Source organism: Microtus oregoni, unplaced genomic scaffold (genome assembly GCF_018167655.1).
Source record: "Microtus oregoni isolate MIOR12 unplaced genomic scaffold, Mior012 000072F_ref0000427, whole genome shotgun sequence".
NCBI classification, from domain to species: domain Eukaryota; kingdom Metazoa; phylum Chordata; class Mammalia; order Rodentia; family Cricetidae; genus Microtus; species Microtus oregoni.
Window position 1 is genome coordinate 1,523,086 of NW_024543979.1, and position 106,597 is coordinate 1,629,682.

At 43.7% G+C, this 106,597-nt stretch overlaps 3 protein-coding genes and 1 non-coding gene across 9 annotated transcripts; 1 reads left to right on the top strand and 3 right to left on the bottom strand.

Moving 5' to 3' along the window:
- Window positions 1–22,136: 22,136 nt before the first annotated feature.
- Helq (helicase, POLQ like) lies at window positions 22,137–65,470 on the bottom strand. Of its 5 annotated transcripts, none has more exons than XM_041642126.1 (18): window positions 65,141–65,470; window positions 62,861–63,569; window positions 61,032–61,210; window positions 60,121–60,321; window positions 59,714–59,786; window positions 56,005–56,102; window positions 53,154–53,252; window positions 51,807–51,952; window positions 48,480–48,719; window positions 45,003–45,144; window positions 44,763–44,867; window positions 42,407–42,626; window positions 37,139–37,296; window positions 34,639–34,737; window positions 30,614–30,784; window positions 28,623–28,736; window positions 27,892–28,026; window positions 22,137–22,901 (listed from the first exon to the last, which is right to left on the bottom strand). In XM_041642126.1, exons 1-18 carry the CDS (start codon window positions 65,318–65,320, stop codon window positions 22,794–22,796), a joined length of 3,177 nt encoding a protein of 1,058 aa, XP_041498060.1. In that variant the 5' UTR covers window positions 65,321–65,470; the 3' UTR covers window positions 22,137–22,793. The 5 variants fall into 5 exon arrangements, 4 of the variants coding, with proteins under 4 accessions (XP_041498060.1, XP_041498059.1, XP_041498061.1 ...); XM_041642125.1 differs by having other exon boundaries at window positions 30,614–30,787; XM_041642127.1 differs by lacking the exons at window positions 56,005–56,102; window positions 60,121–60,321; window positions 61,032–61,210; window positions 62,861–63,569; window positions 65,141–65,470 and having other exon boundaries at window positions 30,614–30,787; window positions 59,714–59,748.
- On the bottom strand, window positions 55,381–55,485 carry LOC121441017. Its single transcript, XR_005973411.1, has one exon. It is a non-coding gene; the product is annotated as a U6 spliceosomal RNA (small nuclear RNA).
- Window positions 65,471–65,534: 64 nt separating the features above from the next.
- Window positions 65,535–71,347, top strand: Mrps18c (mitochondrial ribosomal protein S18C). Its single transcript, XM_041642129.1, has 6 exons — window positions 65,535–65,687; window positions 66,399–66,454; window positions 68,796–68,879; window positions 69,746–69,803; window positions 70,903–70,962; window positions 71,236–71,347. Exons 1-6 carry the CDS (start codon window positions 65,597–65,599, stop codon window positions 71,310–71,312), a joined length of 426 nt encoding a protein of 141 aa, XP_041498063.1. The 5' UTR covers window positions 65,535–65,596; the 3' UTR covers window positions 71,313–71,347.
- Window positions 71,348–73,197: 1,850 nt separating this feature from the next.
- Window positions 73,198–87,804, bottom strand: Abraxas1 (abraxas 1, BRCA1 A complex subunit). Of its 2 annotated transcripts, XM_041641942.1 has the most exons (9): window positions 87,694–87,804; window positions 86,431–86,521; window positions 85,638–85,674; window positions 82,179–82,245; window positions 79,088–79,281; window positions 77,253–77,372; window positions 77,056–77,140; window positions 74,916–75,027; window positions 73,198–74,592 (listed from the first exon to the last, which is right to left on the bottom strand). In XM_041641942.1, exons 1-9 carry the CDS (start codon window positions 87,778–87,780, stop codon window positions 74,168–74,170), a joined length of 1,218 nt encoding a protein of 405 aa, XP_041497876.1. In that variant the 5' UTR covers window positions 87,781–87,804; the 3' UTR covers window positions 73,198–74,167. The 2 variants fall into 2 exon arrangements, with proteins under 2 accessions (XP_041497876.1, XP_041497877.1); XM_041641943.1 differs by lacking the exon at window positions 82,179–82,245 and having other exon boundaries at window positions 79,240–79,281.
- Between the last annotated feature and the right edge of the window lie 18,793 nt (window positions 87,805–106,597).

The following is a 106,597-nucleotide window of genomic DNA, read 5'->3' on the forward strand; positions in this document are numbered from 1 at the left end:
GAGAAATACATTTCCGTTCATTAGAGATGACCCGTCACGGGTGTTCTGTTAGAGCAGCACCCAGAAGACTCAGGTTGTCACAAATGTGCAGTCACTTGAATACTGTATTAGAACTTGTCATTATTTCATGCAGCGACTATAGTGATATCTTATTTGTGTTTTAATAAATAAAGCTTGCCTGAAGATCAGAGTTCAGAGCTAAGCCACTAGAGGCCAGAGAGTGGTGGCACACACCTTTAATCCCAGGACTCAAGGCCACCCTGAGCTACACAAGATTGAATCTGTCTGAAAGAGAAACAGCTCACACAAAGGTGATCCCGGTACTTGGGATACCACACCTTTAGTCCCAGTACTAGGGAGATGGAGACAGGAGTGATATGATTGGGCAGAGAGAAATATAAGGCGGAAAGAGACAGCTGTGGACTGAGGGCTGGTGGAGAGCATTGCAGTCTGCAGTCAGGCTGAGGACAGGATCGCCCCTTTGTCTGTGCCTTGGTAGAGGTAAGATCTCTCTAATAGTTGACTGCTTTGCTTTTCTGATCTTCGGCTCGAAGGCCAATATCTGTCTCTGGGTTTTTATCGTTTGTGCTGCAGGCAACTAGAAACGGAAACCATTAGCGTTTGGAAACCCGAGTTGTTAGCGTCCCTCTTCTGCATCCCAGTGGAAGCCATCAGTGACGCCGATGGAGAGGGCTTTTCTTACACTGGCATATGCGTTAGCTTTCTGTATCTTTAACAAAGATGAGGTAAGTCAACTTAAGGGATGGCATGACTGCTGAGTGAGCAGGGACTCGCACCATCCAAGCCTGGAGATCTGAGTTCAGTCTCTGGGTCCACGTAAGGATAGGAGTAGGGAACCAGCTCCACAGCGTTGACCTCTAACCTCTCCATGTACTCTCTGGAGCATGTATACACATTAATAACAACAAAAACATTTTAAAATCAACAAAAAGGGAAGCATTTCCTTTGGCTCACATTCTTGGAGGTCCCAGGCCTCTTTGCTTTGGGCCAGGGGTGGCAGGCTATATGAAGGTGGCAGAGGGGGCATGGTATATCAAGGTGGCAGTGTGCTGCAGAGAGGCCCATTCAGCTTCCAGCTCATGCGGAAGAGAGGTGAAAATGAGAGAGTAGGTGCCCACACACCTTAGAGGGCATGCTTCCTGGCCTCAAGTCTCTCTCTCGGCCATGCTACCTAGAGTTTTCACCGCTTGCCACTGAAGCTGCAGGCCAGTGATCAGCTTATACACATGGACCCTTGGAGGACATTCCCCTCCTACGCCAGAAATGGGCAGAGCATGAGGTATTAGAATCCCAGCACTTGAGACAGGAGGATCAGGAGTTCGAGACTCAGCTACCTAGAGTTTGAGCCGCCTAGATATGAATACTTAGCTCAAAAGACAAAAGAGGAACTGGAGATATGGCTCAGTGTTTAAGAGAACCAGATGCTCTTCCAGAGGACCCAGGTTCAATTCCCCAAACCCACATGGCAGCTCATAACTGGCTGTAACTCCAGTCTCAGGGGAACTGACACCCTCACACAGATATGAGTGCAGGCAAAAATACCAACGCACATAAAAATTTAATTATTTAAGAAAAAATACGATGCAACCAGGATCAGGTAGACATAATTATGAATAACATTAATGTTTTAAAGGAGGTCGTTGGTATTGTAGCTGTTTTTCAAGGACCCTTGATTTCCAGAGCTGTCTGCTGAAGTGTTTGCAGGTAAACTATGAGATGTTTAGATAATCTTAGAGGGATGGGGCTCATTTGTTAAGTGTCTAGGTGGAAGCTCTGCCTCAGCCCCTTTCAAACCCTGCCCCTCAGAAAGCCCACCAAAGGTCAGCTCCTCTCCCAGAGATGCTCAAGGCCACACCTGATGGGGGAGAGTCTTCTGTTTTGTGTTAATTTTATTGGTTAAATAAAGAGACTGCCTTGGCCCTTTAATAGGACATAAAATTAGGTAGGCGGAGTAAACAAAACAGAATGCTGGGAGAAAGAAGCTGAGTCAAGGAGTCGCCATGATTCTCCCACTCCAGACAGATGCAGGTTAAGATCTTTCCTGGTAAGCCAGCTTGTGGAGCTACACAGATTATCAGAAATGGGTTAGATCGATATGTAAGAGCTAGCCAATAAGAAACTGAAACTAATGGGCCAGGCAGTGTTTAAAAGAATACAGTTTCCATGTAATTATTTCGGGTATAAAGCTATCCGTGCGGGCGGCTGGGTGGCGGGACACAGCCCCGCTGCTCCTAATTCAACACACACCTACAGGGTATTTAAGACCTGGCCCATAGACCTGCCACGTGCTCTCTCTCCTGCTTATCTGACTTCCCGAGAGTCACCTGGGAGTTGCTTCACTCTGCCCTGTAGGTGGAGACTTCTTGTTAATTTCCCAGTTGCCCAGACCCGAATAATCACACAGAAACTATATTAATTGCAACACTGTTTGGCCCATTTGCTCAGGCTTCTTATTAGCTAACTCATATATCTTAAATTAACTCATTTCTATTAATTTGTGTATTGCCACGAGGCTGTGGCCTACTGGTAAGTTTCCGGGGGCAGTGTCTTTCTCCTTCGGCAGATACATGGCATTTCTCTGCCTACTCTCTCTATATACCTCTGTCCTGATTTCCTGCCTGGCTTTACTCTGCTAAGCCATTGGCCAAAACAGCTTTATTTATTAACCAATAAAAGCAACACATATACAGAAGAACATCCCACATCACTGCTTTGCTTTGTCTATTAAATCTGGATTTATCAATTCAGTCTGATTTGGCTTATCGCATCAACAGAGGAACCCGCAAACAGGGCATCCAAAACTTATCTTTAAGAAGTCCTGCGTTTGGTCCCCAGCCCTGCATGAATCCGGATGTCACAGTGTGCACCTAACACCAGCATTTAGGAGATGGAAGCAAGAGGACCAGAAATTCAAAGTCACCCTAGTGACACAGTGAGTCTGAGGAAGTTAGTGACCCCAACTTTAAAAAAAAGATCATCAAGTTGTGCCATTGTGTGTCTGGATTCCTTCACTTTTTTTCATAGTGCTTTTAAGTTTTGCTTGTATGGTAGCATACAACTGGACTCCTGCTTCTTCTTATGGCTGAACAACACCCCTTCCATGACTATGCCACACTGGACCAGGAATAGAACCTGCCCTAGGTTCAATCCCAGCTTCTCAAACCAAAACTCAAAAAAACAAAAGCCCACCTTGGATTCCCTGCCTGCATGTGTTTGTCCATTCATCCACCGAGAGACAACTGTGTTTCCCTTTCTGGCGCTTACAAAGAATGTTCTTACAAAGATCTGCGCACAAACTTTGTATAGCAATATATTTTCCTTTGTTGGGGTTTATACTAAGGTGAGAAAATGGTGAGTCCTGTGATAATTCCACACTTAACTTGTGGAGGGACTTTGACCAAGCTGTCTTCTGTACTGGCTTTGTTTCCACCGGCAGGGTGAGAAGGATCCGTTTCACCACATTTTCTCCAGCCTTGTTATTGCAGCCACTGTGACCACTTTCTGCCTTCTTAGGTTCCCTGTGGTACTGAACACGAGCGTTTCCCATGGAAACAAGCTAAGGCGACTGAAGGCACCGGCAGAGCTTCATCGAAGTCCTTTCCTGAAGAATCGGAGACCAGTGCCCAACAAGTGAAGGAATTAGTGCCCCTTTGTGGGGTTGCTGGTGGGTGTCCAGGGCTGGTCATGAGTCTGGCACTCAGAATTTTCTTGTCTGTCTGTTTCCGAGACAGGGTCTTACTATACAGCCCTGGCTTTCCTGAAACTCACTATGTAGACCAGGCTGGCCTTGAGCTCACAGAGATCCACCTGCCTCTGCTTCTCCAGTGCTGGATGAAGGCCTGTGCCATCACATCCTGTTAGGTACTGGTTCTTAGATTGAAGGTTGGCGCATTGATGGTGCTACCCTGCTACCCTGAGACGAGAAAGGAGTGCTCTCTAGGAGGGGGGCATTATATAGCTAGTTCCAAGGAAAGGCAGGACTGGGAAAAGACACACTGTTGCTTCTAGTGGGTAACACATTAGGATTAAAGACAAGGAATGTATCAGCCTCTTAGCCTACCGTGGCCCCCAGTATCTCTTCTGGATCCAAGATTTAAACCGCTATGATGCACAGGAGCAGGAGAGAAGCATCCAAGCCCAGTCAGCATCATACTCGTTTATCGGCTGCTGTGATAAACACCATGACCAAAAGCAATTTCTAAGAGTGCATTTTAGTTTGCAGTTCTAGAGGCTAGAGGGCCTTTGCGGTGGGGAAGACGCTGCTGCGGGAGGCCTGCGAACAGGAAGCTGAGGGAGCACAATTCAGCTGTACACAGGAAACAGAGAGAGCGGGCGGGGAAAGGGTCGAAGCTGTGGCCCTTCCAAGTCCACCCCCAGAGACCACTTGCTCCAGCAAGGCTGAGCCACCCTCACGTTTTCTCTGTGGTAAAAAGGAGTTATTGCTGGGCGAGAAATTGCTAAGAAACTGTCAAAAATTTTGTTGTTGTTGGCTTGAGACAGGTTCTCCCTGCCTAGCCCTGCCTGTCCTGGAACTTACTCTGTAGACCAGGCTGAAATCACAGAGATCCACCAGTCTCTGCCCCTTAATGCTGGGAGTAAAGGCGTGCGCCACCACACCCAGCCCCAAAACAGCTCTTAAAGCATTACCGTTTTGTGTTTTGTTAGTTGGAAATATTTCAGCTATTCTGAGGGGTGCACGATCCTGCCTCACTGTGGTTTTAGCTTCCATGTCTCTGGTGACTAATGATGGCTCTATGTGCTTATTTACCATTTGAATGGGTGCCTTCAGAGCGTCTTTGACTATTCAATTTTTTTTTCTCATTGGACAGCATTTTAATGTGTGAAAGAATTATACATCCTTCAAGACTGGGAAAAAATACTAAATTCTATGAATCCAGATGAGAAAAAAAAGAGACAAAGAAATGCAAAATATATTGGCTTGGTGACTCATTCTAGGTGGGTGTCAGAGCACTGTGAGCCGACTTAAGAATGAGGTCCCAGCGAGGGGTCGCCATACATGCTAATAATCCTAACACTCCAGAGGCTAAAGTTCAAGGATCATGGGTTTGTCTTAGCTACAGAACGAGTTCAGGTCACAATGAACTGGACTGGGGTAGTAGCTCAGTGAGAGAGGGCTACCTAGTCTTAAGCCCCATGTTCCACCCCCAACACTATAGAAGAAAAAAGTGAGGAAGAGGACGAAGAGGAGGAGGGGAAATAAAAGAAAGACCAAATTAGGCTCGGAATGTGGACTAGGGTGACCGGTGATACAGTTGACTTTCCAGTCCCTAGGCGGCCCCTCCCACGGGAGAAGCACTGAGGTCATAGTTTACCATGGCATCGCAATACGAATGATGCAACACCAGCTGAGGGCTGGGGACGGAGCTCAGCCCGTGGAATATTTGTCTTTCATGCATGAATTTCTAGATTCCGTCTCAGACCCTGTCATGCTCAGGTTTTTCCCCTTTTGGCTTTTTGAGACAGTTTCTCTGTGCAGCCCTGACTGTTTTGGAACTCACCATGTAGACCAGGTTGGCCTAGAACTCACAGAGATCGACCTACCTCTGCCTCCCGAGTGCTGGGATTGAAGGTATGCGCCACCATCACCTGGCAACAGCTCATATTTTTTATTTTTTTGGTTTCTCGAGACAAGGTTTCTCCGTAGCTTTTGAAGCCTGTCCTGGAACTAGCTCTTGTAGACCAGGCTGGCCTCGAACTCACAGAGAGATCTGCCTGCCTCTGCCTCCCGAGTTCTGGGATTAAAGGTGTGCACCACCACCTGGCAACAGCTCATATTTTATGTTGAAGCATTACCAGTGAAGGTTTTGTTTGTTTATATAATAATGATGAAGAAAATCAAATATAATGAATGAATTAGTCTACCTGGAAATAGCCAAGAGGAGATACGTAGTTAATTAAAATTTTTAAAAATGTTGACATCGTCTGGACTTCCAATGTACTTAACATTGGCTTTTTAAGAGCATAAGAAATAATTAGGGTTTGAATAGTTTGAACGCTATTTTATTTACTATGGTAGTGTATATGGTCTGTGTCTCGAACTCACAGAGAGATCTGCCTGCCTCTGCCTCCCGAGTTCTGGGATTAAAGGTGTGCACCACCACCTGGCAACAGCTCATATTTTATGTTGAAGCATTACCAGTGAAGGTTTTGTGGCCATGTCATGTGAGTGGAGGGCAGAGGACAACTGGGGGACTGTGTTTCCTCCAACTGAGGTCGTCAGGCCGTGTGACAAGGGCTTTACCCACTGCGGCATCTCCTTGTCCCCAACACTAACTTCTAAAGAGAAAATAACATTCCCTCTGCGAACACAGACTACCCACGAAGACACAGAAAAACACTTCTCTGTTGGGTCAGCTGTGAGGGGAGCAGGCATGTAAGGTAGGGCGCCAGGAGGGGCGTGCTTTCCAGACCTTCACACACTTCCTTCTGAGGGTCAGGTTTCTCATGGTTGGGGTCTCTGTCCTCAGCTCAGCCCTGACCTGAGCTAGGGATATATACATGAATTCATTTGCACACTTGCCCTTGCTGACCCTGGTGTCAGAGCTGATCAATGTGCCGTGGTCACCTTCCTGTGACATACGTTTGAAATGCCCATCAGTGCCTGCTCTCTCAACTCCGGCTTCAGTCTTGGCCCAGGCGCTGCTTTTGCATTATTTATCTGGCTATTTATTCCATCCAGATTCCTCCCCATAATCCCCGGGTGCAAATTAGAACTTTTGAAAACAGCCTCAAGTTTTCCAGTCACTGGGGTCCTATTTAGCCTCATTTACTGGAGTAAGACTCCCTTCAATGGTGCCCTGGTGGCTCCAGAAAATGGATGCCCCCTCTCAAACTGCCTATTTGCATCTTGAGCACAACTTGGCCATTGGACAACTTCCAGAGTTCTATTTTTATTTATCTCATATTATCTTGGTAGTTACTTCGATAACTTCTCAGAGTAACCAGATGGTATATTTGGATAAGCCACCCAGCCTCGGCTGTGAGCTATTCCAGGTGCCTATATGGGGATACACATCATATGCGGAGAGTACCGGCTTTAAATGGGAAGGTCATGATGTTCTGTGCAGACATAGCCATCACAATGTCTTTCTATTAAAGCCACAAAGTCTTGTGAGAAAAGGGAAGGTAGGGATAGGAGAATGTGCTCAATGTACAATGTATCCTTGCATGAAAAGGAGGTTTTTACACTTACAGTCTTTGTTCCCTGCGGCATTGTTTCCTCCTCCACACAGTGTCTACCTTCTCTCACGCCTCACTTCCTTTTGCCTTGCTAAACCATTAGATTACATCCCTAAAGCTGGCCGCCAAGGTCCATTCCCTTATTTGAGCACTTCTTCTTCCTGAGACGACTACCAAGGTCCAGCAATGGAAGTATTGGAATCTAGCAATCCAAAGCCTCCTTTTGGCTACCCTAATTTAGCTGTCCAATCAAATTTAACCAACTCACTGTAACACGGTTTTCCCCTTTATCTTTATAAACTGCCGTTTGCCTCTGGGTATTGTAACATGAAATGGATACAGAAGACATTCCATACAACATAAAAGTGAATAAAATAAAATAAAGCAAATAATGGAAATGCTAGACAAAACACGCATAGAGATGAGTGCATTGTAATTTCTCCTTGATTATCTCAGGAACTTTTATTTTTCAGTGGAGATTTATAAATCCCATCATCCATTGAGCTTTAGAGCCTAGGCATTTGATAAGTCTATGGCAGACTGTGCTACCTGGAGGCACAGATCAGTCTCTGGCATCTAAGGAGCGTGCCAACAAATAGATAACACCACTGCCATCTACTAAATACTTGTGTCCAAAATTCACACAATGAACCCAAGTGCTCAAAGTCATCTGGAGGCCAGGGCTTCAGAAGGTGGGTAGGCCATGGAGGCAGAGTCCTCAGAAATGAGATTAGTGTTCTTACAAAATGTCCCCTAGGAGGGCTCTCCTCTTGTGAAATGTAGGGTTTTGTTGTTATTGTTCTTCTCAGACACAGTGATTTTTTTTTGGGGGGGGGTGTTCAAGACACGGTTTCTCTGTAGCTTTGGAGCCTGTCCTGGAACTAGCGCTTGTAGACCAGGCTGGCCTCGAACTCACAGAGGAGGAAGGAGGAGGAGGAATAAGAGGAGGAGGAGGAAGAAGGAGGAGGAGGAAGAGAAAAGAGAGGAATAAGAGGAGGAGGAGGAGGAGGAGGAGGAGGAGGAGGAGGAGGAGGAAGGAAAAGGAAGAGGAGGCTGAAACTGGCTTGTTGCCTGCTTTTATTTTGTGGCAGAAATTAAAAATTTAACATTAATTTTGATGTTTAAGTGTCATTGACTTTTGGCACAATAAGAAACAGTTTCTTTAAAAAACAAGCCAACAGTCCTAAATATGAGCTCGGTGGACTTCTGTAGGTCTCCTTCATGTTTGAGAACAAGCTCACTGTCACCGCTTCGTAAAGGCTGTCCCAGCTCTCACAGAAAAGGGGTTAGAAATAACTTTGGGGCTGCAAAAGAGAGATCACCGCTCAATGGAGGTGTCTCAGCACCGCCAAACTTCGGAAGGGGGAACAGGAAGTCACTGGTTTGTACTCTAACACAGGTGGTGAGTGGGTTTTTTCCCCATTGGCCGGGACCGAGTGCAAAGGAAATGAAACAGGGAGGGGGAACCACTTTAATAGAGAATGTAGCAGAACCTTTGTGTAAACAAAGGTTTTATTGGGGGGGGGACCATGGGTAAGGAAGATAAAAATACTTAAATTGCTTGTTGTAAACACAGGTTTTATAATATTTGATAGAAAAGACTCATTGATAGTTAATGTTTCTTACAAAGAGATAGTTTACTCTGGAGCCTAATTTAAGTGACCAGGAAACAGGGAGCTAGGTTACCCCATGTTCCACGTTCTACCATGGAAGCAGCTTCATGAAGTTTTTCAGTAACTGGACAAAGCCATAAATCAAGGCAGTGTAGAAATCCATCAGTGGGTACGTCTGTTGCGGAACATTCCTTTATATTGTGTGAAGATGTTTCACTGTGATCGGCTTAATAAAGAACTGAATGGCCATTGGCTAGGCCACACCTCCTAATCTTTTCAATAGTGCCACTCCCTGGTGACCAAATATTCAAATCTATGAGTCTATGGAGGGGAGGCCATGCTCACTCAAGCCGCCACCCTGGGACAGGTCTCTTTCCCCTCGAAGGGGGAGCTGAGAGGCCTGTCTAGAACATATCTGACCAGCCTGGTCCATCCAACACGCCTCCCTGTGTTGCACGTGTATGTGTGCGTGCGTGTGTGCCTGCCTGCCTGTAAGCTCACACTGCCTGTGAAGGTCAGAGACCAACCTCGGGTGTCCGGGTGTCTGTCCTCAGGATCCGCCCACCTTTGGTTTCTCACCAAGGCAGCCGCTCCCTCTTTTCAGCTCTCATCAAGCCGACAGTGAAAACATGAAAGCGTGGCCGCTCTGCCACACACAGAAAGGTGTGAAGCTGCTGTTCTCATGAGCGACTTGCGACTGCGGCACTCTAAACCACAGATGCCACACTGGCCTTGCTCCCTCATGCAGGACCAATGATAGGAGCACAGTCGAGTGCATTGTAAAAATGCATGTGTGTGAAGCAAACACAGGAAGAGCGCACGCTGGCGTCAGCATGAATTACTTCTGGATGGGGAAATTTTTAATCTTCTCTGTGTTCTGAATTTTTAGTGGGTGATTTTTTTCTCATCATAGTCATGCTTTTCTTCCATAATATTATTAAGTAAATGACAGAAGTCATTAAAGGAATAAGATGGGCAACATCTAACACCTTCTGGGTCACCCCCATTCTCTGTGTCCATTGTCTCCTCTGATACCTTTGTGTTTGCTACCCCTCTGCAAGCGCTGCTGGGCACTCAGCGTTTCTGTTCTCTGGCTGAGTGTAAGCAAAAAGAAAGGTAGTCTTCCCTTGGGGATTCTGGGTCTCTGCAAGGGGTCAACGCTTGCCTCCTCACCTGGAACTCATTTTTCTTGACTTGTTTGGCAGATGAACAGTTAATCACCACTTCATATAGCTAAGGGAATTATTTTATTAAGCAAAGCTGCTGCTAACGAAAGATAAAGGACTATATTTTTTTTCTTTTTTAGGAAAATCGATTGTGTTGGTTAGCTTTCCATTCCTGTAGCAAATACTTGGAACAATGAACTTACAAAAGTAATGGGACATGCGGGCATCAGTGCTAGCTACCAAGCCTCGTGTCTCCCACACGCTGGGAACATACTGTTTCGCTGATGTCATCAATTTGAGAGCTCATCCCTTCCTTTACTATTCATTGAGATAGGAGGTCTTGCGTTGTAGTCTAGGCTGACTTCTCTTGAGGAGCTGGTGCGTCTGGCCAGAGTTTGTTTTGAGTCATGGTTTTGGAGAGTTTGGCCCTTGAATGACTGATTGCTCCATTCCTTTGGGTCCTGTACCACACTATCCGGTCATAGCAGGAACACGTGCTACAGAAAAATCTCTCATCTCAAGGCTACAAAGTCAAAGAGAGTGAGGAAAGGACCAGAGTTCTATGACTTCCTTTAAGGACAGACCTCCAGTGGCCCAGACACCCATAACTAGGTACCACTTCCCGATGGCTCCATTACCATCTCCATGCTGGAAATTAAGACTTTAACACGTGGGCCTTTGGGGAAACATTTAAGATCCTAACTATGCAGTTAGTAGAAAAATGTAAGGGAGAAGCAGAAGTATCTTTCAACTGTCACCTTAAGGAAATGTTCAACATCCTTAGTCGTCAGAGAAATGCAAACAAAAACAACTCTGAGATTCCATCTTACACCTGTAAGAATGGCCAAGATCAAAAACACTGATGACAACTTATGCTGGAGAGGTTGTGGTGAAAAGGGAACACTTCTGCATTGGTGGTGGGAATGCAAGCTGGTACAACCCCTTTGGATGTCAGTGTGACAATTTCTCAGAAAATTAGGAAACAACCTTCCTCAAGTAATACCACTTTGGGGTATATATCCAAAGGATGCTCAATCGTGTCACAAGGACATGTGCTCAACTATGTTCATAGCAGCTTTGTTTGTCATAGCAGAACCTGGAAAAAACCTAAATGCCCCTCGACCAAAGAATGGATAAAGAAAATGTGGTACATTTACACAATGGAGTACTACACAGCAGAAAAAAATAACAACAGCTTGAATTTTGCAGGATAAATGGATGAAACTAGAAAACATTATTTTGAGTGAGTTAATCCAGACAAAGAAAGACAATTATCACATGTACTTACACATAGGTGGTTTTTAAACATAAAGCAAAGAAAGTCAGCCTACAAACCACAATCCCAGAGAATTTAAACAGCAAGGAGGACACTAAGAGAGACTTACATAGATCTAATCTACATGGGAAGTAGAATAAGACAAGATCTCCTGAGTAAATTGAGAGCACGGGGACCTTGTGGGGGGTTTCAGTGGGGAGAGGAGAGGCAGGGAGGGGAGCAGAGAAAAATGTAGAGCTCAATAAATATCATGGAAAAAAACTGTCACAATGTTTACGGCTGGCACTCCGATGACAAAAAAAAAAATAAAAAGAGAAAAGCATGACAGATATTTTGAACACAGTTACTCTCACAGACAAAAGGGGGACTCCTCTCGTACAGTTTTATTTCTGAGGAGATATGTAAGTTTTTATGATGCCACTTCACCATCATAAAAACAATCCCAAAGAAAGCAGAATTGAGGTCAAAGAGCTCCAATTCCATGGGCGTGGTACTTGCACCTGTATGCACACGCCCCGCCCCCACATACAACATATAACTAAAACTAAAAATAAGTCTTAAAAAATAAAAAGGAGTTCGGCTAGGGTTGTATCTTAATCGATGGAATGCTTGCCGAGCAGACATGAGGCCCTGGGTTTGAAACGAGGCATAGTGCAAAAAACATAACCAGCCGGGTGGTAGTGACACGGGCCTTTAGTTCCAGCACTCGGGAAGCAAAAACAGGCAGATCTCTGTTCTGAACTCAAGACCAGCCTGGTCTACGGAGTGAGTGCCAGGACAACCAGGGCTACACAGAGAAACCCTGTCCTGGAAAACAAATAAAGAAAAACAAACACACCCCAAACAAACAAACAAAAAAATTTGTTTAAATCAAAACAATAAAACCTTAAAAAAAAAAAAAAGTGTCATCACCGGGCAGTGGTGGCGTGTGCCTTCAGTCCTAGCTCTTGGGAGGCAGACGCAGGTGGATCTCTGTGAGTTCAAGACCAGCCTGGTCTACCAAGCAAATTCCAGGGCAACCAGAACTGTTGAACAGATTAACCCTGTGACACTTACCCTTAATCCCTGCACTCAGGAGGCAGAGGCAGGTGAACCTGGGCTACAGCGTGAGTTGTAGGTCAGCCAGGACTATTTACAAGATCCTGTCTCAAAAAAAAAAAAAAAAACAAAAAAAACAAAAAACCAAAAACAAAAAAACAAAACCAAAGACGAGAAAACAAAGAAAAGTTAGGTCTCCTGGTAACAAAATTTGAGTCCTCAACTGCTTACTGAAGCAGGAATTTTCCTTAAGCCCCCAGGGATGGAGGCCCTCATCCAGATGCCTGACCTTGGGAAAGGCCTCTGGGGAGCAGACACTACGCTACAGTTTTGTTTCCCCATCACACTGCACATTCTGATTTCTCTGTATTTAATAACTGACCTCTTGCCTTTCACGGCCTCCGGCTCTGGATCTGGATTGTAGGTTTTTTTCATCCTTGGAGTCAGGGGTGTCTGGAAAATCTCTAACTTTCCTGTTCTTGGTGCAATTAGGAGGGCACAATGGAATTCCTGGTTCCACGGGGGTGGGAATGTTTTTTTCTAAAGAATTATGTTGTTTAGAGAGGACACCATTGTACGCATTTTCATCCTTTACAAAGATATAAACAATCCCACAGAAAATTTCCCGAACGGAAAGGTATTAATAATGAGAATCGTTAAAAATGAAAGCAAAAGGGGGCTGGAGAAGTGTGGGCTGCAATGCTGAAATGCTGGACCGTTGTCAAACAGCCATGGTCGCCGTGAGGTCCTCACAAATGCTCCCTATGCAATCATCATAAGAGGGTGCTGGATCCCCTGGACCTAGAGTCACTGGTTGTGAGCTGCTATGCGGGTGCTGGGAATTGAACCTGGGTCCTCCAAAAGAGCCATCTCTGCAGCCCCGGGTCAGGGTTTCTGAGAGTCCTTCACAGCTCAGTCATGCATGACCCAGGGACCTAAGGTGCTAGACACCCGTGGTCATCACAGATTGGTCCGGGATGGTGGTTCCGAGTTTATTATCTCAGGACAACGAAATGACATAGACTCACAGGAGTCTGCAAAGCAGAAACAGGCGATATTAAGAATTGTTACAGGTCAGTGAGAGATTGCGGAAAAAGTGAGGGAAACGCCCAAGAGAGGAGGGATTTCAAGAGAGAAAAAAAGCCATCAGATTTCCTATGTCTAGGGGTTTTAAAAGTCATTTAAATTACATTCTCTCTATTTGTGTGTGTGTGTGTGTGTGTGTGTGTGTGTATACTTTGTATGTGCAGGTACACAAAGGCCAAGATATTTGTGAGGAAGTGTTAATCCCATAGGGTAAGAATAAGGGGAAACAGGAGAGTCTGGGACACAGTGTGTGGTGTGTGTCATCTGTCTTCTGCCTGCCCGTGTTGTCCCTAGAAAGGGAATCTACAGAGATTTCTCCTGGCTCAAGGAGATCTGAAGTGGCTTCATTTCTTAAGTCTCTCCTTTTGGCTAGATAAGAGAAACTCCTAGAAGACTTCTTCCAGCTTCTGCTGGATTTCATGTGTCTTCCAATTAAAATATCTTTTTATCAACTCTGGGATTCAAGGGGGGGTCCCCATCGGCTAAACCTGAATACCATTTGGAGAAGAAAGCCTGGAGACTGCAAATGTTCAGACACCAGACCATGCGCTTCAGAGAAGCTGGAATGGGTATGAGAACTAATAGCCTATTTAGTTCTCTTATAAATATGTATTTATGGTGTGTGTGTCTGTGTGTGGGTATGTACAGGAGTGAGGGTACCTTTAGAGGCAGAGGACATTGGAGCTGAAATTATGTGTTATAGGCAGTTGTAAGATGGGAGTGGGCAGGAACTGAGCCTGGGTCCTCAGGGACTGAGCCTGGGTCCTCCACAGGAGCATCAAGTCCTCTTAGCGACTGAATCATCTTCCCAGTCAGTAAAGAGTTAAGTTTTCGTAGCTTTAGACAGGGTCTCATGACATAGCCCTGGCTGACCTGGAACTTGCTATGTAGACAGGCTAGCCTCAAACTCAAAGGCCACCATGCCCAGTCCATCTCTTTTTCACGAGTCCTGTGTGACAGTTTTTCCACATGCCTCTTGTAAGAACCTCACGCAGAAGGACTCAGTGCCTACCACAAACAGCCACTCCTGACTAGACTCAACTCGAGTGGTAGGCATTGCCTGAGAAGCAAGAACAGCTGCTGCTACTTCCTCTTCTCTCCTCCTCTTCCCTTTCCTCTTTTTTCTTTTTAAATATGTGAGATCTCCACTGCCCCCAGTAACCACACATGTGAAATTCTCATGATGATTTAAGAGTTCTGGGTTAGGACTCATTCCTTCGAGGCCACTTGACTCACCAGGGAAACAACCACACAGAGGATCCAGGGTTTGTTCCAAGGCTGGGGGACCAACGCTCCTCACACAACAGACCCCGTTCTGGAGGAGTAGAAACCTGGAATGGTGTCGGAGGCCTCAGCTTTCTCTGTGGCCTGTATCAAACACGGGAAATCCAGACGGCCATTATTTGTGAATGAAACCATGGGTCCTGAAGGATCCATAGCCTGCAGTGATGCATTCGGAATAAATGTTGGGCAAGAGTGTCTCGGTGCTCAACGGGCAGGAAAGTCGCAGAGTGCTGGGATATCTCATTCTATAGGAAAGGGCAACAAACGTGTCCATGATAGGCCTGTGGGGAAGCCGACCATCCCTGAATCATGGGCTGATCACAGCAGCTGCAGGGCAGCCTCAGCAGCTGCCTGGGAATGACATTATTTTGGGGGACATAGGACCATTCTGCTTTTTTATATCTGTTTTCCGTGTATCAATGCCCTCCCTGTGTTTCTCTCAAGGACCTTCAGCCTCTGCAGGAACACACTCCTCCAGTCTGACCTCTCGACGAGGGGAGCATTTCACACGACATGACCATTATTAGGTGTTGATGTAAATCCTGAGAGCCCAGGCTCGGGAGGAGGCAGTGGCCCGGTTACTGGCAGCTGTTAGAGCCTCGTTTCTCTGCATTTTAGTTTCCCCAGCAGAGGGGCACAGACATTGCCAGCATTAACATTTAATTTTGATTTAGTAAGGCTGCACAGGCTGGGCCAGCTCAACACAGCCTGTTGCCTATCAAAGCTCAACCCCTCTTGAGGTTATTCTAAACTGCACCTGCTCTGGCCCAAGCGATGGGCAGAGGAAGGTTTTCAAGGTCACTTCAGTTTCTGAACGGTTCTGCGGAATTCTTGAAAGTGGAACCAAAGAGCTATGCCTGCCCCTAGAATAATTTCCAAATACAACTTCCCTGAGGTTGTATATACAGAGAAGAGCAAACCCTCAGTTAGCTATCCAGGCTGTGACGGAGAGAAAGCGATAAAACATCTGTCTTAGGATGTCATTTTAAACAGTGGTCTAGGCAAAACATCTGGCGCTCTATTGGAAGATGGCAAAGACTCTCTTGACAAACTTTGGACAGACCCTTTCCCAGTCTGTCTCAACTTGTGTCTAAAAGTGACACATGATTTTACACACCCCCATCCCCACTCACAAAAAAGCTTAACACAGTTTCTAAGCTCAAGGCTACACATTTAGGATGAACCCAGATCCTCTTTTTTTTTTTTTTTTTAAAGAAATCTTATTTCCTTCTTTGGTTAAGTTTGCTTTATTTATTTATGGTTTATATAGGAGTGCTCTGCATATATGCCTACACGCCAGAAGAGGGCACCAGATCTCATAACAGATGGTTGTGAGCCACCACGTGGTTGTTGGGAATTGAACTTAGGCCCTCTGGAAGAGCAGCCAGTGCTCTTAACTGCGGAGCCACCTCTCCAGCTCCCAGCTCCTCTTAAAATGTCTGCATGACAAAGACTTCTGCAATTCTATTCCAGTTAAACCCGGTAGGAGATGAGCCTTAGAATGGCTTCTTTAGAAAAGCTTGCAGTTGTACATCCCTTTCTTCCACTCTGAGAGGCTGATCTTCACACACACACACACACACACACACACACACACACACATACAGACACACACACATACAGACACACACACATACAGACACACACACACACACACACACTCGTGTATGCACTCTCTCACACATGCACATGCAAACACACAGGCTCACGTTGTTGTTTTTAGGACCTCGGAGACTTTAGAAATGCCAGCATGCAGGGAACCAGCTCCTGCTCTCATCTCCTGTCCACAGGGCCTGATGGGGATGCTTCTCCCCCAGGGAAGTATCAGTTAACACACTGTTAACTGTGCCCAAGCCTCTACTTGTGCCTTACTCCCATAGGACGCCCCCCACACACACAGAAGCTGCCACACGGAAGCTGAGTTGAGACCCCTGCTTTTTTTAAATCCCTTGCAATGGGGTTAGCACAGAACCCACTATTTGGTTCACATACAGTGTTTTCGCTAGTGCCCAGCTTTCCTCAACAGAGGGGTTCATCTAGAGAGACCACACTAAGAAGGCCGAGGTTGTGAACTTAATCTCCATATGGTCCTGCCTGTATTGTGCTCATACGTGCAGGCTCTCAGCTGTTTTGCAAATGGCTTTCATCGATCACAGGGGACACCAGATGAAAGGACAGAGATGGCTCAGCACAAACCATGCACCTTTTGGGTTTCTCGTGACTGTTTAAGAATCCGGTGTACAGATGGTGCGGCTCATTGCCCCTTTTGTGTACCTCAGCTGGGAGAGCACGTAGGCTCTCTCCCCTGCAGACACCTTTCTCGTGATTCGTCACAAATGCTCGACGTTCTCCTGCTTTTTCAGCATCTCTTTCATGGTCCAGCTCTTCCACAGATCCTTTCCGGACACTCTGCCTATCGCTGCACCCAGTCTGGCTCACAAAGAACTTATCTCCCATGCTCTGACGTACTCTGTTCACACCACAGCTTGCGGTTCATGGACTTGTGCTTTACTACATTTCAAGGAAATGAGGACAAGATAGCCCCCCTCTTTATTTGATGTTGTGGCCAGTATCAGGCTAACTGTACTGTGACTATCGTATTCAGTAAGATGCACTTAAATGTTTTCATTGAGTTCCAAGTGACCTTGACAAATTTCAACAACATTATGTTGAATCCCTTCATCAATTCAAGGGCAGACTCTAGACCTTTATTCTAATTTTCAAAATTCTTACCAGTTTAAACACTCAAATTAGTATGTGATTGTACTTTTTATAGGGATGTCCATTGCCTTTGAATTTTCCCCAGTTTATGTAATCATAAGAGTAATACATCTAACTACAAAACCTCCAGTTAATAAGGTTATAGTAGCTCCTGTGACTGCTGCCTCTCCTTCCTTCCTTTCTTCCTTTTTTCCTTCTTCTTTCCTCCTCCTCCTCCTCCTCCTCCTCCTCCTCCTCCTCCTCCTCCTCTTCCTCCTTCTTTTTCTTTTGTGACAGGGTTTCTCTGTAGCTTTGGAGACCATCCTGGAACTCACTCTGTAGACAAGACTGGCCTCAAACTCACAGGTATTCACCTGTCTCTGTCTCCCAAGTACTGGAATTAAAGGCAAGCACCACTACCATCTGGCTCTTTCCTTTTCTCAAGGGTCTCACAATGTCGCCTTAGCTGATTTGGAACTTGCTAATGTAGACCAAGCTGGCCTCAAACCACAGAAATTCTCCTGTCACCTGAGTTATGGTATTAATAGCACCACACCTGGCATTATTTTTATTTTTAAATTTTATGTGTGTGAGTGTTTTGCCTGCATGTATGTCTGTGTAGCCTATATATGCCTGGAGCCCATGTAGGACATAAGAGGGCATTGGATCCACTGAAACTGAAGTTACTAATGGTTGTGAGCTGCCATGTAGGTGCCGAGATTTGAACCCAGTTCTCGGGAATAGTAGCCAGTGCTCTTAACCACTGAGTCATCTCTCAGTTCAACAGTGGTTTCGTTACACATAAGTTTCTGTTGGCTTACTTTTCATAGCTTTATGAATATCTTTTTATAATAACGTACTTTCTGCCCATTTTAAAGAAGGGGGAATATCTTTGAGGAGATGGCCTGTACCAGATGGAAACCAGTCACTCAGAGGCCTGAAGAGTCCCTGCTTCAGGAGAGCAGCACCATAACAAAAGCTGTTGAGAATATGGTGGGGGTGAGGCGTACCCACTCCAAGCTGGTAGTCAAATTGGCAGTGCCATCCATGGGCATCGGCTTTGGAGGTGAGGTGTGTCCATTCCAAGCTGGTAGTCAAATTGGCAGTGCCAGCCACAGCCATGGGCATCAGCTTTGGAGGTGAGGTGTGTCCATTCCAAGCTGGTAGTCAAATTGGCAGTGCCATCCATGGGGTATCAGCTTTGGGTGTGAGAAATGCCCACTCCAAACTGGTAGTCAAATTGGCAGTGCCATCCATGGGGTATTGGCTTTGGAGGCATGAAAGATTCAAGGGTGAAGAGGTTGTAGATCTGTCTTCATGGTTTCAGAAGAAAGCTTCTGAGGCCAGGCAACATGTAACAGGGATGAAACCCCTGCAAGGCTGTGAGAGGCCATTGTGTGAAGCTGGGTTGGGGTGAGGATCCCAAGACACTAGGGATATCAGAGCTGAGAGAGCTGCATATAGCCAAGGAGAGCTGCATATAGCCAAGGAGAGCTGCATATAGCCAAGGAGAGCTGCATATAGCCAAGGAGAGCTGCATATAGCCAAGGAGAGCTGCATATAGCCAAGGAGAGCTGCATATAGCCAAGGAGAGCTGCATATAGCCAAGGAGAGCTAGATATAGCCAAGGAGAGCTGCATATAGCCAAGGAGAGCTGCATATAGGGAGTGGAACCAGCTCAGGAGAGGAGCTGTGTATATAGCAAGCAATATTTAAATAACTAAAAAGACTGAACATCAAGAAAACAACCCAATTAAAAGTGGGGACTAAGCGTGAACTTCTCCAACGATGAAACACAATGGCCGAGAAACACTTAAAGAAACACTCCTCCATTGTCCGTGGGACTGTAACTATATAGTCACCATGGAAATCAGTGTAACAATTCCTTAGGGATCTATTGTAAAAGGAGACTGTGCTTTCATTTCCTGGCTGCCCAGACTCGAATAATCACACAGAAACTCTATTAATTACAACACTGTTTGGCCAAAGGCTCAGGCATATTTCTTGCTAGTTCTTACATCTTAAATTAACCCATTTCTATTATTTTATATTTTACCATGAGGCTTGTGGTTTGTTACCTCACATCTTGCTTCTTGGGTGGCTACACGGCATCTGTCGAACTCTGCCTTCTTTCTCCCTGCATTCAGTCTAGCTATATTCTGCCCCACCATAGGTCAAAACAGCTTCTTCTTTAACCAATGGTAATAAAACATATTCACAGTATACAAAGGGGAATCCCATATCAACCTAGGGACAGATCTACCTCAAGCTCCCTCTGTGCCACTCTTGGACACACACCCAAAGGCCCCTGAACCTTACCACAGAGGTGCTTACTCAGCAGCTCATTGCTGCCCTATTCATAATTGCCAGGGATTGGAAACTAGATTCCCATTAACTGGTGAATTGATGATGAACTGTGATACATTTCATTGTGACAAGGTGACAATTCATACAACAGCATATTATTCAGCTATAGAAAAATGAAATTATGGGGAGTGGAGATAGTCTCCCATAGGAAACTGAGTTCATTCCCAGCATCCACACTAGGCAGCTCACAACTGCCTGTAACTCTAATTGTAGGGACATCCAACGCACTGGCGTCCGTGAGCACCTGCATGCACATGCAAGTACACGCAAGCATATAAGTAATGACAAAAATATATCTTCAAAAATGAAATTATAAATTCATAGGTAAATGGATGGTATGAATGGGAAGGATATTCCTTGATGCTTTGGAACAGGGGGTGACACCACAAAACTCTCCATATCTAAATTGCTATCTGAAAACTTGGCTTAAGTGGGTTAGCTTACTTTTCTGAACACTGAGGCAGTCTTTGTTCTAACATGATGGACTGACTTATGCATTTTCCCCCACCATGAAGCGTCACCTGTTTAAGAAGCTACAAATGGTGTCAGTCTAAGAGTAGCCTGAGACAGGAGAGGCGGCCAGCACTGATGGAGAAGCGTCTCTGCTTCCAGCTGCCCTTAGGCACGTCTGTGGCTGCCAAGAGTCTCAGGATCTGGTCAGTGAAGGGACTCTGGCCAGCTTGAGCAGGGCGAGCATGGCTTGACAGGCTTTCCTTGCCTTTCTCCCCCACCCCCCCCACCTTGCTACAGCTGTTAGATTACATTTTTAAAGCTATCCACTAAGACCTCTTCCCTTCTTTAGCCGCTTTTCTCCTCCTGAGGCTGACTACCACAATCAAAAACCCACTTTCAGCTCACTTAATTAACCTGTCCAATCGAAATTAAACACTTCATCCTAACACGGGGTTTTCCTTTGCACTTTATAAACTGCCCTTTGCCTATGGGCCATGTTGGTCTCCTCTCTATCCAGAGGTAGTCCTTTGTCCCTCTGGGACAAATATCCCTTCCCCTTCTCCCTCCTCTATCTCCTGTCTTTGTCTCTGATTCCTTGCCCTCTGTCCTTTTGGGGTAAATAAATCTCCTCTGTGCTGAGAACTCGGTCCTTTGAACAGTATTCTATAACAAGCGTGTGGGCACCGTTGTACTACACGGATCTGGATTTCTGTTTAGCAATTAGCGGTCAATGGCCTTGGAGGGGGCTTTAACCCTTGCTCACCCTTGCCATGGGGACAACAGCAGTACTTGCGTTACCGTTCTGGGATGTTGTTGGTTACTCTGCATGAGCAGCAGTTACTGTCACACAGTAAGTACTCTGTCAGTAAGTACAGTGCTGCCCTCTACCATGTTAGGACACAGAACATGGCTGTGAACCCCTCTGAAAACATTCCAATGCAAGTCGCTTAGGTAACCAGAACTGACCCTAACCATCCAGTGTTTGCAATGCTGGCTGCATTTTCCTTACCCTGAGCTTAGCTGCTAAAACCATTTCTAACCTTTATTTTTATTTATGTGTGGGGGTGTTTTGCCTGCAGATATGCCACGAATATTCAGTGTCCATGGAGACCAGACGGGGGCATCAGATCCCCTGGGGTCAGAGTTATGGGTGGTTGTGAGCTGCCATGTGGGTGCTGGGAACCGAAGCCCAGTCCTCTGCAGGGACAGCCAGTGCTCTTAGGCTGGAGCTCCCTCTGCAGCTCCAGGTTAGCTATTTTTCACTACAATTCTGATAAAGGAAAGTTGTATTTAAAGTCATTCTTGGAAAGAAATCATTTCTGTTAATCTTGGTGTGTGGCTTTTTAAAAAGTTATTTGCAAGGTTTTTTTTAAATAATAAAGTTTATAAAATTAGAAAATAGGCCCTTCAAATTGTTAATCCGGTTCTTTTCCACAGACATTCTTCTGTAAGCTGTGGTGGATGCTGTGTGGTGCACACACATGATCAGTAAGAGGGTCATATGCTCTTAAAGCAGTAGCAAAAAAGAAAAAAAACAAAAGCCTGTAATACTTAGAGCAGAGGGCATCCTGTGGATGGGTATGGAGTACTTTCCTAGAGATCCCACGGGGGGGGGGGGGGGCAAGCTCTGCTGACTGTGGTCCAATGTGACGAGAGAGATGAGAGAGACGGCTGGGCACACAACTCACCATCAGAGAAATCACACAGAAGTCTACATTAACTATAAACTGATTGGCCCATTAGCTCAGGCTTCTTATTAACTCTTATAGTTTATATTAGCCCATTATTCTTGTCTATGTTAGCCACGTGGCTCAGTACCTTATTTAGTTAGGCAGTCACATCTTCTTCTGTGGCTGGATCACAACTTCAGACTAGGATTCTTCCCAGAATTCTCCTGTTCCCAGAATTGATCTGCCTCTACTTCCTGTCTGGTTGTCCCACCTATACTTCCTGCCTGGCTACTGGCCAATCAGCGTTTATTTAAAATATAACTGACAGAATACAGACCATTGTCCCACACCAAGAGCATGTGGTTAGCCGGCACAAAACACTGGGGAAATGGTAGAAAAACAGTGAAAGATATTACCAGAAAGCTAGGCTGGGGTATGTAGAGGAAGACACAGTGCACAGAAGTGGAAGAAAATGGGTTATTAGTGGGCTGTTCCAGCAGTTACTGGTGATGGTAGAATCAGTCATCCAGAGGCCGCTCTTAGAGTTCATCCAGTCTTTAATGTATATATTTATATATTTCATTTATAGAGAATCTTCAATAATAAGACATATATATAATAAATAACTCAAATTTGAATACATACATCAGACAGCTTCATGGTTTTTTTGTTTTGTTTTTTTGAGACAGGGACTCCTGCAGCTCAGGCTGGCCTCCAGCTCTACATGCAGTTGAAGGTGACTTTTAATGTCCAGTCTCCTGCCTCTGTCTCCCAAGAGCTGGAATTACAGGTGTTCACCACCGTGCTAAATTATAATCCCTTTGGCCTTTTCTTCTTTCTTGATGGTACGGAGGGTTTAGCCCAGGGCCTTGGGCATGTGAGGCAAACGCCCTACCACAGAGAGGTATCCCCAGCACGGTCACGCCTTCTCGGTGTTGGAAGCCCCCAGCCCAGGGAGGTCGGCAGGCAATCTCAGCAGTTCTTCAGCTTCTTCCTGCAAAGTCTGTGCCTTCTCGTGCAGCAGCATCTGCAGTAAACACCCAGTCGTGAGGCCAAATGTACTTGGCTAGAGAGTTGCCAACATTGTATGTCTGCTAAAAACCCGAGCTTGACACATCAATATCCAACGTTAGAGCTAAAATAGTGGGACTGAAAAACAGCCACTTAAGAACAAGCGATTTCAGTAAATGAAGCTGAGGAATTCTGTTAAAAACCATTTTAGCTGACCAGTGTTCAGTGTACCAAAAAGAATGGCGCTTTCCTACACTAAGAGACTTGCTTCACAGAAGACCTGGGCACTTAAAACTTAATTTATAATCTATAAAATTTCAGAGAATTTTGCAAAAATTTAATTACCTCTTGAAACTGCTATCCTTTCATATATGTTCAATTAGATCTGGAAACTGTTATTTTACAGATATATTTTATTCTCACAATTTAGTGTGCTTTTAGAAGCCCATCAGTATTACAAAACAGATTTTTTTCCCTAAAGCTTCTAAAGTAAACAAAGTCTGATCTTTCTTCCCTTCATCTCCCCCCTGTCATTTTTCCCTCATGTATTTTTTGATTAATTACTTAGTTATTTAATGTGTATGGGTATTTTTGTTAGCATGCATTGCATGTGCATACACCATGTGTCCCTGGAGGTCAGAAGAGTTGGGTGGATCCCCTCGAACTGCTATTATAGAGGGTTGTGGTGGCCATGTGGGTGCAAGAAATATGAACCCAAGTCCTCTGGAAGAGCAGTCAGTGCTCTTAACCACTGAGCTACCTCTATACCCCCCCTCCCCCACCTTATACTTTGTGAGCTAGGACTTCACTATGTAGTCTAGGTTGGCCTCATATTTGTGATCTTCCTGCTTCAGGGCTCAGAACGTGCATGCTGCCATGTCTAGAAATAGGATAATTTAAAGACAGCGTGCAGGGAAGAGAGTATCCCAAGCACAGTGTGGAGGACATGTGCTGGTTTGCCTTAGTTCCCACACACAGGAGGCAGAGGCAGGGGAATCACTCCTTTAGTTCCCACACACAGGAGGCAGAGGCAGGGGAATCGCTCCTTTAGTTCCCACACACAAGAGGCAGAGGCAGGGGAATCACTCCTTTAGTTCCCACACACAAGAGGCAGAGGCAGGGGAATCACTCCTTTAGTTCCCACACACAGGAGGCAGAGGCAGGGGGATCACTCAGTTTCAAATCCAGCCAAAGTCACTGAGTCAAACAGCAAAACAAAATGGCATTTTAGAATATTTCAAGAAAAAATTTGATGAACAGTGACTTTTTTCTATTTTCTAAACATGAGAAATAAAATGTTGGGATTAGTTGCAGGTGGATTTTGTCTAGAGAGCAGAGAAATTTATTTGTAATGCTGCTTATAATAAAAAGCTTAGCAAAAACTTCATAAAGGGAAAAACCCTAAGAAACCAAGTGGAAATGAAAAAGAACACAGTGCTCTCTAATGAGATAAGGCAGAGCATTGCACAGGGAAATCAAAATATAAGCCAGGCTTTCCAGTATCTGAGGTAATGGTAACCATATAAATGTCCTATCGTATCTTCCAAAAACTACACAGATCGCCGGGTGGGGGTGGCACACACCTTTAATCCCAGCACTCTGGAGACAGGCAGGCAGGTCTCTGTGAATTCAAGGCCAACCTGGTTCACAAAGTGAGTTCCAGGACAGCTAGGACTACACAGAGACCCCATCTCAGAAAACAAAACACAACAAAAATAATACAACAACAAAAGAGAGAGAGAGAGAGAGAGAGAGAGAAGAAAAAAGAAAAGAACAGAAAAGAAAAGAAAAGAGGAAACTACACAGACCATAAACTGGGAGCAGTGGCGGTGGCGCAAGCCTTTAATCCTGGCACTCAGAGGATCTCCATCAGTTTGAGGCCAGCCTGGTCAATATAGAGAGTTCCTGGCCAGCCAGGGCTACACAGTGAGACCCTGTCTTTTTTTTTTTTTTTTTTTTTGGTTTTTCGAGACAGGGTTTCTCTGTGGTTTTGGAGCCTGTCCTGGAACTAACTCTGTAGACCAGGCTGGTCTCGAACTCACAGAGATCCGCCTGCCTCTGCCTCCCGAGTGCTGGGATTAAAGGCGTGCGCCACCACCGCCCGGGGAGACCCTGTCTTAAAAACAACAAAGAACAAAACAAAACCATACATAGATCAGCAACAATGATACAAAATCCACAGTATCACTGGATACAGAATGTTGCCATCCTCACACCCTGTGTCAGGAAGTAGAATGAGCTGGCTGGAAGGTGGGAGAGCTGGACTGAGTACTGGGGTAAGATGGAGCTGTGTCCGGAGAACTCAGGGTGCTGAAGGCAAGAGTACAGCCCCTGCAGACACCACTGGCTTCCTGGGATATGGTCAGCGCCACAGTCCTGGCTCAGTAAACCGCTGTATTTCTTTGGGTCGTGTTTATTTCTTCCTGCAAACACTTGGTGCACAGGTACTATCAACTGATTGTGTGCTAGGCAATATAAAGGAGATGACTGCAGGCTGTCCCTACCCGCCCAGGGACACCAGTCTACTGGACAGTCTGTCCCGCAGGCTGCCCCTACCTGCCCAGGGACACCAGTCTACTGGACAGTCTGTCCCGCAGGCTGCCCCTACCTGCCCAGGGACACCAGTCTACTGGACAGTCTGTCCCGCAGGCTGCCCCTACCTGCCCAGGGACACCAGTCTACTGGACAGTCTGTCCCGCAGGCTGCCCCTACCCGCCCAGGGACACCAGTCTACTGGACAGTCTGTCCCGCAGGCTGTCCCTACCCGCCCAGGGACACCAGTCTACTGGACAGTCTGTCCCGCAGGCTGCCCCTACCCGCCCAGGGACACCAGTCTACTGGACAGTCTGTCCCGCAGGCTGCCCCTACCTGCCCAGGGACACCAGTCTACTGGACAGTCTGTCCCGCAGGCTGCGTCTGTGAACCCCGAAACTGTCTCTCTCACACCACTGCAAATATCACTCGAGGCACTGAGCATCATTCAAAAGCTTGAGAAAGAGATATATTTTAAAAACAGTTCTCTTTCATATAATGACAATACTGTCTTAGTTAGGGCTTCTTGGGGAGGAAAGGGCTTGTGGTAGTTTGAAAGAAAATGTCCCCTAAAGGGAGTGGCACCATAGAAGGTGTGACCTTGTTGGAGGAAGTGCGTCACTGTGCGGGTGGGCTTTGAGGTCTCCTTGGCCCAAGCTATGCTCAGTGCAACACACAGCGGCTTCTGCTGGCTTCAGATCAAGATGTAGAACTCTCAGTTCCTTTTCCAGAACCACGCCTGCCTGCATGCTGGCACGCCAATAACAGACTAAACCTCTCAACTGTGAGCTAGCCCCAGCTAAATGTTTTCCTTCTGAGAGTTGCTGCGGTCATGGTGTCTCGGCAGCAGAACACTAAATAAGGCAAAGCTTATTCAGCTTACACTTCACATCACTGTTCATCATTGAAGGAAGTCAGGACAGGAACTCCAACAGGGCAGGAATTTGGAAGCAGGAGCCAGGGTGCTGATTACTGGCTTGCTTTCCCTGGCCTGCTCAGCCTGCTTTTCTTTTCTTTTCTATTTATTTATTTATTTATTTATCTATTTATTTATTTATTTTGGTTTTTCGAGACAGGGTTACTCTGTGGAAGCAGGAGCCAGGGTGCTGATTACTGGCTTGCTTTCCCTGGCCTGCTCAGCCTGCTTTTCTTTTCTATTTATTTATTTATTTATTTTGGTTTTTCGAGACAGGGTTACTCTGTGGTTTTGGAGACTGTCCTGGAACTAGCTCTTGTAGACCAGGCTGGTCTCGAACTCGCAGAGATCCGCCTGCCTCTGCCTCCCGAGTGCTGGTATTAAAGGCGTGCGCCACCACCGCCCGGCTATTTTTTTTTTAATTTATTTATTTATTAAAGATTTCTGTCTCTTCCCCACCACCGCCTCCCATTTCCCTCCTAGGCAGTTTGGATGCTCACTTTACTCAGCCTGCTTTTCTATAGAATCCAGGACCACCAGCCCAGGGATAAGACCATCCACAATAGACTGGGCTCTCCCTCCAATCACTAATTAAGAAAATGTGTTACAGCTGGATCTTATGGAGGCATTTCCTCAATTGAGGTTCCCTCCTTTCAGATAACTCTAGTTTGTGTGTCAAGCTGACAGAAGACCAATCAGCACAATTATGCAATAATGAGGTTGTAAAAGGCCAAGCAATTTATATAATTGTGACCAAGAAGGACATAACCCCAAATTGCTGTGTATGGCTTCACCCACACAAACAGAAGCACAATGGCAGTCTTGAAAAGAAAACTGAAGCCCGTGAACGGCTTAAAGAACTTAATATGGGAAAGAGAAAGTCTTGCCCAAAGGAAGGGCTGGCCTGCCTCTGAGGGGCAGACCGCCAGACGCAACGGGAGAAATGAGAAGAGGCAAATTAACCCCAACATATCGTGGTGACTTCAGTAATGCTAAAAGCACCAAAACCAACGAGAACCGATTCTTGCCAGTGAAGGAGTCTGCAAGCGGAGAGGCTGGATGCTGGGCACCTGAGGAGGACACTTCTGTGAGGAGGCTGTGTGGGGAAGCTGCATGGCTGCCCGGTCCCCCAGTGTGAATTTTTAGGTTGTCTCTCGCCTCTTCTCAGCACTCCTGTGTCAGCAACAGGTACAGTATCTGTACCTACAAATTCTGAGTATGTGGGGTTTTTTTAAAATTTACATTTGATGTGTCTGGATGTTTGCTGCATTTATTTATGTATGTCTGTGCACCGTGTGTGCGCAGTGCTCTTAGAGATCAGAAGGCATCAGATCCCATAGAACTAGAGCTACCAAGTGTAAGTTACCCTGCGGGTACTGGGAATCGAGCCTGCAGTCCTCTGGAAGAGCAGCAAGTGCTCTTAACCACTGAGCAATCTCTCCAGCCCCGAGCACGTTTTTGTAACTATGAACTATTCTATGACATGCAATGCTTTGCTCTGATATCAGAAGCGTAAGGACAGTATGCTGTGGCATATTCTCACAGCTTGCTTGCTCACCTTTGCTGAGGAAACAATCTGCTTGGCCTGGCGTCTGGACAGATGCTCAATTGTCCTCACTAGCACGTCTGGATTGGCATTGGCTAAGTGCATTATACTCTTGTAACCTGCACCGTATAACTGTTTTGCTCGACCCTAAAGACATTAAAAAAAATTAATACTATGAGTATTTGTGACTATAAAAAAACTACATTCAACAGACAACAGATGAAGATACTAATGTAAATATGAAGAGACAACATGGCAGAGTACTGCAGAATATTAAGGATGTGTCTGGGAGTCTGATTTGACTCGGGAGTTTTCCACACAGTGGAAGTCATCAGGTGTGCTAAAAGTCTGCTCTCCGCGGCTGAGTGCATCTAAGCTGCCACCGCCACTGCCACCATTCCTCACTGATAAGAAACCCAGCTTCTTCAACCTTCCCCATGAAGACCAGCAGCGCTCCAGGAATCCCCGGGCTTTCCACACCGGACTGGGACCTCTGCACATGCAGTCTCAGGGACTGAGCGGCCTGTGGAGACCCCTGCTGTGGGACTACCCAGAGATGTCAGCCGATGTAACAAGTACCCTTTGTTGATATATATTGAGTCTATCAGTTCTGTTCCTCTAGAGATCCCAGAGCGACAAAGCTCTTTCTATTCCCCATTCTGAAGCAGCCTTCACAAAATGGTAAAACCTAATCTTCCCATCAGTAAAAACAACCTGAGCTGGGGAACCAGAGCAAGGCTGACCTCTAAGACCCCGGTCACTTCCATGAGCGGGATTAGCTCTGCCTTCACACAGTAGGTCAGTTTCTTGGTAAGTTCTACCAACAGGGCTCTGTAAACCCAAAACTCCTCCAGCTCCTGAGAAAAGAAAGATACATCAAATGTTAAGCTGAGCAAGTTACCTCTAAGTTTTTTCTGAAGTTTGGGTGCAGCGAGGGAGAGGACCATCCCAAGCACAATGTCAAGGAGGGATGGTGGGCACCCTGGCAGCTCGATGAACTAGCTTTTGGGGGAGGAGGCATGGTGGGCACCCTGGCAGCTCGATGAACTAGCTTTTGGGGGAGGAAAAAGATTGAAAATAAAAAACCAAGTTATTTCTAATCAAAATCACAGGAAATGTACGGCTTTGTTTGTCAAGTGACTACAGTTTTTACCTCTGGGAATTATCCCAGAGACAGAGTTTTAATAAGGAAAAATTTAAATGCAGAATAATATTCAAGGAAACATTGTCTAAGCTAATAAAAACAAGAAATACGAATTGTGAGCATTAAACCTGGCTTGGAGGCATTAGTATCAATTGATCTTCTCCAGATGTACACTCAAGGTGGGGGAGTCGGCTCTGAGGGAGGTGCCTGCTGCACAAGCGTGAGGGCCCTCAGCACCCACGTGAAAGTCAAGTGCAGTGGGAGAGGTCTGTGACCCCAGCACCAAATGTCTGTGTGGATGTGTGGCCAAAATGGGGAGCTCCAGGTTCAGTGAAAGATCCATTTTTTGTGTTTTTCTATTACCCATTCTGTGTAATTTTTCTGCTAGAAGAAGTAACCTGAGCTGGGGAACCAGGACAAGAAGGAAGAAGGAGCAATTGAGAAAGACACCTCTGATGTTGACCTTTGACCTCCACATGCAATTGTGGCAAGTGCATACACATGCACCCAAACAGGCATGCATGCACATGCACACACATAGTGTGCACCCCAACACACGTTTAGTTTAGTGTACTACAAACTCATACACTAAATATGTTTGAAATGTTAATTTTAAAAGGCCCCTTTCTAGGCTGTGGGTATCACCATAAGAACATGTAATGTCACCCTGACATCACCGAGCAAGCAGCTGCTGCACTAACAGCAGAGCTAAAGGATGTTGGTGGAACCGCCAGACAACCAGTGCCGAGCTGCCTGGGGTGGGCCTTCCCGCTACACCGCTACACTGGAGGGCCTTCCCGCTACACCGGAGAGCCTTCACTAAGTTTCCACGATTATCTGTGGTTAAAAGCTGCCTTCACAGGTGGACACTGATATTTTTTTGTATCTGTGGAGGTTTCCTTTGTTTCCGAGTATGTGGTCAATTTTTGAGAAGGTTCCATGAGCTGCAGAGAAGAAGGTATATTCTTTCCTATTTGGGTGGAATGTTCTATAGATGTCTGTTAAGTCCATTTGCTTCATTACCTCCAATAATTCTCCTTAAGGAAATGCTACAGTTTTCTAGTTTCAAACTCATCTACTTCAAATGCATATATGAGTTTATTTATATACAAATATTAAGTATATGTATATGCAAAGCCCTATACTTGATGTGGATTCCTAGCCTGCCTGCCAGGCACTAGGACTGGCATATCACCGTGGCTGTTCAGAAAACACGGCACCGAATAATCCCACGGCAGCTAATGGTCACGGCTCACTTAACCCGCTCATCACTCATAGGTCACCATGTGGAAGCCGTGGGTTGTGATGGACAGCTTGAAACTATTAGCAGTGGCCCTGGGAACAGGCCAGCTCTGCACCTTCTACTGACTTAAGTGTTGTAGTAGACTCGGTAATTTCTGCACTAGCCCATAAGCTCACATGTAGTAATCTTGTAAACAGGCAGAAACAGAGAAATGCTTTCAATAATCCGCATGCTTTGAAATAACACAGTAACTCAGCAGAGAGGAAAGACTGACACCTGCTTTGCAAGCTTAATAACAGCGAAAATGAAAAGACCAGAAGTACATGTCACACACGTAAGTGAATTACCTCACAGAAGTGTAACACGCTGGATGAGAATGAGGCGGCTCCCGTGAGCAGGCTTTGTACGTGTCCTCGGGGCATATTAAATTTCTCAGACACACTCCAAACGTTGGTCTCTTTCAGCAAGGAATAAAGGACAAAAGACAGATAGAGCCTGTTGACGATGTTCTTGTCCACCTTCTAGAAAGACACAAGCGCATAAACTCAGTTGGTAGCTGGGCAAAAGGTCAGCAGGGACAGAATGAGCGCACAAAAGCATTGTGCCCTCTACCTCAGCTCCCCGATTTTTCTGTCCTAAGGAGATAAGGTAGAGGTTTCCAGTGAAACGCGCATGCTCTAACACCTAGACCCGTGACTGTGGCAGTCGGGAAGGGGACCTTTGCAGATGTTGTTAGCTCAGGACGTGTAAAGGACGCCATCCAGGATTCACCTTGGGGCCTGAACTGACTGGAATCCTTATAAAATGAGGAAAGGACAGAGACACAGAAGTCAATGAAGAGCGAGGCTCGGGTCAGAGATGTGCCGGTGAGCCTCGCGGCTGGGAGAGAGCAGGTGAGGATTCTTGCGGTCTACCCAGAAGTCAGCATTGCCCGTACCTTGATTTCAGATCTGGGGTCCTGAACTGCGAGGAACCGAGCCGCGGGCCTCACATACGCAAAGGCAGGGCTCTATGCTGAAGCCGGCTGCTTTCTGTTGTTTAACTCGCCCCGTGGTGTTAGAAAATGAACACGAAGGGGGAAGCAGGAGTGTGGGAGGCACGGGGGTCCCTGTGCTCACGGAAAAGCACTAGGGGAGCCAGGAATGTTCCAGACAACCCGCTGTTTAACCCGTGTGACACACAGAAGGCTGGGAGCAAATGTGCCTAACAGCCTGGTGACCTTAGTCATGCTTACTAATCGGGGGAACCCATCTTCCTGGGAGATGTCACACGTACTTTACAAGGGGCTTGATGTTATGTTGTGCATGCAGGATTGAGTTATGTATCACGAGGAACATTTTCACCAAATTGAGCAGTACTTAATTAAATATGACCACTCGGGGTCAGACTCTCAAAGCTTGAGCCAGTACTGCCTGCATGTGGAGCTGAACTCCCTTCCTGCCTCCCAGGGAATAGTACTCTGCTGGAAAGGGGGGCGACCTCCACACTGACCGCACTGTTTGCGTGTGGATGGAAGTAGACAAACACGCTGGCTAAACGGCGAGCTTGTCTATACTATCCACTGCAAGGAGATAGGCTATGGCTCACATGGTCGTGCCAGTCAGTGTCCCAAAGCGGAAACAGACACAGAAAACGACTTCTGTCTGATATTCTACTTTTGCCAGTGATGTTAGAGATCTGATTTTTTTGTGCAAACAATTTCATCACTAGTATCAAGTTAACTTGGCAGGTGGTGTTGTACTCCTTGAATCGCAGCACTTGGGAGGCAGAGACAGGCAGATCTCTGTTAGTTTGAGGTCAGCTTGGTCTACAGAGTGAGTTCCAGGACAAGCTCCAAAGCTACAGAGAAACCCTGTCTTGAAAACTTAAACAATTTTACAGATGGACTTGGAAGATAAAAAAATAGTTGTAAAATATGTTATTTGAGCATGATGGTGTGCCTATAATCCTAGCACTTGGAGCCCAAGTTAGGAGGGTCATGACCTGAGTTACATAGCAAGTCCCTGTCCAAAAAGAAAAACATAAATAAGATACAGAAACGAACTTTGAGATAAACGCTACTGATCCATGGATTTTGAGTTACAGATCCAGCATGTATATAATGGGCCATCCTTTTAAAAGCATTAAGCTGAAGAAGTATATTCAATACTGGGCAGGCAAGATAGCTTTTTAATTTGTCATTTTTAATGTGCTTTTACCAGTAACTATAAATTGAGTAAATGGAGGCTTTGCTTAGAATGTAATTCCAAAGCCAGGAAAAACGAGAATTATTAAATGGTTGGATGGATGCTCTAATGACAATTTCAAGCGTTTGCAAGAAATGTCAATGATAAGGGGTGGGGCCACTGAGATGGCTTGGTGAACAAAGCTCTTGTACAAGCCTGACAGCATGAGCCCGAGCGCTGGGGCCACAGAAAGGGGAAAGGAACCAAGTCCACACTCCTGGACCTCCACATGAGTGCTGCGGGATGAATGTGCGCACACACACGCACAGTTTTAAAGGAGTAGGTGTGGGATGGAGCTTTGGCTTTTTCTTTTTCAGATTGTATTTATTTGTGTGTGTGACTGTGCATGACTGGGTGCAAGTGTGCCTTGGTGCACACGAGGAAGCCAGAGGACAGTTCTCTAAGGCTCTTGTTGTTTCTGGCACACTGTGTAGTCTAGGCTAAGGCTTTTCAGGGGACCCTGAGGACAGAACTCAGGCCGTGAGGCCAGTGTAGCAAGAATATTTTCCATTTTCCATGGAGCTGTTTTGCCTGCCCAACTTTCTTCTTCAATATGGAGAAATAAATTATGGTTTTTTTTTAAAAGATTTATTTATTAGGCATACAATGTACTGCTGACAAGGAAGGTACCAGGTCTCATTACATTACAGATGGTTGCTGGGAATTGAACTCGGGACCTCTGGAAGAGCAGCCAGTGCTCCTACCCTCTGAGTCGTCTCTCCAGCCCCAATATAAATTATGTTTTAAGTAAATACCTTTTTCTTGGTTTTTGAGACCAGGTTTCTCTGTAGCCTTTGGCTATCCTGGAACTTGCTCTGTAGATAAGGTTGGCTTCGAACTTACTCACAGAGATCCACCTGCCTCAGTTCCCTACTGCTGATATTAAAGGCATGCGCCACCCCTCACCCATAAATACCATTTTCTTTAGAATTTGAAATAGTGATATGTCTAAACTATAAGTAAGTAAATAGATTATTAAATATTTAATTATCACACAACAAACATTGACTATATATGAAAATGTAACAAAATTAAATTCTAGATTCAAATTTTCAAAGATATCTTATTCTAAGGAGATTTTGTATGTGGTATTATTTAGTAGTCTCCAATTAGTATGATTTTGATTTTCCTTTACATTTTTGAAGTTAATATAAAAGGTCTTTTTTTAAATGTAAAATTTTAAAAATTTTATTTAACTTTATTTTATGTGTATTGGTGTGAAGGTACCAAATCCCTTAGAACTGGAGTTAGAGACAGTTATGAGCTGCCATGTGGGTGCTGTGAATTGAACCCAGGTCCTCGGAAGAGCAGCCAGTGCTCTTTAGGACTCTCCAGCCCCAATATAAAAGTTTTTAAAGGAATATTTGTATTCGTCATTTCAAAAATCTAGCCATAGACAATTCCAAAGTAAAAGATCAAATCTGAACATTGTAAAGTCTGTCTGTCTGTCTTTTTCTCGTTTTTGTTTTGTTTTGTTTGTTTTTTTAGAACAGGGTTTCTCTGTGTAGTCCTGGCTGCCTTGCAACTCATTCTGTAGACCAGGCTGGCCTTGAACGCACAGAAATCTGCCTGCCTATCTCCAGGGAGCATTGGGAGCTTTTTGAGACCAATAAAATAACAACAACAACAACAACAAAATTCAGATTCCTCCTGTGCAGAATTTGTAACATCAGGTAGGACAGCTCATATAAAGTTTCTGGAAAATAACTTTATATTGGTGTGTTTAGGAGCTGGAAGCTAAGTGGCAGAATACTCACCTAGTCTGTGCAAGTATCTAGGTTTCAACAGCACCACACACACACACACACACACACATACACACAAACTACATATATAAATCTGTGTGCATAATATATATTACAAAACATTCATTTCAAATTGAACTTATATACAGTTATATGATATTGTGAAAATATTTTATAATAAGCCAAACAGATTAATAATTTTTGTTTTTATTTAAAGGCGGGGTCTCACTGTGTAGCTCTAGCTTGCCTGGAATGCACTGTGTAGACCAGGCTGACCTCGAATTCACAGAGATCTACCTACCTCTATCTCCCGCGTGCTAGGAAACAAAAGGATCAGGTCAGTAAAGGGGGTGATGCACTAATTTTGTTGAGCCCATTGTTAGGAGACAAGAGACGCCGCACCTTTCTGATGGCTTGTCCTGATGCCTTCTTCCCGATGAAGCTTTCTGAGACTCCAAGGAGAGCAGCTACATTCTGCTCTGCTGGACTGAGCTGACTAAACTACACAGAAAAGGAATAAAACACACACAAAAAATTGTAGCTTTACAAGCCTGTCATCTGAGCCAAATCCAGTATTAATTTTGAAGTCACATTTTCATAATTGTAATGGATAAGAAAAAAAATGACACTTATTTACAAATATTACAAACTTTAAAAATATAAGATCAGAAGACAACATACTTTATAGAATTATCATCATAAGCAGAACAATATTTCATCAACACCAGACTATACATGATGGTGTATATGGTGGTTCCATAGAACTGCGCAGCCTAGAGATGTCACAGCTGTCTTGGTGTGTGAGCATGCTCTAATGACCGTCTTACTGCATTCCTCAGATCGCATCTTCATCCTTGGTGCTGGAGATGGCAAAGCACAGCCCCCTCCACATGTGGTTCCTGAGATGCAGGAAGCAATTCCCTCTATACAACCCAGTGGCAGCTAAATGAGCTTGTTACTTGAGGGCCAAGGAGAACACACCTACGGTCCCAAGGACTGCTTCTATGGTGTCTGCATACGCATTTGTCAGTGTTACAGATGATTCTGGTTATAGCAGTTCTACTAGTGCACTTGTTCTCCATGTTCTCTTTCTCTTTCCACACTAGTGGCGTCTGAAAATATGGATGTGCTGTACAATATGAGTCTTCTTGATCTGATAGAGCAGGCAGGCATTAAAGCTGTAAAGAAGGTCATGGGGGGGGGGGGCTGGAGAGATGGCTCAGTGGTTAAGAGCACTGCCTGCTCTTCCAAAGGTCCTGAGTTCAATTCCCGGCAACCACATGGTGGCTCACAACCATCTGTAATGAGGTCTGGTGCCCTCTTCTGGCCTGCAGACATACACACAGACAGAATATTGTATACATAATAAATAAATAAATATTTTTTTAAAAAAAGAAGGTCATGGGAGAAAACCTGATTGATGAAAGAATTAGGGAAATTTGGGAAAAATGCAGAAATTGTTTTTTGCCTGACTATAAAACTTGGCAAAAGAATTATACTGAAACAGAAAAGAACTTGGCTATGATGAATAAGGTTTCTGAAGAACCTAGGACTTTATGGCCTTATAAATCAAAATTGGAATTATGAGGAACAACAATGGGAAGGGTACGACAATGGAGTGAAACCCACTGAACTATGCTTCTGTAACTGCAGGTAGTTAGCCTCTGAGGTGAAAGCCTCAGAAGTTGTTGGATGATTAACTCAGCTAAGAATTAAGAATATAGTGGCTGGCATGGGGCTTGGGAACTGGGGAAATGTCATAGTAAATGATGATGATGTTCTGATTTCAAAGTATCTTTGTACTCCCTGTGAACTGCTCTGCCCAGGTAATGATTAACCTGTGGCAAGGAGAAAGAATCATTCTCCTCATGTAAAATTCACAATAAAAGACTGAGGTGTGAAGCTCGGGGTAGAAGAACCTGCCCTGCAGCTGTCAGCCTGTCAGCTTGCATCAGAAGCCTGGGCTCCTGTATGCATTTCACCTTCCAAACATCCCAGGTTCGAGACCCACTTCTCTGCTGAGGCTGGTCCTCGACAACCGTGGTAGCAAATGACTGTGCATGAAGACATGGCCACAGCACTTCTGAGGGACTGTGATTATGTTTAATATTAGAGTGAGCTACAAGAGGAAGAACAGGCACAGGGGCTTTGAAAAACCTGCATCATACAGTACCGCTTCAAAACTCATGCAATGACTAAGTGACTAACAACTATAGAAGTTAACTTCCTGAGATTAAAACGCTGAGGGCAGGGCAGGGCTTGGGGCTGTAGTTTCATGGTGGAACACACACTTATTATGTACAAGGCTTTGGGTTCAAGCTTTAATGTAATCCTGTGTGTTCATTCAGCCAATCTATGCACAGAAAAAATTCCTAACACCTTACCTACCAATTGATTTCATTACACATAGGGCTAGTTCTCCTGTGTTACTGGCTATAAAATAAATACTCTTTGTGAAGCTGGGAGAGAGTTCAGTTAGTGCAGTTCCTGCTGCACAGTGTGAGGGCCCGAGTTCAACCTCCAGAACCCATGTCAAAAGCCAGGCGTGGCGGCTGCTGAGCTCATCTGCCGGTCAGCCTAGACTAAGAGGGGAGCCACAGGTCCTACTGAGAGATCTGTCCAAATACCAAGGTGGATGGCTCCTGAGGAATACACAAACATCCACACCTCCTGAGCACACACAGATAAATATTTAAAAGAACCCAACAGACATGTGTGTGTGTGTGCGCGAATATCGTAAGAGCCACAGTTTTGCATAATTGGTATGTGATAGTCTAAATGAAGAGAGGCAGAAGCCCTGAAAGATGAAAGGTCTAATCCCAACGCTTCAATAGAGGAGAGGCAGTGGCTAACACTTGACAAAAGTCCAAAGTGGCCAGAGCTGAAAAGTCCTGTTTCTTACCTGCCTGAAGTACACCATCCAGTCAGGCTCAGACTGAGCAGCAAGGTCGTAGGGGGTTGTTAGGTAGACCAGATGGAGAAGACTTTCCAGTACAAGTCCTTCAAGACCTTTCTTCAGGTCTCTATACAGAATGTCACAATAGGCCAAATCAATGGCTCCTAAAGAAATACAAACACATCCAGGAATGACTGAATCTACTCTCAGCCACGTGTGTTGTGCCTGTTTGGCCCAGCACTCAGATGGCAGACTTGGATAGTGGGGCAGGGGAAGACCAACCACAGCTACCCAGCAGTCTGAGGTCTGACTGCCTCTCATGAGACCCAGTATCAAAAGTCAGTTTAGATTAGTTTGAATTTGAAAATATTCAATGTCTTAGAGTTTTAGTTTGTTCAATTTTAAAAAAACAATAAAACGTAACTGAGTCATAAACAAGAATACATTGAAGCTTTGTAAATTGGAATAATTCCTACATAAATAACATGAATGGATATGAAACATACACAGATATCTATGATATTGGTCTGTTTGTGCCTCTAGTATGTAATGAAATAAAAACAAACACTTTGAAAGATTGAAAATAACAAATACAAAGATTTGTTATTCTTGTTGGCTGAGGATCTCAGCCAAGGTCTCTTCTATGACTGCACTAGAGTTCAGGTCCTATCTTAAATCTTATGTAGCAGTTAAATAAATATGGGAAGTAACTTCAAATATTTGTAATGATTTTGGAGGTTATTTTAATACTATATACCAATTTTTAGACAATTCTGATATAACAACTCAATTTTTGGTAATCTAGCTAAAACCCGATTTCAATGTGGACCCAAAGTAAGTTGAGATGAGCAGTCTATAAACCATGCGGTTGTTTATGATTAGAAAGATCATAACAATACAAGTGTTTATAAATAAAAGGTGATTAAATACTTTATGTTCTTATTACAGATGGCTACAGTATAAAAGGAACGTGAGCCTGGGGTCTTAGTACAGGCCCACATATAATCCCAGCTACCTGAAGGCTGAGAAAGGAGGATTGCAAATTCAAGGACTGCCTGGGTTACAGCTGACCAGCTAGTTTGGTCAACTTAGTGAAACCCAGTTTCATAAACAAAAGAGGGAGCTGGGGGTGTAGCTCAGAGGCAGAGTGCCTGTCTGTCTAACATGTGTGATGATGCCTTCAGAGGCAGTGTGTCTGTCTAACATGTGCAATGCCTGTCTTGGTGTGGGAGATCCTTCTGTATATATGTTGCTTTTATTGGTTAATGAATAAAGAAAAACTGCCTTGGCCTGTTGATAGGGCAGAATAGAACTAGGCAGGGAAAACTATACTGAATGCTGGGAGAAAGAAGACAGAGTCAAGGAGACGACATGTAGCCATTGCTGGGAACAGACGTGCCAGAACCTTGCAGGTAAGCCACAGCTACGTGGTGATATACAGATTAATAGAAATGGGTTAAATTAAGATGTAAGAGTTAGCCAAAAAGAACCTAGAGCTAATTGTCCAAGCAGTGATTTAATGAATAGTTTCTGTATAGTTAGAGTCTGAGCAGCCGGGGAAAAAAGAAGCAGCCTCCCTACAACAGACTGGCACTCCAACGTGTGCCAGCTAAATCCACATAAAACCTGAGAGGGCTTGGAAAGGAATTCTAGACACTAAATAAAGTTTAGCTGCATTCCCCCCCCCCATGGGCTCTGTTTGCTGGCAACAGGCTCCTTTAAGAGAGGTCTTCCTGATTAGGCAGTAGTAGCAAAAGGAAAGAAAAGGTGCTGTTTCAAAATGGCAGCACAAACTGCTCTGGCTCTTTCAGGAGGCCAAGCACTTAAATGGCATTTGTGGACCTGGGTGCTTGTGTGCCCACTCAGGGTAAGGAGGAAAGTAGCTGAGACTATGCCCATGGCTCAGCACTCCCTGCCTGAGCAGGCAGTAAAATCAGGTCTACTAGGCATGCAAAAGGAGGAGAGTATGTTGGATTCCTGCTGCCACACACAGAGATATTTCCAGGCCACGCAGTACACTGCATGGCATATTTAACTATTATTCAGATAAAAAGGGTTTATATGCTGCATGCTCATTCTCAGAGTTAAAGTGGTGAGCACAGCTCCTACCTGGAAGTCCCAGAGCTGGCAGTAATGGTACCTCTGCCATATTGAAAGGAAGAGAGGCAGAGCCAGCATCCAGGGCCACTATGACCAAGCTGCTTACAATTTTAAAAGCTCTCTAGGACAGAAAATGATTACAGATACACAATAGTACAGATTCAGACATAAAAGAACTCTAAACGAGTCACAGTGTTGGATAAATGTATGTAGTCTTGGGAGAGAGAAAAAAAGAGTAAAGAGACAGTAAATGTAATATAAAAGAGCACAGACAATCATAGATTAAAGGAGTAAAGATAATAAAATAAATATTAAACCTTTATAAAAAGTAATAAGAAAAATAATCCATGTAAAGATGGAATATACACAGAGAGTCTGGATTATGTATATTATTGTGTTTTCTTTGAATTTTTTGACTGTGAAGGAGCTAAGTACAGAGGGATAGTTCATTGCATGGGATGCTAAGATAAACCAGCATAGATATTTTAAAGATATCATGACTTCAGCATTTGGGTTTAAGGATTTGTTGCTTCTTTTGTTTCTACAGAGGATGAAAAACCTGTGGAATCCTTCCAGATTAATGTGGTTTGATAGACCAACACCCGCCCGAGGTCACTGTAAACACCCCCAAAAATTACTTCGTCCAACAAAAAGCAGGAATCAGTTTGGAGAGAACTACACCCAAATTTCCTAAATGATTGTTTATAAATGTTTGTTTACATTTAAAGGGGGATATGCTATAGAGATGGATACTTTGCACTGGTATGGATCTTGGTCTATTGATACAAATTTAAGGTCAATTTTATTATATGTATATTTCTGCTCTTGATTAAGGTATTGTGTTAGTGCAGCTCATTTAAAAATGTAATGTATATTTAAGAAATACAAATTAATCATTAGTCATCTATAATAGTCAAGCTTATAGTCATGTTAGGTTTTCTAGATATATAGAGATATATTTCAGTTAGATAGGCATTCTTCAAATCTTTCAGTGACCTTCAAAATATGGCATTTAAAATGTTTTGATAACTTAGACTTTTCATGACAATGAGACACATCTGCTCTTGGCAGCACCAATAACTTCAAAAGGAAGATGGGCACCAAAGAAGCTCCTTATGGAGTTTGCTAGTCACTTGGGCAAGAAACTGCTCTTGCCTGGACTGCCTGATGTTATGTTGTATGAACTGGACATGCAGGACCCACAGAGAAATGACTGCTGAACTTGCCTAAAGGTGAGATGGTCCTTTGGGGTTTCTGCTTCATGAAAGAGTCTGCCAGACATTTTGCAGGATGTAGAAAAAAGCAACTGATAGACTTTGCCATTACAAGGCAGAACAGATCTTGAAATTCCCTGCTTTGTGGAAAATTCTATGGGATACTACTGGTCTGTAGGCTGAAGATGGATGCTACAATGATATAGAAGAACTCTGGGTGACTGTCCAGGCAGCCAGATGTCTCTGTCAATTCTAGAGTTTTGGAAGTTGCTTACAATGCACTTCTTCTTTACTTAGGTAATATTATATCCTTCCGGAGTCTTTGATGGAGTTGAAGAATATATAATTATAGTTATAGTTTTCCCTAGTTATGACAAAAGATAAAGTAGATATAAATATTGTAACTGTAACTTTTGCTTGGTACCCATTTTGTTATATGTAATTTTACTATGTTAAAGTTAAAACCTTCCTTTTTATTTAAACAGAAAAGGGGAAATGGTGTGGGAAGTCCTTCTGTATATGTGTTGTTTTTATTGGTTAATAAAGAAGCTGCTTTCAGCCAATGGCTTAGCAGAGTATAGCCAGGCTGGAAGAGATATATAGAGAGTGGGCAGAGTCAAGGAGATGCCATGTAGCTGCCGCCAGGAACAGACAAGCTGGAACCTTGCCGGTAAGTCACAGCCACGTGGTGATACACAGATTAATAGAAATGGGTTAAATTAAGATGTAAGAGCTAGCCAGTAAGAAGCTAGAGCTAATAGCCCAGCAGTGATTTAATTAATACAGTTTCAGTGTGGTTATTTCGGGGCTGAGCAGCTGGGAATGAACAAGCAGCCTCTTACAAGACTAATGCGTGCTGCCTTGGCTTCACTGTATTTCATAAGCACAATTACATTAAAAAGCAAACAATGTACATATATATACATGTATCTATGTAGAAAAATACAGTCAGGCGCCACCTGCCAGGGACACGCTGCCCTTGCCTTGCATAAACATCCAAGAGATGGCTAACACCACCATTAAGTGTTGTGATCTTTTTGGACCACTGCAATGTATGTGGTCAGTGTAGGCTGACGTGTTATGTGGTGGGTGAATGTATTTGGAAGAGTAAATGTTGAATTGGGAACAGTGGGAGTTCCTGAGGAGTGGAAATGGGACAGGAGTATGGGACTTCTAATAACACAATCCTGACTTCTTGGGATAGTTTCCGTGTGTGTGTGTGTGTGTGTGTGTGTGTGTGTGTATGTGTGTGTGTGTACACATGTGTGCCAGGGGATGAAGGGAGGTTCTTCAGTCATGCTCCACCTTACTGTATAAGACAGACTCTCTCACTGAGTCAGGAGCTCACTGGTTGGCTGGGCCAGTTTCCTCGGAAGCTCCAAGGACCTGCCTGCCTCTGCCTCCCTACCGCTGAGATTGAAGCCCTATGCCGCCATGCCTGGCTGTTTATGTGGGAATCTTAACTCAGGTCAGGTTTTATGCTTGCAGAGCAAAGACGTTACTGACTGAGTCATCTCACTAACCTCAGATTTTTTTTTTTAAACAGTACACATGTATTATTTTTCAATAAGTAAATTACAATATACTCATTAAGAAATAAATTCTTTGTTCAGATATAATCTATAAATTATGCAAAGAGCAAGTTCTAGAACAAGAGAAATTACTTAATTAAAAGCAAAAACTTAAGCCTATTTACAGCATATACTGAAAACTGAAGTAAAACACACAGAAAGGTGCTATTAGTAGCAGGTTTAAGTAGTGTGCCTCTGAGGGAGAAGACATGGCCATCTCCTTCTCTATACACTGCAATTACTTACAAGTCAAAATATTTCCTCATCTTCTGAAAGCTGAAAGTTTGTACGATTAACGTTTCTAATATGAAATCACAAATTCAACTTAAAGAAAGAAAACAACATAATTTTTATTGTTTCCAATGGATTCCTAGATTAGGTAAACTTACCCTTAAAAGAAGCGTGGCCCAGTTTTGTGATGTGGAAGCAACACTGTGCCTCCTCCGAGGCCCCGCAGCTGTCTCTTCGGAGAAGGCCTTTCTCTGTCAGGTAGCTAAGTGACTCGACGGTTATTTCCCAGAGACTCTTTTCTTTCAATAAAATCTTTTGCTGAACACCGAAAAATGTACTGTTCATAAACTGATATAAGTCACCAAGACTTGTTGCAATCTGAAAGAGTTCAGGACATCATTGGAAATTTTCCTAAGTTTAAGGAATGAGATTGTTCACTATTATTAAAGCTACTGGAAGAAAAAATTAACACAGAATCTACACAAAATCTACATCATTTAAAATTAACAAGGAAAACAGCAAAGGGAAAATACATCATCACGTTCACACCTGGTACACACATTTCTCATCATAACACTTTTAAAAAAAGAATTGTTATTATTTTTTACTATTATTATTATTACTATTACTATTATATGTTTTGCTTTGTTTTGAGACAGGGTTTCTCTGTGTAGCCTTGGCTGTCCTGGAACTTACTATGTAGACAGGCTGGTTTTGAACTCAAGAGATTCACCTGTCTCTGTATCCTGACTGCTGGGATTAAAGGTGTGCACCACCACACCTGGTTCCTATTTCAGTATTTTTAGTTGCTGCCTGTGTGTGGTGAGGTCCGTGTGCAAGGGTACGGGTGCCTGTGGAGGCAGAGGTGCTGGATCCCCTAGAGCTGGAGCTACTGGTGCTTACAAATCGCCCAATGCGCTGGGAACCAGACATGGGTCCTCTGCAAGGACAGTACTGGCTCGTAACCTCGGCACCGTCCTCCAGCCCCCAAGTGCTGCAGTTTTTACATTACCTCCGAAGCTGTGTTGTTTGCCTTCCCCAGCTAGTTCCCCATTCCACTCAGACCCTTTTGGAACCTTCTCTTCAGCCACACTACTACTCAAGGAAACATCCTTCAGCTCCAAACACTGCATTCCTTGCCCTGCCCTTGGGCTCCTTGTCCCTCCACTCCTGTGTGTCATTCACAACTTACAGCAGTGACCCTAACACCCTTCACTTGGTATTCAGTCGTAAAACTCACTCTGAATTAGAATATACTTTAATTAGCTATTTTCACCAAAATCAGCATGTTATAGTAAGATATGATCGATCAATAGCTCTCTCTTACAAATCTGATGATATCTCAATGGGAATATTTAAGTAGTCATCTTATATTAAACTGATATAAGGGATAATAAAAATGTTATGGGCATTCATTTTTGTATTGCTTTTCTCCTTCCTTTTATTAACAATCACTGGTAATATCCGATCAAGCTCTAGTACACTCGGAAGATATCCTAGAACTGTGTCCAGTTTGTGATCACCAAAGGGCTTAAGCTCTGGTGTTTTGGATAAGATGCTCCCCATAAAGCCGGGCGATGGTGGCACACGCCTTTAATCCCAGCACTCGGGAGGCAGAGGCAGGCGGATCTCTGTGAGTTCGAGACCAGCCTGGTCTACAGAGCTAGTTCCAGGACAGGCTCCAAAGCCACAGAGAAACCCTGTCTCGAAAAACAAAAAACAAACAAAAAAAAAGATGCTCCCCATAGCCTCAGGTGTTTAGATACGGGGGTCTCTAGCTGGCAGTGCGGCTTGGATGGGGCCTCGCTGGAGGAAGTATGTCAATGGGGGTGGGCTATGATGGTTTAAATTCCACATCCATTCTCACTCAATCCCTCTGTCTTCTGCTTGTTTGAGATATGAGCTCTCAGCTTCCAGCTCCACGGACGTGTCTGTCACCTGCTGTATCCTGTCCCTACCATTATGGACCCTAACCGTCTACAGTATTTTTTTTAAAACTGATTCATTTATCTTTATTTTAATTGCATTGGTGTTTGTCTGCATATATTTCTGAGTGAGGGTGTTGGGTCCCCTGGAAATGGGGTTATAGGTAATTGTGAGTCAACAAGTGGGTTCTGGGAACTGAACCCAGGTCCTCTGGGAGAACAGCCAGCTCTGATTCACTGAGCCACCTATCCAGTCCCAGATTTAGATTTGTTTTTGTTTTTGTGGTTTGTTTTTTCAAGACAGAGTTTCCCTGTGTAACAGTCCTAGCTATCCTGGAACTAGCTCTTGTAGACTAGGCTAGTCTCGAACTCACAGAGATCTACCTGCCTCTGTCTCCCGAGTGCTGGGATTAAAGGTGTGCGCCACCACCGCCTGGCTAGATTTTTTTTTTTATATGTCACAGATTGTTCCTGTTCACATTGCATTAGAAGCTAACATTTTTTTATATTTTATAATTTGCCTGAACTTTGAAAAACTGCTGTTATCTCAGGTAATAGCTGTCATATTTAAGAAGATCTTTAAAAATACCTTCAAACTAATTAAAGACAGAAACAAAGTCTGGATTCCCCTGGTGAGCTCCTCAACAAGATGGCTGTAGCAGTTTTCCAGGGGTCCATTTATCAGCTCCAGGACCTACAAAGGTAAAGCAGGCGTATGTTTGCGCTGTTAGTTTTTAACAGATGGTTTCATGTGAGGGTAGGCCAATGACCAAGAAAGAAAAGGAAGAAAGACGGGGCAACAGCACAAGTTGGTCAGGTGGGACGTTACCTGCTGCTTGTCTTTTTCTTGCAATAGAAGAATACTCTCGCCAACTGTGTCAATCCCAGCGCGGCCAGCCCTGCCAATCATCTGCTTATACTGATTCCTCCTTAAGAATTCTCTCGCCACGTAGGGGGCTCTTAGGATGACTCTATGGATGGCACAAAATTAAAGGAATCCTCTGTGTCAATGACACCACTTTTTAAACACAATTCCTTTATCTGTAACTAAATGTAATGACATGTCAGCTTTAGACAAAACTGCATTTAAGTAGATCTTTGATGTCCTAGGTTCTCGAGTATATCTTCTGCTTACTAAATATTTAACAACATCCTTCTTTTCTAATGAAAGAATCAGTTGAAGTTCAGTGAGTGGCTTATCTTAAGCCACGGGTTAGTACAAACCACAGCCATCCCTTGCACTCAAGTCTCTGGAGTTGTGAGGTCTACAGCAGTCTATAGCAGTGTTCGCCATAGTTTCTGGATTTTATACCTAGAACTGAAAGATTTGGCACACAATCTATGAATTGATATTATCTTAACTGTAAGGCATTGCAGATTTCAACTGGATTAGTCTACAAAAACAGCAGTTCCAATCCTGCCTAGGTATAAACAAGTCTGTAGTCAGCTTTCTTCTTCAAAGGGAATTGAAGAATCTGTCATCGCTTATAAATCATAAACCTTTATTTATAAGTCTCAACAGACTGTTAGGATTGATGAACACTTAAAGAAAACAAACATAAAAGAAGTAAGGAGAGCACCCAGAATCAGTGAATAAATGTCCACAGAAGATCCCAGAGGGACTCACAGCCCCTGGATTAAAGCAGACTGCTACAAGAAGTACAATACAAGAGAATACTTGGAAACTCACCTAAAATCTAAAGAGATAACAGAGGAACATAATTAAAAGAACAGTAAAAACTAACTTTGTATCTTCTGACAACTCCAGACATGTATACAGTGTATCGCCATTCTACATCATCCACTTCCACAGCCTCCTATCCCCTCCCAGGTGGGCTCACCTCCTACTTCTGTGTCTTAAAAATCTGGGTTTTAGGTGGTACTGGGGTTTGAACCCAGGGTTTTCTTGGTGTTAGGCAAGCACGCTGACACTGACCTACCTCCCAGCCCACCAAGAAATCTGGATTTTACACAGAAGGTAGAACAGGAGTAGAAGTATGCAGATGAGGGCCAATAGCTTGAGGCACGTGTCAAGCCCGAGTCACAAGAGAAGACATTAAAGATGAAAGGGGGAAATGCAGATGCGACTACCAACAGTTCTAAGATGGAGAGGACCACCATGCTCAAGATGGAGCCGCTCAGCAAGTGCCAAGCCCTCACTAAGAGACAGGTAAGCCGGCACTGTTGAAATCACACAATCAGGCTGCTTGGGTTCCAACCTTGGCTTTGAAACTCATTTATCTGATGTGACAATAAACTAGTTAATTACTTTATAGATTTTTTTTAAATATTTATTTATTTATTATGTATACAGTATTTTATCTACATGTATTCCTGCAGGCCAGAAGAGGGCACCAGACCTTATTACAGATGGTTGTGAGCCACCATGTGGTTGCTGGGAATTGAACTCAGGACCTTTGGAAGAGCAGGCAATGTTCTTACCCACTGAGCCATCTCTCCAGCCCTACTTTATAGATTTTTAATTCCATAAAATGTCAGTCATAAATTGTGAGGGTTGAATAAATAAATGCATGTTTAGCAGTTAGGTGTGGGGAAGAGGGGGATAGTGATGTGGGACTAGGAGGAAATGATGTAGTGACTTTGATTAGGGTAATCACACACCATGAGGATTAGGCAAACGGGAAAGCCTAGAAGCTGTTGGAGGGGCTGGTCCCTGGACAAGGGTCCTTGCCTCTAAGGCTGACAACCTGAGTCCTATCCCCAGGTCCTGACCCACATGGCGGAAGGAGAGAACTGACTCCTGACTCGTCAAGGCTGTCCTCTGACCTCCACAGTCATGAGGAGACATACATGCTCCTCTACCCCACAATAGAAATAACAGCTGTGGGAAGGAGAAAACCAGAAAACCATACAGAAACAAGAAGCTGGCTCCATGCTGCATGGTAGCTCAGGCGTTAACCTCAGCACTTGAAAGCAAGGGCAGGAGGATTTCTGTGTTGAGCCAGGTCTACACAGTGTGGCCCTGTCTCTAAACAAACAAACAGATAACTATGAACATAGGTGACAGCACAGTCAGCGGCTATGACGCTGAGCCTGCCGTAAGTACACCAGCAGAAAAGAATGCTTCTTAACATTCAAGAAAATCTTGTGAAAATAAATTATTTGCTAGAAAACAAACAGTCATGAATTATAAAGAAGTCAGTTATACAGTTTTACAAGCTTGGTAATATATGAAGCAGTAACCGAGGCTCCGACCTTAAAAACCTATTGCATTTAGGCTGGGCAGTGGTGGCATTTGACTTTAATCCCAGAACTCAGGAGGCAGAGGCAGGCAGATCTCTGTGAGTTGGAGGCCAGCCTTGTCTACAAAGTGAGTTCCAGGACAGCCAGGGCTATTACAGAGAGAAACCTGTCTCAAAAAATAAAAATAATTAAAAAAAAAAAAGCTATTGCATTTAGGCTGGGCAGTGGTGGCATATGACTTTAATCCCAGAACTCAGGAAGCAGAGGAGGAGAATCTGAGTTCCAGGACAGATAAAGCCTGTCTCAAAAAAACAAAACAAAACAACAACAAAGCTATTGAATTCAGCACCTCCCCTGCAGACTGGACGCAGGGCCTCATTCAGTCAGGTGATGGAGGAAGGTCATTGCATTGGTTAAATAAAAAGAAACTGCTTGGCCCTCATTGGTTCGAAGATAGGTGGGAGGAGTAAACAGAACAGAACGCTGGGAGGAAGAGGAAGTGAGCTCAGACTCCACAGCTCTCCTCTCGGGAGCGGAGCAGAGGCCTCAGAGAGACGCCATGCTTCTGGCTCCTGGGCAGACGCACGCAATGAAGCTCCGACCCAGGATGGACATAGGCTAGAATCTTCCCAGTAAGCGCACCTAGGGGCGCAACACAGATGATTAGAAATGGGCTAAATGAATATGTGAGAATTAGCCTAGAAGAGGCTAGATAGAAATGGGCCAAGCAGTGATTAAATGAATACAGTTTGTGTGTTGTTATTTCGGGCATAAGCTAGCCAGGCAGCCGGGGTGCTGGGGACTCAGTCCCGCCGCCCCTTATTACTACAGTCAGGCAGGGTTCTAACCACTAAACTGGCTTCCCAAACCAAGTCATGCCTCTAATTCCAGCACTAGGAAGGAAGCTGAGGGTGGAAGAATTCCCTCCAGTTAGAGGCCTGGGCTACAGAGACCCTACCTCACAAGATCAAGACACAAACAGAAAACACAAGAAAGAGGGCACAAGAGGGAGGGATCTAATACCAGGACATCCACTTTTTCATTAAAATGTTGAAGGAAACAAACCAAGTGGAGGAACGTGTTCGTGTCAGTGACACCCTACCTGCGAGCCGGTAGATTGACCCCCGCTGCCAGGGTGGATGTGCAGGTGAGAAGGCAGAGCACGCCTGTGGAGTAGGCCTCTTCCAGAAGCTTCCGTTCATCACTCGTTAGACCGCTGTGGTGATAGGCCACTCCGAAAGGGACGGTGCGCTTCAAGACAGGGCACACTTTGCCGTTGCCCATGTCCCTCAAGTTTTTAATCACTTCGGACTTTTCTTTTTCTCTGTGGTTTAGAAAGTCCCTAGAAAAAGAATCCCTTAGATATAAGAGCCTGGGACTAGAGAGAGGGCTCAGCAGTTAAGAACACTGACTGCTTTTCCAGAGGACCCAGGTTCAGTTCCCAGCACCCACACAGCAGCTCACAACCACCCGCAACTCTAGTTCCAGGGGATCTGACACCTTTTTGTGACCTCTGAAGGAATCAGGTATGTGCACAGTGCACGTGTGTGTGTGCATGCACATGTGTATATGCAAAGCACCCATAATCATAAAATAAATAAATCCTTAAAAGGAGGAACTATGAGTCCTTGAATTACAGTTAGGAAGTGCTTACCACTTTCTTCTAATACACCATGCTAACATCCCTTCTAGCTATGAACTCCTTTTATCAGTACAGGACAGAAAATGTCTTTCCTGTGGACAGGGTGTAGACACTGTCTCTACAAGGAGGCCGGAGTTGATGTCTGTGTTCTTCTCACCATTTTCACCTTGGTTTTTAGACAGAATCTCTCACTGAACCTGGACTCCATCCAGCAAGACTAGCCAGTGGGCTCGAGGAAGTCTCCTGTGTGAGCTCCAGGGAACCTGTGTGCGTGCTCCAGAGAGTCTCCTGTGTGTGCTCAGGGAGTCTCCTGTGTGTGCTCAGGGAGTCTCCTGTGTGTGCTCCAGGGAACCTCCTGTGTGTGCTCTGTGCTCCAGGGAACCTCCTGTGTGTGCTCCAGGGAACCTCCTGTGTGTGCTCCAGGGAACCTCCTGTGTGTGCTCCAGGGAACCTCCTGTGTGTGCTCCAGGGAACCTCCTGTGTGTGCTCCAGGGAACCTCCTGTGTGTGCTCCAGGGAACCTCCTGTGTGTGCTCCAGAGAGTTTCCTGTGTGTGCTCCAGGGAGCCTCCTGCATGTGCTCCAGAGAGTCTCCTGTGTGTGCTCCAGAGAGTCTCCTGTGTGTACTCAGGGAGTCTCCTGTGTGTGCTCCAGGGAACCTGTGTGTGTGCTCCAGGGAACCTCCTGTGTGTGCTCCAGAGAGTCTCCTGTGTGTGCTCCAGAGAGTCTCCCGTGTGTGCTCAGGGAGTCTCCTGTGTGTGCTCCAGGGAACCGCCTGTGTGTGCTCTGTGCTCCAGGGAACCTCCTGTGTGTGCTCCAGGGAGTCTTCTGCGTGTGCTCCAGGGAGGCCCCTATGTCTCTCCGTACTGGATTGTAGGTGGGTGCCACCATGCCTGGCGCTCACAAGGGTGCTAGGAATCCAAACTTGGGTTCTGTGAGCCATCTCCCCAGTCCCATAAAAGGTTCTTTTAATTCTTACTTTGCTAACCATTAGGACGGCTCTCCAAGTCTTTCTTCGGATCACAGAACCCAATGGAAACCTGATTAAAACTAAGGGAAAGTCAACTATCTATCCAAACATAACACCTTAGAGGCAAGTTCAGAAGCTTTGGGGACTTCCTGGATTTTGGTCCTACACTTCCTATGAATCCATGGAACGGATACTGGTGTTAGACCCCTGCTCTAGACACTAGAATTATTTCCTCTACAATATATGTCTTTATGGGAGATGGTTTATCTTTTTTTTTTGCATTTTTTTTATTCATTTATTAAGGATTTCTGCCTCCTCCCCGCCACCACCTCCTGTTTCCCTCCCCCTCCCCCGATCAAGTCCCCCTCCCTCATCAGCTCGAAGAGCAATCAGGGTTCCCTGACCTGTGGGAAGCCCACCTCTATTCAGGTCTAGTAAGGTGAGCATCCAAACTGCCTAGGCTCCCCCAAAGCCAGTACGTGCAGTAGGATCAAAAACCCACTGTCATTGTTCTTGCGTTCTCAGAGATGGTTTATCTTAAAGCATAAATTTTTGCTCTGAAAATGGAAACATATCATATGACAAGACAATGTCTAAACACTAATACTTCAGAAACTTCAACAACAAATTTTTTTTTAGTGTTTGTGTGCTTGTGTGTGCACGCCTGTGCATGAGTGCAGGCAGGCATGGGGGACATAGGTGCTGAATCCTCTGGGAGAACAGGAAGTGCTCTTAACCAGACATCATCTCTACAGCCCAATGCCCTGAGCTTGTTTGTTACATGTTTGTCTGTCTGTCACTATGCAGCCCTGGCTGTCCTGGAACTCACTATGTAGACTAACTAAGATGGACTCAGACTCACACAGGTCCTCCCGCCTCTGCCTTCTGAGTGCTGGGATTAAAGGCATGAGCTATCATGCCTGACCTTTTTCCCTTTAAATAATCAAAATCATCACTATAGAGGCAGACTATCAATCACTGAAATTTAACTTCTTGAATGTACCCTAAGCATTTTAGCATTGTACTACCCAGTAATGTTAACCCCCTAATTTAGACAGTCCATGCCAGTCAGATTGAGAGAGACCATAGAGAATGAGCAGATGAAAAATTCATGTCAGTAGTCATGACATAGCCTCAGGCCAGGGCCAAACAGGTATAGAAACTACACAGCAAACATGTGCAGGAAACAGAACTATCAGCACTTACAGCTGCCTTACACTTTCTCTGTGGATACAGCAGAGCTCATACTAAAAGAGCTCAAATTGCCAAACTAATACATTTCTAAAATTCATAGGAAATTATTTCTAGTGCCCACACAAGTTAAGAAAACAAGGACAGTGGTTATTAAAGAGAAGGTTCAGATGTAGACACGACCCGGCCTCGGAGCAATGGCGGTGATTATCCTGCCCTTGCTGCATGCAGCCCGCCTGCGACCCAGCATTAGAACAATGGCGGTGATTATCCTGCCCCTGCTGCATGCAGCCCGCCTGCGACCCAGCATTAGAACAATGGCGGTGATTATCCTGCCCTTGCTGCATGCAGCCTGCCTGCGACCCAGCATTAGAACAATGGCAGTGGTTAGCCTGCCCTTGCTGCATGCAGCCTGCCTGCAACCCGGTGGGGTCATCACTCTTCTGTAACTGTAGAATATTTTACTTTAATGTGAATTTCAGTCAAACTTTCTTTAAGGTCAATTCCTTCAGAATCTAATAAAACAATACATGCTCTGTGAAGAGAATCATGATCAGCACAAACAGTGTATTATTTAGTCTGTGATTTATGACAAACATAGAAGAGATTTTTGTTTAAATTAACGTACTTGCTTAGAAATTTGCACAGCATTTCTGCTACATTCTCACAGTTCTTCTTGCTTGGGCAGAAAACCAGGCAGGAGTAGTTGGGGATAACTTCTGTCACCAACGCCACCAAGTGATCGGGATCCATCTTTTTCAGGGCATCAGAATACTGCAAAACAGGGAGCCATGCAGGTTGCAGTCACAAAAGCACATCTGTTTTCCTGTGTGACTTTTAAACTTCTCTATGTCTCATTATTAAAACAAGAAATGAAAGCTCTATAAAACATCAAGTGTTCAATTTTCTTCTTAGGTAATTAGTTAGGGACTTGGTTTGGGGGGGGGCACATTTAGTCTAAAAAGAGGGTTAAACAATTAAGAACGAAGGAAGTGAAAACAGTTCATGTTATTAATAATTCTGTTATGTGCCCACTTCCACCTGAGCAGAACAAAACGCCCAGAGGGAAATGAAGGCTGATGCCACCAACTGTCACAGAGCTGCACGAGGGACTTCTTTTGCCATTATGAATTGCATTCCACAGCACTTTCAGAAGTGAAAATATCGCAGTGAATTATGATAATTTGTAACACCATGCAGGAACACAAAGGACAAGAAATAAAAGGTTGGTCATTTAAAATCTCCTTAGACCCTTTGACTTTACCCTTTGACCAAGATACGGGTTTAGAATGTATCTCACAAAATTCTAAAAACACAGGTCTTTGAAATACTCCTCATGCCAGCTGTGAGCCCTTAGCATGCAAGCATGCTGCTTCTATACACCACTGTGTTAGTTAGACTATAAATTATCCTTTTGTTGTTGCTGGACGGATAACTTATCTACCGGATATGCCTCCAAATTTTCATGGTTCAGAAGCCAGGAAACATCTTACTGGTTCATTAGTCAGATGCAAACAATATAACAAGTATGTACTTCCTCAAAAATTCAGCAGTCATTTGAATCAAAAGTATTCTAGTTCTTAACTAACAGAAGAGCTCACTAACAGGATGTGTGCACAAGGTATTGTCTTTCACACTGGTGTAGGATAGCACACAGTCCTGTTCTAGAGTTTTCACACAGTATCGCGTAGGGCAACTTCACAGACACACGCCAAAGGGAGAAGCCCAGTATGATCTAACTAAAACCAGACTAGGTGAGCTCAGTGGGAGTGTGTGCCTTTGCACGACAGGAGCCTGGCTTGATCCCCAGCACTGCAAACAAAGAGGAAACAGGCTGCATTCAATCAGTAGCTGTTCTGTTATCCATGACAAATCAAGTACCAGACACCTTTCCCCAGACACAAACCAGCTAGACCCCTGTGAACCGAGGCACAAAGGAGGGGCGCCCGGACTGAAGGGTTCCAAACCAGCACACCTTGTAGTTAAGGAGGCGTGAGAAGGTCATGCCGTTCTCAGCTCGGCTGTCCACCTCGTAGATTGTGTCATTCACTTTCAGGTATTCTTTCAGCTCAACCTTGAATTAAAAGGAAATACACAATTAATATAAAATTTGTAGTTTGGAATTTAATAAAATATTTTAACAAAGGACACTACACAAAGGCCGCAGCTTTATGAGGATAGCGAAGACAGGCTTCAAATTAGACGTTCTGACTTTCTCCTTTCCCTTTACCTGTTTTCCTTTACATAAAAACAGGAATTAAGATCCCTGAAAAATTACTTTTGAATTAAATAGTGCATACTACTTAGTAGTGTATAGATAAAAGTAACTATCCGAAGGAAACCAGATCCTCTGTATTTGCTGCAAGAAGTGGGAATGAGAGGCTGGAGAGACGGCTCAGGGGTCTTGCTTGTTTGCTTGCGAGGACCCGAGTTTAGTTCTTGGCACCCGCTCCAGGGGTCTGAGGCCTTTTCTGGTCTCCACAGGCACCCACAAACACATGGCAGACATTTACTCAGACATATACACAGAAATAAAAATTAAGTAAATATCTAAAAACAAAAGTAGGAAGAAGTCATATGCTGGCATCTTCTCTTTTTCTGTTGTTTCTTAAGATCTACAACTTTCCGTGTGAGCCGTCAGTTCCAATCTGGAATGCCGCTGAAAGGCTGAGGACAGAAACAGTCTGCAAACACTTTCTTTCGGTGGGAAGATGCGTTGTGAGTGTGTGTGTACACACGTGTGCATGCGCGTGTGCGCCAGCACACTGGTGCACATGCATATGTATGTTCAAGTAAGTGCTCACACATGTGGGCGCCTGCATGAAATGAGAGGCAGAGCTCAGTGCTGCTCCTCAGGCACTGCCCATCTTATTTAAGATAGGGTCTCTCCCTGCCCTGAAGCTTACCAAGTAGGCCAGGTCGGCCGGCCGGCCATGGAACCCCAGTGACACTCCTGGATTACAAGACATGTGAGCGCACCTGGCTTTTCTGCGTGGGTTCTGGGGTCCCTATGCTGGCAAGGCAAACACTTTATCACCAGGCTATCTCCCCAGCCTCAGTTTACCAGTTCTTAAGAGTACATTCTTAACTGTTTTTTTTTAAAGTGGGTTTTAAATTTGACATCTAAAGTCAGAAAATATTTCCCAGAAATTTTGATATTTGGTACAAATATAAAAACAACAAATTTCAAAATAATATTCAGTGACCCTCAACAGTTTCTTTCTAAAAACCTAGACACAGGACATCCACACGAATACCGCAAAGACAGCGTGTGGACATTACACAGTATCTTCAAGTAATTACGAATTAGACTTCTTACTTTAGTCAAGTATTTTGGGAATGTTGATATTAGGATTAAATTGAAATCCAGGTAGGCCACACAGGGCAGCGTTGTCTGTAATACAGTACTTGGGAGGTGGAGAAAGGAGGATCAAGAGTTCAAGGTCATCCTTTGCTAGATAACTAGGTCAAGGTCAGTCTGGAATATATATTGTTTCAAAACCAAGAAATTAAAAAAAATTGTTTTAATTAAATTATTTCAATTCTTAACTTACTTAAAAAGTGCCTAAAAGTTAGGCATTTGGAAATATTTTCAGAGCTTTTTTCCTTTACGGGCTCTTGGCCAGGTCAGCTCTGAGCTCAGGATGTAGCTCTGGCTCCTCTAAAGCTCAAGATGCTCCTGCCTCAGCCTCCTGTGTCTGTACCATCAAATCTGACTAAGGTAAGTTCTTTCTTTAAATTAAAAAAAATTATTTTAGAATCCACACAAAGGTACTCTATTTACATAATTGCTACTCCTTCTCTCCCCATTTTTCTCAAACTCATGACTTTTTTTTTCAATTATTGTTGTTCATACACAAAGCCTACTGAGTTCATTCAGTGTTACTGATATGCATAAGTATTTAGGGCTGAGCGCTTGGAGTGGGTCTCATCAGGGTGCTCATCCCTGAGAAGACTGACCCTCCCTCTCATTTTATTTATTTATGTGTGGGGGTGTTTTGTCGGCATGTTGTCTGTGCGCCACATGTGTGCAGTGTCTTTGGAGGCCAGAAGGTGGCACTGGGTCCCACAGAATTGAACCCAGGTCCCTGGAAGAGCATCCAGTGCTCTTAACTGCTAGGCCATCTCTCCAGCCCTGACTCTCCCTTTCAGCAGCCATTACTGGCAGAGGTTCTTCATTTGGGGTGGGGCCTTGTGAGACTAAAATTGTGGAACATTTACCCAATTTTCGTGTCATCCTTGCATGGGGGCCACGCTAATCACCTGTACTGTTCTGATTTTAATACATGTGTTGCTGGAGGGGGAACTAAGGTAAATTTCTTAACGTTGACAGTAGGTACAAACATATCTCACAAAACCTTACTCAGTTAAAACGATGACTTCAGATACTAAGATGTGAAACATAAAATGAGTTCTGGGAAAACTCATTCAATAAATGTTCATCGAGGGCCCGCTGTCCAGTCACTGTTCCAGGTGCTCTGACTGCATTAGGAACTCCAGCCAAGATCCCTAGCAGCACAGCTGACATTCTCCGTAAGTAAACTACTAGCACACAGCTCTGGCGAGTAGGATTGTGCACCTTAAAGCTCACTATGTTCACTTTATTCCTTTTCCTTGTTTTTGTTTTGTTTTGTTTTTTGGTTTGTTTGTTTGTTTGAGACAGGGTTTCTCTATGAAGACCTAGTTCACAGAGATCTGACTGCTTCTGCCTCCTGAGTGCTGGCATCAAAGGTGTACATCACCACCCAACGCCCACCCCAGCCTGCCACCCTTATTTCTAAGGGGAATACAGATTAACCAATACCGTGCAAACCTTGGGTACATACTGGTCTGAACTGACTGGTGTAATACTCGGCTTTAAGGAACTCTTGCAGGTCTTGGACATTGTTTAACGTTGCACTCATTCCAATAATCTGAGTTGTTTCTAAAAAATCAAAATATTAAGAGTAATGTGTCATTTATGTCCTAAAGTAATTTTAGCTCACTTCACTGCCATTCTGAGAGTCTAGAAACAGGGAGCAGGGAGATGAGGGCATGTTGTTGGAGGCCGCTTGTTCATTCCTGGCAAGCTCAGACCCAAAATAATCATACAGAAATCTGTATTAATTAAATAACTGCTTGGCCAATCACTTAAGCATATTGCTAACTAGCTCTTACATCTAGAATTAACCCATTTCCATTATTTTATATTTTACCATGAGGCTCGTGGCCTACTGGCAAGGTTCCAGCTAAAAGCTCTGTGTATTTCCCCTCAGGTGGCTCTATGGCATCTCCTGATTCTTCCTACTCTCTGTATATATATCTCTTCCAGTATGGCTATGTTCTGTTAAGCCATTGGCCGAGAGCAGCTTCTTTATTCATTAACCAATAAAAACAACACATATAGAGAAGGACTTCCCACACCAAGCGTACAACCTGAGTGCCCTATAACCAAAACGTTTGGACCAAATGTTTCAGATTTGGGATCTTGTCAGATTCTGGAATATTTGCATATACATAAGGAAGAATCTTGATGTGACCTAGGTCCAACCACATGGTTTATTTGCTTCATATACACCTCACACCCAAGGTGACTTTTCACGCTGTTAGTGCACCTGCATTTTGACTGTGTCCCATCAAATGAGGGCAATAAAAACTTCCACTTGTGGTGTTATAACAGCGGTCAAAAAGTTTTAGCCCATTCTGGGTTTCTGATCTTCAGACTGCCAAGCGGTATATTGTCACAGTAAATAATCTGAGGCTCAAGGAACGAGACCTTTCAGGCAGTGCGAATGGACACTTTGTAAGACTTGTAAACCAGACAGTGGGTACAGCACACTGTGATGTGCATCTGACAGCTGCAGAGGACACAGGGCTCAATGAGTCCCAAACGCCTTTTAAAACAACATCAGAGTTTGATCATGTACTGCTGGCTGGCCTGGAACTCTCTGTAGCCCAGGATGGCTTCAAACTCCTGCCTCAGCCTACCAAGTGCTAGGAATACCAGTGTAAACTACTGTGCTCAGCTAGTCTCAAACTTTTGTGTCATATGAAAAGTCTCTTATGTTGTCAACATTAAAAAAATATTCTAAAAATCAGGCCTGGTGATGCTGACCATAATCCCAGCCTCTGAGAAATAGAAATAGGAGGACCAAGTGGTCAGGGCCAGCCTGAGCTACAGGAGACCATGTCTAAAAAATAAAAACACAAGGAAACAAATTAGCCAGGAAGCTCATAAAGGTAAATGACTTTCTAGACTTGGCTATTGATATAAAAACTAAAGCTAAGCCTTCTTAGCATGCTTCCTCATTGATTCTGCCTTATATCATGAAATGATCATCCAGGGCACTGTCCAAAGAGGACAAGATAGGCTACAAGCTGAATAAGCAAGCAGGGGAATGATCAAGAAAGCCTGTGCTATGCTGGGCGGTGGTGGTGCACACCTTTTTTGTTTTGTTTTTGTGTTTTGTTTTTTCGAAATAGGGTTTCTCTGTAGCTTTGGAGCCTGTCCTGGAACTAGCTCTTGTAGACTAAGCTGGCCTGGAACTCACAGAGATCCACCTGCCTCTGCCTCCCGAGTGCTGGGATTAAAGGCGTGTGCCACCACCTTTAATCCCAGCACTTGGTATTAAGAGCCTAGCTGTAAATTCAAGTCAGCCTGGTCTACGTAGTGACTTTCAGGACAGCCAAGGCTACACAGAGAAACCCTGACTCAAAAAAAACTAACAAAAAAAAAAGAAAAAATGTCTATGCTAGAAATAACAGGGTATAAGCTGGAAACATGGAGGTTAATAAAGGAGGCGAAAGGTAAAATTGTTACTGGGTTTATATTCGCAAATATCTTTTCATCTACACTAGATAAGTCAGGCTGAGAGGGGGAAGAGATGGAAAATCAAGATACAAAGAGTCAGCTAGAACCTGGTGCTTTCTGTGGCAGTCTGGCAGAAAAGGATGAGCTATCCCACTAAAGAGTCAGTGAAAGGGAGCAAGGAGAGGGCTTCAAACAGAGCCACAGGGTACACAGAGAAGAACTGGGTGCTGACAGATATCACAAGTGAAGGTCAGTGTCCCAGGGCTTGGGGCACTGCGACAGCGGGACCACTTGACCCTGGAAGTTTTAGGACACTCTAGGCAACACAGCCGGTAAGACGCTGGTTTAGCTATCTGCTAGTGAATGGTGATGGCAAGTTCAAAGTGAAGAAGAAAGGGTTTAAGGAAATAAACTTCAGGTGAGCTCAGCTGCTCATAAACATTCACGTAGCAGATTCTACTTGGAAAGGAAGTGTAACCTGGAAATACAGACTGAGTTATGAGCACATGGCAAGTCCTCAAACCCTGGAGGAAAGATGACAGCTAGCAGTGTAACCCTCCTGGCAGGTCGAAGATATTCTAAGGGGACTCTCACACGCCTCCTTTCTCGTCACACTACTGACATGACTACTGTTCTTGAGGAAAGGTAACGTTCCTAGGGTTCTCATGCTGACGTAAAGGAAAGGCCGGGGACAGGAGCTTGTCTCCTAGAAAGATTCCACATTTCTGACAGCTTGTCAGCCACCCTGCAGGAAAGACTGAAGCTGAGACAAGGGTAAGCCAGGGACAGGCAGGACTACACCCTGGCCAGGACTGCTGGTTAGCTAAAGCTCTGGCCTTTATGACTGCCCAGGCACGGCCCTGTCACTCTCACTGAAATATAAGTCTGACGCCAGCCGGAACTGTTCTGCTCACCCAGGGACCTCAGGCACTGGGAAAAGTGACAGGAAAGTAGCAGCTGTTCGATAACTTAAAGATTGCAGAGGGCTACGATCTACCTAAAAGCAATCACTTTCACAATTTAAAAACCTCTTCTTGGGGGCAAAGGTGTTTCTCGGTGTTTGAGTGTGTTTGAGCAGACACACCGGCCCATAAGACCTTATGAGATGACATTTACAGCTTTCCAGATACAAGGTAAACACGCAACACCACATCAATAAACAGAGATAATTAGGGTATTTCATGCATAATTTAAAGACCACTGGATGTTGCAAAATAGTTCCTTAAAATCTTCTCAACTATATTTTGCCAGGTGTGGTGGTGCACACCCTAGTATCAGCACTCAGAAGGCAAAGGCAGGCTGTGACTGGGAGGCCACCTTGTCTACACAGCAGGTTCCAGGCCAGCTAGAGCTATACAGTGAGACCCTGTCTTACCAACAAACAGACAAGGTAGGAAGCTGGCAGCGATGGTGCCGAGGGCAATGGTGGCAGCAAATCCTATCCAGGGCTATGTGAAGCCACAGTGAAGGTTCCACACATTCTCAGGGAACCCTCATAACCATCCCACCAGGCAGGCGCCATCACAATCTCCATTTTACAGCCAGAAGCGCGGAGGCTGCTGCTGTGGCTGAATCCAGAGCAGGCAGTTGGGAAACAGGTCCGCTTCCAACACCTTCGCAAGTCTCACCCAGCTACTCTCACAAGAGAGATGCATAAGCTGACGAGCTAAGGCATGAGCCTCAAGTGCCTTGCTGTGGGTTATAGAATCGAGTGACAGAATTAAGTCATCTAAGTCAGTACTTACTGCTAGTGTAGAGCACTTTCGCTAGGGTCATCTCCAGGATGGCGCCACGGCTCCCTTCCCCGATCATGTGCAACTATGACATTAAAGGGGGTGGGGAGGAAAGCAGTCAGTGCTCACATATGTTCATAGAAAGCATGGCTACTTTGCGCAGAATGAACAGGTATTGGATATTACAACTAATACACGCTTAGATGTGGAGCAGCATCCTGACACGTTTGAGATTTGGTAAGTACCACTATAAAATGTCTCTGCAGACCCACCCTCATGGTTCAAGATACATTTGCCTGAGACCAGTCCCGCAAGGCACATCTCCTCTTGTGTTCTCTGTATATTAATTACTGAGAAGATCCAAACCGCAGCAAGGATAATGAGTGCAGGATGTCAGTATAATAAATATGTCAACCAACCTCATCGATGACAACCAGACCCAGAGAGCTGATCCGTCCGGTTTCAATCAAGGCGTTTACCAGGCTATGCCCTTTCTCGATAGTGGCGATATACAGCGATCTCTTTTCCCTCCTTTTAGTCGGAGGAAACTTTCCTTTGCTTCCAGCATATTCTTCAACAAAGAAACCAAGTTCTACACCAAAACTTGATAAACTGGCAATCTAGAATTGTAGTTAAATAAACAAAAACACAAATCAGAGATGGAGTTGAAAGAATTCAGAGGAACTCCCTTGATGTAAAGTCGTCCCCTTGGTGGGCCCAGTTTAGAAACACCTATTTAGGAACTGGTGCAACATGAGACGGTGATCTTTACAAAATAAACACATAACAACTTTTTATTTAGTCTATGTGTATGGGCGTTTGGTCTACATGTAAATCTGTGCTCCGTGTGCATGCAGTGCCAGAGGCCAAAGAGGGTGATGAATTCCTTGGTACTAGAGTTACAGATGATTCTGAGCCACCATGTGGGTGCTCTGAATCAAACCCAGGACCCCTGGAAGAGTAGTCAGGGCTTTTAACCATTTTTCCAGCCTTAGTATTTACAACTTTAAAAGTATATAATGCAAAAATAATTTCACTTGTCTCCTCTTATATTAAAAAACCCATCAGACTGACTCATTTATTCTGATAAGGTAATGAGTTAGTTTCTGCTTGAAAAAGCAGGCTAAATATTGATGGGGCATTTAAGATACAGTTCATACCACCAACTTAGCAAAAAAAAAAACTATATACAATTAATAGTTGAAAGTAATTAAGTACTGTGTTACTCCTGTACATCCTAAAAATAATCAGTAATAGTTAATACATTTATGCTAGTTTTTAGATCTTAAAACGTCATATTAGAAAATAACAATTGTTTAAACACACACACCTTTTCTTGGACAATTGCCACATATGGAAGAATCATTAAAACATCCTTCTGTCGGCAGAGCAGTTCTTGTAGCATTAAAATCTCAGCCACAAGAGTTTTTCCACCACTTGTTGGCAAGGAATATATTAAATTTTTTCTTTTTTGCACAGAACTTAATGTGAGACAAGTATGCTGCCAGTCTGTAGAATTCAAAGAAAAACAGCAGAGATTATTGTCCCCTTCAATATTCTCAAGAATTTTTCTGAGACAAAATCATTGTGGCGGTCTTCATGAGGACAAATACAATTCTCACAGAGGGCAAAAGGCCAGTCCTGAATGAACCCAGCAGATCTGAGTTCAGCCCTTGTCACCCTAAGATACAGGAGCCAAATTCCAACAGAGCAGACATGGGCAGAGAAGGGCAGTCTAAGAACCTGTGTTCATTCTGAAATCATCCTGTGTTCTACAAGAGCGTGTAGGCTTCCCTCCCTCACTTACTCAAGAGCTTCTTAGGCAGAAATAGAGGGGAAAGAAAAGAAAATCCACAAGATCTTGCCCAAACCAGAAAAGCCTGCAATCAGCGCTTCTGGACTTGATCTTTGAGTGATCCAAACGTCATTTAAATAGGACTACCTGAATCATAAAAGGCTTCAGTTACTGACTGGCGCACCCAGGGTCTCTGGGAGAGAACCAAATCCCACCAGTTGTCCTCTGACCTCCAGATGCATGCCAGGGCACACGTATCTACATACATACACACCCAAGCACATAGAACAAACAAATGGGAAAAAAGTTAAAAACTATTTACACACCTAATATACAGTTTAAGAAAACTCATCCCAAATTTAATTTAAAGGGCTTCAATATACTATTTTAAGAATTAACGGCCCAGGCCAGGCGGTGGTGGCACACGCCTTTAATCCCAGCACTAGGGAGGCAGAGGCAAGGCAGATCTCTGTGAGTTCGAGCCTGGTCTACAAAGCGAGTTCCAGGACAGCCAGGGCTGTTACAAAGAACCTTGTCTCAAACAAACAAACAAACAAACAGCAGAGAAGAAGAGAGTGTTGGTGTACATTTAATCCCTGTATTTGGGAGGCAAGGGCAGGCAGATTGCAGTGAATTCCAGGCCAGCCTCGTCAAAACAAATTTCCAAGACAGCCAGGGCTACACAGTGAGGCCTCACCTCAAAATAAGACATTATTAAAACAGTCCATTTAAGATCCTGAGCAGTCAAACCACTAAATTCTGCTAGAGAATTCAGATGCAGCCAATACCAATGAAACAATAAAAGAATGAAGGGGAGAAGAAAAAGGCGAGAAGCAGAGTGGGAAGGATGAAAACTCAGCGGTGTGGCCACAGCAGAAGGTGAGGCTGCTCTGGATCAGATCTGGGCTTGGATTCCTTCGTCTCTGCAACTTAAGTGAAGGCACAGAAGGGAGGGGACCGAAGACTAGAAGACTACCTAGGCAAGAGGCACAGCAGGACGTCTGGCTTGAGGACGGTGAGGAAGGAAGTCTGTGACAGCAGGCTTAACACAACTGACATTCTGGCCATTCCAGATGAGAAACAGAACCAAGTCAGAACCAAGGAATCACCTGCTTCCACTGGTTTGAATTAATGTTATAATATGATTTTTTTTTTTTTTTTGGTTTTTCGAGACAGGGTTTCTCTGTGGTTTTGGAGCCTGCCCTGGAACTAGCTCTTGTAGACCAGGCTGGTCTTGAACTCACAGAGATCCGCCTGCCTCTGCCTCCCAAGTGCTGGGATTGAAGGCGTGCGCCACCACCGCCTGGCTTGTTATAATATGACTTGAATTATAAATTCGGTTTTCATTTTATAAAAAGCATTACCATATAGTTTTTTGATTCCTTTCAACTGAGCATAAAGGTCTCTCACTTTGCTGGGTAGAGAATAAAAAGGACCAAGATCATCCGACGGTGACTCCATTGCCTTCCTAGCAACACTGATCTCCTCAGATAGGAGGGTCTCTTTGAGGTGTTTACTCCTGGAAAACACCGGTGTTTGGGCTGTGGCATTCCCAGCCATGGCACTTTTCAGGTGGTCTGCAATACTCTTCCTCCTGCTCGTCTCTGAAGAAGCTCTGGCTTCAGAGAGGTCATCATTTGGCTGCGGTAGCTCTTGATGGCTAAAGGCCGGTTCCTCATTCAGCGATTTATGTGAGTTCCCATCTCTTTCCTTAGCAGATTGATCGCCCAAATCATTTGATGAGTTCTGTATACGTTCAAAATATAAAATCTGAGAAGAAGGCACATCAAACAAAAGATCACTGTCAGGTTCAGGCCCAGCAGGGCCATCTGCAGCACTCTGGTTCTTTATGTGTTGGTTAGTTTCAGGGTCAGCAGAGCTGCTCACAGCGAAGACAGGGAGTTTGTTTTCCATGCTTTCTGAACAAAGACCTTTGGTGGCCGAGTCTGTGACAAGCTCCCTGTGCTCGGGCAGTTGTGTATATTTTTGTTCCAGGTCCTCAACTTGAGCTAAAAAGGAATTTTCTGTAAAGCTATCATAGCCATTAAACATGTCCTCTTCACTGTCGTTCTCCTGAAAGGGAAACAAAAATACATAAAGAGTTCCATCCTTCATAAAGAATAAAAAGTGTTCCGGCAAATCAAATATATCACTATATGCAAATTATCCTCTGAATACATTATCACCAGATAAAAGAAACAATCAAGCCCAGAGACTTGAACTGACTTGCCTAAGAGTGCTGCTGGAGGGGGTTGGAGAGATGGCTCAGAGATTAAGAGCACTGGCTACTCTTCCAGAGGTCCTGAGTTCAATTCCCAGCAACCACATGGTGGCTCACAACCATCTATGAGATCTGGTGCCCTCTTCTGGTGGGCAGGCGTACTTGCAGACAGAACATTGTATACATAATAAATAAATAAATTTAAAAAAAAAGAGTGCTGCTGGATTATTATGGGATATCAGGATGCCAGGACAGGATCTCACATAACAGAGGTACAAAGTTTTGAACCTCCCACCTCTGCCTCCTGAGTGCTGGGACTCAAACCCAGGGCTTTATGCACACTAGGTAAGCATTCTACCAACTCAGCTATGCCCCCAGCTCAGCCCAAGGGGTGATACTATACTTTTAAATTATTTAGGCCTGCTCCTTGCTCCACTGCAGAGCCCAAACTCCCAGTCTTTGGAATTTAAAATTTTTTTACTTTATTTTATAAAGCTTTGCCTCCACGTATGTCTGTATAAGTGTTGGGTTCCCAGGAACTGGAGTTATAGACAGTTGTGAACTATCATGTGGGTACTGGGAATTGAACTTGGGTACTCTGGAAGAGCAGCCAGTGCTCTTAAACACTGAGCCATCTCTCCAGTCCCAGGGATTTTAATTCCTAAACCCGTGCTAAAGCACTGAGAAATGAAAGAATGGTAGACATCTATAAGGTTGTGAATTTAATAAATACTTTTGGAAATCCCTACCCAGACACTAAAGTAGAGGTTGGCCTGTTACAAAATCATGGTTGTACCACTAGACACTACAAGCAAATTCTTTTCTGAACTTGGAATTGTGACAAGAGAATGCACTCTCATGTGGGGTGGCTTGTTGAACAGAAAAGATAAAAACTGGGAGCTAATAATTATTTATTAGAGTTAGAACTTGGGCTTCTCAACGTCCTGGGGCCTGGTTTAATAAAGTAACCAGCATGTCAGAGGTCACCAATAAAAAGTTTTATTGGTAAAGTAGAAATGAGTCATTTTGAAGGCTGGCCTTCTATCTGTCAGAGCAGTTAACTGCCCCATGAATACTTTTTATGACAAGGATAGTGTATTTGTGTGTTTGTGTGTGTGCGTATGTGTGTATAACAGGGATGGTGTGTGTGTGTGTGTGTGTGTACGTCTCACATCCACTTAAAGGTTTAAGGCAGTGTCTCCCCAAGTGTAAACAAGGATGACGATGAGAAGCGCACAGGAAGGCTGCTCATCTAACCGGTCAACCGTGTGCACCTGGGAGGTTTCGAGCCCCCTCCCCTCGCAGCGGTGCCCGGTGCAGGGGACGCGGGTCGGTCCTGCAGCCCTCGGTGATGACGGGACCGGGCTCTGCAGCCCTCGGTGATGACGGAACCGGGCTCTGCGGGGAATCAGCGGGGCTGTACCTGGGCGGGCTCCTGGCTCCCGGTTTTGCGCCGCCGCCTCCCGGCCGCCCCTTCGTCCTCCAGGTCCTCGGAGGGCTGGAGCTCGGCCGGGGCGGGGGCGACGCAGAGGCTCTCTATGCTGCCGCGGTTCCTTTTGCGAACAGACACCCGCCTGCGGATGTGGGGACCGCCGTCCTCCATGGCTAGGGCAGAGAGCCGGGCCGCCCGGGGTGCAGACTCAAGCCTCTGCCACCGCTCGGATGCTCTCCATCTCCCCGCGGCGCGGTCTGATATCACGTGACATCCGGCCCGCGGAGGGCGGGAACAGAAAGGTGCCCTTTTGTCGCGCTGAAATCCCGGGCGCGCCTGCACCCGGAACCTTTGCGTAGAAGCCCCGGGGCCCGCGGGGGAAGACTACCGGGAAAGGACCTGTCGGGCCGATTAGGGAAAGGAAAGGAAGAGGAAGGGCGAAGAATCATGACGGCTCTGGTGGTGATGTGCAGTGGTGTAGGGAGGAAAAGCTTGACCACGGCTGCAGTCTGCCTCGCGGATCGCGGAGCTCACACGGGTAAAGTCTGCAGCAGAGCCTTGCGGCCGCAGTCGGCTTCTGGTTGTCGATGGCGTCTTTGCTCTTAGCGACTTGACTTTTCTACACTGTAACTAGCTCTAAGAGGGGTGGGAAGCTCGAGTCGCCTGAGACTGGTTTCTCACAGCTAAGCAAGCAGTCCTTTGAGGTGTAGTCAACTCGTTACTTTTAATTTTTGTTTCTGTTTTTCTCTGTCAGTAAATTGAATCGTTTTCTTGTATTCCCTTTGGGATGGCAGTGCCTTTCTGTTGCTCCTGGACATACTTGCATTGCAAGCTGGTAACTGTAGAAAGGGGGAAGGTTTTATAGGAGAGAAAATATGTATGTTCAAAGCCTTGGGAATCATTTTAAGTTCTCTTGTGCCCCAAATCTAACAGGATGTTAACCAATCACTGAGTAAAAAGATTATGAAACCTTTATTTTATATTATACGGGTGTTTTGTTTGTTTGAGACAGTATCTCACTATTATGTAGTTTTGGCTGTCCTGGAACTGAGTATGTAGACCAGGCTGCCTTGAACTCACAGAGATTCACCTGCCTTTGCCTACCACGTGCTGGGATTAAAGGTGTGCACCACCATGCCCGGCACTATATCGTGCCTTTTGATTCTGTAGCCCATTTAAAGACATAAGTCTTTGTTAGATATTAAGTGAATGAAAATAATTGGGTCATTGCATTTCTGTTTACTTACAGTGCTGTGGAGAAGAAGTTGTGCACAGTATAAACAGGTAGCCAGCAATGAGGATCTGGTAAGATTCCTTTTTATTTTATTTTTTTAATTTTTTTTTAAGATTTATTTATTTATTTATCTATCTATTTATTTATTACATATACAGTGTTCTGCTTGCATGTATGGTTGCAGGCCAGAAGAGGGCACCAGATCTCATTATAGATGGTTGTGAGCCACCATGTGGTTGCTGGGAATTGAACTCAGGACCTCTGGAAGAGCAGTCAGTGCTCTTAACCTCTGAGCCATCTCTCCAGCCCCCTCCTTTTTATTTTTTTAAAGAAAATATTTATTGTTTTTATTACATTGGGGGGTGGGAGCTGTGGAAGCCAGAGAGGGCATTAGATCCTCTGGAGCTAGAATTAGAGGTGGTTGTGAGCCACTGGATGTGGGTGCTGGGATCCTAAGCCCTGTCAGTAAGAACAGCAAGTGTGTTTAACCACAGACACCCATCCAGCCCCAGATTTTTTTCCCCTTATATTACTAAGCCATTTCCAAATTTGGCCTAGTTTTTTATATTTTACCTGTTTGGAATTCAATTATAGGACAAAGCAAAATAATGTTTACTTTGAGTTTGGAAAGTCTAACTTACTGACTATGGTCACTTGGGTTTTGAAGGGAATCCTAGATTTTGGGGGGATTCTGTAATACATATTTTTCTTTGTAGATATTAAAGGATATGATTTGAGAATTTCTAAACATAGCTTGGGTAGATAGAATAATTGTAGATAATAGAATTATGGAACAGCATTATTTTTATCTAATTTATCAGTTTTGACAGGCTACCTTGATAAAAGATACAATTAAAGTTATTTTGTTTTGTTTTCTTCAAGACAGGTTTTCTTTGTGTAGTCCTGGCTGTCCTGGAACTAACTTTGTAGACCAGGCTGGTCTTGAACTCATAGAGACCCACCCACCTCTGCCTCACACCAAACTAGTTTAGGACATTTAATCAGCTGCTTCTAAACTGTAGGTGTATTTTTATGGGTTTAAAGTATGAACATGGATGTGGGCACCCAATCACACCATGCAAGTACTTAGCTAGAGTTGAGGAGAAATATAGCTTATATCTCAACTGATTATAAATTGGATTAAGAAAACTCAAGGCAAACTAGATGTGGTGCACACATATTGTACTAGCACTTAGAATGCCGAAGTGGAAGGATCTTTTGAGTTCAAGGTCACCCTGGGTTACAGCAACAACAACAAAACCTTTTTGGCCTTTTGGCTAAGATCAAATGTTAAAAAAGAAAAGCGGGCTGGAGAGATGGCTCAGCGGTTAAGAGCATTGCTTGCTCTTCCTAACGTCCTGAGTTCAATTCTCAGCAACCACATGGTGGCTTACAACCATCTGTAATGAGGTCTGATGCCCTCTTCTGGCCATCAGGCATACACACACGCAGACAGAATATACATACTAAATACATAATAAATAAATAAATAAATAATTTTTTATTTAAAAAAACAAGAAAGAAAAACAGCAAGTATACAAAAAAATAAATTATGTACTGTAAACACCAAGGAATGTGTCAAAGCAGATGAGTGTCTGCCTTAGTCATCTATGTCATACATCATGCTTAAAAATAATAAAGGAAATTTACTCTTGTATCTAGGTCATAAATCCTAATGTGACTAATGCAAAGTATGTATCTTTTCCACAGAAAACGCACACAGTCATACTCATTTGTCACAGTTAAGGAAGGTTATAGATTTCAGAGCCATGTCTGAATTAAGACCCTGTGCCGGGGTGTTGTCATGCAAACTGTAATATTTCAGCATTTGGAAGGCTGATACGGAAGGGTGGGGAGTGTGAGGCTACCATATGCTGCACACTAAGCTGTAGGACAGCTGAGGTTACAAAGTGAGACCCTATTTCAAGAAACCAAACCACAACAGCAAAGGACCATGGAACAGGAACAGAAAAGGCACTGTGACGAGGAAGGAAGAGTGTGGAAGGACAGGGACAAAAGAGCATCGCAGGACACACATGTTGTGTTAGTCCTATTGTAAAAGCAGGAAAAGATTCTTGGGAATAAAGAAGGGACCAGTAAGCGGGAGAGGCAGCTTGAGTGAGAGCTGTAGAAGGTAAATAAGAACAAAGTATAAATCATACACACACATGCATATATACAGAAATGTCATCACAAGCACATGTGATGTATACAGAAATGTATATCATTTATCAGCGTGCTGATCTTGGAAGTCCTCTTCTGCATAAATGATTCTTCATTGCAGTAATTCCTCTTTAGCCAGGTTGACCCAAAATAAAGTACCTGTGTAAAGAGATTCCAAGTGTAGCTGTAGCTTTATCTTTTCTGTCTGTCTTAACACATTTTCATCATGAGACTGTTCTTTTATCCTAGCCAATCCCGATGGAAAACCCCTATAAGGAGCCCCTTAAGAGGTGTGTCTTGTGCGAGAAACGTGTGGATTATAAGAATGTACAGGTGAGTGTTGGTTGGCCTCTGTGGTACTTGACTAGAATTCTGTTCTGTTCATTTGCTCAGACGATCTTGTCACTGTCATCAGGCTTTCTGTAGGACGGATTGAGCAGCCTCATGACATCAGATCTGGTTTTAATGCCCTATGTTATCTCTATTCAGCTCAGAGCCCCTTGCTCCCCTCAGTCATATGATTTGGCTAAGTCCCTTTGCTCTGTTGTGCACAGTGGCTCACTGCACTTTGGGGTTTGGGCAGAGCTGTCCTGTGAAGCTGACCTTTGCAGTTCACTATCATATTATATTGCTTTAGATAGTTTTTCCTTACGCTTTCAGCAAATTAGAAGTAACGGATGTGGGGGAAGTGAATGAAATGAGAAGTATTCTTACAGTAGTGTAAATGACAGCTGCCTCAGGAGGAGGAATTGCAAGAAATTCTAAGAACTACAATGCAGCAGATATTTGGGGGGGAGCCAAGGCTAGTGCCTTGTAGCTAGAAAGTGTTATTAAACTCTTCAAGAAGAAGATGTGCCCTAGTCTGTGTCCCGAAGAACTCACTTGATCACCTGTTGTGACCAGCGAAGTATCCAGTCCTGGCTGTGAGCAGCAGTGTTAGGGCTGTGGGAGTTGGTCGCCATGGCACCTAACAGAAAGTGTGCCTTGGTCTTACTAAGTTTCTGATACATTAGACGTTAACTTTTTAAAAAATGCCTTGTTGCTACAAGGTATTTTAGTTCATGTTATTAACTTTGTCTGAAACGTAGTAAATGTTTACATAACTTGAAGGTTATTTCTAAAACCTTTTTAAATTTACATATTCAGGGTTGAATAACAAATACACTAACATTTTTCCCTTTCAAATGTAACCCCCACAGCTTTTGTCCCAGTTTATCTCTCCATTTACCGGATGCATTTACGGACGGCACATAACAGGTACTTTCTTAATCTTAGAGATGTAAGTGTAGATAAGAATCACACTGGTCACTGGTCGCTTCTGTTATCTTAGGAGACTGGCAGTTTTCCGTCATGCTGAGTCAGTGTTAGGCCAGCTCTACAGGGACTGGAGTGGGATCCTTAGGGGAGGATTTACCTTCAGTGCAAGCAGCAGTTGCCTCCTTTACTCCCAGCTAACTTCAGGATGACAACATACAGAAATTTGGGCTTAAGCGAGAACTGTATCTTTGTCTAGACAGGTGGTCCAGCAGTTAAGTTTGCATACACTTCTTACAGAAGACTGGAGTTAAATTCCCAGCACCCACATCAGGTGTCTTGTAACATCTGGGACTCCAGCTCCAGGGAATGCACATGTCTTGCTTCTGCAGGCACCTGAACTCATGTGCACATATCCCACCACCATTAAAGATAGTAAAACTAGCTGAGTGGTGGTGGTGCACGCCTTTAATCCTAGCACTTGGGAGGCAGAGGCAGGCGGATCTCTGTGAGTTTGAGGCCAGCCTGGTCTACAAGAGCTAGTTCCAGGACAGACTCCAAAACTACAGAGAAACCCTGTCTCGAAAAACCAAAAAGGAAAAAAAAAAGATAGTACAACTAAATCTCTTTTAAAATTACTATTCCTAGACTAAACAGTGTCAGCAGCTGATGGCGCTATCCAGACTGTCATTTGCTTTTTGTTTATTTGTTTACATAGGGCCACATGGTTGTCACTGAGTTACAGTTAACAGAATCGAGTGTATGACAGACCAAATGATTCACAAAAGATTTTTTAACTTTTTTTTTAATATTTATTTATTTATTATGTATACAATGTTCTGTCTGTGTGTATGCCTGCAGGCCAGAAGAGGGCACTAGACCTCATTACAGATGGTTGTGAGCCACCATGTGGTTGCTGGAAATTCAATTTAGGACCTTTGGAAGAATAGGCAATGCTCTTAACCACTGAGCCATCTCTCCAGCCCCATTTTTTAACTTTCTTAACAGAAAAATACTTAGCCAGTATTCATCTTAGAAAACTGTTGTGAACGTAATGCGAGCATTTTCTGACGTGTAAGAAAGTGCCTGTTGTGTTTCACAGGTCTTTGTGGGAAGAAACAGAAAGAAATAACGAAAGCCATTAAGAGAGCTCAGAAAATGGGTAAGTCCACCTGCGCAAATGAACGGAACTAGTTAAGACTTTACTCATGGGGGCAGGAGAGATGGCTCAGCGGTTAAGAGCATTGACTCTTCTTCCAGAGGTCCTGAGTTCAATTCCCAGCAACCACATGGTGGCTCACAACCATCTATAATGAACTCTGGTGCCCTCTTCTGGGGTGCAGGTAGAATACTGTATATGCAATAAATAATCTTTTAAAAAAAAAAAAAGACTTTACTCATGAACTTTGTGAAAAACTTGAATATCTCTTTACAGGGTTTATGCCAGTTATGTACAAGGATCCGGCATATCTCAAAGACCCTAAAGTGTGTAACATCAGGTACCGGGAATAAACTGCGAAGTTACTGCCAATAAATCTGGAAGTGAACATGTTGGCACTGACGGAGCTGCTTTGAGTAAAAGTGTCTTTCAAGGGATTAGGAGGGATGGGATGTACCCTTCCACACCATGAGTGTGCTCTGGGCACACTGCTTGAGATGGTAATGTTACCTTGTACACTTTGGTAAAAGTGGTACCTCATGGTGTCGCACCTTCTTTATATGGTACCTTTGATTATGGAAGGGGCAGGCTTCTATTAGAATTCCACTTAAGCCCAGATTCCATTTTAGGGGATTGGTTATAGAAAGGTAGTGTTTATGAATCCCATGTAACTGGCTGTGGAATTCAACTTGCTTTGGAGCCATTCTGTGGTTTTGTGTGCACATGTGCACAGGAGTGTATGGAGGCTACAAGTTGACATCGGGTTTTTTTTCTCAATGTAACGCCACCTTTTTTTTTGTAAAACAATTATTCACTGATTTGTGTGTGCCTGCCATGAGGGTACATGTGGAGGCCAGAGGTCATTGTCTAGGCATTATTTCTGTCCTTCCAGCCATGAGTTCTGGTGACAGAACCCAGGTCTCCGGGCTTAGCACAAGTATTTCAACCCACCAAGCCATTGTGCTGACCCGTTTACCTCATGGTCTGAGTCCAGGCCTGAGACCAGGTCTCCCTGGAGTTCACTTAGACTGACCAGCTGACTCCCAAACCCCAGGGACCCTCTTCCCTCCACATTCTCAGTGCTGCGACTCCACGTGCACACCACTGTGCCAGGCTTAACCAAAACCGTGCTCTTGGCTCTTCAGTCACTCATCTCCTTTGACCACACACATGCCCATGCCCTTTATTTTAATGGAGTTGTTGGGGTTCCAAACACAAGTCCTCATGCTTATTGGCACCTTTGCTGACCTATCTCCTAGAGTTGTTTGCTAACTAGTCAATGTTAATTGCACCTGACTGTCAGAGTTCTCATTGCAGAGGTGCACACAGGGAATGATAGTAGGCTAGTCCCTGCGAGACAAACTGTTCCTGGACCACTGTTCTGTACACGGGCAGATGGCACGCAGTCTGCTTTCAGTCGTCTGTGATGATAGGAGGACCTGTTGACAACTATGGCTCTTGTCCTGTGCTGTACAGTACTACATCACCAGAAAATCACCCCAGCAAGCTGTACAAATCATCCCCTGGGTAATGGGTGGCTTCACAACAACCCCATAGAATTAATGCATATCAACACCCAAGTCAAAGTGTTACTGCTACATAGAATCATGTCTTAAGTAGTTTCTCCAGGCAGCAACAAGTGGAGAACAAGGGTAAAGTGTGTTCAGTGTTAACGTGCACTGAGTAGAACATAGGTAATGTGTGTGCACTTCACTGAACAGGTGAAAAAGACGAACACATCTGCAAGGACAGTTTTGTTTGTCCCTTCTGAGATGGAGGCAGAGTTACCAGTTCGTGGGCTCAAGCAGTCATCTGGCCTGAGGTGGGAACTGCATGAAGATGCAGAGATTTATCTCGATTCTTCTGTGTTTGTCTGTGTATCCTGGCTGTCCTGAAACTCACACTGTAGACCAGGCTGACCTTGAACTCAAAGAGGTCAGCCCTGCCTCTGGCAGCTCTGGGATTAAAGGCTGTGCTGTCACCACCACCCAGCAGCGCAGATTGATTTTGTTTATTTCTGTGTGTGAGAGAGAAAGAGAGAGAGACAGAGAACACATTCTTGGAAGCTGGAAGGACATTGGATCCCCTGGAGCTGGAGTTACAGATGGTTGTGAACTGCCTAATGTAGGTGCTGAGAACCAAATTCAGTCCTCTGAAGTGCCTCAAGCACTCTTAATTGCTGGGCTCTCTCTTCAGTAAGAATCTTAATGAAGTAGATAAAAAACAAGACTTAAAAACTTTAGAATTTTATTAAATTTATTTGTGGGGGTTTCATGATTATGCCACAGTGAAGGTATGTGTGGAAGTCAGAAGAAATTGTGGAAGACGGCTCGTTCCTTCCGCTGAGGGAGTCCCAAGAATCCAACTAAGGTTGTCAGTCTTCACTGCAGATGTCTGTGCCAGCCGAGCCAGCTCCCAGGCCTGATTTCGCAAACTTCTGGGCTCTTTTCTGTGTTGTGAAACAAGGCTAGTTTCTCTTTTCCAATTTGAAGAATGTTGTAGTTTAAAAGAATGCATCTTTAAGTCTCCCTTGATAACTCGGGGAAGCTGAAAGGTTACTCTGAAATAAAAGCATCTTAGCTGGGTGTGGTGGCATGCGTTCTTAATCCCAACACCTGGGAGGCCGAGGCAGGCAGATGTTTGTTAGTTTGAGGACAGCCAGAACTACATAGAGACCTTGTCTCAACAAACAAACAAACAAACAAACAAACAAACCAAAAACCCATCTGGACTACAGCTCAGTGGTAGAGAAGCTGCCTACCGTTCACATGGCCCTGCATCGATTTCTGCACCACAAAGGTTTCTAAAAAGTACTTCAGATGTGGATGGACAGAGGCCAAGCCACTAGAAAGGGGTCAGGAGATGGGAGAAAAAGAATCTGCAGGGACGAGGAAGGCAACAGAACATGGGATATAAAGGGGAAGGGAGAATTCCTACAGGGAAGGCACAATGAGAAGAGGCTGGGAAGCGAGGGAGGTTGCAGCTGAGTGGAACATGTACACATTCACAGAGCATATACAATGTATGAAATATAAATAGTAATTTCTAAAATACTTTATAAAACATCATTATTACAAACGGTTGAGTAGTAAAAATACCATATTCCCCTACAGTGCAGTAAAACATGAACTTCTCATGTGTTACTCCAGTAGCAGACAGTAAAATAGTGTCTGAACCTCAGTCAGGTAAAAATATCATCTAGCAAGAATCAAAATGTGGGAGAGCGAGGGTATTCAGTGTCCTCTTCCGGGCTTCCCATCTCTGTGTCTATATCTGGGCTGCTTGAGGACGTTTTGTTTTGGTGACTGCTTTGGGACTCTATCACAGGTCTGCTTTCTGTCTCCTGCAGCCGTGGTTTCTTCCCAGGCCACTGGTCTTGTGTGTCTACATCTTTACGCTTAGTTATCTGGGCTTCAGGCAGTGGACTAGCGTCAGGGCTGTGAATATACTCCACCATTAGGGTCAGCTTATCCACATCAAGATGGTGCTTCATGCTACATCCACTTTGAGAAATATGTCTATTTTTCAAAGAAATAACACAAGAATGAAGAACCTCAGACTCTGGAAAAAAGGTTCGTAAAGCTTGACAAAGAAGAATGTTCTCCTGGGGGTTGTTTTGGACATTCTTCTCTCCTAAAGAAAATAAGAAAGAGCTTAACGTTAGTTTTACAAACTTATGATTAGCTGTAAAGTAAAAACTATTCCAAAAGACAGATGATTCAGAATAAGAATGATGTAACACTAGATTCCTGTCCTGTGCCACTCTATTCTAAGAGAAAAGCAGTCTTGTACCTTTTTATCCGACACACCCACACCCACTACAGTAGCGTGTTCACCGTTTGGGATGGTTACGAGCACAGTGTCATCACTACTTGTAATCCCAGTCCATCGGGTCATTGGTCAGGACCACGGCTCATGCAATGCCAAGCTAGCGTCTGCAGTGTTCATCTGCTTACCTGCTGCTTTAATCCGGGCTTGCTGCTCTTTTCTAACTTCTTTTAATCGGTTTACATCCATCATTAGTCTCTCTACTTCCCGTTCACTTTGTTCAACTTTGTGGCATATACTCTGCACAATAAAACAGTGCACAGATGAAAACATTCCAGGTTATACTAATGAGGCTTTACAATATAACATTCTCAGACTGTAGAATACCCTTAACCTTTTGTGTAAACCACCTCCATAACAAGCATTTGATGATAACAGCATGCACTGTGGATGTGTTAGCTTTCCATTTGTTTGTGGACCAGCTATTTCCTTGATAAAATTCATTTTGAAATATATATATATATTGGGCTGAGGATAGAGCTCATTACCCAGAATGTGTGTAGCCCGGGGTTCAAGTCCCAGCATGTGCCCCACCCGACAGCTGAGATACATAACTGATTTACATTTATGACGTGGAAGGATTAGCAGTTAAAGATTATCCTTATCTATAGGGAGTTCAAGGCCAACCTGGGCAACACAAGAACCTGTGTCATAAAACCAAAAAACAAACAAAAAACCAACGATAACATAAAAAGTGGCTATGTCTTAAGGAAATTATGGAAGATTATAATTTCTATAAGAGTTATTTTCAAAGTTTCTGTGTTATTTATTCATTAAATAAATTAGTATATAGGGGGTCAGAGAGATGACTCAGCAATTAAGAATGCCTGAGTTAGGTTTCCAACACCCACATGGCAGCTTAAAACTGTTTGTAACTCTAGATACAGGGGAACAAATGCTCTCTGTGGGTCTCCAAGGGCACTGGACACACACACACTGTACACAAAGGCATGAAGGAAAAAACTAATCACATCAAAATAAATAAATCTTTAAAAATTAGTATAGCCAGGCAGTGGTGGCACATGCCTTTAATCCCAGCATTCGGGAGGCAGAGACAGGGATCTCTGAGTTCTAGGCAGCCTGGTCTACAGAACTAGTTCCAGGACGGCCAGGGCTGTTACACAGAGAAACCTTGTCTCAAAAAACCAATGTATATATGTCAGTAGTATACAAAGTGTGTTAATCTTTTTTTTTCCTTTACTATGTTGTACTAACAAGTATGGCTACCATAAAAATAGACTTTAGATATCCAACTGAGAAAAACAACTGACTGATGTTCCAATTTTGAACTCGTGATTTTGTGATTTATTAGAGAAAGCCTCGTGTGTTCCAGGCTGGCCTCAGACTTAGTATGCAGCCAAGGATGACCCTGAAGATCTTCCTGCCTTTACCTCCCCAGTTCTGCAATTACAGATGTACACATCGTAGTCCTGGGGACCAAACTCAGAGCTCTGTGAATTCTAGGCAAGTGTTCTACCAGCTGAACACAGTGCTTGCTTTAAGCAGTACTCCCTAAGGACTTTTCCTAGCAGTGACTGAGCATGGTGAGGACGTTACTACATGCCTTTGGAACAGTATGCAATACTTCTGGGTCATTTTGTTCAATTAAGTATTTAACTTTTTTCTTCCTTTAAGAAGGGCAGGCACAGTGATGCCTTCCTGTAATCCTCATGCTAGGGTCAAGCAGGATCCTGGGTCAGGGCTATGCTCAGGGAAGCTCCCACAGAATGGTACAACCTGAGGCTCCTTCTGACTCTGGGGTCAGATTCTGCTGCAGTCCTCAATCCCCTTCGATTTTTACATTGGTCCAATGACTCTCTTGCACTTGGGATCCATTTATGACTCTACAGTGACCTGCACTGTGCCGTAAGACTATAATGCTGTAGTGATGGTTGTGCTTCTAAATCTGCTTCCTCTTCATCTTCAAGAAGACTATGGGGGCTGAGCCTCATGGCACACACCTTTAATTCCAGCATTGGGGGGCAGAGACAGGAGCTCTGTAAGTTCAAGGACAGCTTGGCCTACTACATAGCAAGTCCCAGGACAGCCAGGGCTTCATAGTGAGATCATTTTTGAAAAAAAAAAAAAGAAGAAGAAGAAGAAAAGAAATAGCTACAGCCAGTATAATGAGAGCAAACTTAAGCTTGCATCTTATCCCCAGAGTCTCTATTAGGAAGTCAAAGGAGTACAACATATACTCAAAAAATGTTAACAATTCATGCGATCTACTGACGTGAACGAACTCTGAAGTGGTCCTGAAGTAGTTACCTTTAATTCTTCTTGTACTGCAGAGTACATTTCATTTATCTTATGCACCTCCTTCAGCGATCCATCTTCGTTAAAAAACTGAGAACTGTGAAAGCAAAGATGGTTTCCTTGGCTAAGTGTATAGAACTGTAGAAGGAAAGGGGAATCCTCCAGCTCCACAGGGTTCCCTTAGTGTCTACTGTCTAGATGAGCCTCACCTGTGTGCTCTCACGGCTCTGCTAAAGCCAGGGGATGTACAGGAAGCGGATTCTGTTTTATAACCCAGTTGATCAGACATTCCCAGGTTGGCAAGCACCAAAGGCACCCTATGAAAAAGCCTGAGGGGGAAAGTTTAAAACAGGGTAAGATAACACCTGCCACCAGAGCAGGCTGCTGTCCTAATAGTATCAGTAAAAACAGCCCCATCATTATTTAGCAAGATAGAATTTTCCTAGATGAGCTAAGTTGAAGCAACTAGATTTTTGTTTTTTAATATTAGGTATATGAGTGTTTTGTCCACATGTATATCCACGTGCCACTAGTGTCCTCGGAGGCCAGAAAAGTGTCCATCTTCCTGAAACTGGAGCTCAGGTGGTTGGGTATGAGCTGCCATGTGGGTGCTGGGAATTGAACTGGAGTCCTTTGGAGAGCAGGCAGTGTTCTTAACTGCTGAGCCCTCTCCAGCTCCTGTCACTCAGAAGCAGAGTTTGAGGCTGATGAGGTCTACAGAGGGAGCTCCAGGACAATCAGGGCTGCACTTTCTCAAAAAACAAAACAAAAGTCATGACGTACACAGCATAAAAAGCTGCATGGACAGTTTAGCAGCTGTCTCACCTGGTCGTGTGCATGCAAGCAAGGATGAAGCTGCCCCGAAGGCCGTGGCAGGCAACACAGGTGACGCCTGAGCTTTCTGTTGCTGTCATTTATTATGATATATGTATGTTTATCATGTTTGTGTGTTCAGAGGACAGTGTCAGAAGTTGGTTCTTTTCCTCTAATGAAGGTTCTGGGATAGAACCCAGGTCTTCAGGCTTGTGGAATAAACACTTTTACCAGCTGGGTCATTTCACTGGTCTTTTTTTCTTTTCTTTTCTTTTTTTTTTTTTTTTTTTTGATTCATGGTTTTAAGTAGTTCAACTTCCATTAAAACTCTATGTAGCTGAGCATAACCTTGAACTCGTAATCCTGCTCTCACTGGAGATCAGGGATTATGGAAATTTACCATCATGCCTGCCTGAGACCTTAAAGGACGGAGAAAGAAAGGAAAAGAAATTTTGTTAGAGATGAAGCTCAGTGGTAGAGCCACTCTTGTCTGGTGTAAATCTCACACTGTGTCTCTGTGTCTCCTCAGTTCACCAAAAAGGCAGAACAGGTTAACCTCCCTAGTCCAGGGTTTGAAATGTGAGGTAGGGTCTTATGTAAACTGACTCAAACTCTCAATCCTCCTGCTTCACTTATTGGGACTCTAAGTTTGCACCACCAGACAGTAAAATGTGTCTGGAAATGCTAAGGTTGTGGGTTCATCTACCCATTCCTTTTCTTTCTTTTGTTTTCTTTTTGGTGTTTCAAGACAGGGTTTCTCTGTGGCTTTGGAGCCTGTCCTAGAACTAGCTCTTGTAGACCAGCCTGGTCTTGAACTCACAGAGATCCGCCTGCCTCTGCCTCCTGAGTGTTGGGATTAAAGGTGTGCACCACCACCGCCCAGCTTAACTTAATTCTTATATTCCCAGAGAATGTAGTTTATAATACCCAAGCGGACTGCTTGGACTCACTGTGGCAGAACAGCAAGAAGCCCTGTCTCTGAAGAAGCTGTACAGGCCACACTTACATACGTACATACGACAACACTTCCAGTTCTAGCACACAGGAGTCCAAGCCATGGCTGCACTGGGCTTCCCCTTCCTTGCCTAGCCTTTGTTTTCTCATCTATTACTTCCTTTGCTGTTACTATGACGCCTTATGTAACATTGTAAGAAAAAACTTAGAGCCACAAAACACTACAAAAAAAATTTAAAAATTTATCTTAAAATAGTCAGGACCAACCAATGCTTACCCCTTTTGAGGTTTATATAAGGCATGTTCCAGGCAGTGAGTGGAGCAGCTTTCTGTTGTTATACTTGGTGTTAACAGCAGAAAAACAAGCTCTGGGCTTGAAAGATGCGTCTGTAAGTTTCTGTGCAATAACTGCTCTCTTAACGTCATTACCTGATCCGAGTGACGACGGAATTTGTACCAGCCCACCACAGTCTGGGGAGAACACAGGAAAATTAATGTATGTTGGTTACAATAACTACATGTCTTCTTGCAGTTTAGCAATGAAACCATGGTCTTAAGCAGCAGCTGCAGTTGTACCCAGTGGCTCGGGCACACACAGGACTGGGACCGCAGGACTGTGGTTAGCCTGGGCACACAACAAAACTAAAAAAAAACCCTGCCACAGCCTTTTTTGTTTTTTGGAGGCAGGATTTCTCTGTAGCCCTAGCTGTCCTAGAACTCGCTCTGTAAACCAGGCCTGCCTAAACTGGGATTAAAGGTATCACCACTAAGCCTGGCGAAACCTACAGGACTTAAAATGGCTTTTCCAACTGTTGGTAAAGTTTGGGTTATACATAAAATAAGTCAGGGATATACTTAGTTATAAACTTTACTTTTGTAAACAAATGGACATAGTACTTTATACTTAGCAAGAAGAAAAAAAGACCCCCAGTTCCTACTCTAAGTAAACAACAAAGTGAAACATTTGCTCTCGTGTAGTCACTGTGTTAGAGAGATGGCTCAGTGGTTAAGAGCACTGGCTCTTCTTCCAGAGGACTGGGGTTCAATTCCCAGCATCCACATGGTATCATTTAACTGCCTATAATTCTACCTCCAGGGGATCTCACACAGACATAATGCACGCAAAACACCAATGTACATAAAATAAAAATAAATCATTTTTAGAAAAAGAATTTATATGAAGGAAACACCAATGTCTCTGTTTCACATAACAGGAATCAATGCCTGTAATCACATTCATGTCCTATGCACACCCTTGGTTTGTAAATGTTAGGCTGTTTAAAATTATTTGAAGGGGACTGGAGAGATGACTGGGTGGTTAAGAACACTGACTGCCCTTCCAGAGGACCTGGGATCAATTCCCAGCACCCACATGACAGCTCATAAATGTATATAAATCCAGTCCCTGGGCGATCTGACACCTTTACAACATTACACATAAAATAAGTTTTAAAAATAAATAAATAGTGGCTGGAGAGATGGCTCTGAGGTTAAGAGTACTGCGTGTTCTTCCAAATAGACCTGGGTTGAATTCCCAGCACCCACATGGCAGCCACACTGTCTGCAACTCCAGTTCCATGAGACCTGACACCCTCACACAAACAAGCAGACAAGTGAAAAAACTATGTTCAGAAAATAAAAATAAATAAATAAAATTATATTAAGATCATTTGAAAGGATCTTGTAATCTGTAGCATGCAAAAATTCATGATTAACAGTAATAACTATTTTAAACTAGAAAATAATTCTCATTACCTTATAGTAATTATAATAAAAAATAACCAGTATATATTATACATTAAGATTAAGAATTAGAAATGGCTCCTGTAAATATAATTCAGCATTTGGAAGGCTGAGGAGTATAACAAGTTCAAAGACATAGTGGGCTACATAATGAGGCTATGTCTCAAAAACAAGACACATTCTTTTTAAAGGAAAACATTCCCTAAATAATCAACATAAGAAATGTATAAACTGCTGTGTGTGCGCACAGGTGGCCATGGGAGTGTGGCAGTCAGAGGACAGCTTGTGAGGGTCAGTTCTCTCCCTCTTCCTATCACGAGTCAAAGGGATTGACCTCAGCCAGCCAGGTTAGTGACAGGTGCCTTTGATTGCTAGCAACAAATGTAAGTTTTTAAAGTCCAACCATTTCCTTTCAAAACATTTTTACACTTACGTATTTGTGTGTGCGTGCGTGTGTGCGTGCACGTATGTTTGTACATAAGTGTTCTACCCATGGGGAGACCAGAGGACAGCACATTGTTCTCTCTCTCCCCCCACCATCTATGGTTTCCACAGACTGATCTCAGATTGTCAGACTAGGGAACTGAACCCAGGACTGAGGCAGGCAATCAGCAGAGCTGCATCCACAGCCTGTGTCAGGATCTCACTGCTTCCCTAGGTGGGTCTCAAACTTGGAATCCTCCCATCTTGGATTTCCACATACTTAGCATAACATGTATACACCCAGTATCTAAAAGAAACTTCTATTATTAAATCTACTTTCATTCTAAAATCAGAGACGTGTGCCAGCATCCCCAGTAACCAAAACTTTTCATGAAATCTACTTTTATACTCACAAACATAAAATTTTTAAGACAAAAATGCATATCTTGGAAAAAGTTGGGGGGCATTCTGACTGTTCAGTAACTTTTATCTGAATATCAAGTACATGGAGGATTTAAATGTAATTGCTGTATAGATAACTGTCTCTGCATTTATATAAAATAATAACCGCAAAGCCAGGCTCTGACATACACCTGAAGTCCCAGTCCCTTACTACAGAGGGACTTACTACAGTTTGAGACCAGAAGACAAAACAAAGAGTGCAGCTATGTGAAAATAAAAAAACCATTTCTATTATGTTCTAGAATATTATATATATACATATATATATATATATATATATATGTATATATATAATCAGACTGGAAAAAGCTGTGGTTAAACAATGTACCACAGAAGAAGTCAGTGTAAATCCAAGCAGTCAAGGAAATAGATGGATACTTTCTTCCATTTTATTTTATATGCATGAGTGTTCTGCCAGCTCGTATGTCTGTGTACCATGTGCATGCATGTGTTCACACAGGGCATCAGAAGGGATCATATCTCCTGGGACGAGATTTACACCTAGTTAAGATTCCATGTGGGTGCTGGGAACTGAATGCAAGTCCTCTGGAAGAGCAGCCAGTGCCCCAAGGTGGATACTTTCAATGACTGGTTTTGCTTTCAGAGAAACACTGCCGGACTTTCTGGGAAGAATAAGTCTCCCACATGCTCTAATGAACACCACTAAGGCTTCTGTAAAAGTACTATGTTTTTAGGAGTGTAAAATAGTGCAAACAGTGCCAATAAAGAAAAGGTAATACCTTTTTGACATTTGAAAGAATTTTCTTCAGTGCGTGTTCGTTTACTTCACCTAAAGAATTATAAAAGCTATAAAAATCAAAATTAAAGAGATTTCAATAAGCTAGACATCTGGGCAGCTTTACTAGCACTTTAAGTTTTAGTTACCCAACCCACGCTATATAACCAAATGCATATCTCCTTCCCTAAAAGAAATAGTAGAGAAAATTAAAAATTAAATTGTAGAAACACTAGATCCACAAGCAAAAACAACATAAAATAGAAAAACTTCTAGGTTTGAGTTTGTCTATCATATTTTTAAACTAAACAGAACAGTAAACTATTCATTAAATACAAGTATCAAAAGCTAATCCACAGTTCACTTATTAATAACTGATAACCCCTAATATAATATGAGTAACAAAGAATAGTACGAAAAGGATAACTTGTTCATCGCTAACTCCAAAAGCTGTGTTTAGGGAATCTGGAAGATGGAGGAGCTAACTCCAAAAGCTGTGTGTTTAGGGTATCTGGAAGATGGAGGAGCTAACTCCAAAAGCTGTGTTTAGGGAATCTGGAAGATGGAGCTAACTCCAAAAGCTGTGTGTTTAGGGTATCTGGAAGACTGAGGAAGGGAGGGTAAATCTGGCTTAGTCCAGTGGTTTTTGTAGTTGCTATATAACCAAATGCATATCTCCTTCCCTAAAAGAAATAGTAGAGAAAATTAAAAATTAAATTGTAGAAACACTAGATCCACAAGCAAAAACAACATAAAATAGAAAAACTTCTAGGTTTGAGTTTGTCTATCATATTTTTAAACTAAACAGAACAGTAAACTATATATTTCTATATCTTCCAAGATATAGAAAAAATAATTCTAAACAATCTAAACATTTACTTCTATCTTTGCTTTCTTCCTGCAAGGGAGACTCCAAGTCATACTTCCTTCCCTATGGTAAAAGCCAGAGGTTGACACTGTTTTCCTGGGTCACTCTCCCCCTGATTTCTTGACAAGGTCTCTCTCACTGAACCTGGAGCTCATAGATTCGGCTAGTTGGTGGCCAGTGACCTCTAGGGATCTTCCTGTCACCCCTCCTTGCCCTACCCTCTGACACTAGGGTTATATGCATGGAGCTTTTACATGGTTGCTGGGGATCCAAAGCCAGGTCTTCATTCTTGTGAGCCATCTCCTTAATCCTAGTCCTTTTTATCATTAAGATGTACAATATTTCTTTTTATAATGCTGAAATACTAAACAAAATCCTATAGGATTTTATAGGTTTCTTTAAAAAAAACAACTGGAAATCCTCAAGTATACATTGGAAATATTTATTTACATAAAACTGACCAACTATATTCTACTTGGCAACATTTTTAAGCTTAGGTTGGTGGTATAGGTCTATAAATCCAACGACTCAGCAGGTTAAGGCAGGAGGACTCCAGTTCCGCCTAAGCAACAACAGCAACTCTAAGGCCAGAAACTTAGTAAGACAATGTCTCAAAGAAAGAAATAAACACACAACTGTGATTACAGGTTAACCTAGCAGGAGTAAAGCCCTTGGTCCAATCTCCAGTACCACAAAGAAACAACAACAAAAACTAACCTCCATTAAAAATGTTTTAATAGGCTGAGGGGTAGCTGGGTTCACTGAAGGACATCTGCTATGACATGTGTGACTTGGATAAAGACTGAAATCATGGCAGGTCCAGAAACCGATGCCCAGTTCCTGGGTTCAATCCCCAGAGAGGTGGACAGGGAGGAAGAAAAGGAGAGAGGAGATAAAAGAGGAAAAAAAAGATTTTTAATGCTGTCTAACATGGCCCACTTCTAAGCATCTCAACCTGATGCCTAAGGCAGTAAGGCCTCAGGGTAAATAAGCATAGGCTAACAGTATAGACGCGTGAGAACACCGATTTTATGTCAAGTTGTATTATACGGAAACATAGTAAGTCAGGTGTGGTGGCACGTGCCTATAATCCAACACTTGAAAGGCAGAGACAGAGAATCTGAAGTTTTAGGCTTGCGTGGGCTACATATTGAGACTCTGTGTTGCCTCCCAACTCTCCAAAAGGATATACAGTAAAGAATTCATACCTAAGTGCCAAATTTTTAAGATAGGTTTCATTGACCTATTTTCAAGGACCTTCTAGACTTCTTAGAGGAGCACAGAATCAGAGTGGCGATATAGTTAGTGCCGAGCTAGTACAGTTCATCTGTACACGGCCAGTCAAGACATGCCAAGTCTTCCTCACTGTCCCTACAACCCTTAGAAATAAACATTTTAAGAAGGGCTGTATAAAAACAATTCACAGGGTTATATTTTGATAACGTTTGTAGTAAATTATAAAGCTGGCTATTAATGCCTATCTAACTTGGACTTCAAAAGATGTCAGCAGAAGACTTAGTTTTAAATATATTCATCAATATGACTTATAAGGGGGAAGCATCAACATGACAGGTTGTTAGAAAGCCTGGAGCCTACGGCTGGGGCTTAGCAGAAACTCGCTCAGCATGCGTGAGGCCAAGTCGCACCCCAACACCACACACACAAGCCATTAAAAGGAAATGCCATGTCTTCTAGTTTTGTCCTACTGTTAAGTCAGTGGTTCCCAACTTTCCTAATGCCACCCTTTAATACAGTTCTTCAGGTTGTGGTGACCCCAACCACAAAATTATTTTGTTGCTATTTCATAACTGAATTTTACTACTATTATGAATCATAATGTAAATACCTGTGTTTTCCAATGATCATTCAACCCCCAAAGGGGTTGTAACCCACAGGTTGAGAACCACTACATGAAGTAGCTCTGTGTTTTCCACTAATTGTGAACTTTGGCCTATCGTGGTTTTAACTGAAGATGAACAGTAAGTAACTTCATGAATGAGATATATCCAGATAGCTCATGTCCTCTTTACCTTCAACTTAAGAGCTGACAAGATCCAGACATTAGTGGATCAGGTGGTAACAAAAGGAGAAACAATTAACAAATTGGAATCAAAAGATAGAAAAGTGGGGCAGTGGTGGTGCACGCCTTTAATCCCAGCAGTAGAGAGGCAGGCAGGTGAGTCTCTGAGAGTTTGAGGTCAGCCTAGTCTGCAGAGTAAGTTCCAGGAAAGCTGGGGCTACAGAGAAACCCTGTCTTGAAAAACAAAGAACAACAACAACAAAAAAAAAAAGGAAAACAATCTATTATTGACATCTAAGTACATGTCAGTTGTGAATTTATAATATGAAATGAGAGGATCGGGTGTAAGAAGAAAACACAATCCTCTAACTAAACTGGCTTTTCAGCGGCAGGGAAAGCAGCTGAAGGTAATACAAGCACTGAATTATAGACAGGCGCACTAGTGCACCTTAAACAGACAACAAACCTCCTTCCATTCGTGACTGAGACACTGTTAGTTGTTCAAATTATTTAACGTGCAAAGAATAATTTCCATAATGGGTGACTCGCTTGTTTTTACTGATGCTGTTACTCACCTAAAAAGCCGGTAGCATGGAATGTATTTCTGAATGTCTAGAAAGAAAGGATTTAGGTTATAAGTGCAGTAATCGTTTGCCCATGCTGCGAGAGGAATCACGTGACTCCCCAGAGACACAGGGCTAAAAATCCTACCTGGAACTACATGTTATATTCACTAGCCAAAGACAAACATGTAGGACCCAAGTGTTGATCCTCCTGCCTCCACCTTCTAAGTGTGGGGTTACAAGTATGTACCACTATACCCACTCATTTTTTTTTTTGCAGTGCTTTAAAAAAATATTTAGGGTATATAGTTTAACAGTTTAAACACACACACACACACAGGCTAGAGAGATGGCTCAGTGGTTAAGAGAACTGCCTGCTCCTCCAACAATCCTGAGTTCAATTCCCAGCAACCACATGGAGGCTCACAACCATCTGTAATGAGATCTGGTGCCCTCTTCTGGCCTGCAGGCATACATACAGACAGAATACAGAGAATACTGTATACATAATAAATAAATAAATAAATAAATAAATAAATAAATAAATAAATAAATAAATCTTTAAAAAAAGCGCGCGTGCACACACACACAGCACACAGGCAAGATGGCTCATCAGGGAAAGGCACTTGCTGAAAAGCTTGACCAACTCAGTTCAATCCCTGGAACCCACATGATGGAAGGAGAGAAACGACCCCCCTCCCCCACAGTTACACATGACATGGGTATCCCCCATAACAATTAAAGTGTTACAAAAAGAGCAGTGCCATTTATAACTACCCAAACCATACAGAACTAAGTGACTCACCAATTGTATAAACAACTTTAACACTATCCATTTGTGAATCAGTAATGCTATTCTTGGCTTCACCTTTCACTTCACCGAGAAGAAAACCTTCCTATAAGAATAAAAATAAGAAGCCGTATATGAAACACACTGGAGAGGATTACTGTTCTGTTTCCGAATCATCTTTTCTCAGCATTTTACAGTGGATACACGTGAGGGTAGCTGGGAAAGGCTGTACGGAGAAGAAAGCCCTGACTTTAAACAGATGGGTCATAATTTGGGAAGGCAGAGCTAGAAGCACTTAGCAGTCCAAAGCAGAAAAACTGAGAGCCTGTCTAAGGGCCCAGCAGAGCGGTTCATCGTGGAGGACTAACGACAGCCGTCACTGTACAACCCTTATTACTAGCACTGTGTGGGAAGCAGCTCTAGACACCCGAGCCCTTACACTTTGGAAAGAAGGCACAGCACTTCACACGCCCTTCTCGACACTGCTCAGTACTCTGGCCTGTTTCAGTGCAGTCCCCAAAGCGCCTTTATATAGTTTTAGTTTCTTTCAATATGTTACCAAGAATTTATTGCAAGATGCTACTTCCCGACCTCAAAGTTTTAAAGTGAGTGTTTTTGTTTGTTTTGTATTTGAGTCAGGGTTTCTCTGTGTAGCCCTGGCTGTCCTGGATCTTGCTCTGCAGACCAGGCTGGCCTTGGAACACAGAGATCCACCTGCTTCTGCTTCCCGAGTGCTGGGAATAAAGGCACGCGCCACCACCGCCCAGTTTACAGTGAGATTTTTAGATCTCCTAAATTTTAAAAACAGGCTTCTAATTTTTTTTCCACTTTGACTCAGTGGCTTCGAAAGTAAGCAAAAGTTTAACGATGCATTTACACATGTGACCCTGGACAAATCTGCATTTGTAACAGAAAGCGGCACAGAAAGTAGCTGGGCCGTCCACTCTCAGGAAGGGTTGGGGCAGCCACCCTGAGCCCCAGAACCCACACCGGCCAACCCCCTGCGGCTGACAGCCGTGGCCGTCCTCACGGTCCTAGCCGCGCACCGCCGGCGGGGCACGGCGCGGGGATCCCTCGCGAAGCAGCGGGTAGTGAGCACGGAAAGCGGCAGGATCTCCCGCGCCGAGCCGCAGGCCGCCGGGAACTGCACCCCTAAACTTGACCAGGTCGGAAGGGCCTGGATGAGAGCCGGGGAGGGCGCCCCGGTCCGCGAGCCCGCACGGCCAGCAGGAGCTGAGGGCAGGGGCGGCTGGGACGACAGCCGCACGCCCGGCTCACCGTGTCCGAGTCGGTGTTGAGATGCTGGAAGGTGAGCGCGCCAAACACGAAACCAGACAGCACCCCCAGCGTGCTCTCGCCCTCCATTCCGCCGGCTCAGGCGCTGCCGCCACTACCGCGGCACGTGACGGGAGGCCCGAGGGCGGGGCATGAGGGGCGGGGCCTGGGGCGGGGGTGGCGCCTGCGCACGGGAGCGCGTGTTTTGGAGGGAGTGCGAGTGTCCTCTAGCTCAGGGAGGACAATTCTTGGATCAGCTTGGCTGAAATACCGGCATGCAGGCAAAATCCTATTTATGGGTAGTTTAAGGCAATTAATGGTTGTAAGAATAAGAATTGCTTGGCAATATTTTAATATCACAGATATGTCCCATCTTGGTTTTCTAACTGTATTATATTACACTATTGAAACTTAGAAGACCAATAGTCAGTTGGGAGGGGGGGCTTTCTTAGGTTATTCCAGCTGTGTTGCATTCTTCTGTATATGCGTGTGTGTTTTTAACATTATGAGAGTTTAATGCATGTGGCGCGCGAACTGTACCGAGGGGGTAACACAGACGCAGGTGTTACAATTGGAGACACCTCTGGGATATCAGGAATTACAATTAATAAAGTTTCTGCATGGTTATTTCAGGGCTGAGAAGCTGGGAAATAACAAGTGGCCTTCTGCCAACACTGCAGGACACCCCCCCCCCACCGCCCCTTCTTGTTCTCTCTCTCTCTCTCTCTCTCTCTCTCTCTCTGTTTTTTTTTTTGTTTGTTTGTTTGTTTGTTTGGTTGGTTTTTTTTGAGACAGGTTTCTCCCTGTAGCATTGGAGCCTGTCCTGGCACTAGCTCTTGAAGACCAGGCTGGCCTCAAACTCATGGAGATGCGCCTGCCTCTGACTCCCGAGTGCTGAGGTTAAAGGTTTGTACCACCACTGCCCAGCTGACCCCTCTCTAGGGGAAGTATTAGCTAAAATGGAGAAAATTAAATTACACAAAGTTGCTGACTGCAGCCCATTCCCCCACCTGTAGTCATATAGAAAATGTTGACCACCCAACTTCTCCTGTCAGCTGGGTAATATTTCAAACAGCCCCTGAGGTTAGCAAAGGGTCAGCAGATGTCTAGAGGACGTAACCAGAGGGCTGTTGCTATCCCCCCTTAGATAACAATAGCCTATCAGGAACTAACAGCTGAACTTTACCTAATTTGGCCAATTATGATATAGGATACATAATTTTGCATTTTGAAACTGTAATCTTGTGAGTGTTTTGTAGTTTTTGTCTTTACAAACCCCTTACAATAGTAGACAGGGTCCTTCTCCCTCCATCTGCTGTTTCAGACTGGGAGGCAGAGTACCCGAGCTAGCCTGTACTTAATAAACGAAACCTTGTTTTTGCATTCGGAAGTGTGGCTCTGTGTTAGTCTTCTTGGGGGTCCTAGGACTTGGGTACAACAGCAGTACATCTCATATGTATCGTGTATATTATTATACATTATATATATATATATATGTATGTGTGTGTCGCTGTCACATTTAATTTTCAGAAAAGTAGTATGTGTATCTAAAGAACTACATGGACAGGGGTCAAGGTTGATTGTGATGGCAGAGGAATAAAAATAAGAGTCCTAGCTGATGAAGGTCCCACTCAGGATGTAGTTTTCCTAACCCTTAACCTCTGCACTTCCTTTCCCTCCTTGTGCAAGAGTTTTCATTTACCTCAGTTCCCTGACGTGGAATTGGAGGGGTGGGGATAGTTTTCTAGTCTTCTCAGAAGAGTAACTCTTAAATAAACCTTTGCTCCAGCTCTCATTCCTGCAGCACTGGCTTCTGTGTGGAGCAGGTGAGCTTGGATCCGGTAACATTTCTGCTGGACTTTGCATTGGGTGCTTTCCTATGTCTCTGATAAAACGCCATGGCCAAGACATCTTCCAGATGGATGAGTTCTTCTGTTACAAAAGGACAACATCAGGAAGTGCAATGAAATGTTGAAAAACCAAAGTTCCTCCATCTTGTCCTTTGCCTCCATCTTGTGTTTTGTGTAAGCAAGTTTCTGTAAAAATGTTCCAGTCCTCAGAAATGGCTAGGGGCAAAAGTAACAGGGTAGCCTTCTTGAACATACAGATAACCGTAGAATGTCCCTACCTGAAGGTCAGCCAATAAGAAATCTTGACAAGCAGGTGAGGGTGAGGTTTGAAATTAAAAATTCCTGAAAAATCCCTAGACATGAGCCAATCAGGATTGAACCCATTGCCCCAAACCCTGCTAATGTAACTTTCCTGGGTTTTGCCTTCCAAATAATGCTGTCTAGAAGGGTGGGGTACCACTTCTCGCTGCCACGCTGACGAGGTCCAGGCTGGCTGGTAATTGCTTTTGCATTTCGGTGAGTCAGTCTCCCTGGTGGTCTTTTGGGGTCCCCAAGGACTGGGCATAACAACATGACCAGTTGAACTAATCTGAAGGTCTTTCCGGCACTGGAAACACTGATGTAACTCACCATTTTGGGTAAAGCAGCCTGAATTAATTCCTGTGCAGGGCCTGGGGGTGAGGGTGATGCTCTTCAGATTCACCTGGGCCCTTGATGTTTGACAGAAAAGAATGTCTGCATGGGATAGAGTGAAGCAAATTTAGTGGTTAAGAAGAATGGCAAGAAAAACCTGAACCATCAAATATGAACATCACAAGAAGAATGCACCTAAGTACCTTGGTGGTTGCCATATTTGACTTTGGGGCTTTGAAACAAATTAGTCCAAAGCCGGGTTTAGAGATTAGGGGAAGTATAGCCTGGTAAACTTATTTTTCTTGCCTGCAGAATTTTGTCCTTGGAGAGACTTTCCTAACTCATCGTGAAAGCTTGCTGCTGGAGTGCAGGAGCGTTGGGGCAGCTTCAGCTAAAAGCATTGACTCTTCACTAGGACAACTGGAGGCAGGGTGAAAGCTTGGCATTTCTGCTTTTATTTCGTGTCTGTCTCCTTTACTCGGAAGGCACAGAGGTAAATCTCATTGCCATTAAGCTTTTTTTTTTTGAGTCACCTTGGATTTGAGGGACAGCAAAACTTTACAGGTCCGAAGAACACAACCTCATCACAGAAAAGGACAGTTATATCTATAAAGGCAGGAGCTCCTCTGGCCACAGACCTAATTGTTTCTCAACAACCGTCTTTTCTTCCTTAAATGAAAAGACTTCTTGAGACCTCTTTGTGGGATTGGAGGTGAAACCAGGTCAGGAAGACCAGGTCTGCTCAGTTATGAATACATCTTGCCTCTGGGCTAGGTCTTCCTCTATTTAAACCTAAATCTACCCTGAAGATGAACTCGGAGTGATCAAACTCATATGTTTCCTTGCCCAATGGTGCCACACTGAATCATCTCTTCTTTCTGCTCTTCACCTTGTGTATGTGGTACTTACGTGGTGTGTTGGGGTGGATGGGCAAATCTAGTCTTCCAGGGTTGCTAGAGAACATATATCTGCCCTAAAAACTCTGGTTCCACTATGAGAGATATAATGTTGAGCAAATGGATCCTTGTTTGTGTATGAGTCACAAGGAGGTAGATAAAAGGGTTCTGCAGTCAAAGAGTATCTTGGTAAATGTTGGGTCCAGGGGGCGTCACACAAAGATGGGGACAGACCAGAAGCAAACTTTATTCCAGAAACCAGAATCCAGGAAAAAGATAAATAAAATAAAATAAAATAAAATAAAAAAGCTCCATGGGACACAAAAAGCTAATCAGCTAGCTGAGACCACAGCCAGAGATGGATTTTAAGGCTGTGGCAGAGGCCGGTTTCTGAACCCACCTTTTTATACTAGGGGCACCAAGCATTAGGTCTGAACGAAGGAATTTTTACAACCTCAAGGTAAAACTCAGATACAGATTTTCTTACTTAACAATCTCCATTAACAGAGTTTCTTAGTTAAACTAGTGTTTATACTTAATCAATTGTCTTTCTTGGTACTTCCAGGTGGTGTTTACTGAAGCCCTGTGCTCTCCCCTTTGATGCTGCCAGTTTCACATAGCATGGATAATGCATAACCCAGAGGCCATAGATCTCTTTCCTAAAAGTTGACTCAGCTCATATCCATAGGCTAGCTGTCAGTTTGCAGAGAGATGCTTTGGCCTTGTAAACAAAGCTATGGGTTGTAAAGTGAAACAACACACTATTATTAGTTAATCCTCAAGCTGCTGAGAAAGCTGCTGACAGTCTCTTCTCATTCTCCTAGACTTATAACTTTATATTTTCTTATTTCTACATTCTTATCTTTGGAATCTACATTTTTATATTCTTATTCTCGGACCCTTCAGTGATCAGGGGCTTAAGGAATGCCACAAAGTAACACCAAAAAAACAAACCTCATGCAAGAGATTTATTGGGGATGCGGGAACACAAAATGGCTGTCTCTACGCTGGGATGGAAAGGAATTTTGGGTGACTGTCCAAGCAGTGAGATGTCTCTATCAATTCTGGAGTTTGGAAGTTGCTTACAATGCACTTCCTGTTTACTTAGGTAATATTATATCCTTCTGGAGTCTTTGATGGAGTGGAAGAATAGATAGTTATAATTATAGTTTTCTTTAGTTATGACAAAAGATAAAGTAAATATAAATGCTGTAACTGTAATTCTTGCTTGATATCTGTCTTGTTATATGTAATTTTACTATGTTAAAGTTAAAACCTTCCTTTTTATTTAAACAGAAAGAGGAAATGGTGTGGGAAGTCCTTCTGTATAAGTGTTGATTTTATTGGTTAATAAAGAAGCTGCTTTCAACCAATGGCTTAACAGAGTATAGCCAGGCTGGGAGAGATATATATAGAGAAAGGAGGCATAGTCAATGAGAAGCCATGGAGCCTCCAGAGGAGAAAGTAGGACTCTCAGCTCCTCCAGCACCATGTGTGCCCACATGCTGACATGGCCTGCCATGATGATAATGGATTGAACCTTTTAAACTGTAAACCACCACCTCAATTAAGTGTTTTCCATTATAAGAATTGCTGTGGGCAGGGTAATGTTGGCGCACACCTTCAATCCCAGCACTAGGGAGGCAGAGGCAGGTGGATCTCCATGAGTTTGAGGCCAGCCTGGTCTGCAGAGTGAGTTCAATGACAGGCTCCAAAGCTACAGAGAAACCCTGTCTCGAAAAAACAAACAAACAAAAAGATTTATATCTGGGTCAGGTGTCGTGGTTTACACCTTAATCTAGCCCTGGGCAGGCAGAGGCAGGCAGATCTCTGAGTTCAGAGTAGCCTGGCTTATAGAGTATGTTCCAGGACAGCCAGAGCTGTATAGAAAAACCCTGTTTTGAACTCCCCTCCTTGCCTCTCCTCTCCCCCCCTTCAGCCCTCCCCTAAGGTCCCCATGTTCCCAATTTACTCAGGAGATCTGTTGCGGGAGGTCCTCCCACTCCTCCAGCCTATCACCGCTGAGGTACCAGCCCATTGGGGCATGGTTTCTCTCCCTTTAAAAAAGCGGCCACTTCCCTCTCCTCTCTCTCTTCACTTCCTGCTCCGCCTGCGACTAGACTCCTTTCCTGGTTGCATAGAGGGCTGTTGCCTGGGACAGTGATCTGTAAGTTTTTTCCCCTTTTAATAAATACCACCCTATTAATCATAATCCCAAATTGGTGTGGCATTGTTTGTGACTTACACCTTCATTTTGGCGCCCAACGTACTAATAATGAACAGAAGAATATGGTACTCCTAAGAACGATTGAATCTTTATGTACTAATAATGAACAGAAGAATATGGCACTCCTAAGAACGATAGAATCTTTACAAACTAATAATGAACAACTAATTGACAGGATTAAAATTATTGAAAATCAGAAGTTATCTGAACAAGTGGATACTATGACAGACAAAATTGATTCCATATCCAAGGGTATTAGAAAGTTACCTGAAAGGGTTCAGGCTGTTGAATTTGACCTTCAGACTTTATCACAAAGTTTTGATAAGGTAACAGACAGAATGTACCTCCAAGATGGGAATCTACATGATATACAAGAAAAGTTTAAGGAGGACATGGTATCTTTGAAGAAAAAAATTAAAGCTTTGGAATCACAGGTGCAGAATGGGGACCAAAAAATTGATACCTCAATGAAATCACTGGAAATATATACAGGTCAGGAGATTCAGGATTTAAGAGAGACAATGATAAAAAGATTGGAAAAGATTGGAGAAATTATTGCAGCTGGTGAACAGAGTAAGGAGGCACAAGGACAGGATACAATGCCTCCACCAGCTATTAGAACTGGCTTACCCAGGGTTCTAGTGACAAACCCTATACTTAATTCTGACAAAGCGTCAACTTCTAAAGGCTCAAAGGGAGTCAGAGAAGCTAGATGGACGCCAATAGCAATGAATGATCTAAAAGAAATTAAGCAAGCTGTTGTTAATTTTGGCTTGCACAATGCATATGTAAAGGAAATGATAAGGACTTGGGCTTCTAATGCTAGAGCTACTCCCCATGATTTCCATCAGTTAGTGTCTGCAGTTTTAGATAATGGACCTTCCTTGATGTTTGGAATTTATTTCAGAGAAGAATCCAAACATATGGAACAGCAAGGAAGAGCAAAAGGTATTGAGGTTTCCCAAGATCAAATTCTTGGTGCAGGAGAATATGCTGATCCACAGGTCCAAGCTCTTTATGACGATGAAGTACTGTGTCTATGTCACCAAGCAGCTTTAAATGCTTGGAATAGGATACAAGATCCAGAAAAAAGGGTTGAATCATATACCAGAATTAGGCAGGGACAGAGAGAACCCTCTATTGACTTTTTGCAAAGATTAATTAAGGCTCTGGACATAGGGGTAACAGACCCAGAAGCTAGACGAATACTTCTTGAATCTCTAGCTTTTGAGAATGCAAACATAGAATGCAAAAAGATAATTGGGCCTTTAAAGTCTAGATCAGCACCTATGGATGAATGGATTCAGCATACGATGAATGTTGAGACGTTTAGCTATAATGATGAATCTTGGGTAGGAGAAGCGATTTCCAAAGCAATGAGGAGACATCAAACTGCCAGGTGTTTTAATTGTGGTAAATTAGGACATTTGCAAAGGAATTGCAGGCAAAGAATTTCTAGGAATAATATCTCTTCTGGGAATGACAAAAATAGGAGACCTCGGCCTTCAGGTATATGTAGGAGATGCGGTAAAGGCAGGCATTGGTCCAACGAATGTAGGTCAACAACAGACAGACGGGGCAATCCGATATCATCGGGAAACTCCTTGGGGGGCCTCTTGCAGGCCCCCAAGCCAACAGTGGCCCAGTCATTCCCAGTCACAGTGGAGAACGTGCCTCACCAAGAAAATTAAAAGCTCCAATTTCTGCTGTAAAAAGTAATACTGGTCTAAATGATGAATTACGTGTGGAGGATGAGTCAAAAAACCCAATAGGACAGAGTAAACGTATATTTTGGCAGACTTCTATTAATGATCAAAGACCAAAGCTAAGAGTCTGTATAAATGGCACTTTTATTGAAGGCTTATTAGACACAGGTGCGGATGTAAGTATCATTACCCCAAAATCTTGGCATCTGAATTGGCCTCTTCAAAAGGTAGATGTTCAGTTCCTGGGAATTGGAACCCTATCTCGTGTAAAACAAAGCACAAGATGGGTTGAATGCATAGGGCCCGAAGGGCAAATAGGAAGACTAAGGCCATATATAGCCAATATTGCCATAAATTTATGGGGCCGTGACCTGCTACAGCAATGGGATACCCAGATTAACATTCCTATATTTCCAGGAACTCATAATTCTGGGAAGGATATGATGAGGCATTATGGAAAAAGGTCACCAGCCATTCAGTCTGTACAAGAACATACAGCATATACCAAACCTTTAGAGGTACCAACGGCCCTACCTTTAAAATGGCTAACTGAGAAGCCAATATGGACCAAACAATGGCCTGTAGCTGAAGATAAACTACAGGCATTGGAACAGCTGGTGCAAGAGCAACAAGATGCTCACCATATTGAAGAATCAACCAGCCCTTGGAATTCTCCTGTGTTTGTTGTAAAAAAGAAATCTGATAAATGGAGAATGGTGACAGATCTAAGAGCTGTCAACAAATAATTCAACCTATGGGCCCACTACAATCTGGAATTCCTTTGCCTTCTCTGTTACCAAAAGGATGGCCTCTTATAGTTATTGATTTGAAAGATTGTTTTTTCACTATACCGTTACAAGAAAAGGATAGAGAAATATTTGCCTTCACAGTGCCTACTTATAATAATTCTCAGCCTAATAGGAGATATCAATGGACTGTCCTCCCACAGGGTATGCTCAATAGTCCTACACTGTGCCAATATTTTGTAAGTAAGCCATTGGAAATAATTCGTAAACAATTCCCCAAGTCCATCATTTATCATTACATGGATGACATCTTATTATCTGATTCAAATAAAGATACTTTAGAAAGGATGTTTAAAGAAGTAAAGAAAGTCTTGCCTAGGTGGGGATTACAAATTGCCCCTGAAAAGATTCAAAGAGGAAATTCTATTAATTACCTAGGTTACAGAATAGGGTTAGAGAAAATTAAAACGCAAAAGGCACAAATTAGGAGAGACCGGTTAAAGACTCTTAATGACTTCCAAAGATTGTTAGGAGACATTTCCAGTCTACGACCAGCTGTTGGGATAACACCTGATCTAATAGTTCATTTAAACAAAACCTTAGATGGTGATAAAGATTTAAATAGTCCAAGAGAACTGACAGCTGAAGCAGAAAAGGAACTGACAATGATTGAGGAAAAATTACAGGAGGCACATGTGGATAGGGTGAACCCAAATCTTAGCTGCATCCTAGTCATATTGCCTTCCAGAATTTCTCCTACAGGGATTCTAATGCAGAGGGAAGATATTATTTTAGAATGGATATTTATACCTAATAAACCAAGTAAAAAATTAAAAACTTATGTGAAAAAAGTCTCTAAATTAATTATAAAAGGTAAGCTGAGACTTCGTCAACTAGCAGGTATAGACCCAGCAAAAATTATAGTGCCTTTTACTACTGAAGAAATACAAAAGTTATGGGAAGACAATGAACCGTGGCAAAGAGCTTGTGCTAACTTTTTGGGAGAAATTAATAGCAACTATCCCAAAAGTGATAGACTTAATCTCATAAAAAGAACTTCTTGGATTCTTCCTAGAATTGTACGTGATGCTCCAATAACTGGAGCCTGTACGTTCTATACTGATGCAAATAAATCAGGGAAAGCAGGTTACAAGTCAGATGAATTGAGTAAGGTGGAACAAAGCCCTTATAATTCTGTCCAGAAGGCAGAATTATATGCCATTCTTATGGTGCTAAGGGATTTTAAAGAACCTCTTAATATAGTTACAGATTCACAATATGCAGAAAGAGTTATCTTGCATATTGAAACCGCTGAATTTATACCAGATGACACAGAGTTGACTTCATTGTTTATCCAGGTACAAGACATAATCAGGAACAGGCTTTGTCCGATGTACATAACACACATCCGGTCCCATACAGGTCTGCCTGGTCCTCTAGCCCAAGGCAATGCTGAGATTGATCAATTATTGATTGGAAGTGTGTTGCAGGCCTCGGAATTTCATAAGAAGCATCATGTCAATAGTAAAGACCTAAAAAAAAGAATTTTCCATTACTTGGCAACAAGCTAAGGACATTATAAAGAGATGTCCTACTTGTTCTTTCTATAATCAAACACCGTTGCCTGCAGGGAGTAACCCAAAGGGTACTAAGAGAAATGAAATCTGGCAGATGGATGTGTTCCACTTTATGGAATTTGGTAAATTAAAATATGTACACCACACCATAGACACATATTCAGGTTTTCAATGGGCTACTGCCCTGAGCTCAGAAAAGGCTGATTCAGTAATCACACATTTATTGGAAGTTATGGCCATCATGGGTATACCTGCACACATAAAGACAGATAATGGTCCAGCATATGTATCTAAGAAAATGAAACGCTTTTTTGATTATTATAATATAAAACACATTACAGGTATACCAAATAATCCTACAGGTCAGGCAGTTATAGAAAGATCAAATCGTACTATAAAGGATATGCTGAACAAACAGAAAGGGACTGAAAATACCCCCAGAAATAGATTACATAATGCTTTATTAACCTTGAATTTTCTTAACGCTAATGAGAAAGGAACGACAGCAGCAGAAAGACATTGGATAATGGAAAAGTCTGCTGAACTAAATCAACCGATTTATTTCAAAGATGCACTGACCTCTCAATGGAAGCCAGGAGATGTGCTACGTTGGGGAAGGGGTTTTGCTCTTGTTTCCACAGGAGAAGAAAAATTGTGGATACCATCAAAATTAATAAAGTTTCGATTTAAAGAGGAGAAACCTCTTGGAAAGGAAAAGTGACAACTCATCCATAACGATGATATTCATACAGGTGGTAAGAAAAACATATAAAATGGGGGCAGGGTTCTGTTCTTATCTCCACAGGAAAACACTCATCTTTGAGAAATTCAAGGGACCCTGGATGTTTGGATACTGACAGATGGAAAAATAACTGCCCAATAGGAAATATCAAGACAACTGAATGAGTTATGTAAGTAATATTAAACCATATTTCTAAATTTATAAAACTGGTTTTGAAGTTGGACTCTGACTCAGTCCCTCTCCAATTCCAAGCCTTTTATTAAGAGAAAAACCCAGAGTTTCTGGAGTTTCTGTCTCATGTCAAGAGCCATGATATGGGACAAAAAGAAATATGAGTTTAAAAAACATCTTTGCTTTTCTTCATATCTATCATACTTTTCATTGAATATATCTATCATGTCTTTCATTGAATATATATATGTCTATATGATTAATGTTTAAGTTTTTGATAATGAACAATGAGTTTTTCCTGAAGTGACATTTGAAGTTTCCAGGAAGAAGATGGGGCCCCATAACAACAACTCCACCTGGTTGATATGACGTCATGATACTGATAGCGCTACTACAAGACCTGCTTTTGGTACCAGCTGCACAAGACAGTTCCAACTTGGTTAGCTGAAATGGTGCACATCTTATACAACATTTTGGCCAGACCTGCACAAAATACTCAGAGACTATTGGCAATTTTAAAAGACATTGATCTTGAAATTTAACCATCATTTCACTTTCACAGGATCCCCCAGAAAGAACGTCGCCCCCATGACAGCTGGAAGTAATTCTAGAGGACGACGTCCCCTTTCCCAATAAAGTTTGCCCTTGGGTTTAGGGACATCATTTAGGGGTTGATTATAATTAGTATACGATTGAGGGTTGGGGGAGGAATTTTATACGCTCAGGGATCATTTTAAAAAAAAAAGAGGGATGATGGGATAATAGATTTGTAATTGTGAGTTACTGTTTTTAGACAAATACATTGGTATAGATTCTTGTATATTGATACAAAGTTAAATTATATTGACTATTGTACGCATGCATGTTTCTACCTCTGTTTAAAACATTTTTTATGTATTGACATATATTGTATTGATATATATATATTGTATATATTTACCATATTGCAGTGTACATTTCTACCTCTGTTTAAGATACTTATATAATGATTGTGTATTGATATATATTTACCTACTGCAATGTATATTTGTACATTGTTTATATTTGGAGGTCATTGTCCTCATTTGTTTCACAGTCGTTTATTGTCTTAGTCTTTAAGTTAGATAGATATTGAGAATTATATAGACTAATAGTCATCTAAGTTTGTCATTTATAATAGACTAATCAGGTTCTTTAGATATATAGAGATTATACTCAGTATAGATAGATAATCTTCAACTTCTTCAAAGAGCTCTAGAAAATGGCCTTTAATCTAACTCAGAGTTTTGTGGTAGTGAGACACAATTGCTCCTGGCAACACCACTCTATTCCCGAGAGAATGTTGAGCACCAAAGACACTCCACCTGGAGCCTTCTTTTTGGCAGAACTGGCCTTGGGGCAAAGAAATGCCCATACCTCAACGACTGACAAAGACACAGAGCGTGCATCAATGGATAAAACAGGGCTGTCATATCCTGCCAAGACAGGGTAAGATAGTTTTGAAAAGTTGCTTGCCTTTGAAAATGGTATGTCAGTTATGTTAGGCCTTAGCCAAAGTTGGTTGCTTCAACGCTGCTAACGTGATTTTGGGTGATTGCCCAGGTAGCCAGTTGTCTCTGTGATTTGTTGCATGTTTTGGAAGTTGTTTTACTAAACTTCCTAATTACCCAGGTAACATTATTTCCCTTCTCAGATCTTTGATGGGGTTGCAGACTATATAAATGTAGTTACTTTCTCTCATGACTTGGCCAAGTTATTTATTATACAAGACCTAAGCTAGTTAGAATAGGATATTTGTACTTATTGTATATAATTTCATAGTAGGTTTAGAACTCTCTTATTTAAACAAAAGGGGGAGGTGTTGTGGGAGGTCCTCCCACTCCTCCAGCCTATCACCGCTGAGGTACCAGCCCATTGGGGCATGGTTTCTCTCCCTTTAAAAAAGCGGCCACTTCCCTCTCCTCTCTCTCTTCACTTCCTGCTCCGCCTGCGACTAGACTCCTTTCCTGGTTGCGTAGAGGGCTGTTGCCTGGGACAGTGATCTGTAAGTTTTTTCCCCTTTTAATAAATACCACCCTATTAATCATAATCCCAAATTGGTGTGGCATTGTTTGTGACTTACGCCTTCAGAGATCTTGTCTTTTTCTACTTCCCATGTAGATTAGATCTATGTAAGTCTCTCTTAGTGTCCTCATTATTGTCTAAATTCTCTGGGATTGTGGTTTGTAGGCTGGCTTTCTTTGCTTTATGTTTAAAAACCACCTATGAGTGAGTACATGTGATAATTGTCTTTCTGTGTCTGGGTTACCTCACTCAAAATAATGTTTTCTAGCTCCATCCATTTTCCTGCAAAATTCAAGCTGTCATTATTTTTTTCTGCTGTGTAGTACTCCATTGTGTAAATGTACCACATTTTCCTTATTCATTCTTCAGTCGAGGGGCATATAGGTTGTTTCCAGATTCTGGCTGTGACAAACAATGTTGCTATGAACATAGTTGAGCACATGTCCTTCTGGCACGATTGAGCATCCTTTGGATATATACCCAAAAGTGATATTATTGGGTCTTGAAGAAGGTTGTTTCCTAATTTTTGAGAAATCACCACACTGGCATCCAAAGAGATTGTACCAGCTTGCACTCCCACCAGCAATGCAGAAGTGTTCCCTTTATCCTGCAACCTCTCCAGCATAAGTTCTTATCAGTGTTTTTGATCTTGGCCATTCTTACAGGTGTAAGATGGAATCTCAGAGTTGTTTTGATTTGCATTTCTCTGACTAAGGATGTTGAACATTTCCTTAAGTGTCTTTCAGCCATTTTAGATTCCTCTGTTGAGAGTTCTCTGTTTAGGTCTGTACTCCAGTTTTTTATTGGATTATTTGTTCTTATGATGACCAATTTCTTGAGTTCTTTGTATATTTTGGAGATCAATCCTCTGTCTGATGTGGGGTTGGTGAAGATCTTTTCCCCTTCTGTAGGTTGACCATGTCCTTTGCTTTACAGAAATTTTTCAGTTTTAAGAGGTCCCATTTATTAATTGTTTCTCTCAGTGTCTGTGCTGCTGGGGTTATATTTAGGAAATTGTCTCCTGTACCAATGCGTTCAAGTGTACTTCCCACTTTCTCTTCTATGAGGTTCATTCAATGTGGCTGGCTTTATGTTGAGGTCTTTGATCCAATTATACTTGAGTTTTGTGCATGGTGATAGATGTGGGTCTATTTTCATTTTTCTACATGTTGATATCCAGTTATGCCAGCACCACTTGTTAAATATGCTTTCCTTTTTCCGTTTGATATTTTTTGCTTCTTTATCAAAGATCAGGTATTAGACGATGTGTGGATTGATTTCCGGGTCTTCCATTCGGTTCCATTGGTCCTCCTGTCTGTTCTTATGCCAATACCGGGCTGCTTTCAGTACTGTAGCTCTGTAGTAGAGTTTGAAGTCCGAGATTGTGTCGCCTCCAGAAGTTCTTTTATTGTATATGACTTGAGTGAGAGCCTCCCCATTTTGGGGGTCTTTTATTTAGGGGCTAATCTGGGATTGGCGAACACCCTCTGTTATGGTTTTGGTCCCTTTAAGAGACAAGCCACACCCATTCCCCTCCCCATCCGCTGAGGCAGGCTGATCTTCAGCTTCCGGCCAGAGCTCGCTCTCTTTTCCATCTTCCTCTCGGAGAGGCAGCAGCTTTGCTTCTGCCTCTCTCCCCACTTCTGTGCTTCCCCCTTCTCTGTCTCTTTCTCCTCTTCTCTCTCTCTCTCTCTCTCTCTCCCTCTCTCTCCCTCTCTCTCTGTCCCCCCCTTCACCCTTCCTCCTCCATAACCCCCTGAATAAACATTCAACCTCACCCTGCATGTCATGTCTATCCATGTTTCTGTCTTCTGCCCGCCCGCCATGTATCTCCCTGCCTGGGACCAGCCATTGCTCAGGGACCAGCAGCCATTTCTGCCTGGGACTGGCTGCTCCCAGGGCCCGCTATCTGCCGCCACATGGCCCACCGCCACCATTTGGGATTTACAGCATTTCTGCTGCCTACTGCCACGGGGATCTTGCAGCATTTTTTTAAAAAAGAACAACATCCTCACCTCCGAAGACCCACTTGGAGGTGAGACATTGTCTGTGTCTTTGTGTTCCCATGCCGTGCTGGCTGAATTCAGGTTCTGCACTTTCAGTTTTGCAGTTGCTCGGGAGGAGATGGAGGGAGTGATCAACAGACATGCTAGGAGATCACCAGCTGCTGCCCTGGGAGACATCCTGGGAGGTGAGGAGGGACCCCAGGGACGTCTGGGAGATTCCCCTCTGGGTGCTGGTGAGGATATGGAAGTTCTTCTAGATTGGAGGAACTATACGCCCTCCTGGCTGTCTGTATTTCTGGAGTGGTTTTGTCTGTCTAGGTGGAGACGGACATTTGTTAGCCTTTGTTTGTGTGTCTTTGGTCTTTGTTTTGTCTTACTTGTGACTTTGATGATGGGACAGACTGTGAAATTGACTCTGGATCATTGGACTGAAGTTATAGCTAGAGCACACAACTTGTCAGTTGAGATTAAGAAAGGTCCATGAAAGACTTTACTTTTTGTTCCTCGGAGTGGCCAGTGCTTGATGTTGCCTGGCCTCCAGAGGGCACCTTTGATTTAATCATTATTTTTGAAATTAAAGCTATTGATTTTCAGGAAAAACCAGGATCCCATCCTGATCAACAACCATACATTCTGTATGGCAAGATTTGGTCCAGGATCCCCCACCTTGGATTAAGCCCTGGTTGCATGGATGGAAGCCAGGTTCCCGAGCCCTGGCTCTCCCAGAGCCGGAGCACAAACTGAAACCTGTAGCTCCGAGGTCTGAAAATTTGCCCAAGAACCAACCTTCAGCTCCTCCTGAAATCTATCCCAAGATTGAGCAGCCACCTGAATGGCCGAGCCCCCCACCATTCCATTACCCACTGCCCCAGATGCCTGATCCTGGTGCTAGGGGCAGCACTGGGGGATGGGTGGAGAGGGCTGTGACAGGCACTGAAGTCTGCATCCTCAGAGTCCTGCACAGGGTCCTGGAGGACCAGATTCAACAATGGCGTTGCTACTGCACGTCTATGGGCCTCCAGTGGACTCACCCCACCTCCAACCCCTCCAGTACTTTAATACAGCAGCAGGTAGGGAGCGGCTGACAGTCTATTGCCGGGATCTCATGGCAGGTCTCTGAGGGGCCGCAAGATGCCCCACTAATTTGGCCAAGGTAAGGGAGGTTCTTCAGGGGCCGGCTGAACCGCCATCTGTGTTTCTTGAATGTTTAATGGAGGCTTACCGGCATTATACTCCCTTTGACCCAACCTCTGAGGGTCAGCAAGCAGCGGTAGCTATGGCCTTCATAGGACAGTCAGCATCAGATATTAAGAAAAAGTTTTACAGTGGTTAGAAGGGTTGCAGGATTATACCTTGCAGGATTTGGTTAAGGAAGCAGAGAAATTGTTTCATAAGCGAGAGATGGAGGAAGAGAAGCGAGAGAGGGGGGCAGGAGGCAGAGGAAAGAGAGGACTGGAGGGATGGAAGACAAGAGAGAAATTTGACTAGAATTTTGGCCGCAGTAGTAGGAGAGAAAGGGAAGACAGAACCTAGACAGATAGAACCTGGGCAACAGAAGACCAAAGATGAGTGAAGATGGACAGAGGCACCCCTTGGACAAAGACCAATATGCTTATTGCAAAGAAAGAAAAAGGACATTGGGCCAGAGAATGCCCAAAGAAGAAAGGAAGGGCCACTAAGGTACTGACCCTTGAAGAAGATGATTAGAGGGGATGGGGCTCAGACCCCCTCCCCAAGCCTAGGGTAACCCTGACTGTGGAGGGGACCCCTATGCATTTTCTAATGGACACAGGGGCTGAGCACTCTGTGCTGAAACAACCATTGGAGAAGCTAAAGAATACAAAGACTATAGTAATTGGAACAACCGGACAGAAACAATATCCGTGGACCACCTTACGAACTGTAGATTTGGGGAGAGGACAAGTGACTCATTCCTTCCTGGTTTTCCCTGAGTGTCCCACGCCTTAACAAAGTTAAAGGCCCAGATCAGTTTTACTTGAACTGGGCAGGAGGTGATCAAAGCCTTTTGTGACTGAACGAGTGACCTTCACTACCCCTGCTGTCCTCAATCCCGCTACCCTCCTGCCTGAGACTGATGACTCCTCACCTACCCATCACTGCGCTGACATTCTGGCAGAAGAAGCTGGTACCCGAAATTATCTGAAGGATCAGCTTTGGCCCGGGAGTCCAAACTGGTATACAGACGGTAGCAGTTTCATGGTTGAAGGTAAACAGAAGGCAGGGGCAGCAGTGGTGGATGGGAAGCAAGTGATCTGGGCCAGTAGCCTCCTGGAAGGGACGTCGGCCCCGAAAGCCGAACTTGTGGCTTTGATACAAGCTGTACCGATGGCAGAGGGGAAGTCTATCAACATCTACACTGACAGCAGGTGTACATCTGCCACTGCCCATATACACGGGGCAATATACAGACAGAGAGGACTGTTGACATCTGCAGGAAAAGACATAAAAAATAAGGAAGAAATTTTGGCCTCCTCAAGGTCATACATTTGCCAAAGAAGGTGGCCATCATACACTGCCCAGGACACCAAAAAGCTCAAGATTCTGTGGCTAAAGGAAATCAGATGGCAGACCTAACCACTAAACAGGCGGCCCAAGGAGCAATGATCCTGGCAGTCAAAGAGCCTAAAGATTATCATGACATCAGTGAAACCAACTTTAGATACACCCCCGAGGACCATCAAGCTATGGGAAAATTATGACTGGTAAAGGAAGCCCCATATGGGGCAGTAGAGACAGAAGGAGGAAAACTAGTCCTCCCACGAAAAGAAGAACACAAGTATTTTACCAACTTACACTACTCGCTTGGGGGCCAAGAAACTAAAAGATGTAGTTAGGTCCTCCGACTATTATGTTATAGGACTCTCTGACTTGGCAGAAGAAGTAGTCAAAAGCTGCAAGGCCTGTGCTATGACTAATGCAGGACACTCCATATATCCTCCTGGGAAGAGGCTCAGGGGCGACTGGCCTGGGGCCTACTGGAAGGTAGATTTTACAGAAATTAAGCCAGCCAGATATAGATACTTTTTCAGGCTGGGTAGAAGCTTTTTCTACCAGGGCTGAGATGGCCAATGTGTATGTTTCCCTCTGGTGTCTTCCCTCATTCCTCCAGCGTCTCTTGACTCCTTTGGGAGCTAAAGAGATGGTTCAGTGGTTAAGAGCACTTGCTGCCCTTCCAGACGACCTGAGTTCCAGCACATACATAGCGGCTCACAACCGCCTGTAACTCCAGCCTCAGAGGATCCTCTTCAAGCCTCTGAGTGCACCAGGCACAGACATACATGCAGGCAAAACACCTATACACATAAAAAGAAATACACTTGTCTAAAAACTGTAAATTGCTTTCAGAGGACTCAGGAGGTTTGTTCATAGTTAGACATTGCCTCTGGGGAGGCTGATGCAAGAGGATCAGCAGAGTCCCAGACTTCAAAACCCAGCGTGGTAAACATAGAGGTACATTCATTTTAGTTTCATCTCTGTTGCCATGGATAAAACAAACAAATAAAAACAAACAAACAAAAAACCTCTCTGTGTTGCGGGTCTAGTGGCACAACTTTAATTCCAGCAGAGGCAGTGATCTCTGAGTTCAAGGTGTACAGACTGAGTTTCAGGACAGCAAGGACTGCACAGAGAAACCCTGTCTGGGATGAAACAAAACAAACAAAACCACAAAAACACTTTGACGAAAAGCAACTTGGGGGAGGAAGGAATTTCCGTAAGCTTACAAGTTATAGCCCATCACTGAAGGACAAGTTATAGCCCATCACTGAAGGACAAGTTATAGCCCATCACTGAAGGACGGCAGGGCAGCGGCTTGAGGCAGAAACACTGCTTGTTGCTTGCTTGCTGATCTGGGTAACTCCTCCCTTCTTAGGTCATGGTGAAAGCTAACTGGGACACCATCTCAAGAGAAAAGTTAATTACAAACCGAATTGTTCCTAGGCCCCATGGATAAATTGAATCATAATCATTGGGGATGATGCCCAAACATTAAGAATTTTTCAATATACAATAATGGGAATCTTAAGTTCTTTTTTTTTTCTTTTTTTCCTCCTTTTTCTTTCTTTCTTTTTGTTTTTTCAAGACAGTGTTTTTGTGTGTAGCTTTGGAGCCTGTCCTGAAATTTGCTTTGTAGACCAGACTGGCCTCAAACTCACAGAGATCCGCCTGCCTCTGCCTCCTGTGTGCTGGGATTAAAGAGGCATGCGCCACTACCACCTGGCAAGTTTTATTTTATTATTATTATTTACTTTATATGTATCAATGGTTTGCCTACGTTAGGTCAGTGTACC

Excerpts from the sequence above, each read along its gene's own strand:
- Abraxas1 (XM_041641942.1), bottom strand. The coding sequence starts at position 87,780 with ATGGAGGGCGAGAGCACGCTGGGGGTGCTGTCTGGTTTCGTGTTTGGC. Across the intron at positions 86,522-87,693 it reads TCAACACCGACTCGGACACG|GAAGGTTTTCTTCTCGGTGA; the intron begins GTGAGCCGGGCG and ends TTATTCTTATAG. Across the intron at positions 82,246-85,637 it reads CCATGCTACCGGCTTTTTAG|CTTTTATAATTCTTTAGGTG; the intron begins GTGAGTAACAGC and ends TGATTTTTATAG.
- Helq (XM_041642125.1), bottom strand. The coding sequence starts at position 65,320 with ATGGAGGACGGCGGTCCCCACATCCGCAGGCGGGTGTCTGTTCGCAAA. Across the intron at positions 53,253-56,004 it reads ACACCAGTCAGTTCAGACCA|GTTGAGCTGAAAGAATACCT; the intron begins GTATGTACCCAA and ends TTTTAATTCAAG. Across the intron at positions 44,868-45,002 it reads AAGAAAAAGACAAGCAGCAG|GTCCTGGAGCTGATAAATGG; the intron begins GTAACGTCCCAC and ends TTACCTTTGTAG.
- Mrps18c (XM_041642129.1), top strand. The coding sequence starts at position 65,597 with ATGACGGCTCTGGTGGTGATGTGCAGTGGTGTAGGGAGGAAAAGCTTG. Across the intron at positions 65,688-66,398 it reads GGATCGCGGAGCTCACACGG|TGCTGTGGAGAAGAAGTTGT; the intron begins GTAAAGTCTGCA and ends GTTTACTTACAG. Across the intron at positions 66,455-68,795 it reads TAGCCAGCAATGAGGATCTG|CCAATCCCGATGGAAAACCC; the intron begins GTAAGATTCCTT and ends CTTTTATCCTAG.